The 144179-nt window shown below is 38.6% G+C and overlaps 1 protein-coding gene across 1 annotated transcript; it reads right to left on the minus strand.

Annotated features, from left to right (window-relative positions):
* Positions 1–31429: 31429 nt before the first annotated feature.
* LOC124712075 (phenoloxidase 2-like) lies at positions 31430–115998 on the minus strand. Its single transcript, XM_047242370.1, has 13 exons — positions 115975–115998; positions 115586–115798; positions 110752–110947; positions 107997–108220; positions 94057–94259; positions 74965–75115; positions 73705–73806; positions 62815–62979; positions 61534–61662; positions 50908–51105; positions 43365–43500; positions 32113–32339; positions 31430–31678 (listed from the first exon to the last, which is right to left on the minus strand). Exons 1-13 carry the CDS (start codon positions 115996–115998, stop codon positions 31430–31432), a joined length of 2217 nt encoding a protein of 738 aa, XP_047098326.1.
* Between the last annotated feature and the right edge of the window lie 28181 nt (positions 115999–144179).

Consider the following 144179-nt stretch of genomic DNA (forward strand, 5'->3'; position numbering starts at 1 on the left):
CACCAGTGGCTTCTCCAAGCTGTCTGCATTCCAATGAGTCACTACTGCTTCCACACCTTACTGTAAGGTGACTGCAGCCAAAACCTATAGTTTGTTAGGATCAAAAGTAATTGGACTCAGTGTCAATCTGAGATGGGTTTTCAGCATGGAAAATGCCTGGTTGCACACTGGAGGCCAGACAAAGGAAACAACCTTATGGAGAAGATGGTAGAGAGTGCGGCCAGTGGTGGATACCCTTAGAATGAATTGTTAATAAATGGCAATATTACTCAAGAAAGCCTGTGATATGGCAGGTCCTTAATGGCCTTGACAAGATTCACCAGTGGTTGGACACCATGCTGTGATGTGGTTTGGCCCAGATACTCAACAAAGAGCTGGAAAAATTTAGGCTTCTGCAGACTGCAACGCAGACCCATGGCCTGAAGTTTTTCAAAAAGAGCCTGGAGATGGTGCAGGTAGTCACTTGTAGCAAATGTGGTAATGACAATGTCATCCAGGAAGTTGAAACAATGTGGATTAGTGGACGTCACATGTTCCACATAGTGTTGAAGAATTATGGGGGTGTTTGCCATGCCAAACATTACCTGTGGGTATTGATACAGGTTGAAAGGCATATTAAGAACCCTGATACACTTGGACTCCTCATCCAGGGGTAACTGGTGATATGCTTCAGAAAGACCAAGTTTGAAGAAGAATTGACTCCCTGCTAAGTGTGTGAACAGTTCTTCTGAATGTGGTAATGTGTATGTGTTAACCACAGAGTGTGAAATCATGGTGACTTTAAAATCACTGCAAAGTCACAGTTTTCCATAGGGTTTCAGCACAGTAACAAGGGGTGTGGCCCAGTCTCTAGAAGAAATGAGAATCACAATTCTGAGAGATGCAAGTCCGTCCAGCTCCGCCTTGAGTTGGGAGCGGAGGACTATCTGGATCTGCTGAGCATGGAAAAGTCTAGGATGGCCTGGCTGCTTCAAGATTATGTGGGCTTTAAAGTCTATCACAAACACTAGGCCTTCCATAAAAAATATCCTGAAATTTGAAGCACAGAGATTCCATTGACTGTTAGGGAATGTTGGCAGGTACCAACTGTATGGGGTCCTTGACTGAAAAGCCAAAGGCCTGAAAGGCATCAAACCCAAAAGGTTTACGAAACTAGCATTGTGAACAACAATAAAGGTAATAGGCTGAGTTACTGCTCTATATGCAACGTCAGCTGTGAGCTGAACAAGCAATGGGATTTGTTGTTTACCATATCCTCAGAGGCACCTGTTCAACAGCAATAGTGGAGGAGGGCCACAGGCATTAAGCAGGAAAACTGCTCCGCCAGTGACCACCTGCAGGTGCAGCTGCCATGAAAGAACCAAAACCTCAATAAAATACTTATTGGATTCCTGATCGGGAACCAGCCCTGACGATGACACTTCATGGATTATCAGTATCCAAGGTCTTTGATACTGTGTTCTGGGCTGTTGATTGGCAGACTACCACAAGGTGGTTTTTTTTTTTTCTGACGCTTATGACAGATGGTCCAATACTGGGACAATCTGATATATGACATTGAGAGTAAAAAGACACACACAATGGTGACAGGCAGAGGCAGCTGGTATCCTGTTTACATGCTGCACAGAAGCCAGCAGACTGGCTGGCTTGCATCTCCACTACATCATCCTCTCAAGACACAGTGGATTGCAGCTGGACCACCCTACACTGCCGCGACGTTGCACCGTGCTTCCGACTGCTGACCACCAGCATGTGAGGCCTCATACAACTGGGTAATGGACAACATTTGATAGTGGGAAGCGTTTTCTGATTGGAGGGCCCATTGACAGACTTCCTTAACCAGGGTGGAATGGATTATAATGTCACAAACCGTGACATCCACATATGACTCTTTTGACTTGGATGTTATAAAATAGCACTTGCAGCTAAGACGGTGAAGAGTCATGGCCGAGGCATGATAAGACCAATGGGGCTTTTTCTTGCATTGGTAGAATTCAACCCTTGTGGCTACAATGTGAATGTGGCAGCAATAATAGGAAGACAACAATGAGCATAAATTGTCAAAAGACAACAAAGAAGGTTCCTGCTATGAGGTCAACTGCTACAATGCCTGATACAAGGTGGGAGAAATCCATGACACCTGATACAAGGCGGGAGGAATCCATGACAAAAACAGTCCATGACATACCTCCACATCTGTAATGTGGAAGGTTTGTAAATGTTGCTATAGATAGTGTTTGTATGCTTTCCAGTCCTCCGCCGGCTTGTTAAATGGCAGGAGTGGAGGAGGAAATGTAGCTGGAGATGAATGGGAAAAGAGTAATGCCAGCACAACCTGTTGCATGATCATTAGAAGTTCTGTCTGTGTTGCACCAACATTTGAAGCAGAGCTTCCATGCCACAACAAGAAAACTGTCACAACCAAATGTGAAAATCGACTGCACAATGAAACCTAAGAAAAACAATCCTACTCATTTCCAGTGTGTTCTGGCTACAAGAACTCACAGATATAAGAAGCACAACACTTTATCACTTCAAGAAGATGGGTACAGGAAAACACTTGCCACGGAGTGGCTGCACTACTGGTCCAAGACACTTAGGCTGAATGTCAATGTGAGACTGAGAACACTGCCAGCCGGGCACGACTCTACAAGCTGTTGGACTGCTGGTATAGTGCACTACAGTGATGTTGCACGCACATCCAAGAGTGGAGACCTCTGCCAGTGCTAGCATCTTTTGGCTTCTGGGGCATACTGTACAGTTGTGTGCCCAGATCATGGGTCATTACAGCCATCTGTGTGGTTTCTGGGTATCTGTACAGCCTGGGTGGACAAGGAACTTGAGCACAAAGATTTTGCGTGGTTCCCTCTGACAGACCAAAATTCTTCAGAAGCTCCATAATTTTTCTGTTGTATGACAGAGTAGGGTCCTCCAATAATAGGACACTTTGCTATGATATTCAGTAGCATTAAGATCAACTGTGATATTTGCCTTGTCAGCTAGAATAACAGTGAGATCTTATTTGGTACTTTGTGCCTTGTGAAGAGATGAAGATCTCATGCAAGGACAACTTCAACTGAGGTAACAGTGGTACCACTAGTGCAGACATTGACATCATCTGTGGCAGCATGATGTAATTTCCAACCAATCAGAAACTTTCAAGGGCTATATAATGCAATCACAGCAGTAGCCAAACAGTCAGTTGCTCCTCACAAAGAAGACAGTGGTAATCATCAAAAGCTCGAGACTTTACTCAGAACTGACATGGCAAGAAGTCCAAGAGTATTTTGTACATGAGCTTTAGCATGTCTGACTGCCATTGACCTTTTCATTGATGACGGGACTGGAGCGTGGTGTATTCAACATTGAGACAAACTGAGGATTTTCTCGACTGAGAAGTAGTGGTTCCAAGGCCTGGGAAGCTGACAATGGTTAGAAGAGCAATGTGCTGACCCCACACTCCTCTGGCAGAGGATGACATAGCAGCTGGTCAGCACTGTGTGGTCCTTGGTCCTTGATTGCAGAGTTACATTTTTTAGGTCATTAATATCTACCATAAACAGCAATAGTCACAATTCACTTCTCTGGGAATGCTTGAAGTTACTTCCACAGCTGTTAATGGCTATCCATCTAATGCTACTTCCTTCCTGTAAGAAATCTTCAATACAGTCACAAATTTCTTTTGATACTCCATATATTCATACTTTCATTGCTAAACATCTGTTAATTATTTGAATCAAACAACATGTATTGAAAATATTGTGGCACAGTTTCATTATAAAGCACAGCACATAGGATTAGAATAGAACATGTAAATAAGCATCTTGTGCCAATTTGTAATGTGTATGTAGTTTAATGGAGTATAATTATAACCAGTGGATTCCTGAAACATTCGAAAATACATGTAATTTTATGTCAATGATCCACTATTCAAAGTGCTTTAAAAGAAGTCCACAAACATTGCAAATTTCAATTCAACACTGCTAAGCAGTTACTGTCCCCTGATAAAAATAGTCTGTCCCCAACAGTGCGAAGTGTATCATCTCAATCTAAAATAATTCAAAACGCAGTAAATAATGTTGACAACCCCTAGAAGCATAACTTAATCATAGCTAACACTTGGTTCAAGAATCATGAAAGAAGGTTGTATACATGGAAGTACCCTGGAGGTACTAAAAGGTATCAGATAGATTATGTAAAGGTAAGACAGAGACTTAGGAACCAGGTTTTAAATTGTAAGACATTTCCAGGGGCAGATGTGGACTCTGACCACAATCTATTGGTTATAAACTGTAGATTAAAACTGAAGAAACTGCAAAAAAGGTGTGAATTTAAGGAGATGGGACCTTGATAAACCGACTAAACCAGAGGTTGTACAGAGTTTCAGGGAGAGCATAAGGGAACAATTGACAGGAATGGGGGAAAGAAATACAGTAGAAGAAGAATGGGTAGCTTTGAGGAATGGAATAGTGAAGGCAGCAGAGGATCAAGTAGGTAAAAAGACGAGGGCTAGTAGAAATCCTTGGGTAACAGAAGAGATACTGAATTTAATTGTTGAAAAGAGAAAATACAAAAATGCAGTAAGTGAAGCAGGCAAAAAGGAATACAAACGTCTCAAAAATGAAATTGACAGAAAGTGGAAAATGGCTAAGCAGGGATGGCTAGAGGACAAATGTAAGGATGTAGAGGCTTATCTCACGAGGGTTAAGATAGATACTGCCTACAGGAAAATTAAAGAGACCTTTGGAGAAAAGAGAACCACTTATATGAATATCAAGAGCTCAGATGGAAACCCAGTTCTAAGCAAAGAAGGGAAAGCAGAAAGGTGGAAGGAGTATATAGAGGGTCTATACAGGGGCAATGTTCTTGAGGACAATATTATGGAAATGGAAGAGGATGTAGATGAAGATGAAATGGGAGATATGATACTGTGTGAAGAGTTTGATAGAGCACTGAAAGACCTAAGTCGAAACAAGGCCCCGGGAGTAGACAACATTCCATTAGAACTACTGACAACCTTGGGAGAGCCAGTGCTGACAAAACTCTACCATCTGGTGAGCAAATTGTATGAGACAGGCGAAATTCCCTCAGACTTCAAGAAGAATATAATAATTCCAATCCCAAAGAAAGTAGGTGTTGACAGATGTGAAAATTACTGAACTATCAGTTTAATAAGTCACAGCTGCAAAATACTAATGCGAATTCTTTACAAATGAATGGAAAAACTGGTAGAAGCCGACCTCAGGGAAGATCAGTTTGGATTCCATAGAAATGTTGGAACATGTGAGGCAATACTGACCTTACAACTTATCTTAGAAGAAAGATTAAGGAAAGGCAAACCTAGGTTTCTAGCATTTGTAGACTTAGAGAAAACTTTTGACAATGTTGACTGGAATACTCTCTTTCAAATTCTGAAGGTGGCAGGGGTAAAATGCAGGGATCGAAAGGCTATTTACAATTTGTACAGAAAGCAGATGGCAGTTATAAGAGTCGAGGGGCATGAAAGGGAAGCAGTCATTGGGAAGGGAGTGAGACAGGTTGTAGCCTCTCCCCGATGCTATTCAATCTGTACATTGAGCAAGCAGTAAAGGAAACAAAAGAAAAGTTTGGAGTAAATATTAAAATCCATGGAGAAGAAATAAAAACTTTGAGGTTCGCCGATGACATTGTAATTCTGTCAGAGACAGCAAAGGACTTGGAAGAGCAGTTGAACGCAATGGACAGTGTCTTGAAAGGAGGGTATAAGATGAACATCAACAAAAGCAAAACAATGATAATGGAATGTAGTCAAATTAAGTTGGGTGATGCTGAGGGAATTAGATTCAGAAATGAGACACTTAAAGCAGTAAAGGAGTTTTGCTATTTGGGGAGCAAAATAACATGATGGTCGAAGTAGAGAGGATATAAAATGTAGACTGGCAATGGCAAGGAAAGCATTTCTGAAGAAGAGAAATTTGTTAACATTGAGTATTGATTTAAGTGCTGGGAAGTCGTTTCTGAAAGTATTTGTATGGAGTGTAGCCATGTATGGAAGTGAAACATGGACGATAAATAGTTTAGACAAGAAGAGAATAGAAGCTTTTGAAATGTGGTGCTACAGAAGAATGCTGAAGATTAGATGGGTAGATCACATAACTAATTAAGAGGTATTGAATAGAATTGGGGAGAAGAGGAGTTTGTGGCACAACTTGACCAGGAGAAGGGATCGGTTTGTAGGACATGTTCTGAGGCATCAAGGGATCACCAATTTAGTACTGGAGGGCAGCGTGGAGGGTAAAAATCGTAGAGGGAGACCAAGAGATGAATACACTAAGCAGATTCAGAAGGATGTAGGCTGCAGTAGGTACTGGGAGATGAAGAAGCTTGCACAGGATAGGGTAGCATGGAGATCTGCATCAAACCAGTCTCAGGACTGAAGACCACAACAACAACAACCCCTAGAAGTGTTCCAAAGAAAGGTAACAGCCAATCATTTCAACACTGGGAAAGCGAGAAGAAAAGTCACTTCCCAGAGCCAACTCTGATGACTGTTAGCCTAAACAGAGAGGGTATCACCAAAAATAAAAAACTAAGCTGTCAGAACTTTGCCAAATTCATAAATAAGGCACATTGCATACCCAAGAAAAACACAGAAAAGAAGGAGTGATATGGCCATAAATAGAGTGCATGAAATTAGCTATAGAAAATCCATATATTAAGTATGGCTGCACTATCTTAACAACACCTGAGATAGCAACAGAATGACCTAGAACAACACAAAATAATGGCTATTGAATGTGTCATCTTTATTGTAACATCAGTGTACAGGGCCTCTGAAGAGAACTTCAACCAGAATATGCCACCAAACTTCAACAACCAGAAAACACAGTCCATTTTAAGAGACTTTAACTGCCACAGCACATCATCTGCTTGCTTTAAATGTTCAAAAATGTATAACTGTGGACTTCACAAAACAAAAAAAACAACATAGTATCATATGAATATAATATTCATGACACAAACGCAGTAGGGCTTTCTTTTTCTTTTTTTTTCTCGTCGTGTGTGGGAAGCCTCCACTGACCCACGGTTCTAGGTGACTTTCCCAAATTCTACCCATTTTCCTAGACCTCTCCAGTCCTTTTCCTTCACCCTTCTTCCTTCCCCTTCAACCCTTCTGCCTGAAGAAGGAGCCACTGACTCTAAAAGCTTGTCAATCACAGCACAGTCTTTTATGTATGTGTTCTGCCACTGTTTGGTGAGTAGATTTTTTTATCTATCCAATTAAATAATTTTATCAATAATTGATTGTTTTCATTGTCAGTTACAAATCAGATGGGTTTATCTAAAGTCAGAGGGCAAGAAAAGTTGGTAGTGTTTACACAAGAACACTCTCATCCAGGGCAGTGCACTGGGTTTCTTTTAGTTATCTGTACACAAATGATCGACCAATAACAGACCACACTATCCACTTCTTGTATGTTGAGGGAGTAGAAGAGAAACTTTAAACTTATTAAATATCATGAGTGAATATTACCAAGAGAACTCCCTCAAACCAAACCTCTTGAAAAAACAAGTTACTGCTTTCACTTTTGCTGGAAACAGGCAATTGGAAATTTGGTTGTCACCTGGAGTGGTAGCAACTTAGAATATACAAAAAAATTGATGCACATGGTTTCATGCTGGACAGATCACTGACATACAAATATCATTGCAATAAGGCCTACCAAAAGGTTGCCACCAGCAACAACATCTTGAGGAAATTAGTGAACAGCAAATGTGGAACCAGACCAACTGTATTAAGAACAACTGCTGTAAAACTTTGATTTTGCATGCCAGAATATGCATCCCTGTATGGTCCAAATCTGTGATTGCCAGAAAAGCCAATACAAGCCTAAATGACACATGCAAGTTAACAACAGGATTCATAAAACCCACACCATTTGGGAAGTTTCATAAAGCAGCCAGGTTCTCAGATACTGAATTCCAGAGAACTACACATGACCATAAAGAAAAATTTAAACAGTCTTTCAATGAGCACTTGCCCCTACATGGTGCTTCATGTGTACCTAGCAGACTTAAATCTCACATGATATTTCTTAGGAATGAGCTAAATGAGCCCCTGAATGACTACCCCAACTCGTATGAGATGTGCAGTGGAAATACTTCAAGTTGGAAGATTTGAAGAATGCCGAATCACATCAGAATGGTTGTAACACTGATCAAAACAAATCAAATGAAACAGATAGCAAATGCAACCATGCTGAAGTCCAGGTCATGGAACATCTGCAACGTTCCAACTGCCCCTTGAGATGTACCCCTGATGACCTATGGCTTAACAAGAAAGAAGTACTGGACGAGGCCCAATATTGGACTGAACAACTTTAACCTTTTCATGGCAGCATTGTGATAGTTGAGTCATTTGCTGTAGATATGAGCCAGTCCTGCCTGGCTGTGCTCACTGTACGGTGTACTTTTTCCACTTCTCTTGTACTTCTCTGTCCTACTTTCTCACTTGCATTTTAATCACAATGATAAGACTGTATAATATACACTTATTCAGGAACAAATTTATACACATATTCAAACTTTTTGATCTTCATTTTCAATAAAAAGGTTGTTCTGAATCTTTTAGACAGTTCTCTGTTTTTTTGTTTTTTTTTTTTTTTTTTTTTTTTTTTTTTTTTTTTTTTTTTTTTTTCCCCGTCTGTCGGATCTGTGGTTTTGGACACAGCGCTGGTGGGGTGGGTGCTTTATTTTAGTTATTTTAGTGTTCTTTCTGTTTTCACTTATACAGTTATTTGGTTTACATTAAATTTCAGTACATTACATTATGTCAATTTCATTGCACAGAGTTTTACATTTCAATAATTCTTCTGTGTATGATAAATCTTGAAGCAGCAAAAGGCACACAGTGTTGTAGTGCTTTGCTTAAAACACATTTTTGTGTTTCCTCCTCTTCTGCTCCTTGCAGACCATGCTTCACTCATCATGCAGATGAGGTCCTGCTGTCAGTCTCAAGGAAACCTTGAGACTACATTGTATGAGTCTCAAGGAAAGTTTGGATCTCTTTCCTGCACCAGATCTTCTTTTCTCTACTTCATATTTTTCCAGTATTTCCTGGATGACTCCTATTTGAAAGATGCTGTAACTAGTTTTCCTTACATATTTGTTGTACAGGCAAGAAGAGTTACAAACTGACATGTCCATGATGGAATAAACAACCTGTGGTAATGCTTTCTAATTCTCCCCATGTCACGTTTACCCACAGATCATATTTTTTGTAGTCCACTACAAGTAGGTTTCAATTTCTTCAACCCTGTTTGGTGATCCACCTTTGATTTTTCCATCATTTCTGGAAAGTGGACTGTCAAAAGCATCCATACATCACTTTTAAAACAATGAAAATAATCAATTTTTGACAATATAATGTAATAGGAAAGATAAAAATCTACTCACCAAGCAGTGGCTGCCACTGCTTGGTGAGTAGATTTTTTTATCTATCCATTTACACCATACATCTCTTTTGTCACACCATTTTAGATCCAATAGTAATCGCAATGCAGACCAGAAAGTAAGCTCATCTTTCTTTGGTTTTTCAGCAATGTCAGGTATATCTTTTCTTGTGTGCCTGACTGTATCACAAGCATTGGTTGTTCAACAAAACAAGGCATGACTTGTGTACTAGTTGTCACAGCACAGGATGTGTCCCTTTCATAAATATGGCTCTATCAATGCAGCTACAACATCTAACTGAAATGCTGAGGTCATATTTTGGAATATCTGTACATAAGCACAATAGAAAATGAAATCTAAAATATAATTTATGTGGACATCGCAAATAATGAAAATCTTTATTCCAAAATGGCTTCATTTGCAGACTGTATATGCTGCTTGATTTTCAGTCTGCCTTTGGATATAGAAGGCCTTCATCTACGTATAACTTTTCATGAGGTTAATGAATATAATAGAGGGAAACATTCCACGTGGGAAAAATATATCTAAAAACAAAGATGATGTGACTTACCGAATGAAAGTGCTGGCAGGTCGATAGACACACAAACAAACACAAACATACACACGAAATTCAAGCTTTCGCAACAAACGGTTGCTTCATCAGGAAAGAGGGAAGGAGAGGGAAAGACGAAAGGATGTGGGTTTTAAGGGAGAGGGTAAGGAGTCATTCCAATCCCGGGAGCGGAAAGACTTACCTTAGGGGGAAAAAAGGACAGGTATACACTCGCACACACACACATATCCATCCGCACATACACAGACACAAGCAGACATTTGTAAAAGCAAAGAGTTTGGGCAGAGATGTCAGTCGAGGCAGAAGTACAGAGGCAAAGGTGTTGTTGAAAGACAGGTGAGGTATGAGCGGCGGCAAATTGAAATTAGTGGAGATTGAGGCCTGGCGGATAACGAGAAGAGAGGATATACTGAAGGGCAAGTTCCCATCTCCGGAGTTCTGACAGGTTGGTGTCAGTGGGAAGTATCCAGATAACCCGGACGGTGTAACACTGTGCCAAGATGTGCTGGCCGTACGCCAAGGCATGTTTAGCCACAGGGTGATCCTCATTACCAACAAACACTGTCTGCCTGTGTCCATTCATGCGAATGTCCAGTTTGTTGCTGGTTATTCCCACATAGAAAGCTTCACAGTGTAGGCAGGTCAGTTGGTAAATCACGTGGGTGCTTTCACACATGGCTCTGCCTTTGATCGTCTACACCTTCCGGATTACAGGACTGGAGTAGGTGGTGGTGGGAGGGTGCATGGGACAGGTTTTACACTGGGGGCGGTTAAAAAGGTAGGAGCCAGAGGGTAGGGAAGGTGGTTTGGGGATTTCACAGGGATGAACTAAGAGGTTACGAAGGTTAGGTGGATGGCGGAAAGACACTCTTGATGGAGTGGGGAGGACTTCATGAAGGATGGATCTCATTCCAGGGCAGGATTTGAGGAAGTCGTATTCCTGCTGGAGAGCCACATTCAGAGTCTGATCCAGTCCCAGAAAGTATCCTGTCACAATTGGGACACTTTTGGGGTTCTTCTGTGGGAGGTTCTGGGTTTGAGGAGATGAGGAAGTGGCTCTGGTTATTTGCTTCTGTACCTGGTCGGGAGGGTAGTTGCGGGATGTGAAAGCTGTTTTCAGGTTGTTGGTGTAACGGTTCATGGATTCCGGACTGGAGCAGATTCGTTTGCCACGAAGACCTAGGCTGTAGGGAAGGGACCGTTTGATGTGGAATGGGTGGCAGCTGTCATAATGGAGGTGGGTTTGATGTGGATGGACGTGTGAAGCTGGCCATTGGACAGGTGGACGTCAACGTCAAGGAAAGTGGCATGGGATTTGGAGTAGGACCAGGTGAATCTGATGGAACCAAAGGAGTTGAGGTTGGAGAGGAAATTCTGGAGTTCTTCTTCACTGTGAGTCCAGATCATGAAGATGTCATCAATAAATCTGTGCCAAACTTTGGGTTGGCAGGCCTGGGTAACCAAGAAGGCTTCCTCTAAGCGACCCATGAATAGGTTGGCATACGAGGGGGCCATCCTGGTACCCATGGCTGTTCCCTTTAATTGTTGGTATGTCTGGCCTTCGAAAGTGAAGAAGTTGTGGGTCAGGATGAAGCTGGCTAAGGTAATGAGGAAAGAGGTTTTTGGTAGAGTGGCAGGTGATTGGCGTGAAAGGAAGTGCTCCATCGCAGCGAGGCCCTGGATGTGCGGAATATTTGTGTATAAGGAAGTGGCATTTTCATGAGGTTAGAAACTTTCCTAATATTGTTTTCTAAAGTGGTCAATTACTGGGCATAGCTTGTCTAAATAGTCATAATTGTGACGCTTTTCATTATTGGCAAAGTTAAAAATCTCAAGACATGCTGAAATCAGTCTCTAGGTAACAGTTTAGAAAATATTGGTGTATGAAGAATTGGATTCTCAGGCCAATATTCAGACAGGCTCTGATACCTTACTCTTATCATGATAAAGATTGTGGCAAAAAATATGTAAATATCATTTTCTTCATGTCACTCCATACTCTTTGGACCCTCTTTAGAATATGACCAGCAGACATTTGATAAAGGATCTGTTAGTTTCCTCACACAAAATGTTTATGATATTCATGTTAAAGAACAACTGAGACAAACATAGCCTGTTGTCACTGTTTATGATATCTTTCACTTGAGAATTAGCTGTGTTGTGCATATGTTTTTTTCAGTTTAAGTTCTAACTTTTCCATGACATTTTTCTCTTTTTTGGTGGTTCCAGTACCCCTTCTTCTATTTCGCTATCTGTAATTTCATTTTCATCTTCAGTAGACAAGCCCATGTCTGGGGATGCTTTAGATGTTGATGGAACAGCCAGAGTAGCACATGTACCTGCTATAGAAGTGGGGAAAAAAGGCTTTTTCTGTTCATTAACATCATCAGATTCAGATGATAATTCATCCTCATCTTCAAAGTCACTCCCCAGTATGAAGGAAGACCTTCCTCCACAGTATACCATATTAATCCTGGTAGAAACTAAGTGATGATCTCAAGAAATCAGTACAGAACTGATACAAGGCATGAAAGCAGTAGTGCAACAAAAGCTGAACTATAATTTGAAACTGAATGCAACTGTGACACTATTGCTAACTATAGTATTCTAAGACAGATGATAGATACAACATAGGTCAAACAACCACAGAAGCCAAGCGTAATTAAGTGGAGAAATACCAAGACAGGCAGGACTGCTATAGCAATTCAATGCCTGAATGGTTCAGGTCTCTCTCAACATCTGCAGCAGTTCACCAGCTGAGTGGCCAGTCCCTCCTGACTTGTACAGATGTTCACTGGTTAAAAGAGTAAAAAGAAATTTTTGAGATACAGAAAAATAAGTAATATGAAGGAGAATAAATAGTGTCTCTGGTATAGTAGAGCATGTCAGCTGTACCAGAGATGAAATGCAATAATTTTAATCTGTCACAATTTTACTCACTGACTCTGATCTGATGAAATAATTTTTACTTAATCTTCCCTTGTCCTACAGACTTAGTCATAAAAAGCCAGTTTTAGTTGTTATTAACAAATAATTTGCCATTTTTGTATGCTGAGAGTCAGGGAATTAAAATTACTGATGAGCATTTAAATCAGAAACTGGTGTTGTCATGTCATAGTCCACAATATCACTAGTAGTTATAATCTATATTCAAGTAAAACTTTTTAGGGATTGAATGAAGAAGAGAAGGTGCACTAAAAAGAATCTTATTTAATATGCTACTGTTTTCTGAACAATTTGTAACTATTGTCTTTAGAATTTTAATAGCTTTCATCTATGGTGACATAGCAATTTATCTGATTCTTTTGGGTTCACCGAAAAGAGAATTTCATACCTAAATTGATTACATATTCAGGCAATAGGAACTAATACAAAGGTTGATAACAATATTAAAGGGGCCCTTAGCAAGAGCTGTATTAATTAACTATCTTTGCCTAAGGGGCCCAAGTGACCTCAGTGAAATATAATGCGACTCCTCTTCCATGGTCCTATGGCAATGCACTACTATGCATTTGTGCCTGCCACCTGCCCACCCTAGCAGACAATGACACATTACAGCAGATGACATGTCACCCAGCAAAAACTATTTCACAAGCTTTAAACATCCTAGGATGAGTTTTCTCTGCTATGCGCTTTTTTACCACAGCACCTGGGTTATATTCAAAAAAGAATATGCAAGAAGTGCTCTCAACCCCCAACATTTCCTGTGTCAGCACTGAAGTGTCCAACGATGTGCACTGTGAGTAAATATTTCTTATGTGTTCAAGTTATTAATTTATAAGAACTTGCTGTAATACAATGAGATGAGGGCATGACCTGTGAAGATATGAAAGGTGAGCTGTTTATGTGTGCCTACTAAGCGAACAGTACTGCAGGCTTCCCTCGGCACCTATGGAAAACTAGTTGGCATAGGATTGACATGATATTTTGGAGCATGAATGATTCAGCAGCACCTCATCACGACCTTTCTGACTGTGGAATATCACTTCATGGAGTCCCTTACAATATAATGAGTGCAGTGTGAACCATACCCTCTGTGAACTAGGTAACCTGCCGCTGCACCACACATGTGGCCATTAGAGATGAAATCCTAACGTTGTTAGATTACTTGCCTACAGACCACAAGTTCATTATTGTGTTGTGCAATTGCTTTGGCTGTTGTACTAGGTTAGTCACTGCATTCTTAATTCATGAAGTGTATGTTTTTGTGCCTTGTCCATTTTTGTTAAATTAGATATGCTCACATGACTGATGTAGGTCCAGTTATTTGTGTATTGCATAGCTCTACAATCCCTGTATTAAATTACTCACATATGCTGTACCACAAGAATATTAATGACATCCTTTCGTGTCGTCTAAATGGACTACAATAACTGATCTTTCCGATGGACAGTGGGCGGTCATGGTGTGTGCTGTTATACCAACTGACCCAAGGTTCCGTTGTTCCTGAACTTTTTTATAAGTTTGTGCAACTAATTGAGCCTTGTTAATGTTCCAATAACGGAATTATTCAGATCCAGACATTCTTTCATGACATGTTTCCACACTTTACCATTTTCTTTTACCACGCTCATTTAGCAATACTGCTGTATCTGCATTTTTTGTTAAGTGAAGAACAAATTTCCATACTGATGACCCACCTGAAACCCCTTCCCAGCCATGCTCCACACCGGACTGTGTACGTGCACACTGAGTGACTGCCTACATCACATTCCCCACCACCCACCTAGTGCTTGCCACAGAGGCCACAAGAGTGAGCAGCACATTACACCACCATTCCAATGCTAGCACAGCCAAAGAAGTGCCATGCAGCAGGGCAAGTCTGATCTCAGTTTACCACTACCACCAAGTTCACCCATGGCCAGTAAGCCTTTGGTCACTGTGGATGCCCGTGACATCGTCAAACACCTGCTCGTGGCTCTGAGCACTATGGGACTTAACTCCTGAGGTCATCAGTCCCCTAGAACTTAGAACTACTTAAACCTAACTAATCTAAGGACATCACACACATCCATGCCTGAGGCAGGATTTGAACCTGCGACCGTAGTGGTCGCACGGTTCCAGACTGAAGCGCCTAGAACTGCTCGGCCACTCCAGCTGGCAAGCACCTGCCAGGCAGATTCAGTGCCTTAAAAGACTGGTTGATAATGCAGCTGGCAGCATTGGAAATGCAGTGCACAGGTGCACTATTTTAATCAGAGGAAACTGCCAACATGTGACTCTCACAGCTCCTCCAGCATCTCTGTTCACATGGTGAGCCTGTGATCATTCCTGAAACACTGTTACTTGCAAAATGGTTCATGAGTCTATCCATGTTTAATCCACATGGTGTTAGCCGTGCATGACTACACAAACATGGATGCAGCCAGTGTTGTGGTGGACAGGGATTTAGAATCCTGCAACACCTGCACCACTGCCGCAACTGTGCAGTGTTGCGATGCCCACCCTCCCCCAGCCACCACACAGTTCCTCACATGTACAGTCCATATCAACACCCACACCCTCCACACCCTGTGAATCTCCATGGACTTTGCACAACTTATAATGCACACGATTGGCAAGTTGGACAAGCCCACCTCCACCTTGGAACATGCAAAAAGCTCACCTCACGCCATGCACATCCCTTTAGATTGGATTAGATTAGTACTTGTTCCATAGATCATGGACACGACACTTCGTAATGATGTGGAACATGTCATGTTAATAAAAGATGTCTGTACAAGATATTACATTACACAAAATATTGCATGACACTAATGTTTAAGTTGTTTTTTTTTTTCCTTCCCTTAATTTATATCTAAAAATTCAGCCAATGAGTAGAAGGAGTTGTCATCTAGAAATTCTTTTAATTTATTTTTAAATGTTAGTTGGCTATCTGTCAGGCTTTTGATGCTGTTTGGTAGGTGACCAAAGACTTTTGTGGCAGCATAGTTTACCCCTTTCTGTGCCAAAGTCAGATTTAACCCTGCATAGTGAAGATCATCCTTTCTCCTAGTGTTATAGCTATGCACACTGCTATTACTTTTGAACTGGGTTGGATTATTAACAACAAATTTCATAAGTGAATATATATACTGTGAGGTTACTGTGAGGATCCCTAGATCCTTAAATAGATGTCTGCAGGATGACCGTGGGTGGGCTCCAGCAATTATTCTGATTACACGTTTTTGAGCAATGAATACTTTTCTACTCAACAATGAATTACCCCAGAATATGATGCCATACAAAAGCAGTGAATGAAAGTAGGCATAGTAAGCTAATTTACTGAGATTCTTATCACCAAAATTTGCAATAACCCTAATAGCATACGTAGCTGAACTCAGACGTTTCATCAGACCATCAATGTGTTGCTTCCAGTTTAACCTCTTATCAATGGACACACCTAAAAAATTTTGAAAATTCTACCTTAGCTACAGACTTCTGTTCGAAGTCTATATTTATTACTGGAGTTGTGCCATTTACTGTATGGAACTGTATATACTGTGTTTTATCAAAATTTAAAGAGAGTCCGTTTGCTGAGAACCACTTAATAGTTTTGTGAAAAACATCATTTACAATTACATCACTTAGTTCTTGGTTTTTGGATGTTATTACTATACTTGTATCATCAGCAAAAAGAACTAACTTTGCATCTTCATCAATATGGAATGGTAAGTCATTAATGTATATCAAGAACAGTAAAGGACCTAAGACCGAACCCTGTCTCACAATGCCCACGACTGCAAGTGTGCGTGCCCACGTTACGCCCACCCACTCCCGATCAGCTATCGGTGGCTGGTGCAACTGTTTTCAGCAAAGTAGATGGACAAAAGCATTTATGCAAATACTGGTCACCCCAGAGGGCTTGGAGAAGACAGCTACTAATCACCCCCTTTGGGCTCTTCAAAAGTTTGTTTATGCTCTTCAGACTCCATAATGCCACCCAGACCTGGTAAGTCTTTCTCAACAATGTCTTACACAGTGTTTTAGGTTGTTTTGCCTGCCTGGATGATGTCCTCATCTATGCCGGTAATCTTGTGGAGCACCGCTGGTGCCTTGTGAGATCTTTTCCCACCTCCAAGAGGCAGGAGTTATCAACCTGGAGAAGTGCATTTTCAGTGTTTCAGAGATCGACTCCCTTGTACACAGGATATCATCCATCATCTCCTGCCTACTGGATGAGAACATCTGGGCCAGTACTGAATTTCCACACCCCACAACTTCCAAAGAACTCCACAGGCTTCTCAGGATGCCAAATTTTCTCCAGTGACACCTCAAAAACACTGCAAGCATGAGAGTATCACTCATTGCCTCCTCCAGGGCGAACACATGAAAGGCAGTAGGTCTGTTCCCTGAATGGTGCTAATGAGGGAGAGTTTTGAACAAACAAAATGCAACCTCTCCCATGCTGCACTGCTGGTGCATCACCCGACCGCCCCCTTGTGAATGTAACAGACACCAGTCAGTCCACCCTAGGTGCTGTCCTTCAGCAACACATTGAAGGTTTCTGGCAGTCACTGGCATTCTTTTCAATGAAGTTCTCTGTGCTGCAGTGGAGTTGGACAACATATGACCATGAGCCCCTCACCATATGAGGTGGCCAAGTACTTCCTAAGTGTAAGGATGCTCCTTCACGGTCTTCATCAATCATTGCCCCCTTATGACAGATTTTAATTGAAAGGAAAGCACAAACATTTCCTCTAGACAGTTCCATCAGCAGGAGTACGTAGCACAGTTCACGAATTACACACATCGTGTCGCAGGCATTGAGAATATCGTCAACGACTACCTCGGCTGTTCCTGCACCCTCTCCACCCTCATATACTACACTGCCATGGCTGATGCTCAGGCAGCTGATCCCAAACTGTTATGACTGCACAGTGACCCAAACACTGACCATAATCTCACAATACACTCGTTTCCCAGTAGGGATTTAGAGGTCTGGTGCGACTCTCGCTTGAGTTCCAGACCACACAGGTGCCTTGTGAGATCTTTTCCCACCTCCAAGAGGCAGGAGTTATCAACCTGGAGAAGTGCATTTTCAGTGTTTCAGAGATCGACTCCCTTGTACACAGGATATCATCCATCATCTCCTGCCTACTGGATGAGAACATCTTCCCTCATATCTAGTGAGAATGTACGAATTGGGCTTGCACCTGCCTCCCAAGCCAGCATGCTATAGAAGATGTTATGTACATGTCCCTGTTGCTTCTTTCCACCCAGTAGACCATCATTTCTCCCATGTCCACATGACATTTTAGGCTCCCTTCCATCATCAAATGGCCACCATTACATCCTTACCATTGTTGACAGATTCACTTGGTGTCTGGAAGCCATGCTGCTGGCTGCCATCACAGCAGATACAATTACCGAGGCACTTGCGTCTCGCATCTAAGGTGTTCCCACCACATGGCGATGGACTGCAGATGAAAATTCACATCTTGCCTGTTTAAGACACTCACCAAAACTAGTGGTATGCTTATCCAGTTTACAACTAGTTACCATCCTGCCACTAATGGCATAATCGAGACATTCCAAAGCCCTAAAACCTGTTCTTACCTATCAACCTGCAACTTGGTCTTCTGCATTGTGCTAGTTCTCCTGGGCTCGCAGGGCAACCACTGCCTGATCCATCCTCTGGCACCCTGCACAAGATGCGAGGCACGAATGTCATGCCTTCAAGACTAACACACCTGTCACCACCCCCATGATGCAGCACATGCCCCTGCAACAATGCGTGGCCCCGTCTGCCAGCAAGATACAGCAGTGGTGAACACCTCTGGTGCCACCACAGGATGGCACACATTATGTCACATGTGCATGGTGTGCCAGCAGACCTATCACTGCTAATACTGTGTTGCCACCCTGGGAGCATCCACCGTGCTCCTCAACTTGCTCTCTCCTTCTCGCAGGGGGAAATGTGTTGCGGTGCACTAATGTGCTTGTGCCCACCACCTATCTGTCCTAGTAGATGATCAAGCATTACAGCAGACAACATGTCACATGGCAAAAACTCTGTCACGTGCTCTAAGCATCTTAGGAGAAGAACTGTTCAAGTTATTAATTTATCAGAACACAATGGCTTGCTGTAATGCAATGAGATAAGAGCATGACCTATGAAGATTCAAAGCTGAGGCAGTTTTGTGTGCCTATTAAGTGAACAGCATTACAGGTTTCCTTGATGCCTATGAAGAACTATGAGGCTAATCCGGAAAGCAAGGTTACATGAAATTTTTGAAGTACAAAAAATTAATTTATTTTAATAAAATTTACATGCATTGTAGTATAGGTCTTACATTATTTTTCCATATAATCACTATTTACCTCAACACATTTTGTCATCTGTGGGATGAGTTTTTTGATTCGTGTGTTATAGATGTCTCCTGCTGCCTTTTTGAGCCAGTTCTTCACTTCGATTTTCACGTCTTCGTCATTGGAAAAGTGTTTTCCATGAAGGTGTTCTTTCAATTTAGTGAACAGATGATAGTCACTAGGTGTGAGGTCGGGGCTATCAGAGTGGTGGCTTAAAATATCCCAACCAAACAAAGTCAGCAACTCTTGTATTGCATGAGCGGTGTGCAAATGATGTTGTCACGAAGGAGGCAGACTCCCACTGTCAGCATCCTGCAACGTTTGTTTCATACAGGTCTGCAAAGTTTGTTCATGGTCTCACAATATCTTGCAGCATTTATTGTTTCACCTCTTTCCAAATAATTAATGAGTAAAACCCCTTTCCTGACCCAAAACACTGACACCATGATTTTGCTCACCATCTGCTGAGTTTAGCATTTTTTGGCTGAAGGAGAATGAGTATGGTACCATTGTATTGATCGTTGTTTGCTCTCTAGAGAATGGTGATAGGCCCATGTTTCATCTTCTGTCTCTACAGAGTCAGAAAATCCTCGCCTTCAGTCTCAAAATAATCAAGAAATTCATGAGCGGCACTGACTCTGTTTATTTTGTGTGCTTCAGTAAGCATCTTTGGCACCCACTGCACACACAAATTGCGATAATTTAGTTGATCAGGAGTGGCTGTGCGGTTTGAGGTGCCATGTCATGGACTGCGCGACCCCTCTCGCCAGAGGTTCGAGTCCTGCCTCGGGCATGGGTGTGTGTGTTGTTCTTAGTATAAGTTAGTTTAAGTAGTGTGTAAGTCCAGGGACCAATGATCTCAGGAGTTTGGTCCCTTAGGAATTCACAATCATTTGAACACATTTAATTGATCAGTTACGATTTCATGAACAACAGTTTGTGAAATGTTTGGACAAACTGCATGCAAGTTGTCAATTTTCAAACGGTGATCACAGAAAAGATTTTCTTCAATTTTCTGCACCACATCATCAGTCACAACAGACGGGCTTCCACTTCAACGTTCATCGTGAATTTCTGTCCTTCCAGAATTGAAATTCCGTACTCATTTCATCACATGCTGCCCTGAAATTAAGTCCTCTCCATAAACTGAAACAATTTTGAGCTGAATTGCAGCAGTGTTCATGTCCTTAGCATTAAGGTAGTGAATTACAGTGTACACTCTGCATTTGGCGGGATCCGGAATGAGAATCATCATTTCTAACAGTCACCATAACACTAATCAATGAGCTACTGATTGTTGGGAATGCTCTTTGCTTCCACTGGCTTCCTACAACATGGCAGTGGTACCAACTTCCCCCACGGACATTCTATGCTAAAGCAACATGCCTTTTAACCTTAGTTTCTGGATAACTCTCGTAGTTATAGGACTGACATGATGTTTTGAGGCATTAATGATTCAGCACCATCTAACTGTAGCCTTTCTGATTCACTACATTCTCAATTCATAAATTGTATATATTTTTGCCTTGTTCATTTTTGTTAGCTTAGATATTCTCATGTTACTCATGGGAGTCCAGTTATTTGTGTATTGCATAGTTCTTCAATTCCTGTATTAAATTAATAATATTATGAAAAGGAAAGTTGCTGCTCATCAAATAGTGGAGAACTTGAGTCACAGATAGGCACAACAAAAAGACTGTTACAAATAAAGCTTTCAGCCAGTAAGGTCCTCATCGAAAACACACACACACACACACACACACACACACACACACACACACACACACACACACACACACACAAACACACACATGCATGCAAACATAACTCACACACATGACTGCAGTCTCAAACAACTGAAACCACACTGCGAGCAGCAGCACCATTGCATGATGGGAGTGGTGGGTGGGTGGTGGTAAGGAGGAGGCTGGGGCAAGGAGGGGGAGAGATAGTAGGGCACGGGTGGCGGACAGTGAAGGGCTGCAGGTTAGACGGAGGGCAGGGGAGATGTGGGGAGGATGGGGGGGGGGGGGGGGGGTTAACAGAAAAGGAGAGAAGTAAAAAGACTGGGTGTGATGCTGGAATAAGGCTGTGCAGTGCTGAACTGGGAACAGAGAAGGGGCTGGATGGGTGAGGAGCGAGTAACAAAGGTTGAGGCCAGGAGGGATATAGGAACGTAGGATGTATTGCAGGGAAGTTCCCACCAGCGCAATTCTGAAAAGCTGGTGTTGGTGAGAAGGATCCATATGGCACAGCCTATGAAGCAGTCATGGTTGGCAGCGTGCTCAGCAACTGGATAGTTGACTTGTTTCTTGGCTACAGTTTGTCAGTGGCCATTCCTGTGGACAGACAACTTGTTGGTTGTCATGCACACACAGAACGCAGCACAGTGGTTGCAGTTTAGCTTGTAGATCACGACTGGTTTCACAGGTAGTTTGTGTAGCTGATTGAGCTTTGTTAATGTTCCATGACTTATCTTTATGTTTTACTCCGCTTGCCTTGTAGTTTTACTGTATCTGCATGTCATATTTGGTGAGGAACAAATTCCCACAGTCCTTTCATTTCCTCACCACCCAATCCAAACTTCATTTCCTCACCACCCAATCCAGACAAGATCACAGCTCAGCCAAGTCAGACAACAGCATCAGAAAACAACAGTGGTTGTATGTATGTAAGTTTTGTGCTTCATTTAACTCTGAAAGAAGACTTTGTCAAAACCTAAGGAACTATTTATCTTTTCTGTGTGACTCCTCTGCTCATCATCTCCTCTATTTTGCAATTATTGAACCAATGTCAAATGACCTAATATACTGCTTGTGGAAATAATTTCCTCAGTCAGAATTAATGTATCCTGATACAAGAGTAATGTTAACTGGCTTGCAATTGTGAAGGGTTACTGCCCAATGACACTTGACGCAGATTTAATCTTAAACTGTGTATCTTAAATCTACACTTTAATTTATAAGACACTATTATGTTCATGATAGGAGTATGATCTGGACAGTTTCTATTCTATTTATTCATGGTGTAATGTTTTAACCATATACTATTTTCTGATTGTTACTATTAGGTCCGAACATATAATGTATGTGAAAGCAAAGTACAGTGTTGGTTTTTGAAAGTAGCATCATTTTTCACAGCATCTACAAGCACTCATTTCTCAGAATGGTATCTGTCAAGTATTAGCAAGCATTTGCCTTTAATAGTGTATGTCTCACCCTATATCACTACAAATGGTCATGCAAGATTTTTGGGTTATATGAATGATTTTAGTGATTTGTCACTTACAATGACTGAAATTTTATGAAGATCTGTTTATGTTTAGATTTGCATGTCCATTTGGATTTGATTACCATTTTCTTGAGGTAGAGTTTGTAGTTATACATAAAATTCCATAGGATTGAAGCATATCCCTACATTTTCTTACCAATGAATGATGCTCAAAACAAAAGTAATTTAAATACAAAGTCCTTCATACTGTGCATACATGACCATTATGGTGGCATGATGAAGTTGAAATTCATGTCAGTTGTGAGCAAGACTTAAGGCACAAAGGTCGTATATGTGTTTGCTGGTTCACATGGATGTATCATGTGTAATTCAGTATTAAAATGGAAGCTGAAACTGATAAGTGAGTCAGGTCAGATTACACACAGTGACCAGTGTTCCTACATCGAAATCGAATCCCTACATGGAAAGAACCCAACAGAAATTTACAATGCTTTGAGAGAAGTGTGTGGGAATAGTGTAGTGGATCATAGCACAGTATCACAGTGGTCTGCTCATTTCTGTGAAGGTTCAGTAAGCACTGAGGACAACACAAGAAATGGAAGACCATTAATAGCAACAGACTAAACCTCTCCGGTTATTGTTAAAGAAATTTTGGGAGAGGATCGAAAAAAAAGAAAACATGTGAGGAAATTGCATATGAGATTGTCTGTCACTTAAGTTTACAGAACTGTAACTGAAAAGTTAAAGATAAGAAAAGTTGGTGCCAGATGGGTTCCACGTGATGTGAGCAAAGAGCAAAAAGCAGGTCACAAAAGAATTGTAGAAGAATTGCTTCAATGCTATTGAACAGAAAAAGAACAGTTTCTGAAAAGGACTGAAACCTGGATACAAGATTTTGAGTCAGAACTGAAGTCTCATTTGTCGCAGTGGGAAAGTTCTGAGCCTCCACACCTGAAAAAATTCTGCCATTAACAGTCAAAGGTGAAACTGATGAAGAGCTTTGTGTAAGATATGATTGGAGTTACAACTACAAATAGAGTGCCCCAGGGGACGTATATAACAAGTGCATATGACAAACTATTTCTGGAAGATATTTTGTTCCCAAAAACATGTCAAAGAAGGCCCGACAAACTTGCAGCTGGTATTGCATGATAATGCAAGTCTGTATAGCGCCCTATCAGTGAGAGAAACACTTGACAAATATAGATAGAAAATACTTCCCCACCCACCACACAATCCCAAAATGAGCCCACCAGACTTTGATTTGCTTTGCAAAGTGAAGAAACAACTCCATGGACAACAAATAATGGAAAATCCCGGTCTATTTTTGGCGAAGGCCATACTCACCGAAAGCTTTATTTCTGACACTCTTTTTGTTGTCGCTACCTGTGACTGCATCTGTGCTACACAGTGAGTAGCAACTTTCCTTTTCATGATATTGTTAAATTACATGGAAAATATTTTGGTACAACTGATGAAACTTCCATAAGGTGACCTGAGTAATCATACAGGTCGACACTGGAGATTACTTTAAAAGTCTATGAAGATATTTTGTAAAACAAATAATTCTTTATTACAGTATGCAGAACTTTTGAAAAGACCCTCTTATTAAGAAAATGAAACCATAAAATAATATGTCTAACATAAATGTGCATATATTGTGCACTGGTTTTATTTTTATTGTGCACATGGTGAAACCGTATAGAGGAGTGATGCACATCTGCAGCATGGGACGGTGGTCATGGCAACTTAATAAGTAGAAATACCTTCTCAGATGTGGCAGTAAGTATTCTGCGGATTGCTATCCTGCTCTGCACATGTGCAGACTTCCCAAGAACTGGTATACTCACAATAGATAAATGTTAAAATGTAAGTTGGATGAACTTTTTACATTGATACTGATCTTGTTTAGAGAAGATTTAATATATGTGATTAGTATGATCTGTCATTGTATCTAAAGTATAGGAAAATATATTGCATGTTGCAAGTGGAGTGGAAAATTTATTTCTAAAATGTGGTGTTGAAAAGACAACATTTTCTGGATTTAAAGTAGTTGTTACAGCAGTGATGATAAAGTCTGGAAGACAATGTGGTGAAATAGATGCTCAAATTACTGTTATACAGAAGTAATAACAACCCCACATTTAAAACAACAGCAACACTGCAAATTCCAATTTTTTTTTTTTTTTATTCCAGTGTAGTCACATCTCATACGGTAAGTCAAGGATGGTATAAAATTAGATATTAATAGTAGATATGTGTTGTCTAGAGCCTCCGCACTTTAATTTGGACATAAAATTAACCATTATCATGTAAAGCACTCTACAAACATTTTTACATCATGATTTTCCACTTATTTTAATAACAAATTCATTTACAAAATTAAAACTGTAGACCAAATAATTTAAGGAGTATAGGTAACAACTCAATAAATAATCATAGTTGTCAGTTGTTGACAGGTGTATAAACAAAACTGAGAATGTTGCTAGCTTTCAGAGAAATTCTTCTTCAGAGTTATAGAGTACACACACATATTCATCCACACTCATACACACATACACACCACACTCATTATGCCAACACTTCAACTCAGGTAAGGGGATGTGTCAGTGGAATGGATGAGGCAAGAAAGGAAGCAGGAACTGAGAGGGAGGGTTGGGGAAGGGTGGCTGACAGCTGGGAAGGAGAGGTGACAAAGCTGACCTCCATGGCAGAACATGCTACTGAGTAGGAAATGATTGATTTCAGTGGCTGCTTCACACTGTATACCATCTGGATCCTTCCCTCTCCTCCTGCCTCCACCCCCCACCCCCACCCCCCCTCCACCTCATCACATCAGCTTCTCTGCATTACATAAACAGGTGTTGTCCTAGCAACATATCTTTAATTCCTGTAATTCTTCCAGCCTCAATCTCTGCAGGCCCCTGTTTCACACCCACCCACCTCCACCTTTGTCCCATAACCCTAACTTCACTCATCCTATTTTCACATTTTCCTCTTCAAAGTCTCCCTCTTCTTCCACTCTATCTCCTCCCAATCCACTCCTCCATGACACTGTGTGCTGCAAGTAAGTCTCTGCGTATGGCCAGAGCAAGATCACTGGTGCCACATTCTAATCCTGTGCATTGCTGCCTCTTCCTCTCAGCTGTCAATCACCCATCATCAACCCTCCTGTCCTTCTTTCCTGTGCCACCTGACACAAACCTTCAACCTAGTCATGCTTCTGTGCCAGCACAATTTAATCAGTCAAGATAATGTAGCTGTATAGGTCTCTGTGTACTTTATAACTCAGAACAATGATTCGCCTGCTCAGTCTTGCTTATGTCCCTGTTGATGACTCAGGACCACACTATCAGTTGATTTCTTACCTTTACTCCTTAAATTATTTATATCATACCAAGGACTTTCCATTGCCATATTTGAAACTGTAATCCATCAGAAGTAAATTTAACTATATTTTTGTACTTTTTGATTCTGAAGTAGTCCAGTTGGATGTTTTATAATTGAAGAGTGGAAATGGAAAACATTATAAATGCCAATTTATCACAACATGCATTTTCAGTGCTGTTGTGTTCTCAGTGCTCTGTTGCATGTTCTTAGACTTGATTCAGGTGCCAAACTATGAAGAAAGTTTCTCAAAAATGGATTAGTAGATGGCCCTTGAATGGCCTTTTGTTGACTACAGTTCTACTAGTTAAAAACCTAATGCTGTACTCACATCATCACAAATAAAACATAGTGCTACAGCATTAATGGCACTAGGAACAAAAACTTTCTTCCTACTATTTTCCTGAAACCAATATTTTTAAGATTGTGGCTGAATACAAAATACGAGTTGATTCTTGCAATGAAAAAAATAGCAACCAACCACTGTTAGTAATGGTATTTATTTACAAAAACAGTACCTTTACTGATTTTGAAGTGACAGATTCATCTTCAGATGGCTGTTAATATTTATATTACATTTGTTGTTGTTTACATTAGTTGCTGGAAAAAAGTGTCAGCAACTAATGTAAATAACAACAAATGTAATTGAAACATGAACTGCCTTCTGAACTTGCCAGTTAAAAACCATTAACATTGCTATTTCTGAAAATAAATAGCATTATAACAGTAATTAGTTTACTGTTTTCTTCTTTGCAAGAATCAACTTGTAAAAACTTTCATATAGGCACTTAGAAACAGTCAGTTTCTTGGTGTGCCATTTAGAACGTTGTTAATAAAGTACTTATTTTCTAATTTGTCTCATTATTTTTTGATTATTTTATTGACAAGTACAGTTTCTTACAAAAGCTACTGTTTAGTATTTTTAAGACAGGCAATAAAGGATGACACAAATCATGCCTCTTTATGTTACAGATAATTCTGATGGCTTGTTTTTCTGTTTTGTACACAGTTTGATTACCTGGTGCAGTACTCCATATGACTGCAGACTGGTATAATGAACAATATGTCTGTAGTACTATTTCTCTGTTAAACTTTGTATTCAATACTTATAGCATCTAGTAGACAGTTGACAGAGTATCTGTAAGAACTTCTATACACCTGTAACAATATTAGAGAAGGAAAGTTGCTACTCACCATATAGCGGGGATGCTGAGATGCAATAGGCACAAAAAAAAGATTCACACAATTACAGCTTTTGGCCATTATGGCCTTTGTCAATGACACACAGACATGCACGCTCTCACACTAATGCAACTCGCACACACGTCTGCAGTCTCAGGCAACTGAAACCACACTGTGAGCAGCAGCACCAGTGCATGATGGTAGTGGCAACTGGGTGAGGGTAAGGAGGAGGCTGGAGTGGGGAGGGATAGTATGGTGGAGGTGGTGGACAGTGAAGTACTGTAGTTTAAATGAAGGGCAGAAGAGAAGGTGAACAGAGGGAGGGGGGGGGGGGGGGGGGGGGGTGCTCCCACTGTCCACCATACACGTCCATCCTTACACAACCCCTGCTCCCAATCTCTTACCTCATGGCTCTACCACTGTAATAGACCTACATGCAAGACCTGTCACATACATCCTCCTATCACCACTACTCCAGTCCAATCACTAACGTCACCTATCCCATCATAGGCAGGGCTACCTGTGAAATCAGTCATGTGATTTACAAGCTAAGCAGCAACCACTGTGCAGCGTTCTCTGCAGGCATGACAACCGACAAGCTGTCTGTCCACATGAATGGCCACTGACAAACTGTGGCCAAGAATCAAGTGGACCACCCTGTTGCTGAACACACTGCCAAACATGATATCCCTCATTTCAATTACTGCTTCACAGCCTGTGCCATAAGGATCCTTCCCACCAACACCAGCTTTTCTGAATTGCACAGGTGGGATCTTTCCCCGCAATACATCCTACGTTCCCTAACTCTCCTGCCCTCAACCTTTGTTAGTCACTGTCCTCACCCATCCAGCCCACTCCCTGTTCCTACTCCAGCACTACACAGCTGTCATTTCACCGCCACACCAGTCTATTTTATTTCTTTTTATTTCTCTCCTTTCTGTAGTTCCCCCCCCCCCCCCCCCCCCCTCCCCCCCAGCTTCTCTCCAGCCCTCCGTCTAAACTGCAGTACTTCACTGTTCACCACCCTCACCATACTATTCCTCCCCATCCCCGCCCCAGCCAGTTGCCACTCCCAACTGGTGCTGCTGCTCACAGTGTGTTTTCAGTTGCCTGAGACTGCAGACGTGTGTGCGAGTCGCGTTTGCGTGAGTGTGTCTGTGTGTGTGTGTGCGTGTGTGTCTGTTGTTGGCAAAGGCATTAATGGATGAAAGCTATAATTGTGTGAATCTTTTTGTTGTGCCTACCACGACTCAGCATCTCCACTATATGGTGAGTAGAAACTTTCTTTCTCTAATATTGTTACATTCCATACTGGATTTCCCTTGTATATACATGTTCAGTTTGCAATAACACTACAGATATATACTTGGTAAATTTACAAAATTTTAACGGTTGGTAATTTTATCACCATTGATGGGATATATGAATCATTATTGTTATAATTATTTTCAGTGTGTATGTTCCTGTGTGAGCCCTATCAGTAGTGGGACCCCTGGGGAATGAAGAGCTTTTCTGCGTAACACTGTAACCAAGATGTTGGGCCCATTAAAAAAAAAAATACTTTGGCTGATTTTGTCATTAAGATCACATCAAATAAGTTAGCGTAGTGGTTAGCACACTGGATTTGCATCGGGAAGCTGATGGTTCAGTTCCCATCTGGCCACAAAGTTTTAGATTTTCTGTGATTTTCTAAATCTCACCAGGCAAATATCAGGTTGGTTCCTTTGAAATGACACGTCTGATTTCCTTCCCCATACTTCTTTAATCCGAGCTTGTGCTCCGTCTCTAATGACCTCATTATTGAGAAGGTGTTTAAACACTAATATTCTATTCCTCTTTAAAGCACTGAACCTGGAAAATGGTCTGGTTGTATACTGTATGGCATACAGTTTTGCTGATGAATGTGCTATTGTTTTTGTGATATTTCTAGGGGCTGTCTTATTTAAGTATGATTCTTTGCTGCTGATGAGGGGTGAGAGGATCACCTTGAAGATTGCAGCAATCCAATGTTTAAGAATTTGTAGCAACTAAAACACTGTCATAATCGTGGCTAAAAATTTTCAGCTAAAATTGTTATTTGCTACTTTTACTAAACTTAAGGAGACAAGTATGTTATTTGTCAGATGCTTCTTAGGTCATGTGAATCAATGCTAGTACTTATACTGCTGCAACTTATCATAATGCTGTTACTCATAAATATGCATGTCCTTTCTTTTTTAGATCAATCTGATGTTGGGTGTAGAGATCAAAACCAGTAAGTTAACAAAAGAAAGAAATGAATTCCTTGCTGCTCATTTGCAAGACAAATTCTATAAGTGATACATTAATGTGGAATGCCTTGTATTCCTTTTGTTTTGAAATTATGTGGCAACATACCATGGTAGGCCAACTCAAACATAAAAAAAAAAAAATATTTTAGAAGCCATTTGATTTTCTTCTATAATGTTTAGGATTATAACTAGAGTTGTATGTATGGATTCCTTAAAGCTATACTGATGATTTGGTGGTAATTAGCTCTTGTTTACGAACCTCTTTGTCGGCTATTACAAAAGGCCTTCTCAATTTTCTCTGAGAAACCACCACTCTGTGCTCCAGGCCTATAACTGGTGACATTTTTTTGTGGCCACAATCTTGTACAGGGGTTTCATCATGGCAAAGTTTAGAAGTTTGTTGGAAAATGCCTGTAGTAGAGATTTATAATAAGCATCACAGGCTCTATAATACAGTGTCCTCTTTCTTTCATGAAGGACACCACAGTGCCACAGCATGTCGCCCACTGATAAAGTGGCAGCCCATCGAGTATCATGCGGCAGTTAATTTTCAGCAGCAGTAGAGAAATGTTGCAGCTGAGAGTGGTCCATCTAGATAATGTATTTAGCTGTCTGGTACGTCTGCAATATTTCCACTGCTCCCATAAACAAATTACCTCATGATGCTCCATTTCACTGAACTGAATTTTATTTGATCCTGCAGGATTACATGGTGTACAGCGAATGTCCATGTAATACAGGACACGTCAAAAATAGAAAAACATTCATTATAACATACATCCTAACCATTTTTCTTACATTCTAACATCATTGATTATAAGTAACAACATATACTAATTTAATGTGATAAGTACTTTTCAACACTGTAAAATTCCGTTTTCACCAGATAGTCTTTGAGGTTCTTTGAAAACTTTGTGCCATGTACATTGTCACAAAGTTTTTAGGCAGACTTCTCAGTAATTTGATACCTGGATACTGGGGACATTTTTTAAGAACAGTCAGTCGATGGATTATGCTTCTTATGCTGTTCTTCCTCCGTGTGCTGTCGGTGTGTAAAATAGCATTTTTAGCCCACTCTGCAACATCTTTTGTGATGCTTATTATAGTTTTATATATGTACAAGAATGTAAAAGTTAAGATGCCTGTCAAAGGGCTGCATCAGTTTGTGGGCTTATAGTCAGTAGAAGTGTAGCTTCTATGGTTTGTTTTAATTAGATTGCTTTTAGTTATGAATTATTCACCCCTGCATTACACAAAACGAATCTTCACCATATTAACTGATTTGTTAGAGTTATATTAATGCAAACACGAGATTCAACTTTATCTCAGAATCACTTCAGCGTTTTTTTCTTTTTTAAACATAGTAAGCTAATCTGTAGGAAGGTTAAAAAAGGTTCCCACAAATTATGTAGTGGGTTCTTTCTTTCATTTCAGGAGCCCAAAAATATAAGATATATCTTTATAATGTTTTCTTGATATGCATTTTTAATAAATTATTTCTTTCATAACAGATACAAAAGGAAGTCAAACAAACAAAATTCACCAAAACCATACATAACAATGAGTAATGAAACACTGTAAATGCAATGTCATGATTGTGTTGAGTTTCACTTAACTTACAATGGAAATATGCAATTATAATATATATCCAAGGATAAATCACTATGAATCTAGTAAAAGAGGCACAGAGTAGTTGACAACACTATCCTTCTCACCATTCCCAAAGTGGTATTCCTCTGTCAGACCAAACCAAGCAATGCCCCATATCCACCCCTATTCAACTCCTGCTCCCAAATCCAGACCAATGGGTCATGGGGTAATGTCAGTGTGTATGTATTTGGGAGGGGAGGGGGGGGGTATTTTAGCACTACAAAAAGGTTTTCTCTGGAAGTTTTACTAGTTATCACCCCTCTCCTTGAGCCTACCTCATGGTGATCCATTGACATATATGTCTTAAGAGTATTATAATTTTCTGTGAAAACTAACTGTAGTACAATTCTGCAAAAACACCATGTCTCTCTGCAAGTTTAATACAGTAGTATGAGAGTAATGTTCATTTTCATCATCCAAAATTTGGGGGGATCCCAGGACGATTTCCAGGTTGAGGAGCGACAACAGTCTCAATGTGCCGTATCCTCACGTCAATTGTGGCCATGTTTGGTGTCAGGAATTCACGCAGAGTGTTTACACCATCACGTGGCAACCGGTCAAATGGATATCCCATGTTACGTCTATCTGGGTACAAACGATTGTGCAGACCACAGTAACTATGAGCCGCACGACAACCAACATCTGGATCAGGCTGCTCCACCTGTTGACAGATTTTCCAGACAAAAATTAAATTATATTATTTAGTAATGATATAATATGTTCTCATGATTACCAAACATAATTTCATTTTCTCATTACGGACCATAAACAAACAGAAATTTTTTTTGTTTGGCTGCTGCAAAACAGTAAGATTTTATAGAATAATAGTATGTTCAGATTTTGTGACTTAAATCTTACGTTTAACAACATATTTTCCAGGCGCTGATTGCATTTCTGTTCCTGTTTCTTACTCATTTAGTTTCTGTTCTCTTTCTATATGATGTAAGACTGTTTTTATTTTAACATGACTTATTTATTCCCTGTAATCTAATGTAAAGCAAAGAAGTTATTGTGTATAATTTGGAGTTTGCCTTGTAGTTTAAAGCAATTTTTCACATATATTGCAAACTGGAGTAAGAACTCAAGTGGACTTACCCTGTCCTGACTGCCATCTGATACCATAACAAAGAACTCAACAGGGAATCCTTCTGGCTGACCCTTGGGTATCAGCATGTGTTGTGGCCATCCACAACCACAATATGTGTATTGCTGCTCTAGTGGTGATGATCCTACTCCAGTAAGATTGCGGAATGTCCGCTCAAATGGTATTGTCACTGAAGACTCATCAGAACGGCGTTGTATGACATTACGGCCACTATTCACTGCAACAGAAAAAAAACTGCTACTAGGAGACAAACATACATGAATACATACCATGAAATATTATTTTTGCAGAACTGTTTACTGTCAGTTCACACACGAGGAAGTTCCACCGTGCAAATTGCGCAGTGATCCAAGAAAGTCTGCAAGAATTCATACAGAAAATGGCTACTGTCTTTTTTGAGTTCACACACTTTCATGTTTCTGTTCAGCCAGTGTCATGCTTTATCTATCTGTATCTGATAGCATTTTTTTGGTTTGAGGTATCTTTCTTTATGAATTGCATTTTTAAAAGATGGATGTTTATACCATCCTCTGGTCTGAGACAAGATCATTGCTCTTCAAGACACCCAATACTCCAATAATATGCCCAGTAGTAATCACTGAAGCAGGCTCAGAATTTACAGTATAAGAGAAGTGGTAGCAGTTACCAGCTCCCAGCTCAGGAATCCCACATTTGCAGGACCTGTAACCAATCAGGACTGTTCAGTCCCCTAGATGACATGCAGACCATTGGGGTGCATGACTGTTGAGGCAAAACAGATGTCAGGCAATCCTTGCACTATCCACCCCAACCCACACGTATGCTGTGTAGGTCTCTGCCTGGATTGACTATTTCCCTTGTGTCTTATGGAATCAAAATCAAACCCACTAAATTTCACAAACACTCCCAGTGGATTGGGTGCTTGGTTGAGCAGTCGGACCCAGCAAACTAAGAGGGTCCATGTGACTCAATCATTCATAGTTAATGGAACACATCTAACAAGGGGAGGCCGCCAATTGTGAAATTCAGATTCGATTCATACTGCGCATAATAAAAGCTCATGGCCAGAGGTGTAATGTGGCAAAGCACCAAGATGCACTCCTCAGCCATTGTCGAGAAAATCGACAGTTAAAAGAAACCGTTGTGGTGAAATACTCTCTATGATTAATATTTTTCTACAGCGTCCTGGCGCAGCGGTAAGTGCTCGGGTTCGTAATCCGAAGGTCGCCGGATCGAATCTCGCGCCATGCAATTTTATTTTATTATTACTTTTTTGTAATTCCAACATTAATGAATTGCTTATGCACGTTGGTGAAGGCGGATCGCTCTCCAATTGTACCGCCTCCATTTTTCCGTTTGTTTAACAGGGTGTACCAAAGCTCTCACGTCCGCACTGATTTTCGATGATGTTAGAAGTTGCAGTAGGGACCGCATCTACCATCTTTCGAAGTTAGCAGGCAACTACGCTGTTATGCGGTGGCTCGTTTCGGCCCATTCAACATCTGTCCTTCAAGTGTAACGAGCGAGTAACGGAGTTTATATTTCATACCTGCCACAGCAAATTTGTGTTTGTGGGGTCTCTATTCTAATTCGAACGTTTGACTTATGCTATACGTATTCATTTCAGAATATCGTTTCTACATCTTCCGTTAACTATACGTGGTTAACATTATGAAGACAATTAATAACATTTGTGAAATACAACTTTGTTTGCGGAAAACATAATGATGTTTGAAGTCGCCAGTTTTTCCACGACAAACGACTTTCAACAACTTATTATATGCATAATTGTTGCAACTGATTATCGGAAATTATATATATATATATATAATCAGTGCGGACATGAGAGCTTTGGTACACCCTGTTAAACAAACGGAAAAATGGAAGCGGTACAATTGGAGAGCAATCCGCCTTCACCAAGATGCATAAGCAATTCATTAATAGTTTTTTGTATATATATATATTACAAAAAACTAATAATAAAAAAAGTTGTATGGCACGAGATTCGATCCGGCAACCTTCGGATTACGAACCCTAACGCTTACCGCTGCGCCACGACGCTGTAGAAAATTATTAATCGTAGAGAGTATTTCCCCGCAACAGTTACTTTTAACTGTCGATTTTCTCGACAACGGCTGAGAAGTGCATCTTGGTGCTCTGCCACATTACACCTCTGGCCATGAGCTTTTATTATGCGCAGTATGAATCGAATCTGAATTTCACAATTGGCGGCCTCCCCTTGTAAGAGGTGAAAATGTTCTTCAGATAAAGTGACATCAGAAAATTGTACTACCTTTCATACACAGAAACGAATTGAGAAAATTTGTGGACCACTTAAAGGATGTTAAATGGCTACATAAGGGTAGGAAATCTTTACCTACACCTTAGGATGAGACTGTATAGCCCCAATTCCATATGCTGTTTCAAATGTGTATCAGAATGTTGGTTTAGCAGCTTGTTGTCAAATACATTTCCCAAGGACCATTCTTCCAGCTAGGCATGCAGGAGAATATGTAAAATGTCTAAGAGTATGGACAATTCACAGTAAAATTGAAGCTTTAAGTTGGGTGGGGGCATCCTTGGACACTCAGTTGATAGGGTGACTTATTAGGCCAATACATATTACACTCCAAGGTAATTTATAATGTAATTTGACCTTCAGCACTTTCAATATGCACAGCTATGAATTATAGAGACAAAGTGCAGTGCAATACATTATTTACTGAGTGGTCAACAAATAACTGAAGTCTCTTTTTCTAATTATTACCTTATTTTTAGTACCAGTTCTTCTATTTTTGTCACCTAAAAATGATCTATTGTCTATTTTATTGTCATACGTTACTTTGAAATGTAACTGAAGACAACAATTGAAAGAAATGGCAAATTTAGTCAACATGTCTTGTATACCTTACCTTACAGACTATAAGACACACATTTTTCTTCAAAAAATTGCCTCAAAAATTCAGCTCGAAATTAATATGAAAATTTCCAGAGTCTGATTTAAAATTCCTGCCAGTCTTCAAAATGGCCACATATTTGATGCCTGGGAAACCTATTTCTATCTGGCAACATTGAATTCAACTGGCAGCAGCAGTGCAGATGTGACGAACGTTAGTTGTGGGAGAATCATAAGCTTGCTAACATTGTCTCTCTCAGGCCCTGCCATCACAAACCCAGAACACTGTCATGCCTATAATGTGTCACTGCACTTGACAGTGCCAGTCAACTTGAATTGAAAGTGATTTGTATTATCAGTAACAGTATCATAGTTTTATTAGCAGTGAGTTTCATAGTGGAAGAAAATAATAGATATTCATATAATGTGGGCTATAAACTGAAAGTAACTGCATACCCAGAAGAACATGGAAACAGAACACCCGATCGGCATGTCGACCCTGCACTAAAGGAAAAAAACATTTATGATTGGTTGGCTAGTAAAGAAGAACTGAAAAAATTGAATGCAAAATGGCCAAAACTAGAAAGTTGCTACTCACCACATAGGGGAAATGCTGAGTTGCAGATAGGCACAGCAAAATGACTGTCAGAAAATGAGCTTTTGGCCAACAAGGACTTTGCCAGAGCTAGAACGCACACACACACACACACACACACACACACACACACACACACGAGCAAATGCAACTCACACACACGACTGCAGTCTCTGGCTGCTGAGACCACACTGCGAGCAGCAGCACATGTTGGGAGATGCAACTGGGTAGTGGGGGTAGGAAGGAGGCTGGGGTGGGAGGGGGAAGGGATGCAGGGTAGGTGCGGGGGATGGTAAATGTAAAATGTGTGAATTGTGTTTTATTCATCTCTTGACATACATATGCAATCCATTTGGTTTGTGTACAGGAGAAATGTCAAAAATTTATAAAATAGTTACAGTGATTTTTACATGAATAAATAATAGCAGTATAATAAATCATAACACTATAAGGATATTTCTTGGAATGTGTAACACATTGTATCCAGCTCAAATTTCCAGTTTGTCCTGCATGAATTCATCCACTGAATACTAACACTTCAGTGTGCATCAACTTGTTCCCTTTTAATTTATTACACATTTTCATTCCCATGTATGAGGTCCCTGGGCATACAGTCTGAGGCGGTGGGTGGAGAGCATAAAATTTTCTTTGTTTCTAGTATCATGTGAAAGGACAAAATGGTTTCCCTCCGATAATTCACATCTGGTGTACAAAAATATAATAATCTCATATATGTATAAGGATGGCAGAGTTAATATTTCAAGTTTTCTAAATATTGGTCAACATGGTTCTTTGTGATTTGCAGTGTACATATTTTGAATGATTTTTTTCTGTATTTTTATTATCTGCACTATATTTGTCAAGTTACCCGAAAAAGCAATACCATAACTAATAATAGATTCGAAATAGCTTGTATATGCTACTTTTCGTGTGTCCATGTCAGTTGCAGTTGATAATATTTGCACTGCAAATGCAAAGCCACTCAGTTTGTTTGCCAGGTATTCAATGTGTGCCTGCCAGCTCAAATTTTTATCTACATTTAAATTGCTGCTTGTGGGAGCATACAGGGACGAGGTGGTGAGTAGCAACTATCCTTTTCATAATACTGTTATTTTCGATCCTGGATTTTTCATTGTAAAAACTAGAAAGTGTCATATTGAAATGGATTCAAGGACACTATCAAAATGACACTGGAACTGATTCAAAAATGATTCAAATACATGCTCGTAAGCTAGCACTACAGTGGAACTTAACAGACTGTAAGTGTTGTTTTCGTTGGTGTTACAGGTTTATGAATTAGTTAGTTAGTTGGTTGCGTGTTCAATTGATCAGTCGCATGGTACGGTAGCCGTTATGATGTGGAATGTGTCAAGTGCACAAGGAATGCACATATGAAACAAGATATTTCTATTATTTACCCCATTCCCTTAAATTATAGATTTATTTATTCCTATTCAGGAATTCATCTATGGTATAGAAGTTGTCAAGGAGATATGATTTCAGTTTATTTTTGAAGCTATTACTGATGTCTGTCAGACATTTTATTTCATCTAGTAATTTGTCAAAAATTTTTATAGCAGCATATTTTACCCCTTTCTGAGCCACAGATAGGTTGAGTAAAGGACAGTGTAAGTCCTTCTTTTTTCTGGTATTATAATCATGAATGTCACTGTTGTTTTTAAACTGGTCCATGTTGTTGAGAACAAATTTCATTTGTGAGTAAATGTACTGTGAGGCTGCTGTAAGAATTCCCAATCTTTTAAACAGATGCCCACAAGATGTGCGACTATGAACCCCACATTATTCTAACCACTTTATTTTAAGCAGTGAATACTTTCTGTCTAAATGTTGAGTTACCCCAAAACATTATTCCGTATGACATCAGAGAGTGAAAGTATGCCAAGTTAGTTAGCTTACTAATTTCTATATCCTCAAAATTGGCAATTACTCTGAAGATTCTCATCTATCTGTACACCCAAAAACTTAGTATGCTCCCACCCTGGTTACTGATCCTGTGGCTGTGTTATATTTATTGAAGGAACTGTACCTTTTGCAGCAGAAAATTGGATGTACTGTGTTTTTTTTTTTCAAAGTTTAGGGCAAGCCCATTTGCAGAAAACCAATTAATGACTTTTCCAAAGGCCTTATTTGTATCATTTTTTTCTGGATTAATATAGATCCTTGTATCATCAGTAAACAGTGTCACTTCAGCTTCCTATTTCAGAGAGGGAGGGAGGTCATTCACATATATCAAGAACAGAAGGGCACCCATGACTGAACCCTGTGGAACACCTAATGTAATTTCACCCCAGTTAGATGAAGTGGAAAACGCATTTAAATCATTTGACTCATATAAGGAAACTTTTTGCTTCCTGTTCTGTAGGTATGACTTAAACTACTCATATACTATTTCATTTATACCATAGAATTGTAATTTCTGTAACATAATGTCATGGTTCACACAATCAAATGCTTTGGACAAGTCACAGAAAATTCCTATTGGTGACATTTTACTATTTAAAGTCTCTATTATGTGGACAGTGAAATTGTATTTGCAGTCTCAGTGGAACAGCATTTTTGAAATCCGAACTCTGATTTACTAAGTATCCCATTACTGTTGAGATGGCTAACCACTCTTGAGTACATTATTTTCTCAAAGATTCTTGAAAATGCTGTAAGCAAGGATACTGGCCGATAATTATTGACATCTGTGGCGTCCCCCTTTTTGTAGAGAGGCCTGACAATGGCATATTTTACCCTGTCTGGGAAAATACCTTGAGTCAGTGATGCGTTACATATGTGACTCAGAACATCAGCTGTAATTGCTCCACATTGTTTTAATATCTTAAGAGACGTCATCTTCTCCAACAGAACATTTACTTTTCATAGATTTAATAATTTTATTTATTTCACAAGAGGTTATAAGATGAAACTTAATCTTACTAAAGTTTTTCAAAACAGACTCTTCCATGCACTGCCTGACTTTTTCTTTTAAACTGTTCTCACCAATTTTTTCTCCTGCACTTAATAAATGGTTGTTAAATACATTAGCTACTTGTGTACTGTTGGTTAAGATGGTCTTGTTCTCTTTAATAGTAATACTATCTACCCTAGTGGCTACTTTTTCTGTCTCCCTTCTAACAGCATTCCATACTGATTTTGTTTTATTGCCAGTGTTGTTAATTTCTTCTCTAACCTACATATTTCTTGATTACCTTACAACTTTTCTCAGTATGTTACAATAATTTTTATAGTGTAAAACTACTTCTGGATCTTTACTAGTTCTTGTTGTCTCATACAGTTTTCTTTTTTTTTCTGAAGGCACTTTAATACCTTTAGTAACCCAAGGTTTCTTGAAAAGTGTGTGGTGTTACATTTACTAATTCTCTTTGGGAACCAATGTTCAAAGAGGGATATAAATGTATCAAGAAATATGTTTCATTTGTCATTAGCATTTGGCTCATTATATACATCTCCCCAATTAACGTTTCTTAAGCTTTTTCTGAAGTGCTCTATCAATACCCGGTTGAGTGACCTCACACTTTTACTTAAAGGTTTCTGAACTGTACATCCTGTTAGGTTTTGTAAGTTAATCAGTTATGCATCATGGTCTGACAATCCATTTCCCACAGGGAAAGCATATGTTTGTTCTACATCCTCTTTCTGTACAAATACATTATCTGTTAACGTGCTACTGTCCTGAGCTATATGTGTAGGGATATTGATTACTGATTCTAAGTTATATATTGTTAATAACACTTCTAGTTCACTTTTCCTATCAGGATTACTTAGAAAGTTTACATTGAAATCACCACAGATTAATAACTTCTCCTTTTTGTCTGGAAGACAGCACAATAAGGAGTCAAACTTTTTTATGAACAGCTCCCAGTCTCCTAATGGGGACATGTACACTGTTACTAATATCAGTACTACATTACCTAGCTGAAGTTCACATGCACAAACCTCAATGTGCTGATCAACACAAAATTTGCTTACTTCTAGAGTTTTGCATTTATACCCTTGTTTTATGAAAATGGCAACTCCTCCTTTATCCATCCTAGATCTACAAGTGTAAGATGCTAAATTATACCCACTTATACTGACACTATCCATGCCCACAGTTACTTGGTGTTCAGACAGACAGAGTGTGTCAATCTCATTCTCATCTTTGAGATCATATAAACACACTAATAGCTCATCTGCTTTATTTTTTTATTTCCCTGATATTGCCCTGATAAGTTGATACTGCCCTTAACTTTACCCCTCTTTATTGTACATGAAGTTTCTTTTATTCTATTTATCTTGATTGTCATCTGTCTGGACTTTGGCTTTAACCTAAAAAACCTGTCTGCCTGGACCCATTAACCACAGAGATCGCCCCTTGTGTGACTGTGGATCCACTTACAGTTTCTGCTAATAAAGAAGCTAACTTATTTTTCCCCATCCCATTCAGGTGCAGGCCATGTGTAGTGTATCCCCACCTACCAATAGCATATACTGGAACAACACTTATGTGAGATTTTGCCAGGGTCTGGAGCATCCCGTTCTGCTCAGTGTTAACATGCCTTACAGCAGTGTTTACCCAGGGCTGATCATGGTGCTGAAAGACCTCCACAAACCCCACATTTATGTGCTCAGTTTCTGCTCCTATTTTATCCAGGTCACTCCTAATACTGTATCTTGGATTCATAGCCAGGCTGTTTCCTGCTCCCCCAACTATAATTACCTGATCTTCCTTCTCAAAGTCCCTGCATAGCTGACCTAAGTTTTCTGTTAACTGGCTAAGGCTAACACTTGGTTCCACAAAACTTGTGATCTGGTACCCTGCACCTAATTTCTCCTGAAGCAGCTAGCCCACACCCTTCCCATGACTGCTGCCTACAAGCAGAATTCTTCTTTTCCTATTCTGATTTGTTCCCGACCTGTCTTTTTTTCTTTATGCTAATATTCTGCTTCAACCTACTTTCAACTACATCTGGATGAGGCCCTTCCTCCACTTCAAATAGCAAGCCAAACTAATTTACTAATTGAATTTCTGGAGTTTTTTCAAGTGTTTCCCTTTTTCTCCCTTTGCTTGCTGCCTTTTCCCAGTTCCCAGAATCTTTTTCCTCCCTTAACCTACATAATTCCAAGTTCACATTTTCTAATTCAGCCTTAAGGGCACAAATTTTTGCCTCCTGTTCAGTGAATTTTCTGTCCTTTCTACATAATCTACATTGCCATGGAAGAGTCTCATTTTCTACCCTCGTTTCCTCACCACTACATCCGCCCCAATGAAACCATAACTTACAGTCTACACAGAACAACCCGTCTTTCAAATTTCTACAGCAACCAAGAAATTTGTCACACATGGTTTGATAGGCAAACTTAACACAAAAGCAGAGAATAAGTTGGCAGAAGACCACAGCAGTTTCGTAGCCTACTAATCCGTAAATAAACACTAATGTAAACAAATTTTAAACTTACTTCTAAAAGTTTTAACTGCCTAAACTCTGTATGACCAAAGTGAATTAATTTGACTTTGAAGCAATAACACTAGTCAAAACGAAAATCTACACTTGCGTGAAATTTATGCCTAAAAAACGTAAACATAACTAGCAACTAGCGGTCTTTTATGAAATACTTCCTTTTTGATCTAAATTTGTTCATAAGAGCGAAACCTTCAATAGATAGCCTAGAGAAGAAGTATATACGCCTAGAGAAGATGGTTATACACTAGTCTAAAATGTAATATTAACTAAATTAGCTCTTATTTCAATATTAATCACTTAACTTAGCAAGAGCTTCATACACGTGTCTGCCGAGTTCCAGAGATAATGAAAAATCATGGAATTAGCATGCAAACCAAAACCAAAATACTTCAGAAAATGCCACAAGAGTATGTATGAATAGAAAATATTATCTTTCCAGTGCTTTATTATTCAACATCGAAAGAAAACCAGTTTGGAACTAAGCCCAATGGCAAATATGAACAGATCTCCCCTGATATTTGCTGTGCCAAGTAACAGAACCATTTCCATGAAAGATACTAAAACTGTAATTATAAAAACAAGTGGGTATGAAAAAATACACTACACTATTGTCTTTACATGTTGTGCTGATGGTACTAAACTTAATACAGTCATAATTTTCAAGCACAAAACAATCCCAAAACCTTCTGAAATTCTGCCAGGTGTTGTTGCTCAAGTACATGATAAGGGTTGGATGGACAAGGCTGGTATGAAATTATGGATTAACAGTGTGAGAGGTAATGAAAGATGCTTTATTGAAGAAAAGATCTCTTCTTGTGCTAGATCAACTTAGTAGTCATTTCAAAAATTCTGTGAAAGAGAAATTGAGACAGGGAAATACAGAGCTTACTGTTATTCTGGCAGGACTTACTTCACATTTGCTACCTCTCAGTAAATAAACCATTTAAAGAGTGCAGACGACAGGAATGGAACAAATAGACAGCAGATGAAACCCAACAGGAATTCATGCTGAAGAGAGCTTTAAAATGACCTACAATCAAATAAATGTATCAGTGGATAAAACAGTCATGATCAAGAGTGAGAGAAGACATTATTGTTAGATCCTTCAGTCAGTGCGTCATAAGTAACGTTTTCCATGGCAGTGAAGACCATTTTATACAAGAACAGGACAATGATAAAGACAGAGAGGAAGAAGAAGCAAAAGAAAGTTCAGATGATGATTTCCAGAGATTTTAAAGATCAGTTCGGTTTTATAAACTATGAATTTCTTTTTAGTCTGACTTTGCAGTCTAATAATAAATATGGTAAAAATGTTATTAAAAAATGGTTAAAAATTAAGGTGTGTCTTGTAGTCCATTGCGTGTTATCATCTATAAAATATGGTGTACCTTTGCATATAACTTGATCTAAAAAAGAGCAATAACACAAAAAATATATATAAATATGAGTTGTTTGAGTACCTATGGGTTAATTTTGATTTAATCTTTCTATGTTTAATGTACATAAATTACACATATTGCAATAGCTTACTGTGTGTATATTAAGTACCAGTACTGTTTTCCTGTTATATGAATCTGACTTTCATATCTTTTACGTTCTATACCTACAATTTGTTTTCTTTGAATTCTCGCATCTTTTTTTAATCAATCATGCACACTACCCCAATTTACAGGTACTGATTTTTATTTTTTATTTATTTATGGTACTTATTATTATTATTTGTCTCATCTGTCTGTGGGTTTGTCACATACAATACTTTTATGTAATGCGGGTTGTACTGCCTTCAGTCTCTGTTTACACTAGCCTCATCTTTTGGTGTATTATGACTGAGGGTTAAGTGTTAACACTATTTAGACTAGAGCCAGTAATATACAATGTTGTTTGGAATCTGAACTTTTGATCTGCTGAACAAAGTTATGTAGCAGGAATACTGCTGAACACGATTAATGAACTGAACATGATTAATGAACTGAACATGATTAATGAACTCTATTTAATCAAAGTTCTCATGGAATATCTAGAGAAACAATAATGCCAGACTATACTTCATTCCACTGTTAATTACTGACTGTTGACAGTTTAATGAGTGAGACATGAATTACTTCAGATCAGTCAACAATGTTGTCTTATTATTACTCACTGCTGTGTCTCCCCCAGTATTAATTTCATAGAAATTTAGGTAAGGGGAAGATTTTGTGTAGAAAAGTATAACCACAAAAAATAAATAATAGTATCAATAATGTTCAACAAATATGAAGCATATTCCATGAAAATTTCCATAAAAGTAGTAGAGAGACTTACACTGGACAAAGAATTTATCAATTTCAATGAAGAGAGTTCTTTGATCACGTAGCAACATTGGAAGTCCCCTCTCATCAAACTTTGGTGCCATGAAAATTCTCGCTGTGCCTATTCTTGGACCACCAGTGTTATCAACCTAGAAACATTAATAAAATAAACTGAAGAAGTGTCATATGCAAATAATGACTTGTAATATAATTAGACATAATTTCTTGTGGATACTTACCTTAGGAGGTAAGATGTGTAGTGCTACTGATACCTTTAGAAGTAAAAGTTACACATTTCCATGAATTTAGATCTAATAGTTCTTTCCACAGGAAAGAGAGAGGGTTAGGTTGTGGAAGGTTAAAAAAGAGATGAACAAGAAGGGAGAGGATTACAAAAGATCATGTGATATGCTGGTGGAGGCTAAAGTTTAGAGGTGGTATGGCCACAGGGGTTGCAGGAATAAACAATAGGTTACAGTGTCTCCACCCATGAAATTTCTAGAATGCACTGATCTGGCAGGCAATGGAATATTAGTTTAGAAGGAGCTGGGTGGTGCAGAGGTTTCTTATTCCAGAGGATTACAAAAGGTAGTAAAAGTCCTAGAGAAGAATGAGATTCTGTTGTTCCAGTCCCAAGTGATATTGACTGAGGAAGGTACTACCCTCAGTGGCCAGTCAGCACAAAGTGCAAGGAGTATTGGATGTGTGTAGAGATAGAACACAAGAGAACTGTTACTGGTCTTAGATGAAATGGTAGTTTCAATTTGTGAAGGCCTTGGAAAAACCTTCAGCATACTGGGAGAAGGGTTTCTTGACTCTCTTGATGTAGTGCTCATGGGTGGGCAGGCACAGTGGGAGGGAGTTCTTGAAGCAAAACAATTGGTAACTGTTGAAGAAGGGAAGTGACTGGTAATTATTAAGTTTGATGTGAACAAAGATGCTTGTGGAGCTACGAGTGAGTCGAGGTCATCATTCAGGAAGGTGGCTTGTTGACCTGAGGAGAAGGAAAACGAATGAGAGAGAAGATTTTGAGGTTCTGGAGGAATGATAATAGAGATTTTCTGCCATGGGCTCAGATCATCAGGGAGTCTGAAGCACATGAATGTGTTAACACTGTGGGTGGTTGCCAAAGATCCTAAAGATGGCCCATGAACAGAATTTCATAGAATGGTTCCCTCTAAGTGTTCACGGCAGTGATGTAGATCTCCTTGTGATATCTTCAAAGTAGGAATGGTAAAGGATGTAGTTGGTTATGGTTACCAGGAAGGAGTTGTGGGTTCAGTGTTTAATTGGGCTTTGGGAGAGATGACAAGACCTCGGGCACTGGTGATCAGTGTGGTAACATGGGTGATTGTGTTTTGGATCTTAGGAAGCATATAATAAGAGCATGTCTGGGGATTGGAAGAGTGAGAAAGCAGATAAATTCCAGAGAGAAATTTTCTTCTTCTATCTCCTTTCTCTCCAGCCCCCATCCTGCCCCCCATTTTCCCTAACATTACTACTTGACACAGTCGAGCTGCAACACTGGCAGACAACAACGTTGTGTGTGTGTGTGTTTGAGAAGTGAGTGGAGGTCATGTAATTCTGAAATAAGATCACTGCAACATGGCCTGTAAGTGGATTTACCTCAGCAGAGTGCCCCATCACTTACAGCCCTTACTGACAATAGTGGAGCCTTGGCTGCAGAAAAAGTGGTCAGGCCATGTTCTGTTTAGAAGTAATGTACAACAATTCTTTCTACAATTGTGAGGGTGGCCTTATTGGGAATAGATCTTGGGAAGAAATTGGGTTTAGAAATTGGAAAGTTATCTGCAGATAACTTGGTGTGGGGCAGGGATACAGTTGAATGTAGACATTAATTACGTCAGATGAAGTTCATCACTGACTTTGAGTTGATTCTATGCCATATGGCAGCAGTCAAAGAAGTCTTTTCATTGCATGGATGCAGCAAAGGACAGAGGGTCCTCAAAAAGTCCAGCATGGTTTAATGGACCTGATTGACTTGTGCTTACTGTAGTGCATTGGAGGGGTGGAGAGGGGGGGGGGGGGGGGTGTGTACATGTCATAGGTCAGAAAGACAACCTTCAGCTCAAACCAGTAAATATTTCATGGAAAAAAATATAATAAAAGTAACTTTAATTGGTCAGAAAATGGCAGAAGCAAGCCATATGAAGTTTTTAAGTCTCAAATGGACAAAATTTTAAATTGGAAGCCACATATAGAGTATCACAGTTACTTAAATTCAGTTATTTGATACAGGATAACTGTCTGGAAACATTCATCTAACACCACAAGGCTGCTACAGATGACCACAAGCATGTCTTGTCTAGTAAAGAGATTTATTATGACCAGTATTTAAAAATATCAAAAATTCCTCCTGTGTACATTTAGAAGTTTATATTTTCTTGCTTAAGAACTATTGCACACTGGAAAATGTTATTTCAAGCATAATTATAGCATGTGACTTTGAGGAGATGTCAAACTTCTCACAGACTATTTATTACAGGTTGCTGCTTTATTTGACACAGGCCTGTCAGAGCAACCAGGGACAGTGGTCATGTGCGTGTGAGATGTGCTTGCTCGTGTGGATGTGTGCGTGTTTCCATTATGAAGAAGACTTTGGTCAAAAACTCAGTGTATAACAGTCTTTCTGTTGAACCACTCTGCAGCTCAATGTGTCATCTTTACAGTGAGTAGCAATCTATTCTTTTCATAATTGTTGATACTCCAACCTGGACTTTCTAATGTTTAATTTAGACTATTTAAAACTTCATTTGCAGATAGGACAGTATATGGGATTAGACATTTATAGCAAACTGAAAGGCTGGAATACATTTAACTTGGAGCTTGATTCACTTGAAAAGAATACTCTATAACTTAATTAGTGAAAAAAGTGTTACTCTTTCTTCCCAACATACTGGAAAGGCCATTTTACAATCTGAATAATACAATTGTGTCATATAAGTGAATTACATTGCAATAATGGGTGTAAAACTAATGTGAAGCAATTTCTTTTTTAATGAGCTCTCTTTTATTCATTTGGCCTGTGCCCTGCATAACAAACTGTTTTAATTATAAAAGATTTTGAATTAATGTGCACAAAATAATATAAGAACTGTCATCCTTTTTCTTAAAAAATAAAAATAAAAAATAAACTTAACTATGTTCCACTTTAAACTTGGCTTTTCTTAAGTATAACAAATCAAACACTTTGAAAACTGAACATTGGGAGGCAAATAAATCCCATTTCACACATCATTTTCATGGGTGAACAAGAACTTAATGAAATACCAGAGGGCAACAGAATCAGCAACATCCTATTCTTACTTTTTATTTAAGGTTCAACATCACACTGAAAGCATATTTATTGTTGTTTAACACAGCTCTCCATGCTAGTCTACCATGTGAGTCTATTCTCCTCAATTAGTTAAACACCTCTTCATCAGTTTCTGCACTTCAGGAAATCTGTCACTCTCAACTTGAAACAATAATGCCAGACTATACTTCATTCCACTGTTAATTACTGACTGTTGACAGTTTAATGAGTGAGACATGAATTACTTCAGATCAGTCAACAATGTTGTCTTATTATTACTCACTGCTGTGTCTCTGAATCCTTAAGTACAAAGCTCTGAAATACTCAACAAGGGATGTAAAATACACTGAAAAGACAGGTTAGTCATCATAGAAGGAGGGAATGTTCATTGCAGTTGACAAAACTATTACATCTGTTGAGGTCAAAATTGAGTCTGACCACAAAGTTGCATGGATGCAAGTGACCAGTCTAGGTGGACTCCAGTTAATCATCCTATGTTTTTTTAAGGACTGCCGATTCCACTGCAACAGCTGTAGAATAATTCAAAGAAACTCTACAGTTAGCAGTGTGAAAATACCCTGATCGTGCAATGTTAGTTGGGGATGACTTTAACCTACCTAGTAAAGACTGTGATGTCTGTGGATTTGTTGCAGGTGGTACAGACACACAGACCTATGAAACAGTTCTGAACACATTCCCTGTCTTGAGCAGGTAGTTCAAAAAACCACATGCAATGGAAATATTTTAAATCTTGTAACTATAAACAGGGCTGACCTTATTGACAGTTCAGTATCGAGACAGGGATTATTGATGATGATTCATCATAACAACATTGGTTACTAAAGTTAATAAGTCCATCAAGAAGGCTAGGGGATTTTCTAGGTTAGAAAGAGCAAATAAGTTGTTACAAACCCACTTAGACAATGAACAGACACTGTCGAGTGGTCAAAAAAAAAAAAAGAAATTAAATTTAAAAAAATCTTGCTCCTTTTTGGAGTTATCCTTTAACGAACTATATTAAAACACACACGCACTCACACACACACACACACACGCACACACACACGCACACACACACACACACACACACACACACACACACACATACAATACACACACACACACACACACACACACACACACACACACAGACAAACACATGTCTATGCCCCTGCATGGTGCTGGCTGGTCTACTCTAGTCTAGCTAGCACCATGCAGGGACATGGACCTGTGTATGCATGTGTGTCAGTGTTTGTGTAGTTTACTCTTGCTTGTCAAATGATAACTCTGAAAGCTGACAAGTTTTCTTTCTTTTGTGTGCGTCTATCGACAACTCAACAGTTCTACTTTTTGGTGAGTGGTCTCCTCTAATCCTAAAGTATTTATATTTTGCAAGAATATTTGCATTCTACAATAACTTTCCTACAACATTTATAAAAACTTGATGCATTAAGCATACAACTTCCACCATCAAATTAGCAAAAAGCATGGCTGAGAATACAAGAAAATTCTGATTGTATACAAAATTACTAAGCAAATTGAAGGCTTATATTCAGACACTCATCAACCAGTCTAGTATTGCAGTAGAAGACAGCAAAAGGAAATCTGAATTTTTAAATTTCAGTTTAAAAAATCATTCACATAGAAGGATCGTACATACATACTATCACTTGACAATCGCACGGACTCCTGTACAGAGAACATAGAAATAAGGTTCCCTGATGTTGAGAAGCAAATGAAAGAGTTGAAAACAAATAGGTCACCAGGACCAGATGGAATATCAATGTAGTGTTGAGTCAAACGGGAACCCTGGAGGGGAGATGATGTTCTTTTTGCGAAACATTATTGAGGAAGTTTACAGAACCAGCATTTGAGACTGACTGCAGAATGGTTCTACTGCCACCAGCGAATATCTCACATAAGGGCTTTGAAGAAAAGAGAAGATATATTTGAGTATGTATGGAGGCATACAGACAGCCATTTTTCCCCTCTCTTCATTTGAAAGTGGAACAGGAAAGGGCATGACTAGAATTGGTACATGGTCCCCCACTCCCACCAAACACTGTATGATGTCTTATAGAGTATGTATGTATCATTATAATAGAAGGAAACATTCCACGTGGGAAAAAATATATATATAAAACAAAGATGAGGTGACAGAGTATGTATGTAGATATAGAAGTAGACCTACCAATATGACCTTCACCATTCTTCTGTAGCACCACATTTTAAAATCTTCTGTTCTCTTCTTGACTGTACTACTTATTGCCCACATTTTGTTACCATAAGAAGCTACACTCCACATGAACTTTCACAAAGGACTTCCTAACACTTAAACTTATATCTGATAATAACACAATCATCCATTTCAGAAGAGCTTTTCTTGCTATTATCAGTCTGCATTTGATATCATGTTTATTTTGCTACTGCCAGTTATTTTTCCAAATTTGTATACTACATCTGGTGCCTCAGTTACAATCTAATTCCCCCAGCATTACCTAATTTAATATGACCACACTCTAACACTCTTGTTTTAGTTTTATTGAAGTTAATCTTAGAACCACTTCCAAGTCACTATCAATTCTGTTCAACTTATCCTCCAAGTCCTTTGCTTTCACTGGCAGAATTACAAAGTGATTAACAAACCTCAGTTTATTTCATCTCCTCTTATTTTCCTTTATTGTTTGCTGTGCGTACAAATTGGATATCATTTCAGATAGGCTATAACCCTATCTCGCTCAGTCCTACCTCCATTTCCTATCCTTTAACTCATATAAAGCAGTCTGATTTGTGTACAACTTTTGGATAATCTTTAGCTACCTCACAGATTTGTGACAAGGGAGTTTATGCCTCATTTTATAGAACAAAATAATGCAGGACTCCACATAAGGCACCACAGTTGTTTGTGAGGAATGATTCAAGAGCACTATAGAATTTCACAATGTTGAAAGCCAAACAAATGCTTGACCTATGTTTCTAATAAAATCTTAATTGTATTTCCTGTTACTGACACCAAACATTTGAAAATGGTTTTAGCCTAGGAGCTGTTGCAGTGATCTCATATCCCCCTGAATGCACTTTAAGAAATGTGTGGTAAATATGCTAATGAATACTGCCTCATGGCATTGCCTAGTTTGCATTAACATCTACATCTATGTCTATACTCTACAAACTTCCATGATGTGCATGGCAGAGAGCAAGACCCATCGTACCAGTCATTTTGGTTTCTTCCCATTCCATTCATGTATGGAACGTGGGAAGAATGATTGTTTAAATGCCTCGGTATGTGCAGTAATTATTCTACTCTTATCCTCACGAGCCCTATGTGAGTGATACATAGGGGACTGTAGTATATTCCAAGAGTCACCATTTAAAGGTGGTTCTTGAAACTTTGTTAACACACTTTCTTGGGATAGTTTAAGTCTATTTTCAAGATTTTTCCAGTTCAGTTCCTTCAGTATCTCTGTGCCACTCTGCCATGGATCAAACAAATCTGTGACCATTCATGCTGCCTTTCTCTGTATACATTCAACATCTCCTGTTAGTCGTATTTGATATGGCTCCCACACACTTGAGCAATATTCTAGAACCAGTCACACAAGTGATCTGTAAGCAATCTCCTTTGTAGACGGATTGAACTTCCCCAATATTCTGCCAATAAACCAAAGTCTACCATTTGCTTTACCCATGCCTAAGCCTATGTGATCCTCCCATTTGATAGCCCTACAAACGTTACACCCCGGTATTTGTATGAGTTGGCTGATTCTAATAGTGATTCACTGATACTATAGTCATAGGATATTACATTTTTCCATTTGAAAATGGAGTTAAGCATTTCAGCTTTTACTTTGCTACCCTCAGTTTCAGTTCTTGTCTCATTCACTAAGGACTGGACACTAACTTTGGTGCCACTAACAGCTTTCATATATGATCAGAATTTCTTTGGGTTTTGTGAAAGATCATATGACAATATTCTGCTATGCTAGTCACTGAAGGCATCACACATTGTTCTCTTGAGAGCCAGGTGTGTTTCATTCAGATATCTCTTTTTAAACTATTCTGAAATACAGCATATTTTGCTATGAATAAGAAATAGGAGTAAATAACTTTTTTATAAATGATCAACCCATGGGTATGTACTGATTTGCAGAATTAATGAATGAAGAAATGTCAGAATCAATATAAAATTTGATATATACAGCTTACCATCAACAAAGCATATGAGTAATAAAATACTCACCGTAATTCTAGTTACAAATGGTGCATGTTGCAAATGTGTAAATCGAACAAACACTGGGCCTCTTGGTGCAAAATCCAATCCTCTTGACAAATCGATATCATTTTGTTGCCAATATGTGACAAATTCATTACTTGGTATATTCGGTAGATTCTGTGTTGCAACCTCCACTCCAGTAACCCGAATTCCATCAAAACTGAGCTGTATATCATAAAAATTTTTAACTGTTACAATAGCTAAACTGTGCTTAAATATTTGTTTACTTTAATTTAGTTATATATGTGTTGTTGATTAGACAGTAAATGCTGCATTATGCTATGAGTCAAGTTTACATAATAAAAGCACACTAATCCAAGCAAAGAGACATAGGAGGTTAATGTGCTTGCACAATTATGAATAATGACACCAAGAGACTGCAAAAAATAATATATCTTATAAAATTAACTGTATGAAAGATTACAGTGTAACATGTCAGACAGATACAATGCCATTCCAAACAGATCTTGAGTGTACTATGCTCATACACTATTCTGTCACATTATCAGAGAAGTAAAGTTGCAACTCACCATAAAGCGGAGGTGCTGATTTGCAACAGGCACAACAAAAAGATTCACACAATTATAGCTTTTGGCCATTAATGCCTTTGTCAACAATAGACACAGACACACACACACACACACACACACACACACACACACACACACACACACACACACAAATGCAACTCGCTCACACGTCTGCAGTCTCAGGCAACTGAAACCACACCTGCAAGCAGCAGCACCAGTGCATGATGGGAGTGGCAACTGGGTGGGTGTATGGAGGAGGCTGGGGTGGGGAGTGGGAGGGATAGTATGGTGGATGTGGTGGACAGAGATGTGATGCAGTTTAGACGAGGGGGGGGAGGGGAGTAGCAGAAAGGAGAGGGATAAAAAGAAATAAAAAGACTGGGTGTGGTGGTGAAATGACAGCTGTGTAGTGCTGGAATGGGAACAGCGAGGGGCTGGATGGGGAGGACAATGACTAATGAAGGTTGAGGCCAGGAGAGTTATGGGAACATATGACATATTGCAGGAAAAGCTCCCACCTTTGCAATTCAGAAATGCTGGTGTTGATGGGAAGGATCATATGGCAGCGCGTTCAGCAACAGGGTGGTCCAATTGTTTCTTGGTCACAGTTTGTTGGTGGCCATTCATGCAGACAGACAGCTTGTTGGTTGTCATGCCTACACAGAATGCAGCACAGCGGTTGAGCTTAGCTTGTAAATCACATGACGGTCTTCACAGGTAGCCCTGCCTTTGATGGGATAAGAGATGTTAGTGACTGGACTGGAGTAGGTGGTGGTAGGAGGATGTATGGGAGAGGTCTGGCATCTAGGTCTATTACAAGGGTATGAACCATGAGATAAGGCATTAGGAGCAGGGGTTGTGTAAGGATGGACAAGTAATTGCGTAGGTTCAGTGGAAGGCGGACTACCACTGTAGGACCACTGCAGATGAGGGAAGGATAGTGGGTTGGACATTTCTCATTTCAGGGCACGATGAGAGGTAATCGAAACCCTGGCAGAGAATGTAATTCAGTTGCTCCAGTACTGGGTGGTACTGAGTTACAAGGGGAATGCTCCTCTGTGACCAAACGGTGGGACTTTGGGAGGTCGCGGGAGACTGGAAAGATAAAGTATAGCCAATATGCTTTTGTACAAGGTTGAGAGTATAATTACAGAGAGTGAAGGCTTCAGTGAGATCCTCGGTATATTCCGAGAGGGACTGCTCATCACTGCAGATGTGATGACCACAGGTGGCTAGGCTGTACGGAAGGGATTTCTTGGTAAGGAATGGGTGACAGGTGTCGAAGTGGAGATATAGCTGGTGGTGAGTAGGTTTGATATTGATGGAAGTACTGATGTAGCCCAAGACCAGGTGAAGCAAATGGGGGAGAAGTTTTTGAGGTTCTGGAGTAATGTGGATAGGGTGTCCTGACCTTTGCTCCAGACAGCAAAGATGTCATCAATGAATCTGAACCAGGTGAGGGATTTAGGATTGTGGCTTTTTAGGAAGTATTCCTCCAGTTGGCCCAGGAATAGGTTGTCCTAGGATGGTGCGATGCAGGTGCCCGTAGCCGTACCCCGGATTTGTTCTGGGATGGGCCTAAGGATCTGAGTAGTGACTAGAGATCCTGCTGGATTACTGGAATGGGGTCACTGTAGCAAGGTTTGTAGGTGGAAGTATCTGACAGCTGACCGAGTCCTTCCACCAGGTAATCCTTGCAGTTCGAGACAACAGTGGTAGGTAGGATTATAAGGTCAGGATCAGTTTTTAATTGATGGACTGCAGTTCTTTCTGTTTGCATGTTGAGGGATTTGGGGAAGGATGGTGAGGCAAGGTTCAAGGTTAAAAAATTCTGGAAACTTAACAGGGGGTGGTTTGGGGGCAGTGGTGGTGGATCAGAGAAGCTCTCCCCGGGGTCCATCTCCAAACTCACCCCTACCACTCCACACACTTCTACCTTCTACATGCTTCCTAAAGTCTACAAACCAAACCACACAGGATGCCCCATTGTGGCCAGTTACTGTGCCCCCACGGAGAGAATCTCTGCTCTCGTGGACCAACACCTTCAACCTTTTACCCAGAACCTACCCTCCTATATAAAAGATACCAACCATTTTCTCCACTGAATCTCCACACTTTCTGTCCCTTTACCACATGGTGTCCTGCTCGTCACTACTGATACCACCCCCCTGTACACTAACATTCCTAATGTCCATGGCCTTCATGCTATTGAACACCACCTTTCCAAACGCCCTATGGATTCCAAACCAACAACCTCTTTCCTAGTCACCATGACCAACTATATCCTCACCCACTTACTTTTCCTTTGAAGGCATTACCTACAAACAAATCCGGGGTATGGCTATGGGCACCTGTACCGCACCATCCTACGACAACCTATTCATGGGCCATCTAGAGGAATCTTCCCTAAAAACCCAGAACCCTAAACCCCTCACCTAGTTCAGATTCATTGATGACGTCTTTGCTATCTGGAGCAAAGGTCAGGACACCCTATCCACATTACTCCAGAACCTCAAAAACATCTCCCCCATTTGCTTCACCTGGTCTTACTCAATCCAACAAGCCACCTTCCTAGATGTTGACATCCACCTCAGAGATGGCTACATCAGCACCTCCACAAGATGGCGGCTAATGTAAAAATTCGTTGTACGTGTCCAAGAAAAAGTGTGAATTTTGCCATGAAAAAGAAAAATTGTGACAGTTGTAAGGATGAAATTACAAAGCTCAGCGAACGGGTGTCTAGTTTACAATTTATTATCAGTTCCTTGAAGATGGATATCAAGAAACTTAAAGAAGAAAAAAGTGAACGGAACATGAAAAACTCGCGCCATGAAAGTACGAATATGTCGGAGAATTGGACGGAAGTGAAATACAAAAGATGGAAACAGATAATACAAGATACAGAAAACGGCGAAATAAACATAAATATAGTGAACGAAAATTACTTTCAAGCTCTTTCGACTACGGATTGTGAAAGTGAAGTTAACAGTATGAGTGTACCATGTGGAAAACCAAACGACTTTGTGAATAAGGTAAAACATGGAATATTTCAGCAGCAGTTAAGTAAAAGATCATATGCGAAAGTGCTCACGAAAAATCTTCCACCGCTAAGCTGCTCTACTGAGACAATATCGACATGTGTTAGCAAAAAAGACACAATAAATAGTGCCAAACAAGACTTCGCTTACTGCAAAGATAGGCAGGATACAGGAAATCTCGGAACAGCAAGTACTGGTAAAATTGAACTGTATTCTGACAGCCAAGGACAAAATACAGCCGCTGAATTTCGGCGTACAAGTAGTCCGAATTTTAGTTTTAACTGTACAATAAAACTGGGAGCAAAATTCAGTGCTGCTACGCAATGAGTCAAGAAAAAATTTCCTCATTGAGCAAAAAGGACTTTTCCATCTTCCTGGCGGGATCAATTTGACATAGCTAGGAACGAAAAAAACGATCTGTTAATCTCGCTAAAAAGAAAACTGTATGAGCTGAGAGGAACAAATGTTATTGTTTTTTCAGTGCCACACCGTTACGACTTGATAGAATGGTCCTGTGTAAATAAAGAAATTGAAACAGCAAATAAAGAGATGCAAAATATTTGCAAGCGGTTTGAAAATGTAACATTTGTGAACATCAGCAATTTAGGGAAAAGATTTCACACAACACATGGTTCCCATCTAAATGTACTTGGAAAAAACGTAATAGTAACCAAAATTTTAGAACTTGTAAATAAAATCTCAAATGTGCAGTGTGATGATAGAAAAGTCATACCTCTCATGGACAGGAAGTGTGTGTATCCTGTAGAATCCAATGTGAAATCTGCTATCAGTGAAGCTACACCTCTCCAAGACAAATGGGAAATTTTATTAATGCAAGTGAACACTCCAAATGTTAATAATTCACAGAAAGGCACAGCAGTTATGGAACAACAAACACCAGAAATAAGTGAAACAGCAGCAGCACCATCATTATCAGCAGAAGCAGCAGCAGTAACAGAACCAACAACGACTGGAGCAGCAACACAGCAATGCTTAAGGAGGAGCCAAAGGAAAAATACATCTGTGTCATTCAGTGATAATTTTTTATGGTTTCAAGGAAAGAAGAAAATAAAAATGTGAAAAACCAGCCTGCTAACTCACAGATAAGTCACAACAACATCCTATTTTTAAACATTCAGGGTCTTGAAAATAAAGTTGAAATTCTGGATGAGTCATTGCCACAGAATAAGTATTCTTTCTTATGTCTATCAGAACATTGGCTTAAACCAGAACAAATACAATACTATGTACCAGAAGGTTATAAATATGGAAACAGTTTTTGCAGATCTCAGTACCGTAATGGTGGTACTGTTATCTATGTTTCAAATGAAATAGAGTGTAGAGAACTAGATCTTAGTTGGGCATGTGTAGAGAAACACTTTGAAATTACCGGGATCATATGTGATATAATGAAACTTATCATAGTATGTATCTACCATTCCCCTGACTCAGATGATAAAACTTTTTTAGATAATTTAGACAGTGTACTCTGCTACATAACGAAATGGAAACAGTATGTAACTGGAATTGGGGGAGACTTTAATTCAAGCTTTGATGTAACATGTAACAAACCCAGTGTAAATAAGTTACTGAATATGCTAAGGCAGCACAACTTCCATCATGTAAATTCAGAACCAACAAGACTACAAGCGTGCTTGGATAATGCTTTTGTCAACTGTGCTCGTGATATGTACTCCACCAAGGTAAAGGAGTTTGTTTTCTCAGACCACTCCATGTTAACAGTAAAGTTAAGACATTTTATAAAAGGGGATGAGAGCAAGGCTGGACAAAAGTTAACAAAATCTAATACCTTAATATTAACAAAACACAATCTCATAAAACTAACACACCAGTTGAGCATAACAAACTGGGACAAATTATTTCAAAACTGTGATTCCAGTGCCCAAACAGTTTATGAAACATTCCACAATTACTTAACAGGTATTTTAAAAGCCCATCTTGTTCAAAAGAAATACCATAAAACAAGAAAAAGTAAATTTTGGTACACCAAAGAACTGGAGAATCTAAAAAATAAGCTACTGCTGTTGAAGCGCCTTGCCAAAGTAAACAATTCTAATGAAATTAAGGATCTCGAAAAAAATCACTAAGAAACTGTATAAGAAAGAGCTGCAATAAGCAAAACTAAGATACAACACAAATTTCATAAAAAATAGTAAAAACCAATGCAAAACAGAATGGTCAGTAATTAATACTGTTAAAGGTGAAGTCAGAAACTTCGAGAAGACAGTCCCAATACCAGCAGATACATTCAATAAATATTTTGTAAGCTGTGCTGATGATATCAAAAAGCTGATCAGTAAACCCAATGTAACATGTATAGATTATCTGAAGAGAGCAAACCTAAATCATAATAGGGCCGGATCATCATTGAAACACTTCAAAGAGGTATGCCAACATGAAGTTCTTAAAATAGTCAAAGAAATGAAAAATTCATACAGTACAGATATTTTTAATATGTCAAACAATCTATTGAAAGAAATCATACATTACATTGCAGCACCATTAACATATTCTATAAACCTGTGTCTCATAGAAGGGTTTTTTCCTGATCCTCTCAAACTATCCAAGGTAACTCCAGTCTTTAAGAAGGGTGTCAAATCAGATCCTGCAAACTACAGACCAATTTCAGTAATTCCAGTACTAGGAAAAGTCTTTGAAGGCATAATGTATAAGCAGATGTATGAGTACCTAGAACTAAATGGTATGTTAAGTGCATCACAGTTTGGTTACAGAAAAGGAAGGTCAGCTATACATGCCATAGAGCTCTTAGTCAGAGACATTCTAGCAGCATTTGAGGACCATGCGCACGCACAGGTAACCTTATGTGATCTGAGCAAAGCTTTTGACTGTGTTGACCACTCACTTCTGCTCTCTAAACTTGAGTACTATGGAATAGTGATAAAAGTTTAAAACTCATCAAATCATACCTCAATAAAAGGAACCAGGTGGTGGGTTCAGGAAGTCATCTGTCAAACATACTCGAGGTTCAACATGGAGTGCCACAGGGATCTAAATTAGGACCACTTCTTTTCCTTGTACACATAAATGACTTACCAGGAAATATAGATGTAAAGACATATATGTATGCAGATGACACAGCTTTTCTATCTGTAAACCATGTACTTGATAAACTTGTAAGTGATATGAAATTGGCAAAAGAAAATGCAACATCATGGTTTAATGCCAATGGTCTGCTATTAAATGAGGAAAAGACCCAGAATATGTGGTTCAGTCTATCAAAGACTACAAAAATAGAAAAACAAAAGGCAAAGTTTTTAGGTATTGTACTTGACAACAGCCTAACATGGAACTCTCATGTTGATCACATAGTGGTTAGGTTGTCAAGAGTTATATATTTGTTGAAGAGACTGATGTGTTGTGTGACATTCGAGTATGTAAGGTCAGCGTACTTTGCCTTTTTTCAATCTGTTTTAAGGTATGGGTTAATACTCTGGGGAAACAGCAGAAAAATAAATGAAATTATGGTGATCCAGAACAAAGCAATCAGAGTAATGGCTAAGGTAGATAATAGAACACATTGTAAACCATTGTTCACTAAATATAGAATTTTAACAGTAATTAATTTATATATTCTTGACAGTGTTAACTACATACTTACTTAACTACCTAATTTAAGTGTAACAAATGAAAGACATGGCTACTATACAAGAACGTGTACTTCTCTGCTGTTGCCACAAAATAGATTAGCTAAAACTAACAATAGTCATAAGTATATGGCAATTAAAATATATACCAAATTGTCTAAAAATGGGTCAATCAAGCCTGACAAATTATTTAAAGACAATGTTCATAACCTCTTGTTAACTAATCCATTCTATTCATTAGAAGAATTTTTAGAAATGCCCAATATCAACTTAAATATGTAAAATTTTTTTTTGTAAAATTAATAGGTTAAGTGAACTGACGAAGTCTATTGCATGTAACAATGCTGAATGACTAATAAAGAATCTGAATCTGAATCATCTATATCAAACCTACTAACCACCAGCAATACCTCCACTTCGACAGCTGCCACCCATTCCATACCAAGAAGTCCCTTCCATACAGTCTAGCCAACTGTGGTTATCGCATCTGCAGTGATGAGCAGTCCCTCCCGGAATATACCGAGGGTCTCACTGAAGCCTTCACTCACTGTAATTATCCTCCCAATCTTGTACAAAAACAAATTGGCCATGCCTTATCTTTCCAGTCACCCATCACCTCCCAAAGTCCCACAGTCCGGTCACAGAGGAGCATTCCCATCATAACTCAGGACGACCCAGGACTGGAGCAACTGAATTACATTCTCTGCCAGGGTTCCAATTACCTCTTGTTGTGCCCTGAAATGAGAAATATCCCGCTCACTATCTTTCTCACTTCTCCTACAGTGGCATTCTGCCATCCACTGAAACTACAAAATATACTCGTCCATCCTTACACAAACCCCACACCCAATACCTTACCTCATGGCTCATACCCCTGTAACAGACCTCGATGCAAGACCTGTCCCATACATCCTCCTACCACCTCCTACTCCAGTCCAATCACTAACATCACCTATCCCATCAAAGGCAGAGCTAACTGTGAAACCAGTCACGTGATTTACAAGCTAAGCTGCAACCTCTGTGCTGCATTCTATGTAGAAATGACAACCAACAAGCTGTCTGTCTGCATGAATAGCCACCAACAAACTGTAGCCAAGAAACAATTGGACCACCCTGTTTCTGAGCACACTGCCAAACATCATATCCTTCATTTCAATGACTGCTTCACAGCCTGTGCCAGATGGATCCTTCCTACCAACACCAGCCTATCTGAATTGTGCAGGTGGGAACTTTCCCTGCAATACATCTTATGTTCCCGTAACTCTCCTGGTCTTAAACTTAGTCACTGTCCTCACACATCTAGCCCCCTCCCTATTCCCATTCCAATGTTACACAGCTGTCATTTCACCACCACACCCAGACTTTTTATTTCATTTTATCTCTCTCCTTTCCGCTACTCCACCCCCCCCCCCCCTTCTCCACCTCACCCTGGCCTTCTGTTTAAACTGCAGCACTTCACTGTCCACCACCCCCACCGTACTATCCCTCCCCCTCCCCACTCAAGCCTCTTCCTTTCTCCCACCCAGTCGCCACTCCTATCATGCAGTGGTGCTGCTGCTTGCAATATAGTTTCAGTTGTCTGAGACTGCAGTTGTGTGAGAGAGTTGCATTTGCATGAGTGTGTGTGTGTGTGTGTGTGTGTGTGTGTGTGTGTGTGTGTGTTATTGTATATGTGTGTCATTGTGTGTGTGTGTGTTATTGAATATGTGTGTCATTTTTGATAAAGGCAACAATGGCCGAAAGCTATAATTGTGTGAATCTTTTTGCTGTGCCTATCGTGACTCAGCATCTCTGCTATATGGTGAGTAGCAGCTTTCCTTCTCTAATATTGTTACATTCCATCCTGGACATTCCATTGTTTGATTCTGTCACATTAATGCGACCACCTGCCAGAAGCCTGAATAACCATCTTTTGCAGCATGTATCAATGCAAGACATGTTCGAAGAGAGTCAATGAGGTTCTGGAAAGTATAGACAGGGATGTGGAGTCATGTTGACTCCAGTGCCCTGGCCACCTGCTCTAGATTTGTTCGTTGCAGATCCATGGCACAAACAGCCTGATCAAGGTGGTCCCATAGGCTTGGGACTACGTTTAAATCCAGGGAGTTTGGTGGCCAGTGGAGTATGGTAAACTCATCCTCGTGCTCTTGAAACCGTGCACGTACACTGCAAGCTGTGTTACATGTTGCATTGTCCTGCTGGTAGGTGCCACTGTACCAAGGATAAATAAACTGCGAGAATAGATGGATACTTGGTTTGATTTTTTGTGCCCTAGAAAATGTCACAAATGCATTTCCCAGACCGTAATGCTCCCAACTCGTTTCTTCCAATGATTATTGCAGGGTGTTTGCTTTCAGTCCAGTGGAGCATATAATGCAATTTGTCTGAAAACACCACCACTCAGTGGAAGTCCAGTTCTGGTATTGGTGTGCAAATTCTAGCCTTTATTGATAAACAGCAGTCAGCCTGGGTGCATAATCGTGAACCTGCTGCAGAGGCCAATACGTGGCGACATTCGCTGGACAATCACTGAGGAGACATGGCTGGTAGCCCACTGGTTCATTTGGGTGGTCAGTTGGTCAACACTGTACATCTATTTGCCCATACACATCTATGCAGCCATAGCTCACATGTCATCTATGGCCCATGGTGCATCGTAGTTACCATGGGTTCTGTTGTGGATAATACCATTTTGCCATGTACAGTACACTTTAACCGAGGTAGCGCATGAACAGTTTACAAACTCAGTTGTTTCGAAAATGCTTCCACCTTTGTCCTGAATGCCAATGATCTGCCCTTTGGATGTCAGATAAATCACTCTGTTTCCATAATACGACAAAGACTGCACTTTTTTTAACATCCCATAACATGCTTTATATGGCCTCCACTGCTAGTGCTTCCACCTGCCTCCTGTGATTGGTTATTGCACACTGATGTAGAAAATAGCTGGTGGTCACATTAATGTGAGTGGATCATGGATTAAGTTAAATATATAGCAAGTGAATAAATGACATACAAGAAGGTTTTGTCATTTCCTTCTTAAACAATGGCATTACATTTATAAACATTTTGATGTCTTATGGGAGGGAGTTGAAAAAGTTCATTCTGATATGTTGTAAACCTTTTTGCACAAGTCTGATGATTTTCAGATTTCCACAGTATTTTGGGTATTTTGTTGTAAATGGCATTTGTTTCATAGAATGAACATTTCTCTTTGTGTACACACTTACCACGTTTTGTAGTTAGGTACCTGTGTTTCAATAATGAGCCCATCAAGTTTGAGAGAATTCAACTGTCAGGACTGATACTAACTGAATGTTGAAAGCAGATGCTACTATAAATTACTAACATATGGAAAAAAACTTTGAATATATGAATATTAAAGATGTTCAACAGTACCTGCTCGACACTGTATCTTGGCAGAACACTCTTATGTGCCTGGAAGACTCCATCTACAAAAGCATGCCATCGGTAGAAAATAGGATCCCTCATACTTGTTGCTGGATCAGCAACAACACCAAATGTTTCCTGCAACAAAAGTAAAATGATTTCAGGAAATAGTAACTTCTTAATAAGAAAAATATAAATTAGAAAATGAAAATGGGAAGTTATGTTCAAAACCTCTGAGTACAAAACAATGACTGACAGAATACATTTCAATATTACTATTAACAACAAAGTGCTACTATGCTATTATCTGATATTTTACAACTATTGGGGATATAAGTATAGTCAGAAAATATTCAAATTATTATGTTAAATAGTGCCATGAAGCATACAAACATGTTAATGCTGGTGTTCATAGTATCAATCAGACTGAAGGAGTAATTTTTCTAAACATAGCACTTCTATTAATAGAAAATGCATTTGCCTCCATATTGGCAGATATTAAAATTTTATGTTGGCAGTTGCAAAAATAATGGCGACATTTCTGTGAGAAAAAGCTCTTGTGGTTGATAGAGATTTTTTATTAAACTGGAAAGCTTGTTACTAATTCATATAATTGTAATTCAATAAATAAAAATGCTTTATACATTTGAAGATCACTCTGAAAGTTTTGAGAAAGTAGTAAAATTCCTTTCCGTGCTAAAAAGATAGTTTCAAAGCATGATGTAGTATTTGCCCCCAAGTTATCTCTGTCACTACATGCCTCATATTTTGTTATTGTTAAGTAACATTTCACACTTTCAATAACTCAAAAAGCTGTTCACAGGTACTATATCTCACTTTTGAGGAAAGACAGATATCATATGGACTCATTTTCCTCATTTCCATACTTCAATTAGACAAATTTGGAGATGAACTAAGTTTATTGGATTACCTTTATGTCAGATTAGCATAGTTATGTTTAATCACAGCTGACAGGATGTGCACTTGTCTATATGTCAGTAATTATTACTCTTCCTTTTTTAACTTATCTCGATATTGCCATTACAGGTGTCATCACTGCTACAGAATGTGTTTTAACTCTTGTTTCACTTTTCCACCATAATACAGAACCCTATGTCTGCCAACTGAGCTCTACATGCACTACATGAACACTGTATAAAAATGTGAAGATGAAAGGTTCTGAGAAATTATAAATTGATTTTATTTTACTTTTAGTGTATACTGATTGACATTTGTTGTATGTTCTATTTCCATGTGTCACATTCCTTCAGCTACATTCATTACACTTACCAGATGTCTTGCATCAGGATCATGGCAGAAACCCATCATAACATGACCAAGGTTATGCAGATCACCGTACAAGTTAGCGTTTATGGACAGTGAGCTTGCCTCCATCATGTTACCAAGAATGTCAATTCCTTCTGTTTCCGTAAGATCAACAATTTCTTTCCTTACCTAAAAAGACAACAAAAATTATTTTTAAGAAAAAAGTGACAACTACAGATTAGTATTCACAGTAACAGTAACTGAAAGCAATTATGCTATTTTTATTAGGATCCAGGATAAATTTACATCCACTTTTTCTTAGAATCTGTCACTACCTTTGGAATCATACATAATATGTGATGGGGGCTGAAGAACACTATTGGTGTTTTATGTCCACATCTGTTCATTGTCTATGTTAATGACTTCTTGAATTACATACCGTGTAAGAACATACTATATGCTGACAATATGACTTTAATAAGTGCAGGAGAGGACTTTCAGAGTGTACTGGACAAAAATAGAGAAATGATGCAAATGGCTAATTACTGGTGTCAGGCTAACCAGCTGTACATAAATCAAACAAAAACAGAAGAAATAATAATTAATCTCAAAGTAACTAAAAATGAAAACAAAACAGTGAAATTACTTGGACTAATCATAGACCAAAAGCTCTCATGGGAAGGACACACCAATTTTCTATGTAGTAAACTAGCATGAGTACTTTTCTTATTGCATAAATTAAGAAACAGTGTGAGCAAGCAATTGCTACTCCACTTGTACTATGCTTTTTTTCATTCCCAACTGCAATATGGAATATCGCTTTGGGGTAACTCCCTAGGGGCTGAATGTATTTTCAGATGGCAGAAGAAAGCACAGTTGCATGGAAGGGTTAGCACTCAGAGAGTCCTGCAGAAATTATTTTAAATCTCTTGGTGTAATGACAGTGCCAAGCATGTACATATATAACAGTTTAATATATGCCAGAGAAAATCTGAAAAAATTGATCATGAGATGTGATGTGCATGCACACAGTACAAGAAACAGTCACCTGCTGGACTTGCCTTCCACAAGACTTGCTGTAGTCCATAATAACTATAAGTACTTAAGCATAAAATTTTTCAATAAGTTACAATGCTCAGCTCGTACAGTACCACTAAAAAATATAAGAATACATTGCAAACCTGGCTAAAAAACAACGAACTCTATACAACTGAAGAATTCTTAGAAACTAATCATCAAAATATATGTTTTACCTAAGTTATGAAGAAAATGTTTTGATATTATATAAGCTAGTTATTTACTGTGATTCTTTTCTTATGTGTGTATTTAATTACTGTATAAAACATTGTTTTACATAATGCTGAAGAAAAGGTCTTTAGTTCCTTTTCTCCCCTTTCTGTAACTATTTGAATATCATTCTGAAACTAAAACCCTCTGTAAACTTTGATGAAGCCAATTGTATGAAAAATACTGAAAGGCTAATAAAAATATTCTGTTCTATTCTTAATTTAAAGACTGCATAGTATAATAATTTTTTTAAAAAGTACAAGAATTTGCTGCTTCTAATCATAAGACTGTAACCTTCATAACAAAACATTTTTATCTTCCCCAGGTAGCATCTTTACTGTTATATCATATATTAATGAAGTTAAATCCACATTTGTTCCCAGTTTTGAAATAAATAGAAAATACAACATGTGTATTATACAGTACTGAGCACTTTCCTAATTTTAGTATCAATGAAATATACTGTTTCTGCTTTATCTTAAGTAATTTGCTCGATTTGCACTTATAGTAAATTTAGACACCAATTTTTGATTGTTTGGAACCATTTAGAACAAATTTATTTTGCATTTTATTTGAAATTGGCAATTCCAAAGGTGCAGCATACAAGGGGGACCAATTTGTCACTAAATGTCTTATTTATTTATTTATCTAGCATCCGTGTCATCATACAAACAATATTGGACTTGTCATATGTAGAAATTAACAATATTGTCATACACAGAAATTAAAATATAGAATGTTCAAAATGAAATTGTCTATAATAAATAACAGCAAACTTACAGTTTCTTCCCACATAAATGGTTTATAGTAATTTGTATCTCAGTAACAATATATAACTAGTGCTATAGATGGTAAAGTATAATAAAAGCTGAAACAAACGAAGACAGAAAATTTTGGAGGTTAGTTTGTAAAGTCATTTTCTTGGTCTTCAAGATATTCATTCATTGAGTAGCAACATTTATCAATTAAAAATTTTCTAATTTCCAATTTAAAATTTGTATTGTCCTTTAAATCTTTAATGTACTGAGGCAGTGCATTATAGAGCTTAATGCCCATGTGGCTTACATGCTTCTGAGTTCGTGTTCTTCTTACTTGTTCTATGTGGAGATCATTCTTGTTCTTTGTGTTATAGTTGTGATAGTATGCATTTGTGTGGAGATTGCTTAGATTAGCTTTGGTTAAGAGTGCACATTTACGTATATAGACTGATGGCAGAGCAAGTATTCCTAACTTTTTGAAAAGAGGTCTGCAGTGAGCTTGTGTCAGACTGTGGGTAATTATTTCATCTATATGCATTCCTAACACTTTTGCAAAGTGCACTCTCTCTATTAGTCTGTCACCCAGTTCTAGATTAATGTCTTCATCCTGAATCATTTTACCAAACTGTAAGTAATTTGTTTTCTTTGCATTGAGTGTAAGTTTATTTGCACTGAACCAAGTCTCAATGCTTTTTAGGATTTTGTCAGTAGTTGACTGTAACGAGTTTTTAAAGTCGCTCACTATCAGACTTGTGTCATTTACATATAGTACAATTTTGGCTGTATCATATTGTAACTATAAATCATTGACATATATGAGAAAGAGTAGTGGCCCTACGATGCTGCCCTGGGGTACTCTTAAAGGAACTTCTTTTGCTTCTGAAACAAACCTTATTTTTTGATTTGAATTTACAGTGGTGAGCTCTACAATCTGAGATCTGTTTTTGAGATATGACTCAAACCACATTTAACTCTTCCTCTAATACCTACTGCTTCCAGCTTATCAAGGAGGATTTCATGGCAGACTGCATCGAAAGCTTTAGATAGATCTAAATTGATTCCTACTACACTTTTGTTTTTCTCCAAATTTTTAATTATATCTTGGGTGTAGTCTATGACTGCAGTTTCTGTGCGTCGTTTTGCACGTTGTTTACTATTCCAAAGTTAATTATTGTCTAGGCAACTAGTGACTCTCAATTTCGTCAGTTTCTCTAATATTTTGGAGGAAGGAGGAAGAAGTGATATGGGACGGTAGTTTCCTATTTTATGTCTGTCTCGATTTTTAAATAGTGGCCTCACTTTTGAGATCTTTAGTCGCTGAGGAAACACACCTTCACTAAAGGATAAAATTGCAATATGTGCTAAAGGTTTTGCAATCTGCACTGCAGTCCTTATTATGACTGAAACTGGTATTTCATCAACACCTGCTGCCATTTTTGGTTTTAAGCTTCTAATTTTTCTGAATCTATAAGAGAAAATGCTCAGTCAGCTACATGCATTGACAATATTTTAACAAATTACATATTTGAAGATGGATATACTCATAAATTTTGTCTAGATCTAGGAATTTCTGATCATTCAGCATTATTCATTGAGCTACACAGAGCAGGTAGAGAAGTCCCTTAAAAAAAAACGCTTATGTAAAAAGGATCTTCAACCAAGAAACTTTGACTCTATTCCATGATAAGCTGAAGGAGACAGAATGGCACTTTGATAAAATTATTTCATGCACAGCAAACTTTGAAGCATTTCTAAGGGATTTTCTAAGTGTTTTCAATGAAATGTTTCCACAAAAAACTTATTTTAATAAAATGACAAAATTAAAATGGATCACTAAAGGTATAAAAATCTCCAGTGCTAAGAAAAGGCAGCTACATAAGGAACTAAGACATAATAAAAAAATTGAATTTATTGAATATGTTAAATGATACAAAAGTATATTTAAGAAAGTTGTCAAAGCAGCAAAGCAAATGACAAATAATAAATTAATCTTAAAACATGAGAATAGATCAAAGGCAGTGTGGTCAGTTGTAAAATACGAATCAGGTATCAAAGCCTCTAGACATGAAATTAGTACAATTAAACTTGAAGATGAGATCATTGTAAATCCGGCTCAAATTTCAGAATGCTGCAACGAGTTCTTCATTAATGTAGTGAAACCAGAGGTTAATGTTGCAGATTATGAGAACAATGTATGTCCCTTTGGACTAAATCATAATTCTGAAGGCCTCACAAAATTCAAAACAGTTTCAACAATAGATGTACAAAAATTATATTAAAACTAAAAAACAAAAATTCTGCAGGTTGGGATGGAATACCAGCAAAAGTCCTTAAATCTGTGTGTAAAATAATAGGATACCCACTATCTAAAATAATAAACCAATCCTTTGAACAAGGAAGCTTCTCAGAGGTGCTGAAGTATGCAGAAGTAAAACCGTTGCTCAAAAAAGGGTCATGAGAGGATATGGGGAATTATTGTCCCCTCTCCCTCCTTCCAGTCCTACCAAAAATCTTTGAAAAGGCTGCTGCTATGCAGATTCGAAATTTTATGGAGAAATGTGATATTATTACGGGAAACCAATTTGGTTCCCAGCGTGGCAAAAGTACTATTGATGCAATTAACAAGTTTATCGACAAGATCAGCACATCATTAGACAACCATAATAAAGTTGCAGGAATCTTTTGTGATCTCACAAAAGTCTTTGACTCTGTAAATCATGCACTGCTCATCTATAAGCCTGACAAGTATGGGATCAAGGGTAATGTTCTAAATTGGCTTACTTCATACTTATCAAATAGGAAACAAAGAGTGATTGTCTCATCAAATGCAGCAAATTACTATTCAAAATGGAAAACAGTAGCCCAAGGTGTCTCTTAAGACTCGATTCTAAGACCTATTTTGTTTTTGTTCTATGTTAATGATTTACCGAACAATATAAATGCTCCATCGATTTTATTTGCAGATGACACATCATACAATTGAAAACCAGGAGCCAGAAAACATCCCTCTCTACATAATAAACACAATGAACAAACTAGAAACATGGTTACAACTGAATGTATTAAGATTGCACATCCTCAAAACCCACATGGTCCAATTCAGAACAAAACAGTCAAAGCCCCAAGAAATTAAAATAACTCATAAAAATCAGGATATAGAAGAAGTGGATTCTGTGAAGTTTTTAGGGTTAAACCTAGATAAAAATTTAAATTGGAATAAACATGTTGACTACCTGTTAAGCAAAGTTTGTAGCTTTGCATTTGCTATGCAAATATTATCTGGTGCAAAAGACATGAATACAAGGAAAATTGCATAGCACAGCTACTTTCAATCAGTTGTAAGGTATGGTATTATTTTTTGGGGAAATTCAAGCAATATATTGCGCATACTAAAGTTACAGAAAAGAATAATATGGAACATGTGTACTGCCCATCCAAAGACATCATGTTGCCCACTATTTGAAAAACAACAGTTATTAACAGTTCCCTCCTTATACATCTATGATATTATCATCTTTCTACACAGCAATTTAGAGTTATTCAAGAAAAACTGTTTGAATCACACGTATAACACCAGAAACAAAGACAATTTTATGCTTCCCACTCGTCGCATAAACCTATATGTGCAGTCTCCTCAGTATATGGCAATGAAAGTTCTAACAAGCTAAAAGGAAAGAATGTTCTGAGTATGAATGTAGAGACACTGAAAACAAAGCTATATGATATACTTATCAAACGCTGCTACTACACTGTTGAGGAGTTCATGAAGGGTGAACTGAACATTTGAGCAGGATAAATTTACATATAGTCAATGTAGCTGTCATTCACAAAAGGGAGGAAAGAAAAATAAAAGTTTATATTAATGTTAAAATTCTTTGTACCAATTACACCTAAGTTGTGTTATCCATTTTTTGACGTGTCTCCTGTACACTAATCATATGATTAGAAATTGTATGTTATGAGATGAATAAAACACTATTCACTGTTCACTCTAATTACTTCCTGTTCATTTATTGAAGGAATATTCATGCTGCAGGCAACCCTTGGAGCATGTATTATTTTTTGTTTTGTGAAGTTTAAGTTTAATGAATGTGGTACATTTAAAAAATAGTTATTAATATAGTTTGCCATTTCCTTCTTTTCTATATTGCAATTTTCACTGCTTTTGAGTATTATTTCTTCCTCTTCTGCTAAGGTAGTAGTTTCATTCCTCACAATGTCCCATATAGTTTGTGGTTTGTTGTCTAAGTTACTGATTAAATTGTCATTATATAGCAACTTTGCCTTTGCTATTGCCTTTCAGTATATTTTTCTGCATGTTTTTACATATTCTACAAACTGTGGATCTGAGCAAGTTTTAATTTCTTGGTTCAGTCTTTTCATGGTTACACTGGAAGTCCTAATGCCTGTAGTTATCCAAGGTTTGTGTGCTTTTTAATAAACCTAGGTCAGTGTTATTTACCTCCACTTCACTGGAATCTATGTTTGAGAATATATTATCTACGAGGGTCTGTGATGTGTGTGCAACTCTTGCACTCTTTACATTTGTGGCTGCTGAAAGGAAAAATTCAAAAGTTAGGTCTGCTCAGTTTCAATGTCTTCCGTGAAAAGCATTCCTAAATATGTGTTCTTTGAGTTTAAACAATGGAAAGTCCAGGATAGAATAACAATAATATTATGAAAAGGACAGACTGTTATTCACCCTATAGAGAAGATGTTGGGTTGCAGAGAGGTCTGCTATATATGTAAGCTTCCAGCCAAAAGGCTTTCTTCTGAAGTAGAAAACACACACACACACACATTTTCACATAAGCACAACTCACACACACATGACCACTGTCTCTGCCCATTGTGAGCAGACATTGTTCTTTGAATTTAATGCAGCTACAGATAATCCTCTGAACAAAACTCTCCTGGGGTACCTGATACTCCTATTCACAAATCTCACTGTGAACTTTTTGCACTCTCTACTGACAAAAATTAGAATTCGAAGTGAATTCATGGAGACACTAAAAACAAAATCAGCAATCTGTTATGTCAAGCATATTCCAAAGATACATCCAAGCTTGCACTGGCAGGCAGAATTAATTTAGGTCTTTGAAACTGCTGTTATTGTCATTCTCATCTGACCAGCATAATGTATTTGAAAGGTTAAAAGGCTGTGACCAAAAGGGAGAAACTCATAAAAAGTACTGAGAACAATTTACATTGCAGAGTTCCTGTATGGTGTAGAATGAGACTGTTTAACACCATGACACCCTATACCAGTGAAAAATACGAAATATAGTGATATGCTGACCATTTACATGATTATACTGTTTTTTTTCATATAGTTATTTATATTTATTTTCAATCCACAGTTGGTCCTAGAATTTTTTCTATAACTTGCACTTCTTTTACTTCCGACAATGAGTTGTTAATGTGAAGGTGAAACAAGGTTCAGAGTCCACCTGAAGCAGTGGCTCCTCCTACAACTGCTATAACTGGATACATAAGTGAGATTATCAAACGTCACAGGAAGGTAAGGGCACTGTCGTGCTCAAATCAACCTTCAGGCTGATAATAGCAGTTGTTCACATATTTCTGTAATACACAAAGACTGACTAATGGATAGTGTGAATCATTTCTTCTTCTTCTTATACTAATGAATGTAACTGTTGTTTTCAACCTATGATTGATTGCTGGCATTAACTTGATAAGTGAGTAAATGTGCTGTGAGGCATTTACCGGTCTGCCTAACTGTTTAAAAATATGACTACAAGAGGCTCTGGAGTGTGCAGCACATATTATCCTTATTAATGCTTCTGATAGAAGCATGACTGAATAAAGTAGCAAGGATGTATGGCAAAAACTGGTTGTTATGGCAAAGTCCTAGCTGGCAGGAATGCAATGCTGAAATTCAAGTATGGAACTTTGCACAAAAATCATTGATTTGCCACAACAACAAAATGATGGCCAATGGGAGAATGTTCCTTAGAGACCAGCAACATTTAACTTAGACCAAGTAATCTAGAAGCGCTCACTTTTCACATATCTGGGTAAATCCAATCATGGCTGGAGTGTGTCAGTCAGGAATAGTATGCAGAGTATTTGAAACATTAAGGTTTATAAGTAAAATATTAGCTACTTACCATAAAGAAGACATGTCAGCCTTCGTCAGTGAAACACACACACACACACACACACACACACACAACCACACACACACACACACAAGCAAGCACACCTCATGCATGCATGACTGCCAACTCCAACATCTCAGGCTGGAATGCTGGACTGTTTTCTGGCCTGAGATACTGGATTTGGTGGTTGTGTGCACATGAGTTGTGCTTGAGTGCGTGTGTATGTGTGTGTGTGTATGTGTGTGTGTGTGTGTGTGTGTGTGTGTGTGTGAGTGAGTGAATGGTGCATGTGCGTGTGTGTGTGTGTGTTGTATTGACGGAGGCTATGGCCAAAAGCTATATGTGAGTGTCTTTCAATTGTACCTCTCTGCAACTTGATGTGTCTTCTTTACAGTAAGTAGCACTCTTGTCTTTTCCTACATTGTTGATATTCCTACCTGGAGTTTCCATTGTTTGGTAAAATATTAGCTGTTCAAAATAAAGTAGCACAATTGCAGGTACAATATTGATTGTTTATGAAGCCACAGAAGTCATTATTTTTATTCAGTAATTGTGACTGAAAGCAAACAACAATGGCTTCAAAAATTGCTCTCACAATCTGTTAAGTGTGTACTGTAATTTGATTTTTGTGTGCAAAAGGATTTACAGCTGCTCAAATTCATGTGATTAAGACAATGGGTGAAGTAAAGGATACACAGCTGTGTTGAAACTTTAAAAGTACTGATACAAATGTCTATGATGAAGATTGTGCAACAAGTGGACCAAATATTGTGATCTGAGTAATGACTGATGATTGGTGCCAGGGCTGTTGAGACCATTTTTGCCATGTTGTCATTTCCTGGCTGAGGATGTCAATGCATAGTGGCTGATCAAGCTAGTGCAATGTTACAAAAACTGCTCAGAAGTTAACTGCAATTAAGAGGAGGCGTGAAGGAAATTAAAACAACTACAGTGAAATACACCAAGTTGTTTACATCCACCTGGCATGATGCCATTAGCATCACAGACATCAGCAGGATGTCCAGTAGCATGACTTTATGTTGATGTATTCTGGCTGATTACAAGCCTGTTATCTGCTATACGAGATCACCAAATGGGGAGTTACGTCCATCGACTGTTCCTAATGAAAACAATCGAGGTTATCATCGAAAGTTAATTTGACAAGGTGTGAAGACGGGGACATCGTTCCAAGAAACAATGGCCCCATATCAGTTGTATATAATTCCAATGTTAATCTACTTTTTTATACATATAAGAGACTACTGATTCAAAAATAATATAGTTATAATAAATGTTTTATTTCTTGTTAGAGGCATTTGGTACATGGAACTTCTGCCATAAAAAAGGGATAGTTGAACAAAGTGGCCATGGCAGGCAAGATGGCCATATGGGGTCCTCACATCCGTAAGGCACTGGCATTGCATGGAAAAGTTAGTTTGTTACACATTCACCTTGGATGATAGACTGAAATGATGTGTAACAGTTCTTCCAACTTTATTTTTTTACAAAAAGAAAAGAAGATATACAAATGTGAGTTAGTAATTTTTACCCACCACATTTTACAAATAACAGGAATAGAAATTCTTCTACAGAATAAAGGCAGTTGGCTTATTCTCCCTGGAGGGCCCAGTGACCTCGTGAAGTCTAACTTGTTCACTACAACATTCCTGAGAGTTATAATACCCTGATGTAAGGTAAGTTTTCAATTTGTGTTTTTATTGTGGAGAGGGAATGTGAATAATGTCTTTTTAATGAAACTATGTTGAAAGCCTAATATTTTGACTCCACAGTTCTACTTTAGTTACTGAAATTTCTGTCACACTATATAGCTTTTGTGCAATGGCATCAATCTGGGCAAAGTGGCCATCTCAGCAGTGACTTCTGGTCACTTTGTGTAGGGGCAAAACATAATAGCTGTGCCAAAAAGAAGAGCTCTGTGGCGATACTCACAGCATGTAATTAGGAGAGTGACCTACCAATGGAAAATAAGAAAGAGAAGAAAAAGAATGGAAAGCAGTCGAAGAGAAGAAAGGCAATAAATGAGAAGAGTGTGAAGAGCAGGAAACCCAATCCTAGAAGAGCTCTTTTTGATGTCAATGATGAAGACAGAGAGTGCAGGTACTGCAAATAAAAATTTTCAAATTCAAGGCCAGAAGAACAGTGTTTTTAGGACCAACTGTGCTCCCTCTGGGTTCTATGTTAAATGATTTTTTATCCCTCATTTTTGAGTTTAAAACTAAATTGCCACTTTGTCCACTCATGTCTGGTCAAGTGGCCATTTTGCCACTTTGTGAAAACAGAATTGTTTAAAGTACTTAATTCGACCCTAAGGTAATTAAACTATTCAATATTATACTTCAATATTTGCAGACTATAACAATTACTATGCTTCTCTTTCTATCGATACTCAGTTTAAATTATGAGACTACATTGCTTGACCACTTTGCCCAGCTCTCCTCTACTTCTTACTGAACGCGCGTGTGTGTGTGTGTGTGTGTGTGTGTGTGTGTGTGTGTGTGTGTGTGTGTATGTGTGTCTACTGCTGACAAAGGCCTTAATGGTCGAAAGCTATAATTGTATGCATCTTTTTGTTGTGCCTATCGCGACTCAGCATCTTTGCTACTTCTTACTGAACAATACTTGATATTTATTTATTCATGCCCAGAAATAAAGTTCACTGAAAAGCATTGTCTGTAATAAATAATAGTTATAACATACAATAACAGTCAAAATACTATCTTACTTACATTTACAACAGAACCACCATGAATGGCTTCATAGAATCGATCACGCCAGCGTTCCAAGTCCAGGATATCAAACTTAATTTGATCAAGTTCTCGGTTGACATCCTTTAGAAAGAAAACATTTTATATTGCTGTTCTGTCTGTACAAATTTACGATACAAATTTAAGACAATATATAATGCAAAATTCATTAATTAAATTTCCTCTTAACTTCTGTCTCCAGTGTTATTGAATTTTGTATAATATAAATTATATAAAATTAACCAATATAATTCAGTAACATCCTAGTATCCTACCCAAGAAATTTCTTCAACAACTATGTGCTTCATTTGACAGTAATTCATTGTGTATGATTTATATCAGTCCTAATATTATATCCCATTCTAAATCTGGCCCATTTACATATTGCAATACTTACCAGATGTAACTTCTCCTTCCACAAAGATCTCTAGATACCACCGAGCTACCTCCTTTCCCAACCTAGTCCTACAGAGACAAATCGGCATCGTTTAGTCCCAAAGTCATGTCTCATTCCTCACCTTAAATTTCTACATGATACATCACAGGCTGAACCCCTGTGCTCTTTAACAACCAGAACAACAATCAGAACATCAGACTAAGAATCTGTCCAACTTATTGAATCCTTTCTTGAGTTGTCCCTTTAACAGAGAGACACAGTTGACAGTGCCACATGCTCTTTGTCTGTGAGACTCCATGGTGCAAATTGCAATTTAAATGAAGATATTGATACACAGTCCACTGACCAGGATATTTAGGACAACAGCTAGATTCTCCTTGTTAAACCAAATGCTGATGATGAAAATTTCCACTGCCTACATTTACTCACATGCTGCCATCCATACTAGTGTGCATTTGTTACTTCAGCTACAGAGGCACGTTATTTAGAAATTACTGATTAGTAACTGAATACACTCAGTGTCTGGAATCTTAGTGTGTGTGTGTGTGTGTGTGTGTGTGTGTGTGTGTGTGTGTGTGTGTGTGTGTGTGTGTGTGTGTCTACGTGCATCTGCTTATGTGTATGTATGACTGAGAAAGAGAAAACAATCAAACATTATTACATAAAATTAATGTACTATATTCTGCAGTTACATATCACAAAATTCTCAGCATGCAGCCACACATAATGTTTTATAAAATATGCAGTACTTCTACAAGTAAGGAATTTCACCTCATAACAAACATAAGTATCATCTGTCAAATATCTGCCTATACTCAGAAATAAATATAAGAACAAATTCCTACCCGTAAGTTGGCAAATGAGTGCCGTGGTGGCCAAACTCTGCTGGAGACAATATTGTCAAGTTTAGGGAAGTAACCCTCCTCCACTGGTTCACGCCAGTTCAGTAGACGCCTGACACGAGGAAGCTTGTTGCTGAGTCGTTCAAAGTTGTACCTGTAAGAAAGGAAATATATTTGTCTTAATACGGTAAAAGCAACCTTTGTAGGTTTTTAAGTTACTGATGAATGATAAGTAAATAAATGGTTTATTTGTCCATAATAACTTTTACAGTCATGGACATAGTCTGTTTATAAACATATAAACATTAATAAGAGTTTAGAAATAAAGGTGAATTATACCCAACATTCATTAAATATCCTTGATGAAGTACAAACATTTAGCAATTAACAGTTGCTTTAATTTTGTCTTTAATATGTTTCCATTTAACAGTTATAATGGCACAGTCTACCCGAGGACTCATATGAAATGTCCGATACCACCTTTTTCATATGCATCCAGATAGTTATGAGACAATTCAGTGCTTCCTAAGGCCTTGTATGTGTGTCTTTATATATATCATTCTATCCTATTTGATAAAAAAACTTGATATTCATTGCGAAGGCATGTTTAATGTTCTGAAAGGACGTGCGTTGTCATAATTATTGGTGGATTGTTGTCATTGATAACATTATGTACGTATACTAAATTAAGTAACTAATAAAGAAATTGAAGTAATAAGTCCTTAAAAATAAATAACTAGAAACTGCAGAGATGTTAGCATAAAAAATCAGTGCTTCTAATTAGCAAAATTGTAATCTAAAAATCCAGTAACCTTAGATCTCACTATCTTGAGAAACAGCTTAAAAGTTATTACCAAGCGATGTATTTTCATTTGTTATTTATTTTTATGTCTTCCTCTGTAATTAATATTCTCTGTAATTACATTTATAATTAACACTACAATTGTTTACATCTCACAGTTTCCCAATTTCCAGAATTTGAGGCCTTATTTGTACATTCTATGTATTTATTCGGATAAAGCACAAGCTCTGTACTACCATTACATGTTAGTAAGCAAACCTAAACTGTAATTAATTACATAACTAAAATAATATGAGAGACATTATTGTAATTAAAATTAAGAACGATTTTCTAATGGAAAACTAAAGATATTACTATAAAAGATTGTCACTGAATATTGTATTTTATACCTTATTCGGCTGTAACATCAGTTTGTTTACATTTTGTAAATTTTAAATGTAACATCAAAACTGTACAAAATTAATAATGCTTTATTTTGGAATTTATTGTTAAAATTCTAAATAAGGCGATGCAGTGAGGCTGCGAGTTAGTTCTTGAGTTGTTGTTTTGTCAGTCAGTTTTTGAAGTTACTTTTGGAAGTCAAAGAACTCAGTGAAGTCTGTCCGTGCTTTGTTTACATGATGAGTGTGCAGTTCGGATGTCAATTAATGTGAATAAATTTTGTGAAGCATGAAAATTTCCCATTCATTCATCAACGGACCAGGCAGAAGAAACTTACGTTAAGTAACATTCAACATGAATCATTACACAGTTTTATGTTATTTGGCAGCCTGTTATAAAAATGTCTTTCAGTAGAAAATGGACTGTGATCTGTTGCTCTTTTATTATTAAATTTTATGTGGTAATCCTCTCTTTTTCTTGTATTATAATTATGGACTTCACTATTGATTATACTATGTTCCATATTTTCTTTCACAAACAGTATAATCCTGAGAACACACAATGCGTACACTTTTAGATGTTATACATAATGAAGTATTCTCTACAGGACTGATATATGCTAATATTGGCTATTATCCTAACTGCTCTTTTCTGGGCTCTGAAAACCCTATCCATGTATACCATTGGTGCTCCACTCCAAATCTCGATACCATATTGTAGGTTGGAGCATATGATTCCAAAATTGATTTGTCTTAAGGCAGGTGGCGCTATTGTGCTAGAAAGGTGTTTTAGAAAGTAGGAGTTACAGGAGATTTTTTTTACACACATAGCTGACATGCACCTTCCATGTAAGATGTTCATCTACTATAATACACAGGAATTTATGTTTATCAGTTGTTTCAACTGAATATTCTGGCTCAGTATCCACTTGTCTTGATTTATAATTTAGCAGAAACTCCATGAGAATTGCCTTGTCCTTATTTAGTGCCAATTTGTTTTTGGTGAGATATTCTGTAGTGAGGCTAATGTTCTCTGAACATGAAAAATGAGAAATTGGTAATGGAGGTGTGATGGCAGTAGGGAACTGAGAATTTCATATTAAGTAACTTGAAACACTCAGCTCTGGAAGAGACCATATGAGGCGGTCCGTTCCAAAACTGGTCTTATCCAATTTTTTTTATGAAATGAGTGAAGCCTACTCCAATTTTCTTCAGTAGCCGGCGCATTGACTGATTAGTCTATATTCACTCAAAAGTTGTTCTTTACTGTAGAAATCATTAGCTAAAAATTGGTCATCATTCCAAAACTTGCCTTTATTTACTCCAAGTGTCATTCCAATAGTCGCCTTATCCTACCAGCCAATGAAATTCTTCATATTCCAGTCAAAGGAAACGCGCGATATTTTTCCCACGTTTTTACAGCTGTCGTCAGTAAAGTCTGAAGACGTGTGCAGTTTTGTGACAAAATAGGATTACGGTGGAAGAAAGAATTACTCCAGCTCCAAAGGCAAAGCAAGATGCCGTAAAAGTGATCCTGCTTTATGGAAGAAAACCAAGGAAAAATATAAAAGGCAAGAAAGACGTCAAATCTGTGCAGTGTGTTTACGCGACTGGTTTAGGCCCTGGTGTCACTGATCAGTGAATGTATAAAGGTTAACAAAACGGTGGTGGTGGCTGCTGAAAATAAATTTTAGGTGTTCACAAATTTTTAGTAATACACTAGATTGTTTGCGCAGATAATTTTTTTTATTTTTGGTGATGAGCAGTTTCAAAACTCTCAGGGCTTTATCATCTGTAGTAGATCACACCAACATTTACTCCATACAAATTTTTTGATTCAGGTAAAGCTCAAAGTGTGAAATAGCATTTTCTGTAAAAGTTATGATGACGGTCTGAACAAATTTATACAGCTACAACCACTGAGAATAATAATAGTAGTAATAATGGTAGTAAAAATAATTATTGGCATATTTGAGGAGTGTGCTATCATCTAGCGGGATTTACGTCGATCAAATGGGGACATACGTCTTGCAAACATCTGTCGTAATGTGCTGCCACCTAGTGGCATTGACGTAAACTCTGTGTTACGTTTAACAGTGTTCAAAGAATTTAATAACTATTACATCCACAAGGTGTCAAAACTTCGGGTGTTCACATGCTCTTGTGCTGTTACACAGTAGCTGCCACTGCAAAACGGGAATGCAACAACATTATGTTCCTCTGATTTAATCAAACACCATGTTGGGCTTTTATTATTAGTGGCCTGTTCATGTCCCATTTACATCAGGAGCCACTTTAAGGCCATTGTTTTTATTGTTACAGGCATGGGCCAATGGAACCACCACAATATCCACAATGCAGTCATAATGGACCAACGTACAAATGCAGGAAATTAAGGATATTAGACGTTCAACAGTTCCATAAGAACTTCTACAGCTCTCCCAACAAAATTGAGCAAGACACTTTTATACTGAAATATCTGAGAGCAGAAAAGCCTAAAAGAGACAGACACGCAAAAGAAGGTAGCAGTAGGAAGAGTGTTGCTATTGAGTATTTTGTTAAACTTGCTAATACCAATAAATTTCAAGTAAAAGTGTGCCAAAAAACATTTCTCAATATTTTACATGTCAGTAAAGACAGAATTCAGAGAATTGCCAGAAAGCACTACCAAACCAGTGAAATGCCTAAAGAGAAAAGAGATGGTGCTAGAGACAGGCCATAATTCGATGCAAAGTGACAATCTGTAAAGTCTTTTATTGAACGTTTGAAGTGCTGTGAAAGTCACTATTGTCAAGGAAAATCATTGCAAAGAACATATCTTCCTGGAAACTTAAGCATTGCAAAGTTACACAGCATGTATAATGCAGAGGTTTGTCATGATATGAGAGTGAAGCGATGGCTCTTTTGCAACATTTTCACAACAGGTTACAACATCAGTTTTGGTTCACCTGTAAAAGATGCATGTTCTACGTGCATTGAACTTAAGGGAAAAACTGAGCATGCAAAGGATACGTCAGAAAAGAATTCGATGATTATTCAGTTTAGGATTCATAAGTTAAAAGCGAAAGCTTTTTACGCAAAGCTGCAATAAAAAAGGGATGATATGCTCACAATGTCATTTGACTGTCAGAAAAATCTGGTTAATCCTAAAATACTGGATCAAATTGCCTACTACAGTCGTCAGATATACGCCTATAATTTTACAGTTGTGATGGGCCATTCACATACTGAACTGACAGTACAAAATGTTTTCACATATACGTGGATGGAACATGAATACAAAAAGGGATCAAATGAGATATCCTCTATAATATTTGACAGACTTTCTAAATGCAATTTATCGAACTACTCAAGTTTGCGACTTTGTGCTGATGGCTGTGGAGGACAGAATAGAAACTCTACAGTGATAATGATGTGCTGCTATTTTCTCCCCTGAAGAGACAATCAACGAATATTGTGAAACTCATGAGTATTTGACAGACTTAGTTATTTGAATTCTGCTCTATGAATAATTATGTAGAATCATTATTGTTTACTATGAACTGTGTTTTTTAAGTTCTAATAAATGAGTATAAACTGAATGCATCAGCACTATCACAAATGCACAAAAGTATATTCCTGAGTACATGAACAAGGACGGGTATACACTCGCGCACACACACACACACACACACATATCCATCCACACATATGTGTGTGTGTGTGTGTGTGCGCGAGTGGATACCCGTCCTTTTTTCCCCCTAAGGTAAGTCTTTCCGCTCCCGGGATTGGAATGACTCCTTACCCTCTCCCTTAAAACCCACTTCCTTTCGTCTTTCCCTCTCCTTCCCTCTTTCCTGATGAGGCAACAGTTTGTTGCGAAAGCTTGAATTTTGTGTGTATGTTTGTGGTTGTATGTGTGTCTGTCGACCTGCCAGCACTTTCATTTGGTAAGTCAAATCATATTTGTTTTTAGATATTTATACCATTTACAGTTACACAGTCTCAAAATATTATAAACTTGGCAGGAATATTACCATATTTACTCGAATCTAAGCCGCACTTTTTTTCCGGTTTTTTAATCCAAAAAACCGCCTGCGGCTTAGAATCGAGTGCAAAGCAAGCGGAAGTTCTGAAAAATGTTGGTAGGTGCCGCCACAACTAACTTCTGCCGTCGAATATATGTAGCGCTACACAGGCATCCTTTGTAGGCACAAATATAAATACTGGCGCCAAAACCTCTGCATCAGTAAATAAAATTAAAAAAAAAATTGGAAGACAAGTTTTTTTTCTCCGCCCGAGTTTCGACCACTGTATTTTCACACATTATCCAACAAAGTAAATACAAATTTCAAATTGTTCATCTTCGAATGTAGCAGAATTTCAATGTACTACGAAAATCCGACTGGCAAGGCTGTTTGGGATGTTTGTCAATATGGACAACTCTACGTTCTGAATTTTTTCCTACCTGTGAGAAGAGATGGTTGCTAATAGGAACCTGATGAAATGTGAATCACACGCAGTATTCTCTTCACCATAAGAATAATACGAATATAAACATTTTGTCATGTATTCTTTCGTGTTTGCTTCTATCTCATTTAAATCCTGTCTGCCTAATAAACTACGAAACTAGAGTGAGACAACAGCAAACGTGGAAGAATATACGTACCGTGTCATGTTTATATTCGTATTACTCTTATGCCTAATAGTGATACAGTCAGAAATAAAGCACGGCAACTGACTAGATTTTTAAATCTGTGCAGAATTTGATGTACTAAAGAAGCGGCCGCAAAGATTTTCAAACGGAGAAAAAGTTTCGCCAAACTCTCGTTCAGAACATGTTCTATCATACGCAGTCTATTATTTGGTTCTTGTTGATCATTATCAAAGAAAGCAGCAGTGTAAGTAACAACAAATAGCAGTCTCTTGCCATTGTTTCGCTAATGAGACGTTTCCTCTCTTTTTTTAATTGTAGGCGGCGGTAGCGCGCACAAAAGCAAGCCATGCCGCGAGCAGCGACAGGCCGTAAACACGCACTATCAGAATGCGACAAACAATGCATGACACAGTATAGTAATGCATTTTTGGCTTAGAGTGACTGACGTAAACACCTATAACATAGAAAACGGCACTTATCAGATCAAAGCAAAATAAGCAATCGATTCAAACCAGACGAAGCACGTAAAAAAGGAAGGGTATCCATATAAATACGGACGGAGCACCTGATGCATAGCAATGGCTACCTGGTAAAGCTTAACTGCTAAGCTTACAACTCGAACCAAACTACTGTAGCTGTATCGTCATTCATTCGACCTAAATTGTGTCTCATATTACAATGGACCAACTTTGTTTCGATTTGGAGGTTCGGCCTAAAACTTTTCTCTCCCCTTGAATTTCGAGGCTCAAATTTCAGGTGCTGCTTAGATTTGGGATTTTTTTTTTTCCTTTATTTCGAGGCTCATTTTTCAGGTGCGGCTTAGATTCGAGTGTGGCTTAGATTCGAGTAAATACGGTATTACTGTAAGAAAAAATGCAGCTTTCTCAGTTGAACGAAGTAACATTAGTTTGTTTTTCTTACTTGTGGTTTAATATTTAAACGGCAACACAGATAATTATCAGATAATAGCAGCATTTAGACACCTGATGTAAGAATGTGGGGCTGTTTTCAATAAACCTGTTATAGTGTTGCAAGTTGTCGACATCTATCTACTGTAAAGTTAATGCTGAAAATAGAAGTGATTGTTTATCCTATGGTAGGGACACCTGTGTTGGACTCAGATAATTGAGGAAATCTTCAGAAAATGGAAAATTCCATGAAACCAACACTGAAGTTCAGTAGTTAAGTATTTTCTGTCTTGAACATAAGCAATTATTCAAGAAATACACAGGTGATGCAGAGGAACAAAAATTCAAATCCTATGAGAGGTATAGTACTGTCAATGCTAACTGTGGTGGGAATGAGACAGGAAAATGCAAAGATCTACTTCTCTGGTCAGAAATCTACCATCACAGGGTTGGAACACCTATGAATGACATCAAAGGACCAAAGGACATTTCTACACTTTTTTAAGAGGGGTGGGGTTTCATTATAGACTAGGAACACTCTGCTCCACCTTCCCCTCATGTGGGGTCAAGTGGATTTCTGAGAAAATCATAGAACTGTCTGAAATGTGCTTGTCTGCCATTGTGTGCTGCTGTGTGGGAAATTTCCTTACTTTTTTGGTATGTTTCTTTCTACGAATCAGCGTCTGTGGTTTAAGGTGAGTAGCAAATATCCTTTTCATTATCTTGTAATGTTAACAATCGCCACCTGTATGGCACTTGGTGTGAGCGGAGCTGACTTTTGTTACTTCTCTTTTCTGAAGAGGGGACCCCCTGCTTGAATGCCTTTTTTCAGCATTCCTAAGCCTAGAAGAGTTATGTATTCTCAGTTAGCAAGACTAGAAACTAAAAATCACATGCATGCAACAGGCTTGATATACAGGGGATAGGCAAAATAATCTGAACAGTGATAGTAATGGGATGGTGTGTTTGACAGTCAACAATGGGGGTAAGGCACGTATCATGCTGGACTGTGCATATTCAGTACAGACTAGGCATCAGTGCAGGTTGTTTATGAGTAGTGCACACTTCGTATTTGCATTCAGAGGCCTTGGTCGATGTTGAATGAAAGACCTAACAGAGTTCCAAAGAGGGCAGGTTGTAGGGGCCCGATTAGCTGAGCATCAGTAACCAAGACTGCCAATTTATTGAATGTTTCAAGAGCAACTGTTTCATCAGTCATGACAGCCTACACAAAATATAGCAATACATCATTGTGTAAATGTAACAGCATGCACAAATCAAAACTAGATGACAGAGATCATCATACACTAACACAAATTGTGTCAAAACAATACAAAACTATGGCACCTAAAGTGACTGAAGAGCTCAATAGCCACCTTCGAGATCCTGTATCTATCAAGACTGTCCGCCAAGAACTCCATAAAACGAATATTAATGGATGAGCTACTATACCGAAACCATAAGTGACAACAACCAACACAAATAAGTGTAAAACATGGTGTCATGAGCATAAATCCTGGATGGCTGATCAATAGAAACACATCATATGGTCCGACGAGTCGACGTTAACATTATTTCCAACACTGGGTTGGGTTTATGTCTGCAGAATTCCAAAGGAAGCCTACAATCCTGACTGCTCGATTCAAACAATTAAGCATGGAGATGGAAGTGTGATGGTGTGGGCAAACATATCATGGTATTCTGCTGGTTCCATCATTACTCTCAAAGACTGTGTTACAGCCAAAGAATATGTGAACAATAGGTGATCAGGTGCACCCCATGATTCAGATGTTGTTCGCCAACAATGATGTCATATTTCACGATGATAATGCACCCATTCACACAGCCAGGGCAGTACAGTTGTGGTATGAGGAACATGCAACTGAAATGCTGTTTCTTCCCCGGCCAGCACAGTCCTTGGACTTGAACATTATCGAACCCTTGTGGGCGGTATTGGTGTGCAGACTCCGGAGCAGATTTCCGCCTACCTTGTCACTACAGGAGTTAGAAGAGACTCTGATCAAAAAGTGGCATAACATTCCACTGGAGACTATACAGTCATTATGGGCCAGTATTCCAAGAAAAATTGCAGCTGTATTACGATCAAATGGGGGTCCAACCCTTGTCAATAAACCATTCCCAAGTAAGTACAGGTGTTCACATTATTTTGCCTATCTCCTGTAACAGTGTCCTTGGAAACCTCAACATGACCCACAGAGGTCCATCATTAGGATAATAGCTGTCTTCAGCTCCTCCAGCCTGGTGAGGATGTTCCAGCTGTAATCATAGGTCACAAAATTGTTAACTCTGCTCCTAAAACCAAATAGACAGGTAATTGACAGAAGAATTGCCTAAAATATGGATTTTAATGTTCTTTTGAATCTGCAGAGAGCATTGCAGAACAAAAAACTCCACTCTCTACCTTAGACAAGAAAGCAAAGCCAACGTGGAAATTGTCCCATGCATTCACCTACCATGTCATATTCCAGTTACACCAGTACGATACTCTATTCCATCAGAGACTAGGACATTGCAACAGTAGCCATGCAATCTATAAATATATACTGTGAGAGTGAATGCAGTCTGATGGCAGTACAGGTACATGAAAAGACAAGAAAGTACAGGGTGGTTATGATTACAGTGCAGCATCTCAGGGAAGTCCAGTGTGAGCTGTAATTATCATATGGCAGTGAAACTTGGTTTATATTCTAATGTGTTAATAAGGAACTGATTTATGTTCGAAAAAATCTGTTCCAATTTTGACCACCAGGTGCAAATCTGGCACTATGAATGCGATAAAGACTTACAGAAGGGTTTCAGTGTGTAGTGGATTTGCAACAGAATGTGGGCAGAAAAGGTCAAACATGTGAGAAGGCATAATCTTCATGTTATTATTAACCGCTTCTTCATTGCTTACAAAATTTGTTCAATATGAGCACCAGAGACATTGATGAGATGCTGTACAACAATGGATTTGCACCTGGTGGCCAAAAATGGAACTAATTTATTTCCAGTTTAAATCAGTTCTGCATCAACCCATTAAAATACACTGCCATACAGTAGTTACAGACCACACTGGACCTCTGTAAATAACTGCACTTTAATTGTAACAACCTGGTATATAAGTCGAGCAGTGACGAATGGTGAATCATTCTAGTAATCATAAGGGCCATAAATGGGATAATCCAATAACATACATGAATTCCACAAAAGGTAGATATCTAGAGTCCACTGCCTGAATTCCACAAAAGGTGGATTGCTATGGTCCACTGCCCGGGAACAAACACCTCAGAAATGGTGAAGCTGGTTGGCTGTTTGTGTGGTACTGTCATGAGTATCTACAGAAGGTGGTTTTGAAGCATGATGAAAACACAAGTAGGCAACAAGATGTTGGATGTCCATGTGTCATCAAAGAATGTGGAGGGTGAGGGCTTGCCTGCCCTGTAAAGCAGGATAAACTGTGATCGGCAGCAGATCTGATGACAGAGTACAATTCTGATGCAGGCAGAGGTGTTTCAAAGCATATCGTTCAGTGTACATTATCAAGCATGGGGCTCCACAGCAGAGGACCCCTGAGGGATCCCATGTCATTTACGACTGCAGTGATCACTGTGCCACTGACATTGGACTGTGTATCAATGGCAACATTTTGTCTGATAAAATGGATCACATTTCTTATTACATCAGATTGATGTTCATGTTCAGATATGCTGCCACTCAGTTAAATAGCTGTTCAATCCATGCACCACACCACAGATGTAGGTGGGTAGTGGCAATACTGTACTGTGGAGGGAAATTTGCCTGGAATTATATGAGACATGTGGTAGTAATTGATGGCACCATAACAGGTGTGGACTAAGTGAACATTATTTTGCATCACCTGTGTCCCTTCACACTCAATGCCCTTCTGAAAGGTGATGGCATCTTCCAACCATCAACGTCACAAGACCTGAGTGGTTTTAGAAGCATTATAGTCAACTCATGTTGGTGTCTTGGCCATCAAATTTTTCTGATATGAACCCCATGGGACACACCTCGGATGCTATCACCAGGGTGTATATGAGGTCGAGGAAAAAAAAATTCCCGCATTTTTCCCGCATTTCCTGATTAAAAATACACTTTCTCCCAGATGAAAATACACTTCTTCTGTGTTAAGTGACAATATACTTTTCCTTGGAACAGTAAAACTTATCAATACTTTCAATGGTTATGGTTTTAACACCGGCGTAGAATTCCCCGACACCTGGTGTCTGATGTGCAGCAACATCTACACTGCATATTTTCGTGTTATGAAAGTATAAATTCGAATTCCACCATATACTGCATGTTACTTTCCCAAGCACTGAAATCAAGATTGTAAGCCAGTCATAGCTCACTCATGTCACATGATCTCGACATCCGATGACAGCGGATATTCAGAGCACAGGACATGTGACGTAGTCAATCAACAGCAACAGCACTGTTAAGTAGCGTGAACACACAAACAGGAAAAGGTAATGGTTTAAATTAATATACATAGTGTTGCTACAAGGAAAGAAAAGCTTGTTCTCGAAGATTAATAAGCTGCAAGAGAAGCTAAGCTTTCATGTATAATGTTGATCTTCTTTGTGCGTGTTACACTTTAAGATATGTCACACAAATGTGCCAGTAAAATTTTTAACGATGACATAAATGTCTGATCAGGCCTAGAAATTATTCTAAATGGTCGTCCTGAAAGAGTTTATTTTCAAATGAGAGTCAAACGCTCTATGATTTAAGAAATTCATCGTTCATTCTCGCACGTCGTTCATCTTGCGTAAAAGGAAATTTATTTTGAAAGTAATGCTTTTCAAACAAACATTCGTAATATTTTCCTGTGACCTGTTAGAAACACATTATGTGATCAAAAGTATCCGGACACCTGGCTGAAAATTACTTACGAGTTCATGACGCCCTCCATCAGTAATGCTGGAATTCAATATGATGTTGGCCCACCCTTAGCCGTGATGACAGCTTCCCTTCTCACAGGCACACATTCAATCAGGTGCTTGAAGGTTTTTTGGGGAATAGCAGCCAATCCTTCATGGAGTGCTGCACTGAGGAGACATATCGATGTTGGTCAGTGAGGCTTGGCATGAAGTCGGCATTCGAAAACATCCCAAAGGTGTTCTATAGGATTCAGCTCAGGCCAGTCCATTACAAGGATGTTATTGTCATGTAACCACTGTGCCACAGGCTGTGCATTATGGACAGGTGCTCAGTTGTGTTGAAAGATGCAGTCGCCATTCCCAAATTGCTCTTCAACAGTGAGAAACATCAATGTAGGTTTGTGCTGTGATAGCTCCATGCAAAACAACAAGGGGTGCAAGCCCCCTCCATGAAAAACACAACCAAAGCATAACACCACCGCCTCCGAATTTTACTGGTGGCACTACACACACTGACAGATGACGTTCACCTGGCATTTGTCATACCCACACCCTGTCAAACTGTCATAGTACTTGCACTGGATCCTGATGCAGTTTGGAATTCCTGTGTTGTGGTCTGGATAGAAGTCTGCCTATTACACATTATGACCCTCTTCAACTGTTGGCAGTCTCTGTCAGTCAACAGATGAGGTCGGCCTGTATGCTTTTGTGCTGTACGTGTTCCTTCATGTTTCCACTTCATTATTACATTGGAAATGTGGAACTCGGGATGTCTGGAAGTGTGCAAATCTCACATACAGATGTACGATCCAAGTGACACCCAATCACCTGACCATGTTCGAAGACTGTGAGTTCTGTGGTGCATCCAATTCTGCTCTCTCACGATGTCTAATGACTACAGAGGTCACTGATATGGAGTACCTGGCAATAGGTGGCAGCACAATGCACCTAATTTGAAGAATGTTTTTGGTGGTGTCCGGATATTTTTGATCACATGGTGTAGGTTTGTTTCAGCAGTTGCCAGAGAGCACCAGATAACAGGCATCACAGCACTTGCACAGGTACGATGATGCAGGAAGCCCATATGTTCATGTGTGTAAAACATTAAAAGATCTTACATTATGTCATAAAAGAAGTAAGACATTAGAGGATACTCCAAGAACATTGGAATTTTGTGAACCATACTAAAATGCATCATTCAGTTTGAAGTGCACATTCACATGTCCAGATTCAGGTGTAAATTTTCTTGGAGTACCAGTACTGTATTATCTTATGTTTGGTTCTTAATTATGGCATAATGCCATACATGCTATAAGATGGAAACATACACTTGAAATGCAGCAAACAGTTGAAACTAGCCAATAGTGTGGAATTAGACACTTCGTTTCAAATAAATTGACTGCCTCAGCAGAAAAGATCAATAAAAGCCAAATTTATTTAGCAAACTGACAAAAATAACTTTATTGTTCTGCAAGGCAATTAATGCATGACTGTCAGAAAGGTGGGAATAAAATAAAATCTGAAACTAATAACATATTTTAGCCTTCTGTAATTATGTGAACGTATTTTAATTCTCTTGATAGCTCCCTGCCACAGAAATCAGTTTTGTTTTCATTTGATGTGAGAGCTATACATGAGGATGAAACAGCAAAAGTCATTAAATGTAAACACGGATCACATGGAGACTACCCACATCCCCACTAAAACACTAAAATGCAGACTGCTCTGTGCATCAACCTCAGATCTATGATATTTCTGAACTGGTGCAATACTAGGTAATAGTGCTCCCTCTCCCCTGAGCATTTGAGGTAGGATGCCAAAAAAAAAAAAAAAAAAAAAAAAAAAAACTAACTTTTCAAAAATATGTTCATTTTGTAGCACACATTTTATTTTTCTAATACAAAAAATATATGTGTTCGAGAAATGTAAGACACGTTACTTGGTCTTAAGTGTGCCAAAGTGCAGTGCCATGCCTTTTCACACAGCATTCTTGTATCACACGCCACTGTGGAACTCAAACGTGTAATATTTTGTAATGGGTGCCATCAAACTATATTCAGGACACTGGAAGTTAAAATGTCTTGTGGTGCCCGTCCTGCTTCTACTTGGCTGGCTTGACATCCAGCCCCTCTTAAAAAAAATTATTACTGGATGGGATTATTTGTAAACTGGAAGAACAAGAACCCTTCAGAAAATTTGCACTCTTTACTGCCTATTAGCTAATAATTTGCTTTTTTGTGTGACATAATATTAATTATAGGATACATAAAACCAGTAAAGACAAGCAAGACAGTATACATTTCTTCAATCCTTAGGTCCCAGCTTATTTTTCTCTGTAATCTTGCTACAGCTTTACATGGCATGCTTTCCTTTCTGGGAAAGAATCTGTTACCACATCAAAGATCATCAAATGTTTTGCTACATGAAAAAACGAAACTTCGTTGTCTAATACTGAAAAAGCTGTTAATACAAACAGTACCCAAGACTGGTGTGGTTTCCCAATCTGATTACATCTATTTTGTCACTGTCTGCTAGATAAAACGAAATAGGCCTTTCTAATATTGCAGCAATTGCAACACACATCAAATAAGCACAAATGCTCATTTTTATCTACCACATTTACATAAGTAAAACAACGGAATATAATTTACGAAGTACCTATATCAAATGCCTAATAGGCCTACTATAAGCAAAAAATTTTATGTTAGGAAATAATTTCATATTTCATTCATAGTCTCTAGCTTCTGAAGTACGAGATTGAAAAGTAGTAGTACAAAATTTCTATATAAATTTGGAATCATCATATTCTTCAATGATTTGTGTGATGTCCCCATTTCTTCTCCTTCCTCGTTCTAAGACACAATCTTGTCATCACTAATTCTGTACTATTCTTGTTAGTGTCAAAACTTATTGTCCGCTTAACTTCACTAACCCGGCCACAATCACCGGTTTAGTTACCCTGTGTTTATTCTCTGGTTAGGCTTTATTATGTGTTCATACATTGTGTTTTCTGCGCTGCTCCCAGAATAGAACTATAGCGGCTGCTAGCCAGGGACTGTACAACTGGGCCTTACGTGTCGCAGTATGGCCAAACATTTTCTGTCAAAATCTCATTTTCTTGGATACACCAAGAAGATAATACATAACCTTTGTTACCTGTTATTCCTGTTAGTTGTTTATTTCCACTCTGGTAGTCTGAATCTATGGATTTTGCTAATTATAACAACGCTGACCATTTGCAAACCCAATCAACCACATATACAGCAATTGGCATTCACCCATTTGGCTTTATTCCGCTCAGCTCCTGTAGCCTTGTCCCCTTTTGTCTACAGGAAAATTTATTTCTAGATGCGACAAGGATTCCCCTGGCAAAGACATAATGCACAACATGCATGCATTCAAAAATCAACTTATGATTCATTCAGAAGTCAACTTAGAATTTGTTCAAAAACCAACAGGGATACATTTCAAAATCATATGAATAAGCGATACTCCAACGTGCACTAGATGCTAGGCACTTTGTGAAACCAGGTCTCTTTCCTCAAGAATATGAATTTGGCATCCCCCCATCCCCCCCAAACCTGCCGCCCGGTGCAGATATCCTGGTTAGCCTCTGCCCCCTAGATCCAGGCCTGCTGTGCATGTATGAATCTGGCAGCTTAGGCGCACCAGTAAAAATTTTCCGAGTGGCATCTGGCTGCTTGCTGCTATTGCTTATACAGCTAACTGCTACACTTCTGTAGCCAGAAGTATGAGAAGATACTATTCATATGTGACTGAACTGTGCATACACATGAGCTCGCTCGCAACTGCTCAAACAAATCTAATGCAACCAGTTTCGAGATCACGCTTATTGGAGGTAATTTGTTATGAAGCACTGCATAGTATTCCTAAAGCCTTTGACACATTCTGCTGTTGGCAGATGTTTGTATGAGGACTGTGTCTTGTTGTTGTATGTGGCATATTTCTTTTGTAACTTAAGTTTTCTTTCGTTGTTTTTTGTTATCTCGTTCATGTTTTATTGCAGCAGTAGCGAGCTACAGTAATATCCTTTGTAAGAGTATTGGTTCATACCAGTCAAAGTTACAAAAATTTAACTGAAAACTAAAACAATGAAAAATTCAAGGAATTCTAAAAAATCCCTGAGTTTTACCCAGTTTTCTCCCAGATAAAAAAATTCCTGGGTTTTTCCCAGATCTCCCGGGTAGTATACACCCTGTATCATACACTACCTCCATGCCCACAAACTGCTAACCCAAAATCTACAGTAATTGTGTTATGTGTGCACAGACATCTGGCTCCACATGCTTGGGGAAACCCACCAAGTACTTGGCGAATCCATGACATGCAGAATCACTGCTGTAATGCATTCCAAAGATGGACCAACATGCTATTAAGCAGGTGATTACAATGTTTCGGTTTGCTAGTGTAAGTAAATTCTATCACAGTCATTACACAGCTGTATGGCCATGACCAGAGGTTCTGTTTGAAGCAAGGTCACCAGTGAACTCAATCACCCAGTTGCCAAGGATATTGTACAGCACAACAAGGTTAACTTCAACAGCTGGCTCACAAATGGTGCCATCTGGATTCTACCCCTTCAACATGGACAGATGTATCGGGAATAGAAAAAGGTTTGAAAGAGAGTGTGTTAAGGCTTTTCAACTTAATGGGATACAAAAATGTAGCATACTATTGCAGAACTAAATGTAAGAGTGGGAAAATAGCAACATCTGTGGACAGCAAGGTAGAGGACTACACTTCACTACAGACCTCAAATTACACAGAGTTTTGCTTTGAAGTATCAGCAGTGCAAATAAAGTTCATGGGGGGAAAATGCCTTCTAAGAGGTATGATATACTGATCTCCAATCTCAAGCATCAAAAACTGTTTACCGTAAGTTGATGTGCTACTGCTAGCCATCAAAAGCTAGAAATACAAACTACTTTTAATATCTCTAAAACTGTCTGGACTTAGATAAATGAGAACAGAGAAGAGTCATGAAGAAATGCATTTTTGTAATAATAGCAGGTGACTTAAATATAGATATGCTGGAAGACAGGGGCTACACATGAAGTTTTCACGATGTTATGGGAACATAAAATCTCCGATTTCATATACAAAAAATAAAAATAAAAAATACCAATGAGATGTACTGCAGCATCAACCACATTAACAGACCATGTTCTGTTGACTACATCTACAGACAGACAAAAAGTTCAGCTTGTAAATACTCTTGTTGTAGAACATTCAGACAAACAATAGAACTTTGAGATGATAAAAAATATTAGGACAACACAGTGGCTAAATTTAAAAAAATTCAGTCTGGTGATTATAGTAGGGCAGAGGAAACAGGACAGTGTAGAAAAGATCTGGGAATCTTTTTTGATATAGTAATAAATGAAGTTTGACCTAAAGTATGCAGAGCTATTAGTGGTAAACCATCCAAGTAACAGGGCACCATATATATATATAAAAACAAGAAATGAACTGACTGTAATATATGAAAATCAGCAGAAAGATAAAGGACAGGCCAGTCATGAGGCTTACAAGCGCAGGAAGAAAGTATACAGCAGGATGATAAGAGAAGTGAAGACTACCCACTAAATTCCAGAACTGCAAACTCCTTCTGACATCACTAAAACAGTCTGAAAGTAAATATCTGTGAATAGGAAAAAGTCACATGTCTTAAAAATGCAAATATATCCACAGCACATGTGTAATAGTTGCAATCAGCACTACACAACTGTAATGGAGGAACTTCTGAAACAAAACACAGCAGCACCAAAGAGAATAGAAAACTCCAAAGGTGTGCCTGCAAGTTTATACCTTCTCCCTACAGGTGAATTTAAAAAAATGAAGCAGAAAAAATAAAAATACAGAGAGTTTGGATGGCATATTAGCAAAAATGGTAAAAAACTGTACTGTGTATCTTGCAAAACCATTTCACGTTCTAGATAAATGTAGTAATGCAAGAAGGGAGTATACCCAAAATGCTTAAAAAGGGATAATGTTTTATTTATTTATTTATTGTATGGCATATGGCAGCAGCACATATACATATCTATATACTAACAATAAAACTGTAAAACTGTCATGTATCTGTTTGAACACATTAATATCCAAAACTACTACACAAATTTTTAAGGGGTTTTCACAGGTAACTTGAGCATCACTTGGGGCAATGTATGGGCTTCATTTCATTAAAATTGGACCATGGGAAAAGAGCTACTGTGGTTTAAAGTTTTATCTAAAACTGTTATGTCTGTCTGTTTGTCGGTCTGAAAATGATAATTTCCAAGACTAAATCAAACAATGGATAATCCACGATGGAATAGTGACAATATTATGAAAAGGATAGATTGCTGCTAACCACACAGTGGATATGTTGAGTCAGGGACAGGAACAACAAGCAGACTGCTAAACAAGTAAGCTTTCAGTCAAAAGGCCATTTTCTAAAGTAGGCAAAACACATACACACACACATTCACACAAGCACAACTCACATGCATATGACCATTGTCTCTGGCCACTGTCTCAGTCCGGGCTTGGCAGCCAGAGCCAGTGGTCATGTGTGCATGAGCTGTGCTTGCATGAATATGCGTGCGTGCGTGTGTGTGTGTGTGTGTGTGTGTGTGTGTGTGTGTGAGAGAGAGAGAGAGAGAGAGAGAGAGAGAGAGAGAGAGAGAGAGGGGGGGGGGGGGGGTTATGCCTCAGGTAAATGCAGATGCTACGGTATTTTTGTAAAATATTCTTTCCATCATTGAATTCTACACCAGTCAACCTCAATTCAAATGATTCACTCATTCATTCATTCATTTACTGTATTCCACAGACTCATTTAGAAGGAGAACTTTCAGGATTGTAGAATGATTCAAAGTATACATTAACAAAAGACATGCAAAAGACTTAATTTGTACAATAAACTATCCCTATATTGCTTAATGCTATTCTGATTATACTAGCTAAATTTAATAAAGGAACAAAGTTGATATTTCAAAATAAGTATCAAGACACCACACCATTTTTGTCTGTTTAGTTTTTGGAGAATTATGGTTTGCATACAGCTGTATTATAACTTTATTAAAAAACCAGTGTCGGTCAGAAATGGACCACTGTCAGGTACAATGTGACACCACAATCAGATGCATGACAAATCATAACTATTAACAAGCATCATGACATAAAGCAACATGTGAATTGAAGTATGTGTTTCTGACTCAAGCTTGTTGTTTAATGAAGTGATAATACAGCTGTATGGAAACCATGATTTTCCAAAAATTCATAGGAGCTGTAAATCATGGCCTCTTCAAAGTGATGTAAAATTTTACTTTCCTCAAATAAACTGAGCTTTCTTTGGCTAATAAATTTGTGGGAAATTATAACAGTAATAGATTACACTGCAAATAATTAAAATGTATTTTTTATTTCTAATGTTATGTGTTAAGCAAATGATACCAACCTTGCGGTAATCTGCTGATGCAAATAGTAGAATAGCTCACCACGTCGATTCTTATTGACAAGAGCTGGTAAGCCAGAGAATGGATAGTACAGATGCCACTGCCAGTGGAATAAATTAACCCCAATATCTTCTCGGAAATATGCAACACGGTGCTCTGGTTCAAGATCAGACGCTGTGTAGTCACGTGGAATTACTATTGGTAACTAAATGTGAACAAAAGATTAAAAAATACATCATTTTACATCAAAGTAACTGACAATAGAAAATTTTATTTCCCTAGATGAAATTCAATTATTACTATGTTACACTCCAGGCAAGTTACTGTACATAGTCTGGTTACACATTTCAGTATGATTTCTTAACCTCAAATGTTTGAAAAAAGTAATAACTAGTCTATTTAAGAGCTCCATACAAAATGAGTACATATTCTATTTTAAGCAATTAGAAGATGCAGAATAAGACAAAACCTCATTGAATATGATTTGTTAGAATATCCTCAACAGTTACCACACACAGAAAAAACAGGAAATTAAAAAAAAAAACTAACAGAATGTTATATCCACCATTAAGCAGCAATGATGGCCTGTGCTAGAATTAAATGTAAAACGAAAGAAAGCATAGTGAACAACTATTCAGTAACAGTTTACTATAATATTATATGGTAAAATATTCTTTACATAAACATGAAACTTTGATTGCAACTGTATTAGTTCAGTCGCTCAGTTAGTGTTCCTCAAGAAGGTCCCAATACATGGACCTTAATTTTGAGGTGCAGAACTGTGCAGTCTAACAGCTTAGAAGATTTTAGATTGTGTAATTATAATTCTTTGAGTTGTGAATAGCAATGGAATTTGAGAGAACCAGTTAGTTTCTCAGCACACTATTAGCACATCACACTTAGTTTTCTAGATCTGTGTTACACAAATTACATTTCTGTACTAAATATTTGTTAGTTTATTCAGTTTTCTCTTGGACCAAAAGTTCAGGGGCCTTACTAAGTGCGCATTCATGACTGTCTTCAACTGAATATTGGAGAACCATTTTCTGGTACAAGTAACTAAGACTGCCAATGTACATTTGTTTGATGGCCCTTGACTTCGAATCCTAGTATGGGACAAAATTTTCAACATAACAATTCTCAACAATTAGGTGGTGGCACAGCACCAAACTATACATGCTCTCCAAAGGTAATGACCTTCAACAAAGATGCAGGTATTCATTAGATTACTTACAGTTTTGTATTCTGGAGTAGTGTAGACAGCCTTTCAGTTTCTTACAAAAGTTGTGGTCATTAGCAAAGTAGTTCAAATACTATTTATCTTTAAACTGCTTCTCAGTCTATTAGTTACAGATATTTTCATGTATCATGGTTACGATCACAATTTGTTAAAATAACTTGCTTCTCTTTGTTGATCATAAGATAAAAAGCTGAACAGTACAGAATGGTTCATGTATAGTCATCAAAGGTAGTATTTCAATGTTTATTATTTAATTTATGAGTTTTATATACTGACAATTTAGCATACAAGCTTGCAGTGCACGACTTGATCCATGGCAAAAGGTGTTGCGCTACCTGATACAGGGGCTAATTCATGTCTTGAAGTGCTCAAAACAAAGTGTAAGACATTATAATGTGGATCTTAATAATAACATAAAACTAAACCCCAATAAAGCCCATAAAATAATAATGAGATTCTAAGAATCTGCCAGATTACAATATGGAGCATAAATTAATTGCCACATTGTCATTATTGTCGCCAGTGATTTTTATCATGATGTGATATGGCTTCTTCCATTCAAGTGTTGAAATATGCTACTAGCAGTCTTCTTCAGGTGGGGTCTTCCTGGGCCATTCTTTGTTAGGCCATTCAAATGACTTTCTGGATGTTCTTGTCCTAGAAGTTGGGTAGACTTTCTTGTGACTTTCGCTGATCCTTGTTCTTCATTCACTCTTAGTTTTAACTCTCATTTTATCTTTTTAGAAGGTGGAAAAATGATTTTTACAAGGTCACTTACTTGTATAATATACAAAGAATGGCCAATATTCAGGGATATGACAGGAACAATCATTCTAAACAAAAAATCTAGTAAACAGGAGCTCTATAATGCATCCATTGAAAGCTGTGAGCACTTCTTCATCTTTCATATTGTGAAACAAATCTCTTCTACTGCATGCTCTTTGCTTTCCATATTTTGGGAGGAGGTAGTATGGACCAAAACAAGAAAAAATTGTCTAGTAAACACAGGCTACACAATACATACCTAAGAGCTATGAGCACTTGTTCATCTTCACTACCGTGAAACACTTCTACTGAACAAGTTAAGGTACACACTTTACAGTCCATATTTACTGGACAATTTTTTCTTGTTTTTATTCATACTGCCACCTCTCTAAATATGTAACATAAAGAACTTGTGGTAGAAGAGATTTGTCTCATACTATCCAAGATGAAAGAGTGCTCATAGCTCTTAAGTATATATTATAGAGCAGATGTTTACTAGTTTTTTTCCCCCTTCAGATGATCATTCTGACACATCCTAGAATATTGACCATTTCTCCTGGGACACACTGTATAAGCAACTAGCCCTCACCCTATATTTTCTACACTTGTATCTTTCCACAGATGATTATGCTATTTGCTTTTATACTAGTTTGTTTCAGGGGGGAAGTGGATTGAGTTCAAGAAATTCTAAAATTTTTATCTAATGTGTCAGTAGTGATCTGTCATGTTTTCTCAGTTTGCTTGAGTCATTATGAGCTTCAGATGTTCTGTCACATCGTTTCCATTTTATGCACACTATTTTGATGACTGCTGCTGCCATCTTCTTCAGGTGTTTTTGAATTTTGCTGTTCTCAAAACTTGCATGGTATAACATTTATTTATATATTTATCCATCTGTAGACAATCAGGATTTTATGGATGTTTACTACATAAGTATATACAATAGGTACACAAATTTATAATTGTCAATATCAGAATTCATGAATATTGTAACATAAAGATACATCGTTAATCCACTTAACACAGTTGATAATTTTTTACAGATTACTATATATTTACATCATTCCAAATAATCCTTAACAGTACAAAAACACTTTTCCAAGAGATATTTTTTTAGTGATTTCCTAAAGTTCTCTATTTCGATTATGTCTTTGATCCCTTACGGAAGATTGTTGTACAATTTAATTCCATTATATAACATGTGATTTTGAGATTTTTATTTGAATATAATAGAAGGAAACATTCCACGTGGGAAAAAATATATCTAAAAACAAAGATGATGTGACTTACCAAACGAAAGCGCTGGCACGTCGAGAGACACACAGACAAACACAAACATACACACAAAATTCTAGCTTTCGCAACCAACGGTTGCCTCGTCAGGAAAGAGGGAAGGAGAGGGAAAGACGAAAGGATTTGGGTTTTAAGGGAGAGGGTAAGGAGTCATTCCAATCCCGGGAGCGGAAAGACTTACCTTAGGGGGAAAAAAGGACGGGTATACACTCGCACACACACACATATCCATCCACACATATACAGACACAAGCAGACATATACAGAGGCAAAGAGTTTGGGCAGAGATGTCAGTCGAGGCGGAAGTGCAGAGGCAAAGATGTTGTTGAATGACAGGTGAGGTGTGAGTGGCGGCAACTTGAAATTAGCGGAGATAGAGGCCTGGTGGATAACGGGAAGAGAGGATATATTGAAGAGCAAGTTCCCATCTCCAGAGTTCGGACAGGTTGGTGTTAGTGGGAAGTATCCAGATAACCCAGACGGTGTAACACTGTGCCAAGATGTGCTGGCCGTGCACCAAGGCATGTTTAGCCACAGGGTGATCCTCATTTCCAACAAACACTGTCTGCCTGTGTCCATTCATGCGAATGGACAGTTTGTTGCTGGTCATTCCCACATAGAATGCGTCACAGTGCAGGCAGGTCAGTTGGTAGATCACGTGGGTGCTTTCACAAAGGTACAAGTCATCAGAAATACTACAATGCTTTCAACAGGACAAATTATCAGAAATACTGATGACAGCAGTTAAGCAGTTACATCAGATCATAGCATACTTCTGTTTTGTCTTCTGAGAGCCTCATAAAGCCAATATTAAAACAAAATATCCTTTATATTATCAAGATCTGACACGGCAACCTTTAATTTCCATTATAACCAGGGGATGATTTCCATACGGAAAGCTTCAGTTATAGTATGATTGTGTTAAATTTCATGTTATTAATAAGGGAAGCTACCTTTTAAAATATTGGCAACTGTTCTGTTGCATAAGACTTTCCAATGGAAAATTCAGAATATAAAGTATTGGAATAAAATTTAAACACCTCTAAATATGTGACATAGAAACATCATTTATGCATGGAGGGTTGGTGCAGCACATATCCTAAGACTATAATATCAATGAGTCACTGTTGGAATTGACTGGCTCATACAAATAGCTGGGTGTAACACTATGTAGGGATATGAAACGGAAGGATCGCGTAGGCTCAGTTGTGGGTAAAGCAGGTGGTAGATTTCAGTTTACTGGTAGAATACTGGGAAAGTGCAATCTCTCTACAAGGAGACTGCTTACAAATCACTCGTGTGACTAGTTCCAGAATACTGCTCAAGTGTGTGAGACCCATATCAAGTAGGACTAACAGGGAATATTGAAAATATATGGAGAAGGGCAGCACAAATGGTCATAGGTTTGTCTGATCCTTGGCAGAGTGTCACAGAGATACTGAAGGAACTGAACTGCAAGATTCTTGAAGACAGACGTAAACTATCCTGAGAAAGTCTATTAACAAAGTTTCAGGAACCAGCTTTAAATGATGACTCTAGGAATATACGAGTACTGCAACCCTCCATATATTGCTCCCGTAGGCATCATGAGGACACGATCAGAATAATTATTGCACACACAGAGGCATTCAAACAATCATTCTTCTCATGCTCCGTATGTGAATGGAACAGGAGGAAAACCTAATAACTGGTAAAATGGGACATACCCTCTGCCATGCATCTCACAATGGTATGTAGATGTATATGTAGAAATACAATGGCCGAAAGAGCCATGTTGTGGAGAAATTATATCCTGAGTATGAAATGCTGAGTCCATAACAACTGTATTTGGCTTCTGTATTGGTCTAATATTTCAATAACAATATTGATTTGTTAAACTTAGTAAAGATAGCAGAATGGCATAAATGACCACACTATATGCAGTTTTCTCAGTTTCATACAAGTTCTGTTATGGGCTTGCAGGGGTCTAAATCTACATGTATACTGCACAAAACAACTTTGAAGGGCACAGCAGAGAGTACATCCCACCATATCTTAGGGTTCTTTAGGAGATCTTTTTGTACACAAAATGCCCAACATGTTGAATATAAAGTCTCAGATGGCTGTGGATGTTGCCAGAGGCGGGCCAAGAGATGTGCACAAGCTTGTTGTCCTATTTGCAGATGGCAGCATGAACTGATGCATGGGTGAATTGCCATCTGCCATTGTAAACTGCGCAAAAGCTGTAACACATATTAGGACCAATGTTGTACACAGAATGTCATCTTGGAGCCTCAGGATGTGTCTGGTGGAAGACAAGCTGTGAAATATGACGCTGCTCACTGGGCTCCCTCTCAGGTGTAACCTCCAAGTGTCCAAGTCCTGAGGTGTAGCGAGAGTTTGTACTCAAAGGCTGAACGGCACCAATTAATTATTGTTGTTGTTGTTGTGGTCTTCAGTCCTGAGACTGGTTTGATGCAGCTCTCCATGCTACTCTATCCTGTGCAAGCTTCTTCATCTCCCAGTACCTACTGCAACCTACATCCTTCTGAATCTGCTTAGTGTATTGATCTCTTGGTCTCCCTCTACGATTTTTACCCTCCACGCTGCCCTCCAATGCTAAATTTGTGATCCCTTGATGCCTCAGAACATGTCCTACCAACCGATCCCTTCTTCTAGTCAAGTTGTGCCACAAACTTCTCTTCTCCCCAATCCTATTCAATACCTCCTCATTAGTTACGTGATCTACCCACCTTATCTTCAGCATTCTTCTGTAGCACCACATTTCGAAAGCTTCTATTCTCTTCTTGTCCAAACTAGTTATCGTCCATGTTTCACTTCCATACATGGCTACACTCCATACAAATACTTTCAGAAACAACTTCCTGACACTTAAATCTATACTCGACGTTAACAAATTTCTCTTCTTCAGAAACGATTTCCTTGCCATTGCCAGTCTACATTTTATATCCTCTCTACTTCGACCATCATCAGTTATTTTACTCCCTAAATAGCAAAACTCCTTTACTACTTTAAGTGTCTCATTTCCTAATCTAATTCCCTCAGCATCATCCGATTTAATTTGACTACATTCCATTATCCTCGTTTTGCTTTTGTTGATGTTCATCTTATATCTTCCTTTCAAGACACTGTCCATTCCGTTCAACTGCTCTTCCAGATCCTTTGCTGTCTCTGACAGAATTACAATGTCATCGGCGAACCTCAAAGTTTTTACTTCTTCTCCATGAATTTTAATACCTACTCCGAATTTTTCTTTTGTTTCCTTTACTGCTTGCTCAATATACAGATCGAATAACATCAGGGAGAGGCTACAACCCTGTCTCACTCCTTTCCCAACCACTGCTTCCCTTTCATGTCCCTCGACTCTTATAACTGCCATCTGGTTTCTGTACAAATTGTAAATAGCCTTTCGCTCCCTGTATTTTACCCCTGCCATCTTCAGAATTTGAAAGAGAGTATTCCAGTTAACAGTGTCAAAAGCTTTCTCTAAGTCTACAAATGCTAGAAACGTAGGTTTGCCTTTTCTTAATCTTTCTTCTAAGATAAGTCGTAAGGTTAGTATTGCTTCACGTGTTCCAACGTTTCTACGGAATCCAAACTGATCTTCCCCGAGGTCCGCTTCTACCAGTTTTTCCATTTGTCTGTAAAGAATTCGCGTTAGTACTTTGCAGCTGTGACTTATTAAACTGATAGTTCAGTAATTTTCACATCTGTCAACACCTGCTTTCTTTGGGATTGGAATTATTATATTCTTCTTGAAGTCTGAGGGTATTTCACCTGTCTCATACATCTTGCTCACCAGATGGTAGAGTTTTGTCATGACTGGCTCTCCCAAGGCCATCAGTAGATCTAATGGAATGTTGTCTACTCCCGGGGCCTTGTTTCGACTCAGGTCTTTCAGTGCTCTGTCAAACTCTTCACGCAGTATCTTATCTCCCATTTCGTCTTCATCTACATCCTCTTCCATTTCCATAATATTGTCCTCAAGCACATCGCCCTTGTATAAACCCTCTATATACTCCTTCCACCTTTCTGCCTTCCCTTCTTTGCTTAGAATTGGGTTGCCATCTGAGTTCTTGATAGTCATACAAGTGGTTCTCTTCTCTCCAAAGGTTTCTCTAATTTTCCTGTAGGCAGTATCTATCTTACCCCTAGTGAGACAAGCCTCTACATCCTTACATTTGTCCTCTAGCCACCCCTGCTTAGCCATTTTGCACTTCCTATCGATCTCATTTTTGAGACGTTTGTATTCCTTTTTGCCTGCTTCATTTACTGCATTTTTATATTTTCTCCTTTCATCAGTTAAATTCAATATTTCTTCTGTTACCCAAGGATTTCTATTAGCCCTCGTCTTTTTACCTACTTGATCGTCTGCTGCCTTCACTACTTCATCCCTCAGAGCTACCCATTCTTCTTCTACTGTATTTCTTTCGCCCATTCCTGTCAATTGTTCCCTTATGCTCTCCCTGAAACTCTCTACAACCTCTGGTTCTTTCAGTTTATCCAGGTCCCATCTCCTTAAATTCCCACCTTTTTGCAGTTTCTTCAGTTTCAATCTGCAGTTCATAACCAATAGATTGTGGTCAGAATCCACATCTGCCCCTGGAAATGTCTTACAATTTAAAACCTGGTTCCTAAATCTCTGTCTTACCATTATATAATCTATCTGATACCTCTTAGTATCTCCAGGATTCTTCCAGGTATACAACCTTCCTTCTCTCCCTTTTCCTACTGACGAATTCCAGTCACCCATGACTATTAAATTTTCGTCTCCCTTCACTACCTGAATAATTTCTTTTATCTCGTCATACATTTCATCTATTTCTTCATCATCTGCAGAGCTAGTTGGCATATAAACTTGTACTACTGTAGTAGGCATGGGCTTTGTGTCTATCTTGGCCACAATAATGCGTTCACTATGCTGTTTGTAGTAGCTAACGCGCACTCCTATTTTCTTATTCATTATTAAACCTACTCCTGCATTACCCCTATTTGATTTTGTATTTATAACCCTGTAATCACCTGACCAAAAGTCTTGTTCCTCCTGCCACCGAACTTCACCAATTCCCACTATATCTAACTTTAACCTATCCATTTCCCTTTTTAAATTTTCTAACCTACCTGCCCGATTAAGGGATCTGACATGCCACGCTCCGATCCGTAGAACACCAGTTTTCTTTCTCCTGAGAACGACGTCCTCTTGAGTAGTCCCCGCCCGGAGATCCGAATGGGGGACTATTTTACCTCCGGAATATTTTACCCAACAGGCCGCCATTATCATTTAATCATACAGTAAAGCTGCATTTCCTCGGGAAAAATTACGGCTGTAGTTTCCCCTTGCTTTCAGCCGTTCGCAGTACCAGCACAGCAAGGCTGTTTTGGTTAATGTTACAAGGCCAGATCAGTCAATAATACAGACTGTTGCCCCTGCAACTACTGAAAAGGCTGCTGCCCCTCTTCAGGAACCACATGTTTGTCTGGCCTCTCAACAGATACCCCTCTGTTGTGGTTGCACCTACGGTACGGCCATCTGTATCGCTGAGGCACGCAAGCCTCCCCACCAACAGCAAGGTCCATGGTTCAAGGGGGGGAAAATTATTAGTGATGAAAAAAGATTTTGTCTTGGTATCAGTGATAGCAGTTTGTGAACATGGCATTGATAAGGAGAGCAAAAACTATTAGAGTGTAGCAGACAGAAACAGGCAGAAATAGGTACAGGTCTTGTGGCAGGGGTGCCGGTGCCACTGTCTACAAGTAAATACTAAATCTGGTGTCGACCAAACAATGAAAAGTGCAGAATGTGTGTAGAATGTCAGTGAGTTCACCCTGCTCCTAACTCTACGATTCTGGTAGATGCTCTCTTCCACAGCTTGTGTAATCCACATCTTAGCTGTGTGGTTGATATGTCTGATGCTATGCAGCAGTGGGTCCGGGTTCAATTCCCAGTCGGGTCAGAGATTTTCTCTGCTTGGGGACTGGGTATTGTGTGTTCCTCACCATCATTTTGTCATCACCAACACACAAGTTGCCCAATGTGGCATCAACTAAAAGGACTTGCAACTCACTGGCCGAACTTCCCCAAGGTAGGGATTCCCAGTTATCAATGTCATACGATTAATTAATTTTTTTTCCACTGCTTGCCTACACATATTGTGGATTATGCAACATTTGCCCCAAGCTTTGTGTTCATTAATTAATTGTGTTCTGTAGATCCCATCACAAAGGAGAACCTTCATGGATGTGGAAGGAGTCTAGATATAGATTAACAAAAGACTGGCAAATCAGAGAAACTTAATCCATATAGTGCATTAACAATAAACTATTACTATAGTGCTAAATACTATCCATGCTATTCCATCTGCTGGCTATTTAATATCAGCAACTTAATATTTCCTTGACTCACAGTGGTATTCTCCAAAGAAAATAGTTACCTTCACCTGTAAATAATGATCACTGTTTACAGTACATCAATAAACTTTCTGTAAAGATTGCTACTTCCAATGTAGCTCAAAATACTGTTTTGCCTGCTCCCTGGCAAGTCAGATGTTTGTAGAAGGAGTGGCTAACGAAGTACATTTTTAATTTTTCAAAATAACAACATCCACCCCCCCCCCCCCCCACCACCACCCCCCGACCATTATTAACGTTTTTTTATTTACAATCCCAATTTCAGCTGTTGTATGGAGGACATAGTAACAGGTATCCCTGGCACAGAGAAGCAACTGAGCCAGATGGAACCCATATTTAGTTTTACAAAGAGTACCCAATAGCATTAGCCCCTTACTTAGCTTACAATCACGAATCTCTCACCAAGTGCAAAGTCTCAAGCAATAAGAAAAAAGTGCAGGTGACTCCCATATATAAGAAGGGTAAAATAACAGACTTGCAAAATTATAGACAAATATCCTTAACATTGGTTTGCTGCAGAATTCTTGTACATATTCTGAGTTCCTTCAAATAGAAAAGCTTCTGTACACAGATTTAGAAAGCATCAATTGTGACACAGCAAGATTGTTATATCCCATCTGCTATATTTGTGATCCCTGATATTAACTTTTTTCCTTATTCTAATTTTCTCTTCATCTCCAAATGCATAATTAAGCTTTTCCCTACTTAAATTTATTGTTTGGACATATGTTAAGGCTAGGCTAATTCCAGGAATACCATCAGTATGGCTATAAAGTATGTTAGTTAAAAGTTACAGTTAATTAAAGTTAGCACTGTTTGATATGTGAAAAACTTTGTTAATCAGCATAATTTCATATAATGATCCATGCCAACAGAAAGCTAAGCATTGCCACCTTCCTGCAAAGTACTTTAAATTACTGGAAACTAACTGACTGAAGGAATAATCAGCATTCCAATTCATAAGCAGCCCCAATTTACATGAAAGATTTTGTCATAGACACTGTTACATACAACACTTTGACTACATGTTTTTGATACTTTAATTTTTCTGTACAAAATTACATACATCAGTTAATTAATTGCCTAATTAATAATTCCATGTAATTTACCCTAATTTGTAATATGGTGCTCATACATGTAAACAAGGAGATTCACAATGTGTAAGGAGAAGAGCACCCATGTATTTCTCTAATTTTCTGATTAGCAACATTTCCTATCCATCCAAACGATTCCATATTCCCAGATTTTCAGTGTTACTCCTAAATATTTAATCAATGTGATTATCTCAAGCAGCACACTATTAATGCAGTATTTGAGCAGTACAGGGTTGTTTCTCCTATTCGTCTGCATTAATGTACATTTTCCCACATTTAGAACAAGCTGCCGTTCATCACACCAGCTAGCAATTCCGTCTAAGACGTCTGGTATCCTCCTACAGTCACTCAATGATGACATCTTCCCACACACGATGGCATCATCAGTAAAAAGTCACAGACTGCTGCTCATCCTGTCCCTCGGATTGTTTATATATATGGAGAATGAAAGTGGTTCTATCACATGACCGTGGCATGTTTTTGATGATACTGTAGTCTCTGATGAACACTTGCCATCGAGGATAATGTTATCCTCGACGACAAGTGTTTCTCAGAGACAATAGTATCTTCAGGAACACCCCACTTTTATTCTCCATATACATAAATGATATGACAGACAGGGTGAGTAGCTGTCTGTGACTTTTTGCGTGTGACACTGTGGTGTACGGTAAGATGTCAATGTTGAGTGACTGTGGGAGAATACAGATGTCTTAGACAGAACTGCTAGTTTGCCTGATGAATGGCAGCTTGTTCTACATGTGAAAAAATGTACGTTAATGCAGATGAATAGGAAAAACAATCCTGTAATGTTCAAATACAGCATTAATAGTGTGCTCCTTGGCACAATCACGTCAATAAAATATCTAGGTGTAGCGTTCAAAAATGATATGAAAAATAATGGGCAAATAAAGATGGCAGTTGGGATGCGAACAGTCAACTTCCGTTTATTTGGAGAATTTTGGGAAGTGCAGCTCATCTATTAAGAAAACATGACCCATTCTTGAGTACTGCTTGAATGTCTGGGAACCCTACCACATCAGATTAAAGGAAGACATTGAAGGAATTCAGATGCTGCTGGATTTGTTACCAGTAGGTTCAATAAACATGCAAGTATTATGGAGATGCTTCATGAATTCAAATGGGAATTCCTAGGTGAAAGATAATGTTCGTTTCACCAAATACCATTGAGAAAATTTAGAGGCCCAGCATTTGAGATTGATTGCAGAAATTCTATTGCCACCAATACATTTCACAATAGGACTACAAAATAAGATAAGAGAAATTAGGAATCATGTGGAGGCATGAAGACAGTCATTTTTCCCTTGCTCCATTTGTGAGAGGAGCAGGGAAGAAAAAGACTAGTAGTGGTACAAGGTACTATCATCTATGCACCATTTGGTGGCTTGCAAAACATCATGTACGTATATGTTGATGTATATTCTCAAGCAGCAGCTCACTATGCAGAGCATCCGTGTGTAATCAGTCTTAAGAGAACATTGTCCTCACGTCAAATGTCACATCTGGTGCACGTTTATTCTGCAGTACTGATAAGAATTCTAAATGAATTATTATTTAAGATCCTATGTTCTTTTATACAGATTATGATTTATGGCATGAAATGCATAAATGTGGTTGACATGAGGACAATGTTCCCTTAACAGGAGTGAATATGTATTGTATGGATGCACGGTGTCTGTTCTTTCAGACATGTCCGAAAGAACAGGCACCACACATTCATACAAGTGATTCACCTCAAAGGGTAATGAATCCACTACTTTCAGTGTGACTGTACAACTGCGTCCAACCTCCTGCAAGAATCTCAATGTAGCGAACATGGAGGACATAGACAATCACTGCAGATAGTTGGCACTAGGTGAGAATGTGGGTTGGCTGAGAGGTTTGCCAAAATAGTCCATGCAATCCTGATAAACTCTGAGTCTGGATAGTGCAGTGATTAATGCAACTGGCTAATAAGCAGTCCGGCACATATTTTCACTCATCACCGTTGATTCTGCATAAAGTCCTGATGCAATTGACATCAATAGTTCCTTCACTTTCCTTTCCTTTCTCCCCCTCCACCTTCAAATTACATAATATGTATCACAGCTGTGGATTCCACACTGTGTTTTCCTCTTTCGGTCATGTCCAAAAGAACAGACACCATGTATTAATACAGTTGATTCGTCTTGATGGGCAATGAATCCACCAACTTCAGTGCGGATACACAATGGCTGCCCTCCAGTGGAAATTTCAAAGCAGCAAGCACGGAGGATACGGATGGGGACTGCGGATAGTTGATGCTAGGTGAGACTGTAGGTCACCCGAGAGGCGTGCCGAGATAGTTCACACAATTGCGATAAACACTGTGTCCCAATTGTACAGTGGTTAATGCAATTGCCAGATAAGCAGGAGATCCATGGTTACAATACTGGTCCGCCTGTCACCGCTGACTTGGCTTAAAATCTTGACGCAAGTGAAATTAATAGGTCCTTCTCTTCTTTTCCTTTCTTCTCCCTCCACCTTCAATTTACAGAATATGTACTGATGCTCTTCACAGTGATTTATTAACTGAGAAATTGTGATCGTAAATAAATCACTTTATTAAGAGTCCAGTTAGAAAATGTTGTCACTTCTAAAATGCTGCAGGACTGTGGAAGACAGTAAACAGAAATATATATATTTCTTTTTTTTTCTTCAAATTTCTTGCTTTATGTTAGATGGGAGCTTTGCACCAGAGTTCATAACTACACAATGAGCCACAGATAAGGAGGCAAAGTCTACATGAAAATCATTTACCCTGGGCAGTATGATCAGTGACCTGATCCCAATTTAATATGTGGATAAAACATTCAAGACAATTTTGACAACCGGAGGATTCAACATACAACACTGTCTCCCAAAGCGATGTCTGGTACCTCTACCCTCATGATAGCAGGAATGAATTGTATCTAGAGGAGACTATAAAAGATGCTAAAACTGTTGTCCAACACAATCTGCTCACAGACGCATGATCCTGTGTATATGGCCATATAGTGTACAGTGTGTATAATACACACACAATATTCATGCCTTGTACAAACACTACTATGTAATATTAATCTTCCATTAAAGTATACTGTGCTACAAAATGTGCATGGCTTACCCTGTTCCCTTCACCAACAACATTTGCTTCCTGACGAGCTTGTCCAAAGATAGAGCTGTCCATAAACTTATCTGGAAACACTTCAGTTAGAGGAGGCAGCGGTATTTTTCGTGTGTCTGGTCGATGAATGATGGCAATTGACAGCGCGTAAGCAAACATGTATGGGTTTATGCGGTCACGGCAGTAGATTGATAAGGACAAAAAATCTTCATATGTGCGCATTCCTGAAAAAAGGTAAAATAGTTTGTGAGATGGATGCTATAATTTTAATGTAAACATATTCAGCTTAAAATGGTGTCTCATTTCTGCAATTGATTCTCGTGTTCAGAGTTACAAGAACTTTTACTCCTAAATTACTGGTACCCTCCATATCCTCAGTATTCCCCTCCATAACATGAGAACTTCCATTTCTCTTCAGTGCTGCAGAAAATGCCTTCAGTCTTATACTTGTATGTAAACAAAACAGTAACAGTTTGGGAAATGTTATTCTTTACCAGCATCTACGAATGGGATCATTTGCCCTCCCCCATTTTCTACCAAAACAAATAAATAAAAAGAAAAGTCACAACAATACAGCCCTTGCTGGAACATTGTAGCTGTGTGTGTGTGTGTGTGTGTGTGAGAGAGAGAGAGAGAGAGAGAGAGAGAGAGAGAGAGAGAGAGAGAGAGAGAGAGAGTGTGTGTGTGTGTGTGTGTGTGTGTGTGTGTGTGTGTGTGTGTGTGTGTGAGTGCACGCACAACTCTGAGAAGGCCATAAATTTGTAAGCTGCGATACTACATTAAAATTCGTTTTTATGTACCTCTCGCTGTGTGGGGTAGCCGTGTGGTCTGAGACACCTTGCCACAGTTCGCATGGCTCCCCCTGTCAGAAGTCCGAGCCCTCCCTCAGACATAGGTGTGTGTGTTATCCTTAGCGTAAGTTAGTTTAAGTTAGATTAAGCAGTGTGTAACCTAGGGACCAATAACCTCAGAAGTTTGGACCCATAGGAACTCACCACAAATTTCCAAAATATGTACCTCTCTACCACTCAACTGGATTTCTGAGTATTTATCGTTCACTAATCCACTGTTGACTTCACAATTTGATTGACAATCTATGAGTTCAGCTGGCAGGTATTTTAGAAGGAATGTTCTTATTAACATCCATGCTGTTTAAAGTTATTTTGTTTCATGTCCCATGGATCATTTTGCATGATAAATTGTAATGATGTGGAACAATTCATTTCACATTCACATCACAAATTAATTCCATAAATATGGGTACATGCTGAACATATAACAGTTTAAAAAAATACAGATAATACAGATGTGGGTTGTTAGTAATTCCTACACACCACCTTTTGCAAATTACAAAAACAGAAATTCTTCTACAGAATAGAATTAGCTCCCAAGGATAAACTTTTTCAGTTTGTTTTCAAATTTTACTTTGCTGTCTGCCAGATATTTTATATTATTTGGTTAAGTGACCAAAAGTTGTAGTTGCAGCACTGTGTATGTCTTTTTGTGCTACAGAAAAATTTAATGTGGAGCAATAGATGTCATTTTTCCTTGTGATATTGTAATTATGTTCATCATTGTTCCTTTTCAGCTGTAGTGAATTATTTAGAATGAACTTCATGAGGGAATAAATATACTGTGCAGCGGCAGTCAGAACGGCCAAGTACTTAAACAAATGTCTACTAGATGATCGTGAGCGAGCGCCACATATTATTCTTACAGCACGTTTTTGAGCAATAAAGACTTTTGTTTCTTAAAGGTGAGTTACCTGAGAACATTATACCATATGACATTATTGAATGAAAATATGCAAAATATGTCAACTTACTGATTTGTCTCTTCTCAAAATTTTCAAAGATTCTAAGTGCAAATGTGGCTGAACTACATTGTTTTGGGAGTTCCAAAATGTGCTTTTTCCAGTTTAAATTCTCATCAGTATGGACACCTAAGGATTTTGAAGTTTCCAACCAGTTTATTATGTCCTCACCATGTGTTACACTTATCACTGGCGTAGTACCCCTAGACACGCAGAACTGAATAAATTGTTGCCTTTTTAAAATTTAGTGTGAGACCATTTTCAGAAAACCAGTAAATGATACTTCTAAGAACAATGTTTACTGTTTCTTCTGTTTCTGTATGTATGCTGGGGCTGGTCACAGTACTAGTGTCATCTGCAAAAAGAACTAATTCTGTTTGTTGTGTATTAGGCAGAAGGTTGTTTAAATACATGAGAAGCAATAGTGGACCTAAACTGAGCCATGGAGAACCCCATATGTGATTCCTTCACACTCAGAATTATATCCACAGATTATATAGGTTGATCGTCAGTTCCCACGGTCTGGATGTGCTGTTTCTTTATAATGTTCTATTTCTCAGACCCTCATTTGCTTTAGTGTTCTGAGAATTGTTGCATTAATTACATTGATGAAACAGATAATTTCTTGAGCTTCTAAGTAGTGACAAGCAAATTAAACTGGTAAAACAGATAATTTTCTGATCTACAGAAAATAAACTACAAGCCAAACTGTGAAAAATTCATGGCATCTTACATTTCGTTTGAGAAATAGTTACAAACAAGCAGTTACACGTCATAAAAAGCTACATTTCTTATTTTAAAAAGCTTAAAATGTCCTGTGTAAGAGCTGTATGCTTATGTGTACTGGTTCAAAAAATTATTTATCAGTCTCATTAAAATAAGAAAATACATTAAGAATATATTTGTATAATGACCATTAAACTTCTCTGCTACACTACTCACCCATAAATGTTTCTACAAGTCTTCCTGCCATTCTTCGATGATGTGGTATAAATGGAGAGAAGTTCTCTTTACGGCCAAGGCTCATGGGAAATGACAGATCAGGCAGTGTGATGGACCGCACATCTATTTCTATTTTATTTGAAGGTCCACCCCATCTGTCTGCTAAATCTGAAGCTATTGGCTGATAGCGTGATGGCTGAAAATAAAATGATAAAATAGATAACAGTGACGTGACATTTAAAACTGGGAAACATCCTAGATTTTCTGAGCCTTTTCTCCTAATTCATGCAAGCTGTGTGGTATTGAGAGTTCTCTAACAGAATAAGAAAATATGAGGAAATTGCTACTACATTCCTAACAATGAAAGAACATGAGCCCATTATGACTATTTCTTGCTTTTTATCTATGAGGTGTGTTTAGGAAGTATTGAAACTCTGGTTGGCAGAAATATATTAGTTGATTTGGAGATACAGAACCCTAACCCTCTTCAAAGTAGTCTCCTTGGCAATACACCCAATTCCATTGCTCATGCCACTGTTGAAAATACTTCTGGAGAGTGTCTTTTGGAAGAGTTATCAATGGGGTCATTGTATTCTGCATGATGTTTTCTCTTGATTCAAATAATGTTCATTTCATGGACATTTTCAATTTGGAAAACAACCCAAAATGACATGGAGCCATGTTGGTAGATAGCCTGACTAATGATAGGAATGTTGTCGTTGGTGAGGAATGTCTGAATCAGGTGTGAAGAAAGTGCAGGTGCATTATTGCGACAGCTGCCAAGTTTTTACTGCCCGCAGATCTGGTCATTTGTGGCACACAGCATGAAGAATTTCACACAGTATCTCCTGGTAGTATTCCAGTATTCCTTTGGGATTGTTTGATCTTAGGGCGCATATTCATGATGCACTATCCAATGTGAGCCAAAGAAAATAGTCAACATGACCTTGACATTGTTGTGGACCAGCCATGCTTTTTTTTTTTTTTTCCTTGGGGTGTCACAAGTTTCTAATGAGATGACTGCATCTTGGTTTCTGGGTTGTACACTTAAAACCACATTTCACCACCTATGATCACAGTGTTGCAGAAAGACCTGCGATCACAATATTCCAGAAAATTGGATTTACTGTTTGCTTTGTCCAGCATGTCCTGTGCAATATGCAGATGGGATAGCTTATGCTCCTTTTTCAGCAGTTTAGGCATAAGTGATATTCTCCTCATGCACAATCTGTTGGTCAAAATTGAATGTACCATTCTTTGGCATGTTAAGTGTCTACCTGAACGTGGTTCACTGTCCACTGATGTGCTTGTCATCTTTGAAGAGGTTATACCACTCCTTTATCTATACCTTGTTCACTGTATCGTTCCCAGAAGTCTGTCAAGTCTTGTGAATGCTTTTCACTTGGGTACTGCCAAGCTTTTGGCAAAATTTTGTGCAATATCACTGCTAAATATATCCCATCATTTTACAACTTACTGCAAACCAATTCTCTCATAGACTCTGTTGCTAGCAGCTGATGCTTTCTGTTGGTGGGAAGAAATTCACAGCTGTGCGTAAATGCCTGCAACCACATCTCCACGGAAGGAAGTATCCTATACTTCACTGGTTTACACAACAAAGGTCTGGAACTTTTTCAACACAACTTGCATAGTTTCATCAGTGACCCCCTACCCTGATTACATACACTGACAACTTTTTAAACTTCCAATACATACAAGCAATGGAAAGTCCTGGTTGGAATCTCAACAGTTATGGAACAGACAGATTGCTATTCACTGTAAAGATGACACATCGAGTTGCAGACAGGCACAATGAAAAGACCGTTCAAGCAGCCACACCTCACACAGGCACACATGACCATGGCTGGAGATAGCAGTCATGTTCATGTGAGGTGTGGCTGCTCGAGTAAATGTACGTGTGTGCATTTTTTCCTTTATTTTCTAAAGAAGACTTTGGCCGATAGATTATCCTTTTCATAATTTTTTATATTCCAATACATACACGTTTTCTTCAATATGCACTGATAAGCCAAAACATTATGACCATGCCCACCATGATGTTATTTGACACATGGTGGCATTGCAGGCATGTGACGTGGTGACAAAAGTATGTAAGCAGAGCAGACATGGACAGGGGATCACCCTAGCGAAGGTATGGGCTGAAAATTGGGAAATCCATTGGGATAAGTGAGTCTGACAAAGGGCAGATTATTATTATGCAGAGTCTGTGAACAAGTATCTTGAAAACAGTGAAGATGGTCGAATTTTCACATGCTAGTGTTGTGAGCATCTACAGAAAGAGGTAGAAGGGCAGTGAAACTGCCACTAGATGCTACATGGTTGAATATCTATGATTCTTCACACAACATGGAGTCCAGAGGTTTGTCTGCTCAGTAAAATAGGATACATGGTGATCTGTGGCATCTCTGATGAAAGAGCATAATGCTCGTGCATGCACAAGTGTTTTGGAGCACACCGCTAATCGTACAGTGTTGAACGTGGAGCTCCACAGTAGATCACCCTATGTGTTCACATCTTGACCCAACGACATCATCAGTTATGACTGCAGTGGGGATAGGACCAACAGGATTCCACCATCAAACAATGGAAACATGTCAGTTCTTCATGTGAATCACATTTTTTTTACACTACAGCAATGGTCATCTCCACAAATGCCGTCACTGAGGTAAACAGTAGTTCGAAATGTGCAGCATGCCACGGACACAGGCTGATGGGAGCAGCATTATGCTATGGGTGACATTCTCCTGCTCTTGCACAGGACCTGTGGTAGTTACTGAAGACACGCTGACAGCTGTGAACAACATACATCCCTTCACGCTTGACATCTTCCCCAACGGTGGAGTCATTTTTCAGCAACATAACTGTCCAGGTTTTGGACATGTGACGGTGTTACACTGGTTTGTGGAGCATTATAGTGAACTCACATTGATGTCTTGGCAACCAAATTCACCAGACGTAAATCCTATGGAACCCATCTGGGTTGCTATTGGGCATCATCACCGCATATGCAAATTAGTGGCCTGTTATTTACGCAAATTACATGACTTGTGCACAGAAATCTAATGCCACATACGTCCACAAACCTACCAACAAACTGTTGGATCTCTGATATGCAGAATCATTAATGTATTTTGTTCCAAAGATGAACAAACAAGCTATTAAGCAGGTGGTCACAATGTTTTGGCTCATGACTGTAAACTTGTAGCCAAATTAAAGAACTTTACATTATCAGTTTCAGTCTATACAACCATCTTTAGATGTATGGATGCATACATGACATAAATGTTCAATAGTAGATACAATTTCTATACAAAAAATGTAAAAGTACCCTGAGAAGATTTGTGGTAAAACACGAAATCTGAAATTCATATTTGTGTCAATGGCGCTGGTTACAAACCTGTGACAAAGATATACTAATGACACCAAATACGAATCTCACTGTTTGTGTTTTATCATGAAACTTTTTAGAGTAATTTTATAATTTTTGTAAAGTTTTACATCTACTATTGAATACATTTTTGTATATACTCATGAACCTGAAGATAGCCACATAGGCTGAAACTGGTAGTGAATAAAGTTGCTTAATTCAGCAGCTGAAAGTGTTAGTCACAATAACAAATTTCATGATAGTAAAGCAAATACTAATTTCAAAACCTTTGGGAAGCCTTTAAAGTCATATTTACAGCTATGCCACTTTTACACCATTGAAGAATAATTCTGTATATTAATCTTTATCTATGTTTAAAAGTATGAATCATATTATCTGTAATTTCAAATATGTATGCATAGAAATCCCTTTTACCTGCATGCATATAAACTGACTCATTCAATGTCTTATGCATAAGACGCTTTTGTAGCCAAGAGGACTGATAAAAATGAAAAATAATACATGTCATTTCTACAATACCTGTAACTGTTATTAAGAGACTGCACTGATTTATTTCATAGAGAAGTCTAAAGCAACAGTGTGTTCCACATTCATCTTGTTACTAGTAAGCAGTTTTCCATCCTTTTTCAGTATGAAACCAAAGTCACGATGATTTCTGAATGAACGAATACTAAAGAGAGGATACAATAAAATGGAAATGTGGAGCATGTATTGTGTGGATCAGTTGAACAAACATATTATTTCAGCCCATTATTTCTATGTTTCATTGCATTTCTATGTTTTGTTGCTGTTGTTATTTTCATTTCTTAATTATTTAAAATTATGAAAACTGCAATGTTTAAGATGTATTCTTTGAAAGTTCTACTTGACCTCGCTTGTATTGTTATGCGATAAAACTACACGAGGAAGAATTTTGTTGACTGTGGTAATACTGTGTGTGTGTTTTCTGGAATGTCTTTTTGTATGGTATATTTGTGAGTGGATGGGGTGTGGGTATTCAAAATTTTTGCAATGGCACCTTGTAAAATGTACCGTAATTCATGTAGGCTACTACAAGCACAGTATGTGCCATTACTGGAAGCTATAAAACTAAAGAAGGACAAGTCTGAGAAGAAATTTGAATGCTACAGACCTTAAACAAAACCAGTACTAAACATTTGCAGAATTTCATGAATAACACTAATAATAATAATAGAAATAAAATAATAACTAATGGAGGGGCAATGTTGTCATCACTCTTAAAAATGACAGGCATGTATTAACAGGGTATTAGTGTCTGCATACTGCAGTTTCCATAGAGAATGCAAGTGCCCATTAAAAAAAAAATCATTTAAACTGAGGATTGCCTTATACATGATACACATATAGATATAATTAGACACACTCTAAAGTATGGCTTCAGTCATTAATTCACAATAAACTCACCAGATACTCAGTTGGGAGATTGAACACAATTCTGTTTTCTATTCCTTTAGGAACAAACAATGGCTCTGCAATGCGGTCAAACATAAGAAGAATGTTTTGAGGATCACTGAATGATAAGGAACTTGATTGTGATTGCGAGAGGCTGAGCCGACCTCTAGCGGTGTTTAGTGATAATGTCTGCGACTGCGACTGTGCTTGTGACGCCTGCTGTGCCTGAAACAAACAAAAAGAAATAGGTTTTCTGTTATATGAGTGATACATTGTTTGGAAACATTATCAAGTGTGACTTTCAATCATCGTCAACATCATCTGGGTATCCTACCAGTGAGCAGGTCTTCTTTCCATGTGTTATCATTTCCATGTAAAGTCTGGAGGTTGTAGTCTCTTACGTCCTTTCCACTAGCTGATACCATGACTTTCCTTCATTAATTCAAATTATGAGCATGTTTTCAGGTTGACTCTGAACAGTGCCATTTGAATAGGAAGCTATATTAGTATATAATAAATTGAAGGAAAGGGAAACTAGGAGACAGCTTCAAATCTGATGAATTCCTTGAATGAACATAGGAGAGAAAAATGGCACAAAGAAACCAGGGACATTGACACCACACATGCCAGTATAAAAATTTGGACATTGATTTTCAAGCTCGGAGAAGATCCTTCCCACAATACAAAGAAGTCAACAGTCTCAAGTGACACAATCACCAGCACTTAGTGAGAGTTTCAAGGGTTCTGGCAGGTAAAGTAAATGCTCAGAAAGAAAAGAACAGCTTACTGAAATCAAGAAATCTCTACAATCTAATCCATAATTCTCTTCTCTACTTAAGGTCACTGAACTGGAGACAACCCTTAACCATACAAAATGCAGAAAAACTGCAGATTTGCTATACCATGAATTTTTGGTGCACAGTGGTCCTACAATGCGAACGTGAGTAGTTCACTTTTTAGGAAAATTCTGAACACAGGAACATTATCAGCAAAATTTACATTGCTGTCAGGCCACCAGGGGAAGAATGAACAGCTGCAGAGCACTTTTGCTCAGTTTCTCTACTTAACTGTGCTTACAAACTCTCAGAAACAACGATCTTAGACTGAATACAAGACCAAATTAATTCTGTGGTAGCGCCTGAACAAGCTGGATTTACACCTCATAGAAGATCTGGTGAGCAAGTGCTCTCCTTGACTGCTCACGTGGAAACTGGCTACCAGAAGAAACTCAAGACCAGGACAGTTTTCGTTGACCTGTCAGCAGTTTATGACATGGTGTGACATGAGGGTCTCATGTGATCCCACAGATTTTCCCGGTGCCTTATACGATTATGCTCTTCACGGGTATGCTGCTGGATATGATCATCTTTTATAAAATTCCCTGTCATTGTGGAAAGGCGTATATTGGACAGACTATTCGCACTGTTCATGACCGATGTGTGGAACATCAGCGTCACATACATTTGCTCCAGCCTGAAAAATCTGCCGTCACCAAACATTGTCTCAATTAAGGGCATAACATGTCATTTAAAGAGACGCAAATTGTTGCTCCGGCTTCTCGTTACTGGGATTGTGTACTCAAGGAATCCATCAAAATACGATTATTCGATGACATTATTAATAGAGACAGAGGTTTTCCTTTAAGCATGATATGGAACCCTATTTTATCTGATATAAAACAACAATGGTCTGGTTTTTGACCCGCTACATTTTAATTTGCGATTTATCACTTTTGCCAGTTTCTACTGCCGCTGGCACTGCAATTCTTCACTTTAGAGGGGGCAGCTCTTCCGCTTCTCGCGCAGGCCCAGTGGCTGGATCCGGGGTATAAAGGAACTGCGGTTTCTGATGTTCATTAAGTTCCAGCGTGATTGTGTCTTGACGATTGCACCTGAAGATGGCGGCCAGATGGATCACCAAAATATCGGTACTGAAGACGATCATATCCGGCAGCATACCCATGAAGAGCATAATGAGGGTCTCATATTGAAATTTATGAAAACAATATCTTGTAAGACTCTAAGTAACATCTTTTGCAACATGTTGAGCAATTGGTGGTTTAAATTAGGCCAAGGTGAAAAGACAAGAAGATAAAAACAAGAAGATAGAATGTAATCAATGACAGCTTGCCTGAAAGCTCTGTTCTTGCTCTGGTGTCATTCAATCTCTACACAGCAGACCTACCAAACTCGACCTGCCAGAAATCCCAGTATGCAGGTAACCTTTCAATTTCATAGCAGAGTGAAGATCTTTTGGAATGTGAAGACCACCTAACAAACAGCCTCACTAAACTTTATGATTATTATCAGACATGGAGACTTAGATCTAATGTTTCTGAAACACAGGTATGTCTTTCCCACCTCTCTAATCATCTAGCAGCAGCAAAGATCAGCCCACACATAAGTCCTCTTGGCATAGTCAAGTACAACGATAAGCCAAAATAGCTGGGTGTCATGCTGATTCACCATAAACATCTTTCCTACACAGTTAAGAAAGTTCAGACACAAGACAACTGAAACTGAGGGCAGTACAGCAAAAGCTAAAATGCTTAACTCCATTTTCAAGTGTTCTTTACAAAGAAAAACCTGGGATAATTGCCCAAATTCAATCCTCGCACCACTGAAAAGATGAATTAAGTAAGTATGAGTGTCAGTAGTATTGAGAAACAGCTGAAATTGTCAAAACTGAACAAATTTCCAGGGCCCAATGGAATCCCTGTCAAGTTCTACACTGAACTTGCAGCTGAGTTAGGCCCTCATCTACCTATAATCTATCGTAGATCCCTCATACAAAAAGCCTTGCCCAGCTCTTGGAAAAAAGCACAGGTCACAACCATCTTGAAGAGGGGTGGCAGAAGTGATTCACAAAACTACTGTCCAATATACTTGACATTGATTAGTTGTAGAAACTTATAGCATATTCTCAGCTCAAATATAAAGAGATATCTTGAATAGAATGACCTCCTCAGTGGCAAGCAGCATGGATTCTGGAAACATCAGTCACATGAAATCCAACTCACACTTTTCTTACAACATACTGAAAACTCTGGATCAAGGCAGTCGGGTAGATGCAGTATTTCTTGATTTCTGATAAGCATCTGACTCAGTACCACACCTACATTTATTGTGAAAAGTATGATCATACAGGTATCAAGTGAAATTTGTAACTGGACTGAGGACTTTTTGGTAGGAAGGAAGTAGCAACTTATCTTACATGGACAGTAACCGACAGATGTAGAAGTAATTTCATGTGTGCCCCAAGGAAGTGTGTTGGGAGCCTTACTGTCCAAAAGACCTAGCAGACAATATTAATAGTAACATCAGACTTTTTGCAGAGATGCAGTAATCTATAGTGAATTACTATCTGAAACAAGCTGTGTAAATATTCAGTCAGATCTTGATAAGATTTCAAAGTGCTGCAAGGATTGACAACTTACTTTAAATGTTCAGAAATGTAAAATTGTACACTTCATAAAATGAAGAAACATAGTATCCTAAGACTATAATATCAATGAGTCACTGTTGGAATCAGCCAACTCATACAAATACCGTGGTGTAAATCTTCGTAGGAATATGAAATGGAATGATCACACAGGCTCAGTCATGGGTAAAGCAAACTGTAGACTTCAGTTTATTGCTAGAATAATGGGGAAGTGCAATCAGTCTACAATTCAGATTGCTTAGAAATCACTCATTGACCAGTTCCAGAATATTGCTCAAGTATGTGAGACCCACACCAAATAGGACTAACAGGAGACATTGAGCATTTACAGAGAGGAGCAGCTCAAATGGTCACAGGTTTATTTAATCTGTTGGAGAATGTCACATAGATATTGAAGGAACTGAACTGGAAAACTCTTGAACATAGATGTAAACCATACCAGAAAGTCTATTAACAAAGTTGCAAGAACTGGTTCTAAATGATGACTTAAGAAATATATTACAACCCCCTATGTGTCACTCACACAGGGATCATGAGGAGAAGATTACAATAAGACATTCAAAGGATCCTACTTCCTGTGCTACAGATAGGAATGGAACAGGAAGTAATCCTAATAAGTGGTACAGTTGCAGAATATAGATGTAGATGTAGAAGTAAATCTGGTGAGGAAACTGGCAGGTAGTACATGGGGTAACTACTCGTATATTAGTTGTCCATGGAGCATCCCTTGCCTTGGTATTCTCTGCAGCAGAACATTGCACACAAGTCTGTTTCAGAAGTGCTCATGTGAAGGAAGCTGACATTCATATGAATGTACCTACGAGAGCCATTGGTGCCACAGTGACAGATCTGCACCTACGTGCTGGCTACTGATATTACTGAACATCTGTCGAAATCACCTTCACTGAAAAATGACTCTTTACAACAAATGTCAACGTGTTTCTAAAAATGAATCAATCCCTCTTCATGAAGATTTACTCTCACTGCCTAGGCCAGGGGTACCAACAAAATTTTCTCAAGGACCCCCCCCTCATCGAGCATGATTGGTATCTTGTCATATCACAGTATCAAGTACCTAAAAAAGCCAAATTAAGAGTCTTTTTATACGTTTTCTATTTTTGGTACTTAGAAAAAACATTGACATATTCATTATTGAAAAAATATTGAGCGGCCATAACAAAAAATCTCTTATCATACGAAATATATTTAATAAATTTTTTATTCTAATAGCATCTTGCGGACCTCTCTGGCATAGCTCGCGGAGCCCTGGGGGTCCACAGACCACCTGTTGGGAACCACTGGCCTAGGCAATAACTCAAATCCAGAAGACCAGCATATGGAGCCACAAAAACTCAGAACAACACACTAACTGATAACCAAACTGTTAAAGTTCTGCGCTTTCTTCATACTAGAGAGGTGTGAGTACAGCTCAATAGATTCCAGAGTGCAGAAGGTATGTGCAAATACCACATGCACAATTGGAGCTTTTGCGCTGTAGAGTGAGTTAGGCAATATCCAGCCCACATTTTAAATGAGCATCCAATGAGTCACTCGACTGGAGTGAGTCTTCCAAGATTCATGCATAGTTTGAATGAGCACATGTTGTCACTAGTTGTATATATCCATCTTTTTGGTTAAATACGTAAAACAAGTTTATTGTTGTAAGTGATGCACGCAATAATAATAATTATTATTATTTTTATGAAACCAAACATCCTACTGTGGGAAAGCATCTTCAGTTAAGTGGAACATTGTATGTAGCTGTTATGTAACTTAACTGATTTCAGAGAACATTATAAGCTGTCTATACACTGTACACTAAAAAAGATAAGAACAGTTTACTATGAACATTAGTGATGGCCAGAATTTATATCCCTGAATCCAAATATTTTGATAAGTCACAGAAGGTATGGCTAATAAGATACACCTTAACTTTAGACTATGTACATCTGGAGTTTCCGATTTCCTTCCTGGAGTCTGCTGGTAACATGTTAAAGACTTTTCAGCCAGAACATAAAATCCCTTTGTGTGCCCTTCACATGGATTCATAATCTGTACAGATATTTCTTTATTTTCAAGTAATAGTAAAGTCCCAATATTCCAAGTATTGGAATTACATGTTTCCTATAAGTTCAAGCTTCATCAATCCATTTCCCTCACCCACTCGTAGCACAACACCTGTTGAACAACTCACTCCTCTCAGTTGTGTTGGTGTCAATGGCCCCTTGTACATGCTTCTCCAGGTTTTTAATTGTTTGCACAAGCAACCTTTGTTGAAAGTGGTTTTCTTTGTCACTGTCAGCACAGTACATATTTTGGAAATACACATGTCTAGATAACATACTTAAGTGATTAACATTACACAATCACAGGTTAACATATGCGCAAGATAAGTCATTGCAAATGTGAAATGCTGGTACATTAATAACTGGTGTAATTGTCCGAATGTTGAATGCAAGCATGCAAACATGCATGCATTGTGTTGTACATGTGCTGGATTTCAATTAGTGGATGGAATTCCTCTCTTGTTGCACTTGGTTGGTCAATCTTGGGATGGTTAATACTGTTTGCGGATGATGCTGTAGTTGTCATCTGCTGATATCCGATATGTGCTCAACTGGAGACATATCTGGTGACCGAGCAAGCCAAGGAAACTTATCAACATTCTGTAGAGCATGTTGGGTTACAACAGTGGTATGTGAGTGATTGTTATCCTACTGGATAATACCCCCTGGGATGCTGTTCATGAATGGCAGCAGATCAGGTCGAATCATCAGACTCATGTACAAATTTGCTGTCAGGGTCTGTGGGATAACCACGAGAGTGCTTCTGCTATCATATGAAACTGCACCCCAGACCATAACTCCCGGTGTAGACTCAGTGTGTCCACCATGCAGACAAGTTGGTTGCAGGCCCTCAACTGACCTTCTCCTAAACAACACATGGCCATCACTGGCTTCAAGGCACAATGAGCTCTCATTAGAAAACACAGCAGACCTCCACACTGCCCTCCAATGAGCTCTCGCTTGACACCACTAAATTCTCAAATGGCAGTGGTTTGAGGTGAGTGGAATACACACTGTGGGATGTCTGACTCAGAGCTGGCCTTGAAGAAACCGACTTTTAACAGTTTGTTGTGTCACTGTTGTGCCAACTGCTGCTCAAATTGCTGCTGCAGATGCAATATGATGCACCAAAATCCCAAGCCGAACACAGTGATCTTCTTGCAGACATACATTCTCATGGCTACCACTGCCAGCAGTCATGTACAGTGGCAACATTCCTGCCACATCTTTCTGCAGTACTGCAGAAGGAATATTAAGCTACTCATAGCCCCATTACATGACCTCATTTAATCTCATGAAGTGTTGATAACAGTGTCTTGCTTGCCATAAAGGCATTCTTGACTAATATCAACTCATCACATACAATCTCAAAGGCAACTAACACTCACGGCCATTACAGCATGTTCTTAAAGCAAACCAGATTAGCCGGCTCATAGTGGCGCTACTAGTGCCACTCTTATGTGACTCACGCAAAATATTAATAGACATCATCGTTCAGTTGTAGAAACACACCTACCAAGTTTCATTTGCATCGTACAAGTCCTTTTTGGTGCTGCATTTTTTTCCCCATCAGTGTATTTTAGATTGTGTAACTACAAGCATGCTTGAGCTTATCAAGAGTCTCAGGACAGAGAAAGGAAACAGTGATCATGATGTCATCATAGCAACAATGGTTACTGACATAAGTAAATCCATCAAGAAGGCTAAGAAAGTACTTATGCTGGAGGGAGCAGATAAGCGATTGTAAGCATCCTAATTTGACAATGAATGGACATAATTTAGTTTCAGTTTTATGGACACAGAGGAATTATGGGGAAAATGTTAACTGACTGTAAATTACTTTCTTGAGAAGTATGCGCTGAGTACATGAATTAAGTATGGAGATGGCCCATTGTGGTCCAACAACAAAATTCAGAAAATGCTAAAGAAGCAGATATCGTTGCACTCTTTGTTAAAAAAGAATGCAGAAATGTTGACAGGCAACAGTCAGTAAAAAATCAAGTGATTATAAAAAGACTGATGCATACAAAAACTTCCAGTTCACACCTTAGTGAAAGATCTTGCCAAGAACCCATCGACAAGTGGTGGGATAGAAACCGCCAACCTGGTAAAATCACTAACCAGGTTGAAGGCTTCTGTCCAGTCACTTGTCAACCAGACTATGTGGCAACAGAAGACACCAAAAAGAAAAGTGTAGTCTTAAATTTCATGTTAACAATTCGTTCAGCAGGAGGGTTATACAGACATATGTTCATTTGACCACTGCACAGGCTCCCATATGGAGGACATAACACTGAGTGGTTACAGTTAAAATAGTTAATCTGACAGTGTTCTGAGTGCTACTGTGCAGGCTGCAAACATCACAGGATGTTGAAACCTCATAGGTATGTTCATTAATCGGTAGGCTCATAGAGTACGCTGAAAAAATATCATTGTTCCACTTTGTGCCTCCCAGTGAAAATATGGCACTGTAAGAAATCAGAATGTGGTGTGTGTGCAGGAAAAGGGGTGTGTGTACAGGAAAAGGGAGGAATGATTAAACACATGGTAATGGTAGTTCTGGTATGTTTATTAGGTTATGGTAACAAGTTAAAACATATGTTCATTGTGGTCTCCAGACTTTGCAACATGCTGCATCCATAACACGGCACTGTCAGCAGTTACTCACAGCATATATATTGTAATTAGAGTGATATATTGTGCTGTCACACAGATCAGGAAGAGTTCAGATACATCCCTGATAGACACAGCCTTTCAGGTACCCCATAACCAGAAGTCACATGGATTTAGGTTGGGGATCTGGAAAGCATCTTGAAATTGCCTAGAGATGGTGTGGTTGTTAGCCAAAGGTTTCTCAAAGTGAATCCTCCACCTGGCAAGTGAAATGTGGTGTCACCCCACCTTGCACGAAAATAGTGGTGTAGATACTGTTTTGTTCTTGCAACACTGGAATCATGTGTTGCACAAGGAGATCCTTATAACGTGCAGATGTTACTGTACAACTAACAAGCCCATAAGGTGTCACAACCTTGAAAAAATGGACCGAGTATGAAGGAGCTTGTGAAACCACACCACACAGTAACATAAGTTGAGTACAGTGGATGTTCCTGCGCAACATGTGGTGGAGTCTGTGCATCCATGGCACTGTGCTGAGTAAAATGTGCTTCATCTGTCCATGGACTATTCTCTGGCCACATGTCATCCATTTCCGTGCACGCCAAAAATTGAAGGGCAACGTCATGATGTTGAAGCCTATCTTTGGGCGTCATTTGGTGCACATTCTGAATCTTGAAGTGATACCAGACTAAAACGCATCACAAAATCTTTTGAATTGTTGACCAGGGGATGGACTATTCCTGTGATGCAGCTCGAACACTAGCTTTAGAATTTAAGGCATGTGCTGCAAGGTTGGCTATAGCTGCAGCAACTTCACCAGCAACTGCCATGGGAATGGACTGCCTCCTTCTCCCTGCTGCACCATCTAATTCACTTGTTTTTCAAATCTCTTGACCATATTCTTTAGCCCAGTTGTTGACTTGGGGCATCACTGCAGCTGTTTCTGTTGCAAATACTCCCACAATGCAGTGCTTCTATTGAAGCCATTCTGATAAAACAACTTTGCCAGCAGTGCACATTCTTCTTCTCAACAGCCATTGCGTTTTGTACAGAAAAGTTCAACCTCCTTAACCCTCTACACCAAGCATCACTTGACAAAAGAAATCAACATGCGTTGCCAAGTGACAGGCAACATACTGAAGTCAAAACAGGGAACATTTCACATTCTGACTGCTTACAGTGTTACATTTTCACCTGGTGGGAGGAAGTGAAACTATTATTTTTTTCAGCATCCTCTGTAAGCACATCGATTAATAGCTTCTCAGCATCCTGTGATGTATATATCCCAGAATGCAGTACTTGGAACACTGTTAGTGTAATTACAACCACTTTGTACTGCACCTATTGTCTAGAGAAGCAACTGAAAGAGATGAAATCCCAATTTGGTTTTACAGAGACTACTCTATGGCATTGACCCCGTACTTAGTTTGCACTTAATGCAAATCTCTTGCCCAGTTCAAAGTCCCAAGTGACTGTAAAAAAAGTACAGGTGACTTCTACATTAGAAAGGCAAAAGAATAGGTCTGCAAAATTACAGACCAATATCCTTAACATGGATCTGCTGCAGAATTCTTGAACATACTCTAAGTTTGAATATAATACATTTCGTTGTGACAGAAAAGTTTCTGTCTGCAAATCAGCAGATATTTAGGAAGTATCGCTTGAGTGCATCTCAGTTTCCCATTTTCTCACATGATATCCTGTGAACCATGGATGAAGGATAAAGGCAGCTCCATATTCTTAAATTTCCAGAAAGCATTTGACATGGAGTGCCACTGCAGACTGTTAACGAAGGTCTGAGCATACAGAATCGATTCCCAGATACATGAGATTTCTTAAGTAACAGATCCCAGTACACTGTCTTCAACAGCAAGTGCTCATCAGAGACAAGGATATCCTCAGGAGAGCCCCAGGAAAGTGTGATAAGACAGTTCTTGTTCTCTACACACATAAATGATCTGACAGATAGGATAAGCACCAATCTGTGACAGTTTGCTGAAGACACTGTAGTTACGGGAAAACACTGTCCCTGAGTGACCACAGATGGATACAGGACAACTTAGACATACTTTCTACTTGGTGTGATGAATGGCAGCTTGCTTTAAATGTAGAAAAATGTAAGTTAACGCAAATAAGTAGGAATAACGATCTTGTACTTTATAAACATGGTATTAGTGGTTTGTTGCCTAACACAGTAATGTCGATTAAGTATCTAGGTGTAATGACACAAAGCAATATCAAATGGAATGAGCACATAAGAACGATAGCAGGGAAGCCTTTGATTTAGCAGGCAGACTTTGATTTATTGGGAGAATACTAGGAAAGTGTAGCTTATCTACAATGTAGACCAAGTAGAAAACACCAGTGTGACCCTGTCTTGAGTACTGCTTGAGAATTTGGGATCACTTCCATGTCAGGTTAACGAAAGACACTGAAATAATTCAGAGGCATGCTCTTAGATTTGTTACTGGTAGGTTTGATCAACATGTGAGATTGATGGAGGTGATTTGTGAACACATGGAAATTTCTGGAGGGAAGACAACATTCTTTTCTCAAAACACTATTGAGAAAAGTTTTAGAAGCAGCATTTGCAGCTGATTGCAGAATGAGTCTACTGCCATCAGTGTACATTTTGTGCAAGAAACATAAAAACAAGATAAGAGAAATTAAAGCTTGTATGGATTCACAGTTGAAAGCATTGCCAACTATCAGGGACCTTTCTCACTGACTCTACTATAGCAGTTGTATCTGCAGGACAACACAATGAGAGGAAATTTAAAAGAGGCAGAACTGAGCTTTTTAGTTAAATTGTCCACATCATACTGGTACAACAATTTTTTTATCTGTCTGTATGCCTACAAATTTCACACATGAAGTTTCATTTATTGTACGCCCATAGATGTTTACTTCTGGAACCTGTAAATACACCACTGGGTGCTACAAATGCAACACCCAGATCAATAGCTAGTAACTAAATTTTACATATTGTATGTATACAGTGTATTAAGAAATTTACATTATTAAATTTGGAGGTGATATGATATACAGAGAGTGAAATTTATTATTAGTGTATTTGTATCATCAGCTAGGATCACAGTTTTTGGACAGTCCTCCAATGTCTGCATTAAATCACTTACATAGGTCAAGAACAGAAGCTGATCCCTTGATGGATATTGTATTTAATGTTTTCCCACTGAGTATTTAGCTATGTTTGTAATGTGTAAAAGGTGGTGGGCAGGAATTGCTAACTCAATCTGTGTATCTTGTTTTCATTTCAGGGGGAAGAAAATAAATAAATAATAATAATAACAATATGGTGATGTTTAGAGTACAAAAAGATGTACAAATTAATTTGCAATATGAATGCAAAATGACTCATTTCACATCATGATGACTTATCATGAAAAACGATCCAAGGAATGTGAAAGTAACTAACTAACTAACTAACTAACTTATATTCCATTGGTCTCATTTATCAAAGTGACACATTCTTTTCTATTGTTAATATGTGACTCTTACAGTGCAAGGGGAGTTCTTAAATGCCATAATGTTTTAGTTTCTGTAGTAATGTTATATGATCTACATAACTGAATAAGTCCGTAAATGCACAGAAAATATCAACAGGACAATTTTTCTTCCCAGAATGAATTTTTGTCTCTGCAGAGGAGTATGTCGAATGTAAAGACTTTAAATTCAACTAAATACCTAGGAATTACAATTACAAACAACTTAAATTGGAAGGAACACATAGAAAATGTTGTGTGGAAGGCTAACCAAAGACTGTTTTATTGGCAGGACACTTAGAAAATGTAAGAGATCTACTAAGGAGACTGCCTACACTACGCTTGACCATCCTCTTTTAGAATACTGCTTCATGGTGTGGGATCCTTACCAGATAGGACTGATGGAGTACATCAAAAAAGTTCAAAGAAGGGCAGCATGTTTTGTATTATCACGAAATATGGGAGAGAATGTCACTGAAATGATACAGGATTTGGGCTGGACGTCATTAAAAGAAGATGTTTTTTGTTGCAGTGGAATCTTCTTACAAAACTCAAATCACCAACTTTCACCTCTGAATGCAAAAATATTTTGTTGACTCCGACCTACATAGGGAGAAATGATCACCATGATAAAATGAGGGAAATCAGAGCTCGTACGGAAAGATATAGGTGTTCGTTCTTTCCGCGCAATATACGAGATTGAAATAATAAAGAATTTTGAAGGTGATTCGATAAACCCTCTGCCAGGCACTTAAATGTGATTTGCAGAGTATCCACGTAGATGTAGATGTAACCACAAATGACTGACGTGTGATTTCTGAGAGAAACACATGCACATGATTTATATACATTATCTAGTTAATGAAATATCAGGATAGTAAATATTTTACAATAAATGTTATTGATTACTGTACACAGTTTAGTAACGGCCACTACAACTGAGATTGGGATTAGGTTAAGTTGCATTCTGAAGTATGAAAGCAATGGAAACTTTGAAGTAAAATAAAGTAACAGTCAGTGATTCTGTCTCTTCCAAATGGACAAAAATTTATTACTACAAAAATTCATTATTCATTACAGGCCTGCCTGTGTGTGTATATGTGCGGATGGATATGTGTGTGTGTGTGTGTGTGTGTGTGTGTGTGTGTGTGTGCGAGTGTATACCTGTCCTTTTTTTCCCCTAAGGTAAGTCTTTCCACTCCCGGGATTGGAATGACTCCTTACCCTCTCCCTTAAAACCCACATCCTTTCGTCTTTCCCTCTCCTTCCCTCTTTCCTGACAAAGCAACCTTGGGTTGCGAAAGCTTGAAATTTGTGTGTGTGTTTTTTATTGTTTTTATTGTCTCTATCAGCATACCACACTTTCGTTTGGTAAGTTACAGCTTCTTTGTTTTTAGATATATTTTTCCCACGTGGAATATTTCCCTCTATTATATTCAAATCAAATACTACGTTGCGCATAAATTACAAATTGTATAAATTTAAAAAAAAAACTGAAAGTAAAACAATACATAGATTTTATTTGCTCCTCATAAATTACTATTACTCCTCCCTTGGCAAAAATTGAAAGCCTTAGTTCAAATAGCATATCTGTTTCAGCATGTACTCGCCGACCTTTAAGATCCTACAGTTCCACAGTGAAGTAGCACTAACAGCTCCATGCTGAACATGAGTGAGCTGTGTAGGAGGTAATTGTGTGAATCAGTCACATAAACTATATCAGAAATAGAAGTCTGTCCAGTAGCAATAATATCTTTATTGTGCTACTTGGATGAAATGACTGACAGCAGTATCAGTCACTGGGAAAGGTGTGCGATGACCTCGCCATTTGGTCCCCTCCCCGAAATCAGCCATCCATGAGAAAGGCATCTTTTCATAGAGGGATAGAAAAATTTGCATATCTTCCTTGGTAATTCTTAAATGATGTTTCTTGATTTTATCTTTATTTTTGGACAGTTTTTGTGCCCTCTCTTTGTCTACACTCCTGGCAGTGGCCTATATCATCATGCACTTGGTATATCCCTGAATACATACATGATCACACTGATACTCCCAATTTACAATGAGCTTCGCTCCTTGTCATGCAGTTCCAAGGAATCTTCAATCCTTGGATCTAGATGAGTAGATAAGCTGTAGATGGAGTGATTGGTGAAATACGCTTTTATTTTCTTTTAAATTTACAGGGATTTTCAATTTATGTCAGGAAGGGACTTTTTAAAGATCTTTGCACATGAACCCTAATCTGAAACCTAGACAAACATTCATAGTTAACATGGAAATTATGCTTTTGTCTTGTATTGTGACTGCATGATTCAAAACTCAACCAAATAACATTTTAAAACATGCCATTAAGGAATACATGTTTTGGGAAATGAATAGATCACCCTTTGATGATAGAGTGGAGGATTTTAGAATATTTGTGATAATTGAGTTTTAAACTTTGATTGCATTTGTCCACTAAACTAAGTAGAATTCTCTTTTCTTGGCACAAAATATTTTAATTTCATGTGTTATCAACTGCTTGTCTTTGCTTCTATGTACCTTTTTTACTAGTTTCTTTCAAGGGAAAGTGGGACTAAAAAAACCTGGAAGACTGTGTTTAATAAAGCCTATAATTTTTACCCATTGGTCAGTTTTTAATCTCTTCTCAGAGTTCTCTCCTTGAGTACACTTTTAAACATTGTGTATGTATGGGGGCCTCATTCAAGATGTTGAGGAGACTATTCCAGCAGCCATTGAGAGAATGGGGGGAACCAACTACAGACTGTGGCATACACTGGAAAAAATGATGCCTGTCATCTGGGTTACGAGGTCATTCCAGTGACTGGCAGAGAAGGTTGAGAAGACAGCCTTGCATGTGGAGTTTCAACAAAGGTCACAATTTGGAGCATTGTCCCCAGAACTGATTGTGGCCTTTTGGTTCTGAGTTGAGTGAGAAGACTGAACCAGAGACTTTGAAGGTTCTGTGACATGACAGACTGTGACTTCCTGGATTTGCGCCTCAGTGTTGAGAACTGTAGTGTCCTTCTAAATAGGTCAGGTGTGCACTACACATGAGAGGCTCCTAGTCAGGTAGGTGACTGTGTGTGGGGAGTGCACAAGGTTTTTTTTGGATGAGGCAATTATCTATCAAACCCAGATAATGATAACTGTAGGAAACCCAGAAGTATCAGTGTGAGATCAAAACAAATGCCTCCCAAAAGTGAGACTATAAAAATCCTAATGGTAAACTGCTGAAGCATTCGCAGTCAAGTGCCAGAGTTTGAAATGCTCATGAAAAGTAGTGAAGCTCACATAATACTAGGAATTGAAAGCTGGTTGAAACCTGAATTTGATAGCAGTGAGATTTTTGGGGAAAATTTAAGTGTATATCAAAAGGATAGGCAAATTGGAAATGGAAGTGGTGTATTTGTAGACAAAAAATTCAAATCCACCAAGATAGAAACTGAAGCTGCATGTGAGATTGTTTGGGCAAGACTCAGTATCGGGGGTGGCCATAAAATAATAATTGGATCCTTCTACCACCCACCAGACGCATCTCCTGACATAACCGAAAACTTTAGAGAAAACCTCAGCTCACTTGAAGTTAAGTTCCCCAATCATACCGTAATAATGATGGAGACTAATCATCCAACAAATAATTGGGAAAATTACAGTTTTGATAGTGGTGGAAGTGTAAGACATCCAAGGTAACTTTACTTAACACCTTCTCGGAAAATTTACCTAGAACAGATCATGATGGAAATATATTTGATATAATGGCAAGTTTCAGATCAAGGCAACCAGGTAGATGCAGTCTCTTGATTTATGAAAATCAGAGGCAGTGGCAAGCCCCCATAGCCCCCCCCCCTTTCCCTCCCAATGGAGTATCATATTACATGGGATAAAATGACTTCAGAAATCAGCAAACATATTACTTCAACAGATTCAGAAGGAGAGCTGAAACTACGGAAGAAAAAGTGGGTTGATGAAAGTAAAAGATCTGAAACAGCAACTGAAGATTTAAAGAACTGTCACAAGCAGTTTTTCCCAAATGTATATGTTTTACTTCAAATATTTGGGACTATTCCTGTCACCGCAAGCACTCCTGAATGAAGCTTCTCTACTTCGAGATGAATAAAGGCTTATTTGCATAACACAATATGGCAGGTGAGACTAAATGGGTTGGCTCTTGCAAATATCCATAAAGAAAGAGATATGGACATTGAAAATATCATTGATATATTCAGTAAGAAGAAACAGAGATCAATGAGCATGACAAATTGGGCAGAAGATGGAAATAACCAGTGGATTTTGTTACAGATTTTTTTTTATATTCATGTCCAGTTCAAGTTTCTACATTCATGTCACCATCTGTATCCAGAAAATTAATGAAAACTTATTTGTTGTAAGTTGACCTTTTTTAAGGATTATGTAATTTATAAAATCTCCCATGTTAAAATAAGTTTTTTTTTTACTCCAAACTCCTAAACAGTTACCAAAAATTACTTTAAGCATTACCAAATTTTACCAATTTGTCAGTGGAGGACTCTCCTTTTGTTAAGCGATTTTCCATTCCCCCAAACCCCCTCCCCCCCAATAGCACCCCCCTTGACTGACTTCTAGAATCGACTCTGATGAAAAGCATTTGACTCAATACTGCACCTACATTTATTGTCAATAGTACAATCATATGGGGTACCAAGTAAAATTCGTGACTGGATAGAGGACCTTTTTGGTATGGAGGATACAGCATGTTTCTCAGATGTAGAAGTAACTTCAGGTGTGCCCCAGGGAAGCGGGTAGGGACCCTTGCTGCTTATGTTGTATATTAATGATCTTGCAGACAATACTGATAGTAAAATCAGGCTTTTTGCAGATGATCGCAGTTATCTGTAATCAAGTACTATCTGAGAGAAGCTGCATAAATATTCAGTCAGATCCTGATAAGATTTAAAGGTGGTGCAGAGACTATACTACCATTCACAATATGGGAAATTATCAGACCTGTATCAATACTTAATATACAGGTACCCAGGAGGCTGCTCAATGAAACAAGTAAGCTATATTTTGATAAAGTTCGCAAACACATTCACACCAGAAGCAGCCAGCCCAGAACTGTTTCACATCAAACAGTTTAACTCTTATAAAAATGACTTACAGGTTCCGAAAGTAGAGATCAATGGGAACAGGTTCCAGAAGTAGAGAATGGGAAGAGGCTGGATGACGCCACATGTGTTAAGTTTCTGGTCAACAAAATAAACTGGGGTGGCTCCAACACATGGATAACTTAACCAAAAAGTTCAGCGTTGCCCACTTTGCACTCAGAAATATCTCTCATTGGACTGACTTGCAGAAAGGATTGCTAGCATACTGTGTTGAATAGAAGTGTGGCACAAGAATATTACGTAAAATTGAAAATCAAACATCTTGTGGAAGGTTCTTCAGAGACTTCGGGCTTCCTACACTTACATGACACTACACTTTATATTTCTTAATGGTGTTTGCAGTTGATAACAAAATTGAATTTAGGATGGACTCTGTAATGTACAAACACTTTACTAAAAGTAAAAGTAATTTCTTCCTCATAGAATATGCTTACCTATCTAGGGTTGAGAATGAAATTTTATATTCTGGTACAATAATCTATAACATTTTACAGACAGACATCATGCAGAGTTTTCAGGAACAAAAGTAAAACAACATGGTACCTCATTACGCACTCCTGCAATATATCAGAATATTTGGAATTTGACTGATTGATTAATTTTTATTGGTCTGTTTTCTCAGACACCACAAATTGTAGAACTGAGGCCACATGCATGTAAATTCTGTACAACTCTAATGTTTGTAGTTCTTCACAAATAAAAATGACTTACAGGTTCCGGAAGTAGAGATCAATGGGAACAGATTCCAGAAGTAGAGATCAATGGGAACAGGCTGGATCTTAACATTGTCAGTATATGGCTATCTGATCACGGTTAGTAAAAAGTAAATTCTATGTTTGAAGTATGAGCTAATAACAACATCTGAGTAGTATCAGAGAATAGGTAGTGGATTGTTTAAAAATGCTGTTTTTCTCCTAATATACATATACAGTACACAGAAATCTAGAAGCAGTTCTCATACAACAAGTATACAAGTGGTTTGCAGGAAATAATCTGTCATAAAATCTATCAAAAACAAATTTAATGCCGTCTCAGACAGCAAATAACAAGCTTCAAGCCCTTGAAAGTTATCAGTGGTCAGAAAATAAATTAATCTTTACATATAAGATTTCCAGGAGCATGAATGGATAATAATTTTAAATGGAATGAACATATTGATTATCTGCACAGGAAATTAACATCAAAACATTTTGCACTAAGAGCTGTTTTGCCCTTTGTTGACAGGGAAATAATAATTTTGTTATATTTTGCACATTTCCACTCTCTGATCGCTTATGGCATAATATTGTGGGAAAAGGCAATAAAAGTGGAAAAAGTTTTCAAAATACAAAAACGGGCTGTGAGGCTGATGTGTGCTGTTTTACATCAGACATCCTGCAGGCACCTGTTCAATACACTTGGGATACTGGCATTCACAAGTCAGGACCTCTACTCATTGATGATATTTGTAATAACAATAAACATCTTTTCCAAAGTAACTGTGATATTCACAGTCAAAACACATGCTTTTGAAAGATCTGTCAGAGAATATCTACAGTACCACTGTTTCTACTCAGTAAAGGAATACTTGGACCAGAATAACTGTTAAGAACTACAGCTACAGTAATTTGTAACATTGTATCATTGTAAGAACTACAACTATTGAAATTGGTAGCATGTTGAAAAATGATTATTTAAATATGTATTATTTTGAACTTAGTAATAAGTCCAATATCATCCTGTACACTGTACTACATATGATCAAAGGACTCAATAAATAAAATAAAATAAAATAAAGGCAAAAGCAAAGCCTCATAAAGACTCAGCTACTCTCAATATAATGCAAAAAGGAGTTATCCAGACTGGAATAAGAATTTACAATAAGCTCCCACTGAATATAAAAAAGGACATTGAGAACCCTCATGTATTAAAATGAGGAAACTGAAACAGTCCCTCATAAACCATACTGTATAAAATTTAAATGAATTTCTAGAACTATAAGATTTTTATACATGTATTACATTATAAATGATGTAATTTGTATGCCGATGTATGTGATATTGTATACCTTTTAAGTATATTGTTTGCAGTACCGGTACTGTTGTTTTTTTTTAAATCTTCTGTATTATACTGTATGTTTTGTACTCAAATTGTTTACAGTATTGTTTGTATTTCTTCTATTTTTGCCCATATAATATTGTATTCATTGACTTGTCCTATTTTTACAGTACAATCTTTGTACAAATTGTAATTTTACAGAACCAAATAAAAATCAATCAATCAATAATTATCTGTGTAAGAAGATTGGAAATGGACATAATTTCTTGCTAGTACACTTAGAAGTAGCCTGCAGTGGCTGCTCTTGATTGTTAATGTACAACTTAAATTCTTCCACCTCCATGAAGGCTTCCATTCATGACAGAATTCACAGAATACAATGTGTGAATAAATAAATAGTACAGCTTAAGAGGAGCATGTAACTTTACTATGTCACAGCATCTTACCTGCACATGGTGGCCAAACAGCCACAGCAGTGAGAAGCCCAGCAGCAGCCTGGCTTCCATGTTGGTGTTTACCCCACTGCAGTACTGGCCTGCAGTTTATATGCTGCCTCACAAGAGCAAACATGGGAGAAGAGCCAAGGTTCATCTTGAGCAAGACCAGGCACTTGTACTGCCTCACCATGTAGTGTTGCAATGTGTTAAACACACAGATTAAAAGTCTATCAGTAGGACTGCATTCTGAAGCAACATTTACTGTACTGGAATTCATTTATGAACACCAAAGCTGTGTTCTACATACTAGCATAGTATAATCTTATTGAATCCCAGGAACTTCACATGCCATTTTCACAAAGATAATTAACTGCAACAATAGGATTTTTGCACATCCATAACCCTCGCTTCTGGCAGTTCTTTGAGAACATGGAGTTCTTTATACAAAAATGCAAATTAAATTTGAGAATATGATTTCCTTTCAATATTTTTTCAAGATTAGAGAGGCTAGTCTGCGGAGTAATTTTTCATGTTTCATAGATATGTGTATATCCAGATGATATCTCATTTCACTTCAAGTGATTCCTGTGCACTGCATATTTAATTATCCTTTAATTTGTTTATTGATGAAATAAAAAATTTTGCATTTCTCCGGCTGATAGTTCAGTCTTGGGTTTGTGCCACAGACTTTTTCTTTCATCTGTATGTATGATTTTATGGACGAGTCATTGTGGGCAATACTTGACTGACAGCAAATTAGGATGATCTGTGCGGGAAGGAAAGCAGGTGGGTGTAGTAAAGTTCAAATCCTTAAATAAACAAATGCCAATTTACTATCTAATAGGAAAAGAAATCTTCCTTGGTGATTATATGTGGCTCCATACACTTTTTCACTGTCTGGAAATAAAATATTGATTTAAATACTACAATACAGCCTTTGGTTCATTATGAGGATGCTAGAACCAATGCTGACTAAATACCTACCAGTACGAAAAGTACATCAGAGTGTTGAGAGTATTGCACATATATCCCACGAAAAATTTTGCGAAGTATTTCACCGAACTCGTACCACTATATTGCTGCCACATCCTTTTATAACAGTAGATCGTTGTGAAAAAACTCTTAAAATGTATGTCACTAAGGACAGAAATGTATTTAGAACTTCTACAAATAAAAAAAAAAATTCTGCTCGACAATGATACGGGGAGCTACCGTGCGATCATTAGACTCGTACGGTTTCCGCTCAGCCGTCGGTTGTATGCCGGATTTCGCGAGCCATTTGCGTTACGCGAATGCGCAGATTTTACGTAGGATTTTTATAGAGCTACCAGCTCCGCGTGTTAACTGGCGTTTATATCATTTTAGTTTTTTCGTATCAACTGTCGATGTAACTGAGAAATTATAATGAAGTGTTACGTACTTCAAACTACCCGAGCGAATTAAATAGTTTAGAAAAGTAATTAAACAATAAGGGAAACTACAACAAAAACTGTTACTCTGAGAGATTCGAGGCGAACGTGGAAAGTCATTCTTTTCCGAAAACTCAAATAATGTTCGGGTCGAACTGTACAGTAACCGTTAGATGCCGCTATTAAGATGTGGCGTTAATACAAACTGTCATTCGTTATTGTTACAACAATGTCAGCTCACGAATTGGTCAAGTATCGTATAGTTTTTTCACAGCGGGTGTTTAGAGAAACAATGGATCACAGAAAATGGAGAGGCATAGGACCTGCTAATATAGCAGATAACTGATGATGATGTTTAGAGAAACGGTGTTGTAAAAAATGAAAATTTTTCGGGGTTAACAATGTAATCACATCCTTCAACTTTTGGTAAATAAGTTACCTTCATACGAGGTCAACAGACGATACTCACTTTCGAACGAGCTCGAGATTTCCCTATTCGCCACAGAGATCGATGCCATGGGGTTTATCGAGTGTTGCTCAAACAATCACGAACATTTGACTCAAAACAAGACACGCCAGCGAGCGATCTTGAGACACTAAAAAGTTGCCGAAACTACAAGCTGTGTTTTTGGTCTGCTTGAACTTCTGAGTTCCGTGAAACACGGGTGGAAATGGTAATAAATCCTACCACCGTACAAACTAATTTACAAAAAGACTTCTCATACACTATTTATGGATACCATAAATAGAAATGTATAGTGATTTTTCATGTGTAGCTAACAAGAGCGAAAGCATTGTCCTTCAAAAACATGATTCGACATTAAACACAATACAATGTTTTATCTGATTATTAGAGGCTATAATAATTTACCAAGCGCAATGCAAATGAGCATGTCGACCACTGTTCACATATTAAAATAACGTACGGTACAAAACTATACTAGTTTTTAATCATCATTAAAACAATAGGACAACAATTAGCTGACACCAGGAAGAAAATTTATTGGGAACTGAATATCCAGTAAACGAAGTAAATCCTACTAAACAGATGCAATTGTGATCGCCAGAACAAATATACGTGGCAAGACCTGTTGTGGAGGTAAAGCTCGAAAATTAGACGGAATAGTGATGGTGATTATTAAACACACCACAGACGGACGATCGCTTCGCAGATCGCACATGTGTGGCATATCGAAGCGATCAGTCACTGATCGCACGGAAATTCCGGGTAATCTAATGGATCGCGTGCGACTCATGCTTGCAGTAAGGCTGCTTGACTGCTTAGCAGCGAATTGTGGTCATGTGGCTGCGAGTCATTTCCGTAGTTTAAGAGCGGGTGTGCAGGTTTGTTTTGTCTCGCTTTGGCCACATTGAATAAGAGATTAACGTTACAATTTGTAGCTACCCGGGAACCGCGAACTAGTCTGAGAAGTGGAGACCGGTGATGCCATTTATATTAATAAGGGAACCTCCCCATCGCACCCCCCTCAGATTTAGTTATAAGTTGGCACAGTGGATAGGCCTTGAGAAACTGAACACAGATCAATCGAGAAAACAGGAAGAAGTTGTGTGGAACTATGAAAAAAATTAGTAAAATATACAAACTGAGTAGTCCATGCGGAAGATTGGCAACATCAAGGATAGTGTGGGCTCAGGATCGCCGTGGTCCCGTGGTTAGCGTGAGTTACTGAGGTCCTTGGTTCAAGTCTTCCCTCGACTGAAAATTTTACTTTCTTTATTTTCGCAAAGTTATGATCTGTCCGTTCGTTCATTGACGTCTCTGTTCACTGTAATAAGCTTAGTGTGTTTTTTGCGACCGCACCGCAAAACCGTGCCATTAGTAAACGAAAGGACGTGCCTCTCCAATGGGAACCGAAAACATTTGATCGCAAGGTCATAGATCAACCGATTCCTCCACACGAAAACAGATCTGATATATTCTATACGACACTGGTGACGGCATGTGCGTCACATGACAGGAATATGTTGTCGACCCACGTAACTTGTACAATTGGCGAATGGGTAAAAGGATTCTTCTGCCTTGTCCGATTTAGGTTTTCTTGTGTTCTTGTGGATGCGATAATTACTCCCAAAAAGGCGATGAAAACATAAGAGTTTGTCACATAAACTGAAAATAAAAAATTAAACTTTTCACTCGAGGGAAGACTTGAACCTAGGACCTCTCGTTCCGTAGTTGCTCTCGCTAACCACGTTCCACGTTTTTTTTCCTCCATCTTTTTTTATTAGTCATAACATTCCACAGTAGTACATAATTTTCAACTGACATTTGAAAGTAATAAAACAAACTAAAATTAATTACATGTTCCTCGGCATTTTAGAAAAAAATCCAAGTCTAAACCAGATAGTGATGTTCGTCACTTGATCGTATTTGTTTTTCAAAGATCTAATTGTCTATCGTTTCTTCATGTTCTGAATCGCATCATCGAAAATGGAGTTCACATGACTGTTCTTCTGAGGAAGTTGGCGTATGTATCATAATAATTATTCATGCGTAGTAGCTTATGATGCTGGTCGGAAATGTACGTCCAAAAATCTCCTTCGCTCCTTTCTTTACTAGACAGCGGGTAAAATACCGCGTGTCCCTTGAACCAGTTGACGGCATTTTCTTGCAGTGGGGTATAGCTCTTCTTCCGGGTATAAAAGGCACGCTGGCGTTATCAAATACGGCGGTTTTCTCTGCATAGTTGCTAATTTTTTTCTGATTGACAACCATATATTATTCGCATTTCCACAGAAAAATTGATGTTCATCTGTATCTATCAGGTTGCAAGTGGTACACAAAGGGGAATCAGTCAGGTGAATGGAATGTAGTCTGGAGTTCGTTGGAAATTTCCTATTCACAAAGTAGTACCACAATGACCGCACTTTTGTTGGTAAATACGGGTGGTGTATGTTCCTCCAGATATCATGCCAAGAGTGACCGACGTATTTTTGTTCTATGATGTTCTTGCTCTGAAAGTTCATTAAGTTTTGGTATATTTTCTTGACTTTGATGACATCTTTCTCGGGTGTTCCCAGTCTAATGTAGCTACATTCTACGAAGAAATGTTTTAGGTGGTAAAGTTCATTTGGGATGTGGTGAACGTCTATTGGGGCGTCCTGGCTGGCCGGCGCTATTTCATTTAACAAGAATGCGGCGACACTGTTGACTGACCGCTTCCACAGTTTATATGTTTTACAGACGTACAATGCTTGTGCTTTATTGTACACGCCTGTGAGATTCAATCCACCATTCCCAGTCGGTAGAGTCAATGTTTGGTACTTGACTTTGAAGATGTGGCCGCGGCTGACGAAGTGGCCAAAAGCAGCCAAAATCCTGTTCGCCACTTCCCTCGGCATTGGCAGGGCTTGCGCCACGTAATTTTTATTTAGAGGACAAATAGATGTTGACGAGAGCCGTTCTTTGTATCTCATCAAGAGTACGGAGATTGTGCTGACGTATACAGGCACGGATGGTGTTGAGGATTCTTCTGTAATTAACTGCGATGGTCTGCCGAATATTCCTTGTATACTCCACCCCAAGACATGTCATGGTGACAATTTCCTTTTTGGCCCATGAATGGGAACTCCTAATCCGCTTCCAATTTTCATTATGCCAGACTTATTTCTCTTCAGTTTCGCACCAGATACTTGTTCATATTTGTTTATTATGTCGAGTGCTTTCTCTATCTCGTCGTTGTCTTTGACAATAAATGCAACGTCATCGGCATATGCCCTGCAGACAATCCTACGGCCGCGTGTAGTGAATACTTGTAGGTTGTGGCTCAGGCGAAAAAGTACTGGCTCGATTGCTATTGCAAAGAGTGACATAGACATCGGGCACCCTTGTCGCACCGAACTTTTCATTACAATGGGCCTACTGGGCTGACCGTTTACCATAACTGTCGATGTTGACTTCTGCAGAAGATTTGTAATAATGTTGATAAAACCTTGCGGAAAGTTCATGGCACGCATAGTGTGAAAAAGGTAAGCATGATCGACTCTATCGAACGCTTTCTCAAAGTCCAATGATACGAAACCACGGGACCACGGCGCTCCTGTAGTACCATTGTCCTCGATGTTGCCTATCTTCGCATGGACTACTCAGTTTGTATATTTTACTATTTTTTTTCATAGTTCCACACAATTTCTTCCTGTTTTCTCGATTGATCTGTGTTCAGTTTTTCAAGGCCTATCCACTGTGCCAACTTATAACTAAATCTGAGGGGGGTGCGATGGGGAGGTTCCCTTGTAAGAAGCAATACAAAATACACCCTCTTGATTTTTCAGTGAGTAGCATTTTAAAGCTTATGGTGTAGAATTTGAGAAGTCCATAGTAACCACAATACACTGGACTCACATTGGATGACTGAGTTATTTATGAAACAGTTACATGCATTGTTGAAGTATTTAACTTGAACTGAGTGATGTACCATAATATTAACTATACGTTTTAAAGTAAATGATAGGGCACGTCTATTAGACAGCTGTACTCAAGTCTGCTGTCTTTTCATATATTGTAGCTCTCCCTTATACTATTTACAACAAGAGTTATGGTAACCAGTAGTGCTACTATCGACATTTCTCGAGACTGCAAAACAAACTGTGTAAATACTTGAAATTTAAACTATAAAGCTAATGAATGAAAAAGGAATTGAGCACTAATAAACGAAAAATGCACTGTTTTAGCACACTGGAAAGACACACACAATCCACTTGGCGTAGGTAAAAAGTGTAATAGCTATATATCCTGTAATGTAACATAAAGCTCCTAAAAATGCGTTTCTAAGGAAGTAATAAATTACAATTCCTTTTTTTAAATTTCGTGGGGATCCGCAGAGCAAATGTGACTGCTGCTAAACATAGTTCATTTTCAACAGCAGAAATTTTCGTCACATTGGCGTTCGTAGTGATGGTTGAAATTGCTTGTGTGTGCGAGGATGAGGCAAGCGACCGATTGCAGCGATATCGCATTCGACGGATCGCTGTGATCCGTTTCTCGTGTATGAATTCCTTTAGTGGCTGTTTTTCCATATGACAAGCGCCCTGTAGGATACATGATTTTTATTGTAAAAGCAATAATATATTACTAACGCTATGACACATCATGGAGGTATGATTAGATCTACTGAAACTCAAACCATCATGCGGTGATCGAAAGCTCGAGCAAAGCCAGAGATTTCTCGAGCTGTGACGTCAACTGCTCGACCAGTTCGAATCGTGTTCAAGCACAGACAATTTACAATTGGTATGCAGAAGACTTTGAGGTTCGCCGATGACATTGTAATTCTGTCAGAGACAGCAAAGGACCTGAAAGAGCAGCTGAACGGAATGGACAGTGTCTTGAAAGGAGGGTATAAGATGAGCATCAACAAAAGCAAAACGAGGATAATGGAATGTAGTGGAATTAAATCGGGTGATGCTGCGGGAATTAGATTAGGAAATGAGACGCTTAAAGTAGTAAAGGAGTTTTCATATTTGGGGAGCAAAATAACGGATGATGGTCGAAGTAGAGAGGATATAAAATGAAGACTGGCAATGGTAAGGAAAGCGTTTCTGAAGAAGAGAAATTTGTTAACATCGAGTATAGATTTAAGTGTCAGGAAGTCGTTTCTGGAAGTATTTGAATAAAGTGTAGCCATGTATGGAAGTGAAACATGGACAATAAATGGTTTGGACAAGAAGAGAATAGAAGCTTTCGAAATGTGGTGCTGCAGAAGAAAGTTGAAGATTAGGTGGGTAGATCACGTAACTAATGAGGAGGTATTGAATAGGATGGGGGAGAAGAGAAGTTTGTGGCACAACTTGACTAGAAGAAGGGATCGGTTGGTAGGACATATTCTGAGGCATCAAGGGATCACCAATTTAGTATTGGAGGGCAGCGTGGAGGGTAAAAATCGTAGAGGAAGACCAAGAGATGAATATACTAAACAGATTCAGAAGGATGTAGGTTACAGTAGGTACTGGGAGATGAAGAAGCTTGCACAGGATAGAGTAGCATGGAGAGCTGCATCAAACCGGTCTCTGGACTGAAGACCACAACAACAACAACAACAATGCAGAAGATCGTCGTGGTTGTGCTTCTGCCAATGATGAATTTTGTAATGGTCGACCAAAATCAGTCGTTACAAAAACTTCGAAGCTGTATGTAAAAGCGATTGGATAGGCTCGACATGCCATATACCGCGAGACAAGGGCGTCGCTACACCACTCCCTAGACTAGGACAGCGGAGTGATACTGTGAAAACTTTGTGTTAGATCTCACCAGACACTGCAACGAGTGGGGTGCGTTGGACTGAAATCGACCGATGAAATGAGGCACGAACGTCAACAGATGTTGTTGTGACATGGTACGGCCCTTAGCTAACCAACTCATTTGTATAGAAAGAAAGACGATTTTAGAGTCTAACCAACCACAGCCGCCCACCATGGATAAATATCTGCAGGCAACCATGATGGAATCTGTAATAAGAAAAGAAGACACTGATTATAGAAATGCAGTATGTTATAAAGAGTCTGAACTACTTTGTTCACAAAGTTATAGCCCCTGCTCGTTGCTCAAAATCGGCACATTTCTCGAGTAGCCGGTAATTTTCGTGCCATTGTTGCTGCCAAAGCTTGCGATCTATCAATGTGTAGCGCAGACATAGGCAGTAAGCAGTAAATAATGTGTGTGTGTTGTCAGCACTGATCCAGAGACAAAAATCCTTCTCCCCCACACACTGCACGCACAAGACTTCGCGCTCAGACTGGCTCACTCTAATTTCTTTCGTGGGCTGGAATGAAACCAATCGCAGGCCAGATGCGACTCGCAGCCGCTCGTTGGCCAACCCCGTGTCTACAGCGGCCGTCCTCAAATTGGGGGGGGGGGGGGGGGGGGGGGGGGGAAGGGCTGCAGAGAGTAATAGTAGAGGAAAAGGGGGCGGCTTCTATTGGAATATTTATATTTCATATTATGTAAAAAAAGACTTCTGGTGAACAAATACTGCTAACACCAGATTCTAATTTTCATGAACCAAGGAAGCTCCTCCATCGTTTATTTTCACTAGAACGGACCCAGTAGGTCCTGCCAGCAGAAATGCCGAGAAAAGTGGCGAGTAATATTTCGTCACACAGACCGCGTCATCGATTACCCCAGTGTTAGCTACTTAAAAACTAAGCTAAACACCGCCCGAACAGGCCTTGGAAGGCCCAACGGTACCGACCGGCCGCCGTGTCATCCTTAGCCCACAGACGTCACTGAATGCGGATACGGAGGGGCATGTGGTTAGCACACCGCTCTCCCGGTCGTATGTCACTTTACGAGACCGGAGCCGCTACTTCTCAATCAAGTAGCTCCTCAGTTTGCCTCACAAGGGCTGAGTGCACTCCGCTTGCCAACAGCACCCACAGACCGGATGGTCACCCATTCAAGTGCTAGCTCAGCCTGACAGTGCTTAACTTCGGTGACTTGTCGGAAACCGTTGTTACCACTGTGGCAACGCCATTGGGTTAGCTACTTACCAAACATTTAACAACCACTAATGACAATAGGGCGCTTGACAATGTGAGCGCCACTTCGTTGCAAGACTGACTACAAGAATAGGGCCATCCTGGATTTTCCATTGTTTGATTTTACAAGAATAGATTGTTAATCGCAGCCATTGTGACTCTCCACTCCATTTCTACCAAGCTTCCGGACTCAGTTCACGGGTAGTGAGTAAGCTAGAAGTTGAATTCTAGCGCGTGTTCAGTGGAAGTAGTTAACCAGATTTAAAAGAGAGTGATACAAGTGCCACCATTCCCATGGTTAGTGGCTGATTCGCAGTGGTAACAAGAGATCCCATGGAAGTGATTCACCTATTGTCTCTTTTCCTTCGAAAGTATGCAGTTCTAATAAGCAAACAAATTAATCAAAATATATCCTTCTTTCGCATCTTCCTTGTACCAATCAGCAACGTTAGTTCTAAA

This window comes from Schistocerca piceifrons, chromosome 8 (assembly GCF_021461385.2).
Source record: "Schistocerca piceifrons isolate TAMUIC-IGC-003096 chromosome 8, iqSchPice1.1, whole genome shotgun sequence".
Taxonomy (NCBI): domain Eukaryota; kingdom Metazoa; phylum Arthropoda; class Insecta; order Orthoptera; family Acrididae; genus Schistocerca; species Schistocerca piceifrons.

Bases quoted from the DNA above. Each gene is read 5' to 3' on its own strand.
- LOC124712075 (XM_047242370.1), bottom strand. From the start codon at position 115,998: ATGGTATCAGCTAGTGGAAAGGAC. The intron at 115,799-115,974 runs GTAAGAGACTAC...TGTTTGTTTCAG, and splicing joins TATCAGCTAGTGGAAAGGAC to GCACAGCAGGCGTCACAAGC. The intron at 31,679-32,112 runs GTAAGTCCACTT...ATCTGTCAACAG, and splicing joins CAGATGGCAGTCAGGACAGG to GTGGAGCAGCCTGATCCAGA.